Below are 144,179 nucleotides of genomic sequence, written 5' to 3' on the forward strand. Positions count from 1 at the left end.
GACACTGCTATGCAAATTTGGTTTCCAACAGAAATAAAACAATACTAAACTTTACTAGAACAATAAAGTAAATTAAAGTCTTGCATAAATAGCTAAAATGTACATTTTATAACCAAATAAATCTCTTTGTTGATAGGCAGCCCCATCAGAGGGTAACCGACAGCAGGTGTGTAATTGTGCAGGACGGGCATCTGGACCTAGAATATGGTTTGTTACCTGTTGCAATCTGTATGCTGTCTCTCTCTCTCTCTCTCTCTCTCTCTCTCTCTCTTCTCCTTTCCTCTCTTTTGTCCTCTCCTCTATCTCTCTCTTCCTCTATCACTCTCTGTTTCTCGTCATCATCACTGTACATCACTGTGCTGGTTCCAACGACAACCCCTGGCTTGAAGCAGGTCGAAGGACCATCTTTTCCATAGAAGTGATTCCATTCAACATACAGGACCGCAGAATATTATATTAAGATTTTGGGGAGTTTCTGTGGGAATTTTTGCCCATTCACCCAGTTGACCATTTGTGAGGTCAGGCACTGATGTTGGCGAGAAGGCCCGGCTCGCAGTCTCCATTCCAGTTCATCCCAAAGGTGTTCGATGGGGTTGAGGTCAGGGCTCTGTGCCGCCAGTCAAGTTATACCACTCCAAACTCATCCAACCATGTCTTTACGGACTGCTCCTTCACCCTGTGACCCTGAGATAGGGGCAGTAACCCTGAGACTGAGGGTCAAACCCTGAGGGATCCAGGAACTCCTGTATGCATTTCTTGTTACTTCTGCTGATCTGATTCCATGTCAGGATAGTCATTGTATCCAACCTGCCTCACAGCAAACTCTACAGCGTTCCTTAGACGCAGCAACCACCTAAGCTAGCTGATGATGGGCTGTTTTTTCTCTTTTAATATACTGACTGCCATGGTTTTTTCATTGAATATATTGACTGTAAGCTTTGGCATAAAGGCTCCAACCGACCACTTCCTGTAACCCCCATATTCTGGCGATATTAAAACGGTAACAGAAATCCCTGAGTCCTTCCAAGACTTGGCACCGCCTTGTGTTTTATTATGTGTATGATTATTATTATTATTATGAAGAAGTTGGTTTTTAGATGTTTCTTGAATGTTGGGAGGGTGAATGCTGAAGGTTCATTGGGAGTAGATTCCAGAGATATGGGGGCAGCCCGAGTGAAATCTTGTAGACGGGAAAAGGAAGAAGTGATGAGTGAGGAGGAGAGCCTTAGCCCATGGGAGGAACGTAGGGATCGAGTAGGAGAGTATTTGCTTATGAGGGCAGAAATATAAGCTTTCTAGATTGCAAGTTCCTGCAGGAACAGGGCCTTTCATTCCTCTTGTATGTGCCAATTGGTGTATTGTACTTGTCGTTATCTGTAACATTTTCATCTTGTACAGCGCTGCGGAATCTGTCGGCACTTTATAAATAAATAATAATAAATAGGGAGGAGCAGTGTTATGGAGGGCCTTATAAGTCAGTACCAGGATTTTAAATTTAATTCTAAAGGTAATTGGGAGCCAGTGGAGGGTTTCACAGAGTGGGGAAGCAGAAGAGGAGCGACGTGCAAGGAAGATAAGCCTAGCAGCAGCATTTAGGACAGACTGTAGAGGAGAGAGTTGATCTAGTGGAGTGTCAACCAGAAGAGTGTTGCAGTAGTCAAGACGGGAAATGATGAGTGAATGAACTAGAATTTTTGTGGATTCTTGGGTGAGGAATGGGCGGATGCGAGAGATGTTTTTTAGGTGCAAGCGGCAGGATCTGGCAAGGAACTGAATGTGAGGGATGTGGAAGGGCGAGGATGTCTTGCCAGAGAAGCTGACAGAGAAGGAACGGTATTTTATCTAATGAACAGGCATACATGTATTTTAACATTTTTGTTATCTATTATGCAGTTAGTCAGCATATGTTATATACAAACTGAAATTTGGAAAACCAATAGCCATTTTAAGGTCCCTTAATTCATAATGCACCTTACTTATAGATATTCCCCTCTGCTCCCCTGATATGCTTTATAACCCCTGGTATACCACTCTGCCCCCCAGATATGCCACTCTATGCCCCATATATGCTTTATAACACTCTATATGCCACTCTGCCCCAGACATGCTTTATAACACTCTATATGCCACTCTGCCCCTAGATATGCTTTATAACCCCTTATATGCCACTCTGCCCCTAATATGCTTTATAACCCCTGATATGCTTTATGTCCCTTACACAGGGGCGGGCTGGCAATTGCCCCCCAGGCCGCCCGAAATCTAATCTAAACTGCCGCTGGGTGCTGATGCCGCCGGCCGGCGCTACTTTAATACTTTTTTTTAAAATTTAATATGGTAAGCCGGATCGGCTATTAAATGAAAAAAAAAAATAGTATTAAAGCAGCGCCGGCCGGCGGCATCAGCACCCAGCGGCCGTATGCGATGGCCGCCAAGTGATGGGAGCAGCGTGAGGGGTGAAAGCTCTGCCCCCTCGCACGCACCTTTCACCCCTCACGCTGCTCCCATCACTATGCGGCCATCAGATTGTTGGAAATCGAATCTAAACGGCCGCTGCGTGCTGATCCCACCGGCCGGAGCTACTTTAATACTTTATTTATTTATTTTTAATATGGCGAGCCGAGCCGGCATATTATATAAATAAAAAAAAGGACTAAAGTAGCTCCGGCCGGTGGAATCAGCACCCAGCGGCCGTTTAGATAAGTTTTCCAGCAGTCTGATGGCCGTATAGTGATAGGAGCAGCGTGAGGGGTGAAAGGTGAGTGCGAGGGGGCGGAGCCACTTCACTTGACTTGCCCCCCAGGCCTTAGGCTGCCAGCCCTCCCCTGCCCTTACATATGCCACTCTGACCCCCAGATATGCTTTATGCCCCCTAGAAATGCCCCCCCAGATATGCTTTATGTCCCCTAGAAGTGCCATTCTGCCTCCCTGATATGCCACTCTGCTTCCCAGAAGTGCCGACCCCCCGACTTACCAATGCACCCCCAGACTCCCTGATGTCTATTGAGGCCGGCCGGTGAACTTCCGCGCAACCCCACAAACCCATGCATGGGGGGTATCGCTGTACGCAGGAGATGTTGAACACGTATAGGGGTCTTGTTTGAAAGTGTTGTATACCAGGAGCTGTAGATCCATACCTGAAGCCCAATTTTAGTGATAAAAAAACACAGAATAAATTACTACCACAAAGTTTGACAAAGGGTGGTAGTAGAATTAGTGCACGGAAAGGGTTAAAATACCAGCATGTGAAATACCTTGAGGTGTCTAGTTACTTGTTACGCTACTTGTACTTATTGCCTAAACATAAAACATTTGGTATTTCTAAACTCAGGACAAATAGTAGAAGCTATTTAGCAGATTTTTTTCATTACCTTTTTCGATAAGTAATAGATTTTTGGGGTAAAATCTGAGAATTTGTGGGTTTTTTTGGCAATTTCTCATCATATTTTTTTTTTTTTTTTTAAATGGGAAATTAGATAATCTGATCAAAAACTTGCGTGGGTACACTAAATGAGTGAGGAGAAAATGACATCTAAACACGAGCGCCCCAAAAGTGCTAAAACAGCCTCGGCCCCAAAGGGGGAAAAAATGGTAAAACACAACCTGGTCCTTAAGGGGTTAAATAGATCAGGTGATCAGCTGTCTATATATTAGGACAACAGAAGGGCGGGTGGGAAAATAATTCAGTTGTGGTTGGGAAGCTGGAGGGGTGCGTTGCAGGTTTTGAGGGCTGTAATAGAGAGTGTTAAATAGTGTTAAAGTGGAGGAGGAGGAGGGGGGGGCAGTAAGAGGGCAGATATAGGAGATAAGGGCTTAGTGGAGCAGAAAGATAGAAAGTAAAATATAACACACAGTTATAACATAACTCCCACTATGGGCATTCCTAGGCTATCAAGCACAAATAGACAGAAAAGGGTAATAATGGGCAATTCTGGCAGAAAAACAGAAAAATGATAATAACAATACAGAAAACAATAACAGATAATCATGGAGATCTCTTGGTCCAGTCTGTATACCTTTTAGCAAAAGTTTGCAGGTTTGCTTGGGCTTCGGTTGTTGTTGGGCCAGCCTCGGACGATACGAAGCTCTAATAACAGAATACAGGCTACGGGGCGCTGAGCGTAATATTCTGCGGTACAGATAATGGGGTGTTACGAAAACATTTTAATGTTTAAACAGTTTTTCTCTTGGCATAATTCTGAAATTGGGTCAGCCTGGGAATTAATATCCCCTGTGGTAATATCCGTAATGATCTTAAAAGGTTCTAGCGGAACGCAGCAAATCTAATTACTAAGAAATAGTTTGTCTCCTAATGATATATAATAGAAATGTATTATTATTTATTGATTTATATAGCGCCATCATATTCTGCAGCTCTGTACAATGGGGAAAGTGCATATAATAGCTTGGATATTTAATATAAAGGCACTGGATAAAAGACTTTTTTGGGACTTTTTATTCATTTTTTTTCCTAGTTTTTTAATCTTTTCGTTTTCTCTGTAATGGACGAGCAGAACATATAACGCGATTCTTTACAGATCACATACTTTTTGATCCCAACTTTTTTTCATTCTTCCTTTAATTTCAGGAGGTTTTCTTGCTTTGAGGAATAGAATTAGAAAATATATAATAATTTTAACATCTTCCTCTAGCACGTGTCCTGCAGGCTGATTTCCCCGTAAAATATACATATTTAACCTTTTTTTTCTGTTTTGTGTGTCAGATTATTTTTTTTCACTTAGTAATTAAGTACCGGCATGTTCTGAAGTTCTGCCCCAAAAATACATTTAACCCCTGAACTCCTGGAAGATATTCAAATGTACAACACGCCCTCCACGCGACTCAAACTGGCCAGCTTCTCCTATGTGCAATGATTTTATATTCCATTTAATAACTGACAAATATCGCTTGTCCAATCTGACAGCAAAACTGTTAATATCCACTGTGGGGTAATGACGGGATAATTATGTACAATAACCTTCACCTATATATGTCTGCCCATTGATTATAAATTATATATGCGCATACAAACTCGCGTAGACGTGTGGAATATGCATGAATAATTTAAAACCAAAGTCGCGGAAAAATGTAGCACATTGTGTATTTAATTTATTTTTTCTCTATTTTTTTTATTTTAGTACACGTGCAACTTTTTAAGCGGAATAAAATTGGGAAGAATTGCGAGTACGGCGAAACTATATAAAAAAAACGTATCTCCTATAGTTTAAAAGCTAGAAACCTTGGAGTCTGTGAGCCCCTTACATATGTTCAGAGCTGACACGTGCCAAGTTGCCCCGTTCCCCAGGTGACCCTGTGTGATACAGCGCATGGAGCATAGCGCCGGCAGATACCGTAGAGTTAAATCACAACAGCTGAATTTAGTACTGCTTGGTATGTAGTTAAAAAGTCAAATCTTTGAGTCACTTTTTGACTTTCTACCCTGGATTAATTTAGAGAGGCTGCAGACCGGGGACCGGATATCAGCTGTGGCCCCTATAACTTGGTGCCCCGGTGTTCACCCTTGGGCTTCATAGAAAAGAAGTAAAATAAAGAAAGTAAACTCAAGACCGCAGATTCAGAGTCTTCCCAGAAAGCATTTTTTTTCTGGAATAATTTTTTTTGCTGAACGTAGGTATTTTCGAATCGCACTTGTCATAAAAGCTGTTGCTCGCAGTTGTCTCTAAATCGGTGGCACGTTTTTCATCTGCAAATGAGTAACGCGGGAATATCCTCGACGTGTTACCATCATGGAGCTCGTACTGGAATCCACACTAACCAGTTCTCGTTACACACGCTAAACTGGAAGATCCCATAATGGTTCGCCCATAACATTCCAACATATGTGGCTTAACGAGCAGTAATTACAATTAATACCCACCAATGAGAATCATGGTGACAATTCCCATTGAATTTGCCTTATTCTCCATTTCAAACCTATTTTACTAGCTCCCCACTTATATATTATCTTTTATTTCTATAGCGCCAACAGTTTACTCAGTGCTTCATACAGTACATATGTTCACACATACATACGCACGTACACCCTAACCCTAGCATTGGGTAATACATTAGCTAATGAGGGTCGTGCTCAGAAGCACAATGTAATACTTGAATTCTTAGAAGTGACAGTAAATGCCAGCACCTGTATGTAAGTGGGAGATTTAAACAGCTGACCCTTTAAGTGCCAGGGGAATGGGCAAGGCTTTGAAATGCATTCATAAAATTCTGGTAAATAATGGTAAAACCAGTACTAAGAATTACTTAACCTACTGCTATCTGTATTCACTAAAGAAATATCATATGCATGGGCACAACTAAAACATGTGTATCTGCACTGGCTCGTGTCTCTAGTGTATATAACCCATCTTGACAGGTAGGGCTCTAACTTTAAAAATGGCGGCTTGATTTCCCATTAGTAGAAAAATGCAATTCCACTTAGATAAAGCGTAACTTGTCAAGATGTCAACTGTGTTTTATTTAGGGTTAATCGCGTATAAACAATACTAAGACTTTTAAGAATTTTTTCTGTTTCCATGGCAACAGCCTATCAGTCCCTGTCATTACGTCATGTGACAATTAAGCGCTCAGCAAAAATTAGGAATGAGGAAGCATTTTACAGGATTAAAGAATTTGGGGTTTTTTTGGCAATTACGTGGTATTTTGTATTTTTATTGTGTTCCTAACACTGCATTGGGTTAGAAAACTGTTAAATTCAGCAGCGTAGATTGTAAACAGAACACAGTATCTAGACCTAATGAAAGGGTCAATGAGTGCTGTGCCCCCAAAAAAGGCCTGGTCTTTTTGTCATATAATGTAAATGGAGCGAGGTATTCTATACGGTACACGTATAGGACACGGACCCGGCCTCCTCCTCACCTCTCCGTAATCCAGTTCTTTGTCGTTTGATAAAATACACATTAAAGTGACAATTTTAGAACAATTTTATTGCACAACCCAACAATGGCAGAGTTTGGCTACACGTTGGTGATCGCAGGTGGCCCAGCCAGGTGCTATAATGGATGGAAGATTTCTGCATTTCCGATCTATACGTTCCTCTATCCAAGTGCCCTGACCATATACATTAATTTCACTTTTTAACTCTAAAAGTTGCGTCTCCTCTTAACATAACAACATGTAATACTCGCAATGCTACCAATATCATGGGGTCATTCTAGAAAGAAGCATGTCCTATGTCCTATGTACAGGTTATATGTGTGTGTATATATATGTATGTATAAATTATAAATACATATATTAGTATATATGTGTGTATATACGTATAACTCTCTATATAAATAACTATTAAAATAAATATGAAAGAGAGAAATGTTTGGGTACATATAGATCATAGGTGTTACAGACACATTGTGCATCATATATGAAACACTTCTATTCTATATGTTTATATGTTTTTGTGCACACACATCAGTAATATGGATACTTTTGAGTTAATGTATATAATTTAAAACGTACACATTCTATATGGCACTGTCTGTTGAATCATGTCTGTTATATATAATGTTTTTTATAATGTATGATAAAAAGAGACTAAAGGAGTAGCAAGTTATATGCACACATGTTATAAGCGCAGGTTTTATACACAATGTGTACGTTCTATACATTGACACGTGTGCATTAATGTATACTGTGCGCGTGTGTTGTGTATACGGTGTGTCCGCGTTTGTTCAGAATATTTCCCCGGAGCGGCCGGTCTCTGCCCGGAGTGTTCGGTGCCGGAGCTGAGCGGAGCCGCTGCATCCAGACCACCCGGTGCTGAGCGTCCACCGGCCCGACGGTAACGGCACAGAGACCGAGCACCGGCACGGCACACGGGGCACGGAGCTGAGTACACCGCCCGCGGGGAGAGCCGCCTATGTCTGTACACATATATATGTGTGTGTATTAATCTGTAAATATTTCTGTTTATATGGGGTTTGGGTATAGAAAACATTAAATCCGGATAATGGGTTTAACACCCACAAACGGAGCCTAAATACCGGGGCTTACCGTGAGTACCGACAGATTGCAAGTTAGGGCACTTTCCATGGAAATATAGTATAACTAATCATTAAATGCACATATATATGTATGTATAAGGAAGCATTTAATATAAGAAGTAATTGGAACATATTAGTGTGTGTGTGTATATATATATGTCCTGATGAAAGTCTGAAAATAAAAGACTGAAACGTTGACTTGTAACACAGAGCTTTGAGAGATTTATTGAAACCAAGTCCCATGAGTGCCGGCAACTATTTTTGGAATCTATATATTTATATATATTAGTGTTTGCACAATTGTCATTTAAAATATTAAATGTCTCATTCACCCCAAGAGCTAAAATTAGGAACAAAATCAGAAACAAACAGCCAGGATTCCTAGTGAAATAAAGCATTATAAATAATACACTTTGCAGGGTCTGTTCAGTGTTTTATATTCATGCGGTATTGTATTGTGTGTTTTATATTTGTAGTATTTACTATTTATAGTATGTTGTATTTATTGTATAGTTATTGCATTTTATATTTATTGCGTTGTATATATTTACCGAATATTGATTATATTTATTGCGTTGTATATAATATATATACTGCACTGTGTATGTATATTTATTGCGTTGTATATGATTACACTATATATATATATAATTATGATACTGTATGTGTATATTGCCCTGTATATATTATACCGTATTTTTTTATTACACTGATATGTATATTTATTGCACTGTATATTTATTGAATAATAAATGTATTTTCGCCCCATTCAGATCCCAGCCTGTCTGCCCCATAGGGTGTCACCCAGTGAGCTCTGTACAGTTCCCAGCAGCTCCCAGTATAACCAGTCCTGATTTATGCTTTAAACCAGTGTCTTGCTCCACTTCACTTTGCCGGCTGCTTGTGTGAGTTCAATAGGGGCGGGTGATGACATCATTTTATTTCACATAATTCCTAACTTCACAATAATACATTTAAAAAAAATTATCAAAAAATCACAATTTACAAGAATAATTTCCCGATTCTCGCCATTATATTTGCTCCGTGAAGATTATCCCCCGGTGCTGTGTATTTGTGTGTATTTAACATTCCTGTACACGCTCAGTGTGACATAACTGTCCCTTATATTAACCCTTTCAGAACTAGAAGGGTAAAAACCCTGATTTGTTTAATTTTGAAAATTAAAAAAAAAAATGTCACGGTGGGAAATTATCATCTAAACTGTGGTTATTTGCAGAAAGCACTGTGACCCTTGTAATCATGCGGACAGCATGGGGTTAATTGGTAGAAAAAGGGGTAACATTTTAACAATGTGTTAAAGTGGGGGTTAGAGAAGGTGCAATAATAAGTGGGGTCTGTGATGGGGCATTTAGGGGATCAGCGGGGCAGTTGTTTGCTAATAGACTAGCAGACTAGATCTATAAATAAGCAGACAAGCAGAATCAACTTCTACACACCAGCTGCTGTGGACTACAGCTCTCATTATGCTCAGGCAGTCATGATTAGGCTTGCAGTCTATTAGGATTCCCTCTTGTTTGAAGTCTGCACGATTTGATCGCCAAGGCTGGATGCAAGGAGTCCCCCAGCCATTGTGGCAATTCTAGAGTTAAAAGCATCAACCAAGGGGTATGATCGGTATACGGGGTGGGAGGCAGTGCGGTTTGGGGGCAGCTGGGCCCACCCTGTATCGGTCTCCGTTTATCCCGGGGCCGCTTTATTGTTGTTTTCTGTTGCTTGGTGAGAAAGTTGGATAAACTACCTCTGCGCAAAGCGGCCGCCGGTGTCACCTCCCCGGTGTGACCGGCAGGGGGAGCTCGCAGGTTGTGTCTGGCTTCCAGCTCGAGTCTTAACGGGACTGCCAACAGTATTCTAGGTGACTGTGTCACACGTACAGAAATCAGATACAAGAAGACACCACAGATGAATAAACACGCGTGAGCTTAAAATATAACGTGTACTAAAGTTTATATAAGTCGCTTGATGTAAGGTGAGGGGAAGATATTAAACCCTGATTCAATTTCTATTTCTCAGGTAATACCCTGCCCCAGCCTCTCCTTACTATGTATAAACCATAATATATTATTATAAACATAAATATAACTGACTTGAAGTATGAAGGTATGAAGTACCGATGGGGTTCTAAAGGTAGAATGATTTGATCTTTTATTTTCATTGTTCGGTGTTAGATTGTAAGCTTTTTCTCTGCTTTCAAGGAATGTTGCTTGAGCCCAGAAGATGAGCAGGTCAGTGGGGGTGGTAGACACACAAAGTCACATGGAGTCACATAGAGTCACACTCAGTCATGGGGTTTCTGCCATTATACCCAATAAAGTGTCATTTTGAATTCTGCAAGCGCAAGAAAGATAAATAAATTGATATGATTTATACCCCTTTACTCCTGTCCTATTTGCCCCCATAGACCCTCACAATCACTGTTAAATCATTAAAGGTAATCGAAAAAATGATCAGGGTGTTTTTAATAATAATAAAAAGGCTCCGTTATTGCAGGTAGCTGTTATTCCTCCGCTGGCAAGTTGTCACTGTTGTTGTTGTTGTTGTTGTTGTTATTATTATTCCTTTTTTTATTATTAGGGATCGTATATTTTCAGACCCTAAAAATCGGCAATTCCCCACCAGAAACCGCTTCCAGAAACTCACCTGCACAGGTTGTGTATGTGGCGAGGAAGGGGTTAATGGAGGCAGCCTGTCCCTGACCCAGAAAGTGGTGCAGATGCTGCGAGCCTCCCACTCCGAATTAGAGATTGGAAACTAATAAGAAATGATCAGATCCGTCTCTGGACTCCAAATGAAAGCTTGTGGCTGATTTTATGTTGAAGAGCACTTTCTACCTGCCGTAAAATGTCAGGGGGGGGGCAGATCTTTGTAAACTATACTGCATCATATTTGTAAGTATTAGGTCATTGGCATTCCTATTAGACATTAGCGAGATCATCACTGGGGTATGCGAGGGACTCTAATCCAGAAGAACCCCTAGCAAAGGCCCCCCCACTCATTAATCAGGGCACTAGAGTGTGAGTGCTCGTATTAACCCCTTACATACCTCATGACTGTAGATAAGGAATCAAGACACCCTTAGTAGAGAGAACCTCCTTTTACTAAAAGGTCCGACGTAAAACGAGTCGAGTTTCATCTAAGATACATTTTATTTATAATATATATATATATTAAGGCACAGTATAGATCATCGGTGTAACTGTAACTGTAATCTGTCCAGAAAAACTTCCTCCCCAGGAGCTTTAATTAATTGTCCCACAATTTATTTTAATTAATTGTCCTAATGAATGTGTTACGTCACACTTTAAAAAGATTGTATACTAAACACACATTTACAATAATTAATAATAATAATTTTTATTATACTTTTGGTAAATATATTTAATGTGTCTGTTTAGCAGAATCCAGCGTTTTGTATCCTAATTATTTCACATTATTTTAAGACCTGAGTCTAAAACAAAATACACAAAAATTAGATCAAAAATACTAATTTTAGGAAAATGTCAAACATATATAAGTTTTAAATCATTACGTTATTAATTTGTTACCATAATTCAGCATATAGGATGTTCCTAAAACATCAGCGAATATGTCTTGATATGTTCTGGGTGATATGTTGGGTTATCTCGTGTTTTATGGGAAGTTGTGTTGAAATTTAAATCCAGATACGTCACAGTTTCATGTTTTGCGGTTTTCTCTGATGAAGATCCTGGTTATGATCGAATCGTTAACTAACATTAGTTTAAATATCTTCCTTAAAACGTGATGGGCTCCAGATCCCACCATTGGTGTTTGTGATGGTGCAGGAGGGGGTCCTGGGGGCTTATTAAAACTCAGCTTACTGATCAGTTTCTATCTTACATTAGATTGTAAGCTTTGGAGGCTATCAATGCCATGTGGGGGCAGCTGGTTCTGTGACCCCCAGAGATGATGGGGGTTTATAAGGCTATATAAACAATTGTGGCAGCAAAAGTCGCTGGTTCTGGGGCAGACGCAGGGTGACTGCAGCTTTCTGGAGACAATATTATTTATTATTATTATTATTATTATTATTATTATTATTATTATTATTAACAATAATAGTTCATGCTGTGTGATAACTCAGGGTTCTGGTTCTGGAGCTGGTAGGAGTCCAGTTCTGGAGTCACTGCTGATTTCCAGAGAGGGGGAAAGGGATCTGGGGCTGTTGAGATAATTCAGGGCTGCAGTGTCTTGATCTTTCTTTCTCTCCTTCTAAGGGACCGGTAACTGCTTTTTGTTCCTCCCCAGCACATTTGGGGGGCACACGGGGTGGGGGGATCTCCATGGTTCTGTTCTCATTGATCACTCACTCCTGACTAATGCAATTATCCCCATCAATAGAAGGCTGCGGAGAGGATCATTATGTGGGTGACGTTGATAAATGATCTTGGCTGGGGTATTTTTTTCTTCTCTGGGGCATCTAGTGCTGACCCTCCCACGGATCCATGGTCACCATAGAAACCACTACACAAAGATTCGGTTTAACCCTTGCTCTCCCGTGCTCACCTTTATGCCCAGACCCTGTGGGTAGTGCATACTGTGTCCCTTCTCCCAGCAGTGGTAGTTGTATTCACATCAATGGATCTACCATGTTAACCCCCCATCCCTGCTAAGTAAACTGCCTGGAATGCAAAGGTCATTAGTTACAAACCGGGGCGGAATAAATGCAATTATTCCTGGTATGTGCTGCTACCTATACACCCAGGGATGGCTTCAAGGTTACACTGCTGAGCAGAAAACAATCTAAAAAGCTTTTTGCTGGGAAGGAATTTCCAGTAAGAAGAGGCCTCTCCAGTCTCTCCATCATGTGAATATTTGATTTCAGTAAAATAAGAGATATTGAGAGTAGTAATTGATTCCTAATGATTCAGAAATCGATGGCGGAGGCCGAGGGGTGTTTGTTTATTTTCTTTCTTGTTCTGAGGCTTCAGCTCCGGTGACTGAGGGGCCGGGGCTGGGAAATGAGAAGCCGGCGAGATCATCCATCATCCCTGTCAGAGGCAGCCTGCGCTCCCCCCTCTCCACCACTATTAATATTAAAATCACTGCGCCTTCTATACAGCCCACCCACCCACCCTATACATTCTATAGACACCAACATCTGCCCCTCATCCATACACACATATATCTATCCCTCTATCTATGCGTGTTTATATATACATATATAGTTATAAATACATGTGTGTACTACATATATAAAATATATATTATCTGTGTATGTGAATATATATATTATGTAATTTGTTTATAGCTATAGAGAAATAATTACACAAATAATATTTATAATATATTATATATATATATATGTATGTTTATATGTAAAACATAATTTTTAGAGCTATAGAGATCTAATTAAATATGTTTGTTTTTATTTATTTATATATATATACGAGTGTAATTGAACATTTAATGCACCACAGATAAACCACCTCGTACAAATAGAAATTCACTAAATTAGAGTGTAAGCGCCTGGGGTTCTCTTCTGCTTGTGCTCCAGCCTGCATATAATTACACAGATAAAATATATAGAGATATATATATATATATATATATATATATATATATATATATATATATATAATCGCAAAAACATAATTTTATAGCTATAGCGATATAATTAAATATGTGTACTACACAGATAATATATATAATATAGATAGAGTGTAAATGAACATTAAAAGCACCACAGATAAATCGCCTTGTGCAAACAGAAATTCACTAAATTAGAGTGTAAGCGCCTGGGGTTCTCTTCTGCTTGTGCCCCCGCGTGCATTATCCGTTTATGGGAATGATGTATTGTGACAGCGCTACGGTATGCGCGGCGCTGTGCGAGTATAACGGTCATTTATTAAAATAGCGGACTGATTCATTCACCGGCAACGAATATCGGGCCGGGATGTTGTTCGGCTCGTTTACCGTTAAATGCGATCATGAAATAAAACGCTGCTTATTTACCACACCGATCTGCAGATATTGTAACGATTTATTTTATATTTTTTTATACTTATTTTTTTATTAGATGATTTAATCATCAGCTGGGGGGGGGTTTGAATTCTCCACCATTCACCCCCCCAGCACTAACCCTTTCGCTACTGGACAATGACACATTAACGCGTTAGAGCATTAACCAGTGAGGCACCCGGTAGAGCCGGTAATGATTCCCGTTTACTCCAAGAAATTCACAAATAATTCCGCGATCGCCCTTCAATAATACCGTTTCTTGATAAATATTTCGTTGGATACGTTTTAGCAGCAACGATTTTATTATAAATCGCTGCAGTATTTTAATTTGCTTAGAAAATCTTTTCATATTTAATTGAAATGTCTCCAACCTATGGATACAATGTAACAAAACTAATAATAAAATCCTGTGTATAGAAACATTTGTATTTATTATGATTTACATATTTCTAAATAATAAAAGCCCTTCAGGATTTTATCACATTTAATACATTTTTAAAATATAATATATAATAATTTAATTTCTATTTTAATCATTATTCTAACATTAATATAGTAATGTATTATTTTTACATTCTTATAGTAGTTTGTTACCTGCTAATTATTTTTCATAAAGATCTGTGATTTAGATATGAGCACAGATCTAAATTTAAAATATTAATTATTTGTCCCCCCCCCCCCATAATTTTCAGGTTAGATCCCATTAGACTTTTGTAGGCGACTATATATATATATATATTATATTTATTATATATAAATTTAAATAATGTATCTTGTTACTATATATGTATATATTCCATGGTTTCCATCATTAATGACCCATTTGGTGGCGTATTTTGCCTAATTTTTCTCTATATTGTGACGTAATAGCAAATCTCCAAATCCCACATTGAGAGCACACACAGAACCCCACAAAAAATCCAAAATGAAATATTTATTACCGCATTTTGTAACACCTTTTTTTTTTTTTTTTTTTTTTTCTTTAAACATAAACTCACAGTCCTCATACAAGTATTTTAATGTAAATTTTGACAAAGCTTAAAGGTAACAGCATTTTTCTCTAATGAGGAACACGTGCTGAGAAAGAAATAATCCATGGACATACAATACCAATCCCACAGCAGGTTTTACTAAGAGAACATTCTTTTTTTTTTTCAATTGAGGTAACACATAGAATATCTAACATGAAACATTAATAGAACAAACTCTGAACAAATTCTGTTACAGTATTGTCTTCCCTTCAAAATCTCTCTTCGCACTTTCGCAGGCACACGCACATTCTCTCTTTTCCACGCGCACTCTTTCACCAGTCTTTGAGTGTACAATTAAGTTCAGTTTTTTTTCATTTGGTGCAAAGACCAGATTGCAGGAATCCCCCCCCCCTCTCCATCCATACAAAGGGGTGTCCACATCAATCACAAGGATACAAAAAGTGTCTCTCTCTCTGTCCTTGTGTGTATAACTGCCCCCAAATAAATTGTCCTGTAGTGCCAAAGGGGCAGATAGACACTTCTCGCACCCTAGAAGGTCTTGGATCTCCATGGTCTTTCCGGGATGTGCTCTATGCTCTTCTGCAATGGTCACAAGTGATAAAATCCGGTAGCTTTCCATAGGGATGGGTTCTGGCTGAGCCAAAACAGTCATTCTTTTGGGAACAACACACATAGTGTGGAAAAAACAAGGATATCTTTTTATGTCTCTTCTAAAACTATTTAAATCAACAGAAATGTACAAGTTAACTTAGTTCCTATGTTTTATCCTACAGTAGTTATATCTTTCAGTCTTTCTGCTTTTCCAGAGGGGACTTTGTGGTTTTTCTTTCTTTTCCGGGCATTAACTAGGCCCACTTGTTGTTTTTTTTTTTTTCACATTTGTGTTCTTGTCTTGTTTCGTTGGTCCTTAGTTTTTTTGTTTGTATGTTGATAAAAATGACAAAACGTCTGGTTTAAAAAAAAAAATAAAATAAAAAAAAAAAAAATCACAGCTGTCTGGAATTTTACTTTTAAAACTGGTCAAAGTTCAGAAGTCTTACATTTTGCTTTTCCCTTGAGGTTCCTTATATTTTTGGGGGGTTGTGTCTAAGAAATGACTCCCAAGTGCTAAGGGAGAAGGGGTGAGGTGGTTTGGGCAGACATGGTCATCCCATGGAGAGCCAATCCTCTGTGTATGTACACGGCTCGTGATGAGGTGTCTTGGCTGATGTAGGGCACTGGTGGTCCATGTCTTGAGGAAAGAGGGTATGATGACAACTTGGGAGGAATGAGAGCTGGTTGTACAAACTGATACCCATAGGACCACCCTGAGAAAGACAGTCCCCTGGCATGTCCTGCAGACCTGGAAAAAAGGGACAAAACATCATTGGTATAGACGGACAATGGCCAGACAATAAAAATAAACGACTAAAAATTACATCTCCAATATATTCAATAATTATATTTTTATTGAACATCCTAAATGGGTTCAGAAATGAAGAGAAAAATGTAGAAAATCTGATTTGAATGCACTAATCTCTACTAGAATACACAAGCCTCAAATACAAATTACTAAAAAGAAATAAAAACAACAAAATATAACTTCCCATCATATTTTAGTGGTGGCTGCATCATGCTGATAGATAAATGCTATAAGCAGCTGAGTTCTGTCCTGCATGGTAATTTTAAATATTAACACTACTTTTAGTTTACACACAGGCCAGGTGTGGATCTTGTTTTCATATACTTTCCACAATTATCTACACAATAAATACATATATTACTCAGGACATACTTGCTGAAATATATTGGTCTATGATTGGTCCTTATGCCTATCCCATGCATATATATATATATATATATATATATATATAGATATATATATATATATATAGATATATATACGCTATTTGAACGCTTGCAAGCCCAGTATGTATCAGTATGTGTTAATGTGCGTTAATCTTTTTGTTAAATGGTATATTGTATTCTTGATTTCCACTGTTCTCTATCGTAATAGCGCTATGGAGCTCTATGAATAAATCTTATATAGTGTAAAGTAAGATGAGATTGATCTGGTGATAAAACGAGAAGGGGCACAGTAATGATCAGAAAATGCCCCCACCACACTGTCCATGATTGTATAACCTTTTTATTCATTTGTCATTTGATTTCAATAACTATATGCTTGATCTGTCTTTCTACACACGGCCATGAGCTGTGACTTAAGCTGATGGTCAGTAATATAAATTTATGGGCTGCTACTCGCACTTATCTTGAACGCATACAGTTAATGCCAGTGATGTAACTAATTAAATATTTTCATTATTCTATGAATTTTACTTTTGAAAAAAAAATAAATATATTTTTAATTCCTGCAAAAATATTTCACGCCTTCTAAGTAAAAAAACAAAAACAAAAAACAAAAACCTATTTTATCGTGATCTGTGTCTTTTCAGTGCTTCTTTTTGGCAATATTTCCCAGAATGGGACACGCAAATATACCTCTATTTATAGCCTTTAGAAAACCTCCACTTAAAAAGACCCAAAAAACGGGATGATGAGGACGACGAGTCAGAAAAACACGCGTGCCGAAGCCGTCGAATCTCCCAGGCTGTATGGTTGGCCCTGTGTTTGTTTTAACCCGGCCGCCTTCTCAATGCCTGATGATAATTAAGTACCAAATATACCATATTGTGTGGCTGCGTAATCAAATCAAGAGAGGATAATATTCTTCTGTATTAGGCTATTAATGTAATTGGTCATGAAGCATAAAATATGTTATGTAATTAAATAGGCTAGAAATTATATGGCCTATATTAAGAATTATCCAAGCTGAGAAAATGTTTTCTCTGTGGCCGTTATAGGGAACATTGCTTTCTGTTTCCTGACCGCATTTGTAAAAAGACAGAAGAGATAGGAAAATTGGCTTCATCAGTGGATGTCACGCCAGCCCCATGAGATCGGCTATGAAATGCTGGTCTCTATTTACATATACAGAATGATTTAATCAAGGTAAGTCTTCCTATATTCGGCCTCATTAAACAAAGAAGTTTCAATGTTATATGCAATTCTGTCTGCTCCGCTGCCTTCATCTAAGGGGATGAAGCTGGCAGGCTGCGTTTCTTTTTTTTTTTTTTTTTTTAAAAGATACGTCAAAACACTTGAAGCTTTAAACTGTAATGGGTTTCTTAATCCAAGTGCAGCCATTCAGCCCTGAGTGAAAAATGTGTTGCTTTACATTCACTTGCCACAAAATCTCTTTCCCTTTTTAATACATTTATTGACTACCTCGCCCCTCTCTCCCCGCAGATACCAACGTATTTAAATAAAAGAAGTAAAAATCACACCAAATATCTCAAAAATAGTCGTCAGGGATTTTTTTACCACCTAAAATGAGATCAACGACTAATTAAGGTCTTTGTATGGGGAAGCTGCCCATTTTTTCTTGACCTTAATCAGTCCTCGGTCTCGTCTTAGATAGACTAGATTTGGCCGACTGGTTCTTATCTGCTGTCAAATTAAGAGTTTCTATGTATCATTCGGGCACGGACCCAAGATCAGCGGCGTCAAATCAGTCAAAGGCATAATTACGCTAAACCCCCTTCTCTTCTAACCTTCAATGTGTGTAATTTCACAGGAGGAATCTGATCGCCTTCCTTAGGTAGGAAGGCCAGTCAGTGCCTTAAGATGCTTAATGCATTCCGAAGCACATATATAATGCCGGATTTTGTCACGTGATGTATTTTTTTTTTTTGGTAAAGTTAGAGTAAAAGATGGTTACTAAATCTTTTCCCCTGTTTTTCTGCATGTCTACATTGGCGTTGGTTTTATCCAAGCTGCTGGGTTAAGAGTTGCCTTAATATATCCCTACAGCTACTGGCACTTTACCGTGATATAAAAACTATGGAACAATTTAAACTCTTTATGATTTGCAGAAATTGATGTCAGTTCTAATTCCATTTATCCATAAGTGTCCGATTATTAGTCCCTTACAGCCAGAATTTACAATATTAAGACACATCTTAGGAGATAATAAGGCAACATACATATATATGTGTGTGTGTGTGTGTATGTATATGTATATATATATATATATATATATATATATATATATATATATATATATATATATATAGCATATGTATATATAATGTATACACATGTTGTGGGATGCTGGATATACTTACTTGTTGTTCGTTGCTGTGCAAGGTGACGGTTACATATAATGCCACTGTCCATCCATGCCCATATTCATTCCCATTCCACTCATAGGCCCTAGAAAGAGAGAGAATGTAGTAAGAGACACCAGATAGGAGGGACAGGGATTATCCAGCGGTAATACTCATTCCTATTTAAGTCCGTTTACCGTGTATGTTTGTGCGTAGTTTTTCCGAAGAGAGCCACACATTATGTCGCCATATAGTAACTCTAATCATTTTTATTTTTTTTCAAGGTGAGTCAGATTTTGGAAAAAAATGCTAAAATCATGAAATTATGTGTATATGTCTCCAGAGGTCATAAATGTGCATTAAACTATATGTAGGATGTCCAGAACATATTATGTCGCCGATAAAGAACTATGTTCTGCGTATGCTAAAATAGTTTCATTAGGCAGATGTTGCCCCTGTCACATGGCAACGTCTGTGAACGCCACCAAAAGCGTGAAATTTACCTGCAGGCCGGATCCCCATGTGTTGTTGACCATCCAACACAAAGCTCCCCATTGGCTGACCCTCGGGACTATACGCTGCTCCTTGGCTCACTGAAGGATCAAGAAGAAAACCTGATTGTGGTCAAACGTGGACACAGAGAAGGAAAAAAGGAGAGAAGACATACCGGAAAATCAGCAAAGGTTCCAGTGTCAGGACTGAAACACACGCTATCAACCCGCACAAGCACTAAACCAGACACTAACTACACACTACACGGAGAGAGGCCATGATTTGTTTGCCATTGGCTTGGTGGGGATCTCGAGGAACATGTCTCCTTTACACTCATCTTGGCCCCCACTTAACGTTAGGAGCCACCCGGGTCTTTATTACTGCCCCACATGCCTTAAACATTTCAAAGAGATATTTTTGGAAGCCACCAAACGTTAACATTGTCATATGCAGAATGAGAAATCATCTCCAAGAGGTAAGATTATTGGCAAATACAATGAATGTGCAATGTGATGTACAAAAAATGCTTTGCTCCTTCCTTCCGTAGACAAAAATCGGCGCCATTCTAATGGATGGGTGAACCCATTCCACTTTAGTGTAAAAGAGTTTGTGAGAATAAGGGCAGGGGGGGGTTTAGCTGTGAGCTCCTATTAAAACACAAAAAAACACAGCCTGCTTTTTTTAATGGCAATTAGGAAGTATTAAAAAGTTTGTAAATTAACGAAGGTGGGAAAAAAGGGGGAAATTATAATGATAATGTCCATTTCAGTCCAAGTCATTAAATGTGATTGGTGTGACTTTTTTTTTTTAATGGAAAATATGCTTCCCAAAGACCCCCCCCCCCCTTGGCATTACCCCACACACATTCTCACCCTATACCTAAAAAAGCCAGGGATATTATGCCGGCGGGCTCCTTGTGAATAGGCTGTGAATGAATGCGCACAATGGGACACACATAGACGCAGCTTCCTTATACCGCCAGGAGGTTTTGCATAGGATGCAACAAGTAATTTAACCCTTCCATTGGGGGCAAGCACCTGCTTTGGTAACAGAGGGGTTAAACGGCTTCCTAGTGGCCCAGTACTTTGCGCCAATTAGCGGTTTGTGGGAGGAGGGGTTGCAATTGTACCGAGAGCATGCTGGAAATCTCCAATTAGCACCAATTAGCTGCTCCCTATGGCGGGATGCTGGGATTTAAAAGGGGGTGAGATTGCCCCCACTTCTCTTCTCTACTGTCTCCCAGAATGTCTTGCTGAGGCATTTTATTTACTGCCCATTGAACCCTTCTCTGTTTCATACACCTCTGGCTGACAGGACCTGCAGAAACTTAACCCGTTCGTAGTACGTGGAGAGAAAGCCGCCTGGGACCTCACCTGCTCGATTAGACTGGTCAATCATCGGCTGGACTATTCGTCTTCTGGCGTTAATGAACCTGAAACACAAGAGAAATACAATGTGTTATTTTATGCAACATTCCCATGAAGAGGCTAAGAAAATGATGCACAAACCCCTTCCAATTAACCTTCAGAAACATGCTTGAAGACCACTAGTTGCATGGTACACCTTCCATGTGCATATTGCAATTCAAAAGTAAAACTTTCATCATATATGAGAGGTTGGAACTCGGGAACTTGTAAACTGTTACAAGTTGTTGCTTCCTATAACTTGAAGCTATACATAATTGTATACAAAGAGGTTAGCATTGATGACTTCTCCTAAGATGTCCCCTGCTGCCTTTCGTCTTCCCTCTGTGGAAATGCTGTGGCCTCTGGGCAGTATGGATGGCCTCCTACGTTTGGGAGATGTTTCAAGTTCATGTTTGTTTTCACACTGTAGAGACGAGGTTGAGGAATCTCTCAATGATATCACAGAGGAGCAAACAAAACCTTTATGTCGCTGACCCCTGTTAGTTACATAACATTAAAAGCCACCATCACAAGATGGACTTCACATATCTGCCACCTATGTACCCAAAAACCCAGCCAGGAGAGTCCACACACCACAACGATTGTAAAAGTTACAAGTCTCCCTAATTTCTATTTATTAACAACTTAACGGAATTAACACACGGGCCAGCTAGGTAATCGTGTTGGGGATGCCGCTATGAAGATCCTACATTAGCAAGCAAGTGCATGCCGGAGAGACACCAGAGACATCATTGGCCCGGAGTGCTAGAAAAAGGCACGAAACCTGAATAAAAACCTTTTGGATGGCGTAACGGAAACCCCAAGTAGATGCAGCCCTGAAACGTTGCTTTAAATTACGACAAGTCTTCTCAGATGCAAATAAAAATGTAAATTTCCATGGAGCAGCCCAGAAGTCCCCCTCTCTCTCTGATCTCCCAGCATAGTCCTGCTCCCCTCCTACCCGGCCCTAAATGAAGTCCAGGCGTTTTTGTTTTCATGTGGCTTCTCTGGGTCAGCAGTGGCATCCATTAAACGGTCTTAAGTTTTATTGCCAGTCCTATAGAGGCTAGAGAGCCAGCTCCAGGAGTGAGGCCCCCTCCTACCTCATACTTACCACCTCCTGCTGACTCAAACTTTAAAAGCCAGGGGGGTCACACACAGGTCAGTGCCAATTGGTGCTGACCTCTGTTGCCACATGGGGCCCCTAAGCTGCACAATTTTATAAATCTGGCACAACTTGCTGGCATTAGAAGATATAAAAGTGAGGAAAGGCAGAAAGCAAACTACCAGTTAAAATGACCTAAACAATCTCCAGCTCGGGTTTGAGTAGCGGTCAAACAATCAGAAGGCTGAAGGCACATCAGGCAGAGTCTATGTCAGTCAAATCATTCCATATATAAAATCTACAGCTTATGCTTTTATATACAACCACAATGTAGAGAAAGCGTAGTATATACTGATACATAATAAAAGATCCAGGTGATAAGCCTGTCTGGACCGGACATCAAAGGTAATGGAAACCAACAATACATTCTTCCAGGATGGAGACTATCAACAAGGGTTCTACAGACAGGAAATCAACAGATAACGCAATCTTCAGTTATCTCAAACCAGTAAAGTGCTTTGGGAAAGAATGTAACATTAGGGTGACCAGAGCAGGATCCTTGCCGAATGGCCGTACGGGGTCGGGGGAAGGATCTGTTTATTAAACATCTCTTTGGTTTACACAAGAGGTGAAGAAGTGAGACCAAGAAATGGTTCGCTATCCAACCAGCAACTGAAGGCTCTGGGGCTTTAAACAAAGAGGTCTATCAGGATTGTGTGGGGAGAGAATGACAGATTTACCAGCTGTTAGGCAGTGAAGGGTTAAGGGTGCTCAGGGCAACGCATAAACATGGACCCAGGGGGCTGGCATGCGCCATTTCGGTTTACCATGAGGAGTGTGAGGGAGCATGGCGTGTATTCTTTATACCAACATGTGTTTCGGATTAAGCACAGAGGGGACATTCCCCTCCACCCCTCCCTAAAAGCAGGTAGTAATAGCCCCCTATTTGACAAGGACATGCAGAGCCATAAGTCACCATGCCGTTAAGGCTGGATTTAATTTAGATGGTAATCCCAGAATGAGTGCCTGCAATTTTTCATGTTACCTTAACTGGTAATTGTTGCCATTAATCCTCTGTGTTTTGAGTTAAACAAATATAAGGTACCAGTATAAAGCAGACCCCCTTAGACCCTGCCCCACACCTTCTACGCATTAAAAAGATGGCCGCGTTTCCAAAGGCACGCACATTCAAAACGCTACTGGAACCTCAGCTTTACTGCAGCGACATGGGCCAGTTTACAGGCTGCGAGCGTTTGTATAAAATTGCGTGCATTTGTCTGGGAAGGTCGATGTTGAGGACACTTTGTTACCAGAAATTCAGGGGTTTTCACTGTTTGAGATAAATGCAGGTCAACCCTGACCCTACAACATAGAAAAAGGAATGTCTGCCATAAAACATTAAAGTTATTGAACACGAAGGACCGGAAAAATAATGGCGGATCATTGTGAAAATCAGTCTTATATGTTTCATTGTCCTAGACCGAGGTTACATCCACTGTTTATCTTTTTTAAATTATTTGCCCTGATTGGGAGCGTCCACAACTTCTACCGCCATATTCGTCAAGCATTTTCTGGAGAAAGCCGATGCGTTCGAAGTAATCGGCTGAGAAATTCTTTGACTTCTACGGTGATTAGTCCAGTTTTACCATTTGTTGCTTGATTTGTCTAAATAACTTTGACCTTCGCTCTACAAGAAACATTTTTAAGACACAACTGCTGGTGTAGGACCAACACCCTACCCTGTCCGAAATGTGGATAATGTGCAATTTTACCTCTATCCCCCAACAAAGACCTTCTGAGGCCTGCAAACCATTAGCAATCCCCACCCCCAACACAACACAACACCATGCCCAGGACTCAAGGCTGTCTTCAAACAAGTCATTAAAAGGAGGGTTGAGGGTTCAAACAAAGGTCATTTCTTTGGATACTACCCAGAAATGTTTCGTAAACTGGGATCGCTCCCCATTTGTGATGGGGCCAGCATACAAAGCTCCACGTACTCTCCTGTTACCATGGAGTGCACTCAGAGCTCCACATCCTATGTCTTGGACCCTGTTTACAGGAAGGCTCCCGTTTTACAATGAGTCGAGGTCTGGCACGTTGCTGCTCTCCAGCTGTTCCTACAGTATTGGTTCTAAAAGTTATAGTCCGGTTTTTTGCTCTCAGAGGATAATGGGAACTGTAGTGTAACACCAGGGGGTAATAATAAGCTATACCTTAATGCACTTCAAACCACATCATTGTGTCACGTGAATGTCCACCTGGAAGGAGGAACTGGTCATAGGCAACTTTGCTGCTGCATGAGCCCAGGTCAGGAACAAGGAAGCAGGTTATCAGCATCCAAGCACAATGCACGGTTTATCTACAGAAAAAGGTCAGGCTATGGGAGTAGGGGATCCACCAGGTGCTTGGCATCTCCATGGACCACCACATGTGCTGATGGATGCCCAGGTGGCGCAAAGGAAAGGCAGATGGTACCCTGTCTGCATTTGGAGTGGATTTTGCATTAGACGTGTGCCCGCAGAGATAGCGAGACTGAGCTCCACCAACTCCACACTTTGCATATCAGCTACATTTGCATACAACTGTCCCTCATCCAATGTGTAACCCTTTGCATGCTTTCTTCAAACATTCATCAAATACATTGATGCACCTAGTGTATTGAACCAACAGCCAACTTAAAGGGTTGGCTTAAGTATCGGGGGAACCATTAAAGATTTATTGATTAAAAACCATCTAACCATCTACCCCAATATTTTAAGTAGTTCAAAGCATTTTTATTAAGGTGCTCATGCCAGGGAACCAAAGCGCGGGATCTGGGTTTTTTGGACTCGATTACTTCCAACAGAAGAGTAAATGTTCTTCTCACAATACAGAAATACGTCGGCAATGTGCATGTAAGCAAGAATGATAGTAGGCAAGCGTGCTGAGCCAGCCAATGGAGAGACAGCTCCTCTAAACGGACCGAGAGAAACAAAGAAAGTGCCCCTGGAAATAAAGCAATTACAGAGTGCAAGCTTTGAAGAGATGAAGGTGAGTGCTCGGGTCCTCAGCCTTTCTAGCCCTGATTAGCTCTGAGGAAGATATTTTCTAGGTCTCTGGGAAGAGCTCTTTGGGCCAGATGTTACCTGTCCGTCAAGCAGCTGAAGTGGACGGGTAGGCTGGAAGGAAGCATATCGGAGCTTTGATCTGGGATAGAGGAACGGCTGATTTATGGAGTGGAACTCTGTTCATCCGTTCTGTTTTACTTTCTGTCCTAAGGCAGAACCACATATTGCAGAAGGAGAGAGAGAGAGAGAGAGAGGTGGGAAAAAAAATGTACCATTCTTTACAGCATCAACAAGCTCTGACAACTGAAACAGGGTTTTTCTTGGCCTTAACAAAGCTTAGAGGCATGTCCTTTGATGCTCCTGTTTTCTCTCTTGTGCTCTCCCTTTCTCTTGTTCTCTCTCTTTTTCTCTGTTTAACATACTACTTGCTGTTTAATTAAGCTCCAGTAAATGGAATGGACCATGGCCAGGAAGCTTGGGGCATAAACACACCTGCAAGATGGCAGTGGGCTGCTGTCAGGTCAATCTGCTGTCTTTACCTGGGGAACATGTCCTCTACCACCAGCCAAAGCCTCACTCATGACAGCAATGGCCTTTTAACAGTTAAACAAATATAAATGATCTTCTGTTCCTTTGGAATCTGTTGTCATAAAGACCGAAAACAAGTACTTTCCATGGCGAAGTCAGGTCAGGTATCTCTACCCTAAAGCGGCCTGCCCTGCGCCCCTTTACTCCCGATCAGTACTGCTCTTCCTGTCTCTTCTCTCTTACATGCTTACTTCTCTTTAAGAAAATATAATATAATATTTATTTCCCACCTCTCTAATTTCCAAATCAAACAACGTGTTTGTAATCAGGCACTTTATTTATACGACTTCTCCATTTCTTGTTCCTTCTCCAAGCCCAACACACATTCCTCACAGCTACGAACTCTATGCTTTTTTTGATTTAACAAATCAGATGCTTTCTGATGATGATGATGAATTAGCAAACCTGTAATTAATCTCTTTCCAAGAAATACAATAATACACATTCCTTGTGCAATGCTTCAACAAAAGCCGCTTTTCTAAAAGACTATATCAAACCCGAAAATACACAAAACCGACATCATCTAAAGAAGATCCCAAGATACCTGCCGCTTCTAGACAACTTATGCAAAGGGACAAAAGTTCAAAACAAATTGCATTTAAGAAGAAAAAAGAACACGCCAGTGTGACAGGGCCAGGCAGGTCAATAAAAAAAAAAAAAAAAAAGCTAAAGATCTCCATATTATTCTACCGGTCTGCACAAACTTCCTAGTCTGAATGTGTCTTCATGAGATAATGGATGGGATGGAGCGAGGGGGACATCAGCCTGGCCAGGATAACATATCCAGGAGATGCGAAGAAGGCACCTCTTGTGATGGAGCTTCTATTGCTGTCACCCTCAATCATTTACCCAATTGCTTCGCCAATCTACCTCCGCAAACAGTAATTTTCTCTTGGAGGAGCGCTGTTTGTGCTACTCAGTAATGATAGAGGAGTCGGCTCTTTCTGCTTGGAGTCAATAAGTCCTCTCTCTGAATCAGGCATCTCCTGAGTGCTTCTTCAGGTATCTGTCTGCTCTTTGAAAGCTATACCCTCCCATAGTACTCTATTAATCCCTACGCACGCTGACAGCGACGCAGCAACATATTGCAAGGGAAGATTGTATTCTGTAGACGTTGAGTTTGGTCTGATACCTTATGGTTTGCTTAAACGTGGAAGTATTTACATCAGGATTTGTGAATATATTAAACTGGCCACAGATGAACTTCAAAAAACCATTTAATCTGCTACTCATTTGAACCTATGGACTGCAGTTACCGTCTTCTGGTCCACCGACTGGCCGGTGATACTCTAACGATAAACCGCGCCATTAACGCCAACAGACGCGTGCGCAGCGCCATTATACCTTAAAGCAGATCGGCGTCTGTGGCAGTAGCAGCAGGTTGGAAGGGTCTTTCAGTTCTCTGCCTCGGTAAAAGGTGAGGATATTATGCTAACCTGTAGCTACAACGTGTCACGCAGGGTTAAGGCGCAGCCATTCGGATGGACAGTAAATAATGACGGGAGCGTTCAGCACAATCGATGCGTCTGGCTCAGTACCAAGCGGGCAGAGCTGCCAGGTCTCAGGGGCCACATGTTTCACTGCAGGGTCTTAACCCATTTGCCTCTGTAGTGTTGGCACGTCTCCCTGTCTAAGCCGTTCCGGAGGCTCAGGAGGAGTGCGGCCAGCGCCTGCCACTTCGGCTAGCCAGGGGCAACGTGACAGCCAAATCCGAGTGCTGTCATGTAACGCCTTCCGTGCCACTTGTAGTCAGAGCTCTCTTTACAAAAGATACCTAAACATAATCCAGATCAAGGATGGCTGCTTTTTTTTTTAACCTAGCAATATTCCATGGTTGGCTACAAAAAGCCAATAGCCTTATTATCTAGGCCATTTAGACTTGGCGTACATGCCAACATTTTATTAGTGTTAATGTAACCTCGCTATTAACCCTTCTCTGGCACGGCATTACCGCCCCCGCTGGCAGTAAAGGGGTTACATTTCATTCTCTCATAACTAGGCTGAGTAATCCTGCGCCGTACTTTAATTTGGTTTTAATTTTATGGGCCTCGTTTTAACTGCTTGCCTTACAGACCTTTTATTCCTTACAGGAACAGTTAGCTCATAAACACGAGATCCGCCGCTTCCTATGCACTTCGCCTTGCACCTCAGACTGCATCTCGCTCCCCCCTTTTTTTTTTTTTTTTTTTTTTTTTTTCTTCTCTCTTTCTCGTTCCCTTTCTTTTATTAGTATGGCCTTTTCCATTTTTCCTGCTCCGAGCCTGGGACACAAATCTCGCTGCTATTGCAGTGTGTGACATCTCCGCTCGTTTGCCGCTGCTCATTAACAAACAATACTGCTGTGAAATTGGTTTAATGACAAAGTAATAAAATTGCTATTCTGCTCACAGAGTGCCCGAGGCGTTCTGAGGCAGGCTCTGGGTGCCAAGATGCATTAAGCTGCTTATTCGTAAAAAAGGGAATCATCTGCTTCTAACCTCCCCTGCCTGTATACATTGTGGCTTTCATCTCCTGATAAAAAATAAAAGATGGGTTTTCATAGGTGTTTCTCAGCCCGGGTAAGAAATTGTTATAAAGCAGGGTTTTCTTTGCAGTCAGTGTCTGACATTCCCTCACGGAGATGAAGAAACACCAAGGCAGTGACGCCCTTCCCCATGTTCTGTAGAGGAATGTTCTTCTGGTTTGTGGTCTTCCCAGAGGTCTCCAGATATTCTAGATTCCAATTCCCCGCACAGGTTCCACGGTGTACCTCGTGGACGTCATTACCATGGTACCATGGGTCATAATTATAAAGTAAATCCACAAAACTCTGTGCTGTAGTCTGGAGAATTCATGGCCAAAGCCAACGAGGTATCTCTGGTGGCTCCAGGATGGGCCATTATTCATACAATAGGGTCCAGGTTATGGAGCCCTCTTTGTGTGTTTCCATAATTATTGCATCTCTTAAAAAAACAGATATGGTTCCGTATGTTCAGAAACTCGTTCCACCAGCTGCCTCTAACACCCACTCATGTATGTCCAAACCATATACCTCTCCGAAAAAATAAATCTGTTTAATTAGTGTTAAAATTAGTGATTCCGTAATACCAGCAGAAAGAACCGTGTAAAATACGCAGACGCTTCTAAGTGGCTCTAAATTACTTTTAGGTAGGAATAAAGTCCCATTTGTTACGTATAATGCTACATTAGTGTCAGTGTCCCCGGAGTTATGACAGCGGGTGATTTGGTGGAGGATAGGTGAACAGACAATAACCATGCAGAGACATGCGCAGCCCTGGATGTAAAATGAAGCATTTGGGTACAGAACGGTATATAGAAAGCAGCTACCTTTTTTTTAACCAGTTTCCACTTGTTACCCCAAAATGAACCGTTCTTTTCCAACGAGTACCTCCTAAATCCACCTGTTCATCAAATAGTTTCTAAAATGATTTTTATTCGGGCGTACACTACAGTTCAAAAGTTTGGGGTCACTTAGTTTTGGTTTTGTTAAGAAAAGCACATTTTGTCCATTAAAATAACAGCAGACGGGGTTAATGTTGTAAATGACTATGGTAGCTGGGAACGGATGATATTTAATGGAATCTCTTCATAGGCGTACAGAGGCCCTTTATCACTCCCATCACTCCTGGGTTCCAATGGCATGTTCACCGATCAAAGTTTATGTATAAAAGAGTAATTGATCGTTAAAAAAACCTTTTGCAATTATGTTACAGCTAGAAGTGTGCTTGTTTTCCCAGTGACCCCAAACTTTTGAATGGTGGAGGGTAGTCTCTGGTAGATTTTTTTTTACCCTAGCAGAGGGTTAATAGAATTGAGATGTTCTTAATACCAGGTGCCCTGGGGAACCAGCCTGGATAGCGTGTCGGTACATGGAAGGGGTAAATAAGCCCTGGCATTTGCTGAATATGCACGTTCATCTGCGCCAGCCCAGCGGGTCAAGTGGCTAGTCTGGATAAATCAAACCCATATATGTATATTGCTGGAGAGGTTTTATGGATAAGAAACAAGGTTTATGGAAGTATATACATGGAGAGATTATATACGCAATCACCATAGCAACATAACTCCACTATTGCACTAGAATTGCTTTATATTTCAGTTTATCTAAAGCAGCCAAAAATCCAAGGGAACACCAGGGGAAATGAGGGACTTGGCCGGAAAGGCGCAGGTAGGTAAGTAGAAGGCGCTATTGGAGTGTGCAAAGCCACCTTTAACCCCTTCACACTCTTTTCCGGCTTTATCACCCGTAATCTGTGAGTGCCGATTACCCGCCAATCTTCAGCCAGTTTCTGTTCCTGGTTTTGTCACCTTTAACCAGAAAGAAACCTCCGTTTGCTCTCCTGCTAATGAGGCTGATATCTTATCTTGCTATGCAAGTTAGGGAGAGTTTCAAATCTTGTGTTTACCTTGAAAGGTGAAGGAGTAAGAAAAGGCAAACAGACGTGAATTACATGTACCTGTGTGTGTGTATATGTGTGTATATATATATATATATATATATATATATATATATATACACACACACACACACGTACATGTAATTCATGTTCACATCAACGTATACTGGTTGCTAATGTATATGATTTAAAACGCACCCTGGGGTAAAAAAATAAATAAATAAAAAAAATAAATAAATATATATATATATATATATATATATATATATATATATATATATACATTTTTTATAATTATATAGCCTTGGTGCCGGGTCATCTGATGACACAGGTCTACTATCTTGTTATAAAATGTTCAATGATCCGTTTATTTTTCTGTTAATGGGTTATTTGCTATTGTATCTATTTAACAAATAAACATTAAATGCACACACAGGTATTCTATACTGACATAGACTTAATATGTGACTGCATGAGCTCAGAGAGAGAGACAATTGTGCACATGGAGCTATAGTTACAAATAACACCCCATCGCAGAATAACGCAGTTATTCTTTTAAAGGGGCACTTTTTAAAATCCAAAATGTGAACAAGAAGATAAATTACCACCCTAGCAGCTATACATACACGTGTGTGTGTGTGTGTGTGTATGTATGTATGTGTGTGTATGTATATATGTGTATATATATATATATATATATATATATATATATATATATACCATACCACCCATTCCGGATTTGAGGAAGGGGTTAAAGCCCGATGCACCCCATTCTCTATGCATTTAAGGTACAGGGTTAATGGGTTAATCCAAAATCATTAATGGAAAAAAGTAATAGAAGGACCCCAAATCCCATAAAGAGACATCTGTACTGGGCATAGATGAGCTCAGCCTTCCCGTCTTCCCAGTATCGGTCTCTTCTCCAGGTTAGCAGTTTATTTGTGCATTAATCACGTTGACAGAAGCAAGGCAACTCAATTTTCTGCCTCTGTAGCCGGGCGCATCACTTTCTGCACCGCACTCAGCATGGAAACGGCTGCATCTAAGCTGTGGTTACCGGTTTAATTGAAATGCTATCCACACTATAGGGTGCATTAAACTCTGATAACAGCAGTTCCTGTGGCCAACTTAAGTAGCCTGGAAAGAAGAAGAAGAAAAAAAAAAAGCGAAGACATTTTTTTTTCCCCAACTGATAAGTCAGACAAACCAGCTAATTCTCCGAGCGTGTCTCTCATTGTGATCCGTAAAAAATGGGGGGGGGTGAAATGAATCAGAGGGCCACGAAAATCAATTGACCCGCGGGTGGCTCATCGGGAGCTCAGGCTGATAAAGCTAACGGCTTTGTTGGTGTCTGCCTGCCTGCACGCCACAGATAGGGCACTTTGTAAATGAACCTGCTTTGATAAATATATTAAGGGAAGCTGTGAATAAAAGGCAAAGGCTTCTCATTTGTAAATACAGAGCCGGCTACACGGAATTAGAATGATAAAATAGAGTCCCATGTAATTAAGTTTGTATTAGTGCTGAAATCCGTGCAAATACTCTCCCCGAATTCTGAAAGAAAACTGTCGTTTCAATTAATCTGAACATCACCCCGGAATGTAGGGAACAAAATTAAGCCTGCGATTATAAAAAAACAAAAAAAAAAACCAGGGCCTGTATTTTGATAAGTAAATCCAATATCATTTCTTCTCGGCTCTGATCGCTGTCTGGAAATCCTGCAGCTCCCCCCCCCCCCCCTTTTTTTTTTCCTCCCCGGTCTTTTTTTTTTATCCAGCACTAGAGTCAGGGCTAATCCACATAGAAAGGTCTCATTCTAGAGCTGGCTGTGAAATATCAAAGCAGGTCGTCTGTTGTTAAGATGGGCCAAGAAAGCAAAGAACACGGGTCACGGTAACTGCTATACCCCCTATGGAAATTCCTATAGAGGCTGTGCCCCAGTCAAGAACATGTATAGATTATTCAAGTATCCGCACGCAGCTGCCTATAAACACAGTATAAATCTCATCCGCGTGAAATGAAAAACGAAAGAATGGTCATTTTAGGATGAAATCCTGTGTATTACAATGTTTTGACTTTTTTTAGGACACTTGGTGAGTGCCTATTAGTCACTGGCTTACGATAACATGATTTACAGTTTTTTCCTGCGAATGTAGTTTAAAATTCGCCGAATACGAATGAATATTATACCTGAGATTTTTACAGTACGCAACAATTTATAAAAAAGCTAACGTTTCTATCACCGGGTAAGATGTTTGGAAGAATTCTACACTTTCTAATAAGAATCTTGAAATAAGTCCTTTTATGGAAAACTCAACAATAGAGTTTAATATCGCTGTAATCAAATGAACAGGTAGATGAGTGCTCAGCAGAGGCCAAGGGGTTAATTAGTGTAGAAATATAATAATTTTTTTTGTCTTTGTTTCAGTTATATTAAGACCTCAGGATAATTAGAGAAAAATGTTAAATAAAAAAAATCATTGTAATAAAAGCCATAGAAAGGAGAACAGATGTTGCTCTGGAGTATAACAGGATCACCTTCTTGGTGTCTCCGATATCAGTCACTATCAAGTCTCCCTGCAATTTGTGTTTTCATTTCTATAGCTACAGATCTTTTTTTTTGTTACCATCTTTAATACATTTATTGGTGGTCACGGTTAAGTGGGAGTATGAAGCTCTTCTAGATGATTATGAGAACAGAGGTTCTCTGAAATAAGGAATCTGAGAGCCCCTGCTGTAGAAAACATAAATCAGCTTGTTAAAAGGCAACACCGAGTAGCTTTTAATCAAATGTCACACACTGCAGCATTATGCTTTCCTTTCCTCATTAAATCGCAGAGCCTCTGAAAGCGTTGCTGAAGCACTCCAATAACTGTGTCTGCTGTCCTCCTCAGAAGACCTCTCCAGCCTCCCCAACTCCGTGAGGGCTTCTACGTTGTGCCCAATTGGTATATCGAGTTACATCAATAAAGTAAAAAATGGTGCATTGTTGGTTGATCTACATATATTATAAACATGGCCCAATGTGAATAACTCGTTTTTAGATCAATCTATGGTGGGTCTCCTGGCTGCGCATTAACAGGACAGGCTCCGACGGAGATGTCTGCTAGCTGAGTCCTCTGATCTCCAAAGCTTCCTTACTGACCACCCAACCTGGGTTCCCATCACAGAGCGCAGAAGAACCAGTTCTTTGGTCACTCACCAGTTGTTAACTTGCAGAATAGTCAGTCCTGTGTCCTGTGCTAACTGCTTCTTCTGCTCTTCTGAGGGGTATGGATGCTGCAATATAGAAAAAGAGAAAGCGAGTTATTAAAAAAAAAATAAAAAAAAGAGACCCAAATACATTCATATCTAACTGGACGATATATGGAATGGAAGATGGAGGAGGTTTACAGGAGAACGATGACAAGGCCAACATTCTATGCGTAGTATAATAAGGTCCATTTCCCTTAGAGATCAGCACTCATTAGAACCAATAATTTACATTTAATAGGTGAAGCACTTAGACAGAAGGAGAAATTCCATCCCCAAGCCCAAAAAAAAAAGCAGTGTTCAACTCCATTACTGTAATGCCCCATTTTTAAGCCATATAACTATCGCCCTTTGTGTTTTGTGTGCTCGCTAGGCCCTGTGTGGAAAGAGTTGCAGGTGATCCAAAGACAAGCAATAATCACGAGAGGGACAGCGAGTCTCCTTGGTGCTCCTGTAACACGGTTCTGTGAAAGGCCACCGAAGTCCCATACGCGGTGTTTGTACTGCACTGTTTACCCAGGCTGGAATGCTCCATTGCCAATACATTAGCCCAAGTCGAACAATAAATAACAGCCATTCAGCACCAAGCAAACTTTTTTCCGCTTCTATGAAGGAATTAGCAAGGATGGGCAGCAATTCTATGGGTTATAAACAGAGCCCCCACCCCTCACTCAAGCACAGCCGGATAGAAACTAAAACCAACAGCTCATTGTTTGCCTGCCAAATGCATAGATATTGGGGCTTCCAGAAAAAAAAAAGAAGAAGAAAAAAAATAAAAAGATACCAGGATGCAATTTGTGATGCAGAGTGGGGTGTAATAGTATGTAATTGTGACTAATGATACAGAATGGTTCTAGATTGCGTGATGTGGCGGCTGTCGCTTGGAGAACAGAGGACAACCGCCCGAGAACTGGCCCAGTCGCACGACGGGGTTAACTCTGTTTGTATTCATACTGCCGGCTTTTAATATTCTGCAAATGTTAACATAGAAAGATGATAATGTCGAGTTAATATGGGTTAAGGATAAAATGAAAATACATTTTTACTGATTGCTGGGTGCTGACAATTTTTTGGCTTCCTCAGCAGCCTCTCTATTGAATCCATGTAATTATACCAAGGCTTCCCCCCCCCGATGTCAGCCCCCCTCCTCTGCTCCTCCTCCCCGCCTGCCCACGCTGCTAATGACCTCCTCGCTGTTATCAAAACCACTAATAGTCCCCGGCCCAAGCAGGAGCAACGAGCAGGGGACATGGGGAGGCCCCGGCGTAAGTCATTTGCATGGGGTGCGCTCACACTCATTCTGCCCCATCAGAGCTCAACCGTCAGGGGCTGTGAACAGACTGCATGATAAATGCTACCCCTAACCCGCAGACAACTCCCAACAATGCCACTGCCACCTATTCTCCTGGCGGTAATGGAGATAATGAATGAGAAGCCCAACTCATCACCATCACGGGGTGGCTGGGAAAAGAGAGCCTCCAACTGCCTAAAGAAAAGGGACCTTAATTGGCCGAGGACATCGTTTAGGGAAGGGGGTGTATGGTAATTTCATCCGCTGACACAGTACAAAGCTGTTAACTAGTTCTGAGCTCAGTAACAGAAGCTTCTTGTTGATTCTCCGAAGAATAAACTTGGATCCCATTGCCGCCTTCTACTCAGGACGAGAAGCCACTGGGATTTAACTCATCCAGGGTTCCCTCGAAAATACTCTGGCGGGAGAATGATGATAGATGGGGTGTCTGGCAGTCCAGCTACTAATCTCTTATTAGATGTGTGCTGAGGACACTCAAGATCCAACTGGGCTTGTCCTGCCACACATAATACCACACAGCATTCAGAAGGACAAAGAGTAGAACAAAAATAGCAAAAAATTCATTTAAATACCATCGGCAAGACTAACAGTCAATGACACACACTCACACACACTTACACACACTGTGGTTATGTTTCTCACCAAAGGTCCAATATTTTTTGTACCTTGCAATGACCATGCATACAATGTTTAGGAAGCTGCCTCCTTAGTATACTTAGTATTATTTTTTGTAGTAAAGAGGCTTTTTGTTGGTTCTTTAACGGCTCTGCTGTATTGTTTGTTAGAATAGCCGTCATACGTTCCACATCCAAAGTCATCTTTTTGGTTTTTTTTTCTAAATCTTATAAAATAATCTTAGTGCTGGACCTGCTTTAGTACTCTTCCTGTATTGCATTGCGAGAACACATGAGATAGGCTCTAGTTTCCCTCTTTGGCCGTTTGCGTCGTTGCTAGGCATGCTTTAATAACGTTACATACGTGTACAAAGCAGTGCTAATGGATTTGTATAAACAGGCTGATAAGTGGCTGGTGGCCCCTTCTAGCCGCTCGTTGTATAAACAGAACAGCTTCATAAACACTGGTCAGTCGGCACACAATGTAAACATGGCTGCCCTGCCCTACACTGTGCGCTAAACAAACTCTCAATGGGAAATATGGATTTCCTAAAAAGACTGGATTCTTTCTCAGGCTGCGGAATTCCCCGACAAATGAACATATCTGCCCTTTGAGTAAAGCGTATTGCTCTGCTATTTATAACCTTTGACCAAGACCCAACATATAGCCAGTGTGCACCAAATGTATTCTGGAATTGTCCACAGAGACCAAAACTAAACTCGGTATACACCAAATGTATTCTGGAATTGTAACTGCTGTATCATGAGGGATCTAAATCCATCCATCAACTCGAGGCTCAATCCAGAACACAAGCTTTCCTGGGAATAAAGACCTTTGCCACCAAAACAACTGTGATGTACCTATTACTTTGTGTGTTGAACCATGTGTATACCAGGACAGTGTGCAACCAAAGCCCTCTAGAACCGACCAAGTTGGGCTAGGCAAAGGATCAGGATAACGTGACCCTTATGTCTGTGATTCCAGCAAAGCTTATTTACGGTTGTTTTAGTGTTGGAACTTGTACTAACAAAACATGACCTGGGCGCAATTCTTAAAAACACAGTAATATAAGTTTGTGGTAACAGATTAGAGCTGTTGAGGACCTAAGCAAGGTCAACAAAGTTCTTTGTGGTCCTTCTGCAGAGACCTTGTTCACTCTGCTGCCCAAAAAAACTCAAAAACACACATACTGGATGCATATAGTAACAATGGCTTCCACCATGACACGACATGGTTTATTTATTAAAAAAATGATTCGGGAAAGTTGGAAAAGTGGTGTTATCACCATAGCAACCAATGGAATGACTCAATGAGCAGGAGCATTCAAGTACAAGCTATGACCACTTTGCTCCAGAGCCACATCTTAAACCAAACCGCCTCGGAGCTTCTGGGAACCGCTGGTGTTTAAGAGGTTAATGCCGCATAAACATTATCACTGCAGATTCTAATACACGTGAACACGCGTAACTTTTTTTTTACACTCACATGGCAGAGGGTGGAACGATCGCACATCAATAAGCCTTGTGGGAAGCCACATCGCTTATTACAGATTATAATGCAAAATATGGGAATGCGCGATCGGCGTGGGCGTAATTAAATTAATTAGCGATATAAAGCACTCGGAGGAAAGTGTCTCCACACACAGAGGTATATGGGTAAAACAGGTTTTAAATATTTAACAGGAAGCCATCTGCTGCGTGCTGGGCTGTTCTTCCGAAATATAAATAAATAGATGTGCCTTTATCAACCCTGGTACGATTCCCTGGCCCCTAAAGAGGTTATATTTAACAGCTCACTTACCTTCCTGAGTCTCACGCTCAGTTTTAACACCTCTGCCCGAGAGCTTCCGATAGAGTAGAAAAGAGGATTTATTTATTTTTTTTTATTTTTTTTTTAACCTATATATTCTGTCCTATATATAATTTCTCATTGTAACATCTTTCTAGAATCTAAAACCAAATCCCTATTTTGATATTTCCTCTCCTCCCTGAAGGTTTTAATCAACAACCTATCAGCGCCTACTTTTGTGTCACATGACAGTTAAGTGTCCCCGGGAAAAAGTTCTGAATGATACATAATCGGTTATGATGAAAGGGTGTAATATAAAGATTAAATAGCTTTTTTGTTCACCAAACAAGGGGAATGTCTTGGTTTCAACATTGTTGGGCACCATTTTTTTAAAAATGTATTCTCTAGAATTCTTTTTTTATTATACATATATATATATATATATATATCACAAAACACAATTTACATTTTGGATGGATTTTCCCCATGCCATGTCTGCCTTTTCACTTAACGTTTTAAGAGTCTTCTTTCTCTAACCCAGTAATGTTCCCGTTGTGTCTGAAAGCTCCTACAGGAGCATGGTGGTTAGGCCATTACGCAGTCCCAGGAGTTACGTTATCACATGGCGTTCCTTTAATGCCTCAGTACCTTTTGCGGGAACCTGCACTTTTAAAAGCTCATTACTAGAAACCTGTATTCCCTCCAGAGTCCAGCAGGCCTTACTGTAAGCATCTACCGTCCTAAATATCTGACCGGCAGAACCTTTTTTATCTTGGGTAATCCCGAAAACGGATTCCACCTTAACCCATTTAAACCATTTTATTGCATACAATACATTGTGTATCTAAATATAATTATATTTAAATATATATATATATATATATACTATAATTGAACGACACACAATAAGGGAGACGTGAGGATATTCCCAATGGTTAATATGAGAGTGGAGTCGCAGCTAAACACAATTATTTTGCTTGTTTGTATGTGTAAATGAAATGAAACCGGGCTGTATTAAATGTCACTTAATCTTTGAACCGGTCTCTGCTGGTAACCTGGTTTGAGAGTTCATTAGGCGGAGAGAAGAAGTGCATAAGGGAAGTGTGAGCAGGAAACTGCAGCCTCCCAGAGGAGGCTTCGCTTCAGCAGCAGGAACAGCCATAGCAGCACTTTATAGCGGACGCGCTGCTGCACTCAGCACATGCTAGCCTTGAACTACGCTAGCGATTCCATACCACGTTTACTCGGCGGAGCATGAGGCGCTCTGCACAATACTTCACGGAAAACAAATTGCTCTGCGCTCAAAATAAACAGCGCTTGGGAAATTGCCCAGTGCTCACATACAATGCGGAACTTCCAGCGGCTGTCGGAAGTGAGGGCTTTCAAGGCCGGGCAGCTCATCGCGCCATTATGGAGACCCCATCTCCAAAATATCAGGAAAGACTGGTGGATCTCAATGTGTAACCGTGGAGAGAAGAGATAGGTGATGTGATAGGAAGATTACAGGAGAGACGTTTATGTCAAAGGAGGAGAAATGTTAGGTCATAGTCTCAAAGTAGAGGGTCAGAGCCTTAGATGTAATGTAAGGAAGAGAGGGTGGATGCTAAATGGAACAGCTTTCCAGCAGAAGTGGTAGAGGCTTATATAGTGAGGCATTAAACTTGCACAGGAAAGGCATATGGCTCCTGAAGCTAAGACAAGACCAAGGACTGATTAAGGGTTGAGCCTTTAAAGCAAACAGAAATGAGCAGACTATATGGTTCTTATCTGCTATTACATTCTGTGTTTCTATGTTAAACCTAAACTCGCAATAATCTGTGCCTATGGCTCCTCGGCATAAGCTGCAGTTCCCATCATGTAATGAATACTGAGAGCCCTGCACCCAAAAAACTGTCTGGAGCCCGGACATCACCGGCCTGTCCCCACTACCCACCTCATACCCTTCATGCCGCTCCAGGCTGCAAGATTTCTGCTCATTCGCTCGCAACCCAGAGGTGATCGCCCTGTTGGGGACAGTAGCGAGAAATGAGTATTTTACACAGACCAGAAAGGTTCAATTTTGGGCTTGTTTCTGGAATGCAAGCTCCTGGCTTAAAGCGGGTTAATTTTCTGCCTGCGCAGGGAAGCGGGAGCGTGAGAAGTGCTGAGGTTGTGCAACGTGCAGACTCCAGGTGTCCCCAGGCAGCAGGAGTTACTGCTCATTTGGATTCTAGCCGTTTGTTGATAAACCTTCTGTGCCCTCTGCTTCTTGACATCCATTGTTGCCTGCCACTGAAAGCAAAGGGCAGGACTCCACTTAATCGAGGTCTCCTAACATCTACTACTCTACATTAACCCTTTCCATCCTCAAGGTGTGCCCACACAGAAAAAACTCAACCACGGTGAGCGTGACTTGAGTATTGTCCCGCGTCCCTCATTCATCACATTATTAGATTCTACTCATTCTCTGACACTATGATATTCACTAGATTTTTTCGTGGACAAAAGATGGTGGGAAAGGACGCGCTACAACGGACAGGTACCTTGATAATAAATAAAGAATTAACTTGGTATGGTCCATCACGACAAACCATATTCCTTCCTCTAGAACCCAAACGCAAAGCATATCTTTTTCGTATTAAAGCACAAGCTCTGTTCCCAGCATGCACCACGACAAAGGTTAGAAATGCAACCATCGCTTGGGGTGTTATTAACACACCCTTCATTTTTATTTTTAATTACTGAGAGGATGGCTGGGTTCCAACAGCCTGAAACATGCACAGGCCCGGGCATGGAGAGAACATGGTGACCTCTAACCTCTGTTTACTGCTCTAGTATAGGGCACCTCCTGAAGGTCAGCCGGAGGTCAGATACAACCCCGCAGGAACACGTCTAATGCATATTAAATGCATCTAGGAAATGCTTATTCGTAAACAAGAGCGTTCATAAACGTACACCCAAAAAACTTCAGGGAATCAACTTCATACGTAACTTTACAAGCTACATAGTATTATTTCACAATGTGTGCAGTTATTACACTGTGCTGATGGTTTAAACTAAAAGAATACATAAAAGGTTAATCTGCTTAGGGCGAGAAGCTAAACCGCCTAAGTAGTGTGTGCTCGACAACATATGTTGCAGAATGGTCTACAGAGAGAGACGGAGCCTTCCTGAAAATAAAGAGCCCGTAGGCTGTCGGATACAGGCTTGGAAATCTAAGTGTACTGCGCGTTTCGAACGACATCCAGTGCATCTCCTGCAGATCACACGGTAAATGCCACTGAACTCGGTAAGACGACGGCTTGAAGGGTCTCGGCTGAAAAGCGTGTGCCTTGAGCTATTGCCCCAAGCAAGCTCTTTGCGGCATCCTCTCCAACGACACCAAGTTTGTGTACGAGTGAGGATCAGATAAAGTTCTAGGTGTGTAGTTCTAGGTTTAGACGCGCAACTTCTTCAAGACACGGAACATCGGCAAAAAAAATGTCTGACGATTAATAACTTCCACAGAGGGTGGAAAGCCAGTAGATAACTTACGGCAAAAGATAAGCGCGGCACACTTTACACGCTAACCCTTTTTCAATAGGACCTGGGGCATTAAGTCTTCTGAAAGAAGATTATGGAGCTTCACCTAGTTATGCGAGGGGCGCTGTAGGATTATACACAGGAAAAGAGGCCTTTTTTTTTTCTAAAAGCTCTGAGCTTTAAAGAATTCCTACCTATACAATGCAGAGTGACACGCTGGAAGAGATAAACCTGCCTGTTGTCTTTTGTCCTGTCTGTCGGATTCTTCCGTTGACCCTCTGGCCATTAGCCAAAGTAATATGATATTACAAGGATCCTTTCATGACCTATCCTGTCACCACCTCCAGCAACCATTAGCCGTCGTCTCTCGGCCCATCGGAAAGCCGCACAGTACACGGAAGAAAAAAAAAGAAAAGACAAAAAGTAGAGTGTCTTCTTTTATCTCTAAATCTAATCCCACCTGAAGGTCTACCTGGATCCCCCCCCGCTACATTCTTGTCGCGTCTCGCATGGCTTAAGCAAACCATAAGATATCGAATCTTTGCAACCTCTTCTCAAATGACATACAATACAAATCCTTTTCAATCCCCCCAAAAAATACACCAGAAAAAAAGCATATAACCATTGTCCCAAAAGTGTTTGGTTTTTTTTTGTTTTTTTTAATGCAAGATTAGTTTAAAAAAAAAAAAAATAAAAAAAAAAAAAAAAAATTTATTCTAAAACAAATGTTGTAATTCTTCTGAATCCACAATTATATTATGACTGCATGGCCATAGCAAATTTCCTATCTACCCTTGGGAAATATTACTGTGAAACTGATTAATCAAATCAACACTTTTTGGGGAAATTTGCCGACCCTTTCCCTTTTTCAAAAGTGCAATTTTTGATCTTTGGAGTAAAAATTGCACATAAGAAGCGCCATAAATCAGCGGCATATAATTTCCTTTGATATATGCAGTTTTAAAAGTTCACTTAATCCCTCGGTTGAATAATATTTCATGCGCAGGTATCCATATATCTACTCAGGGCTGACTCTTGAAGATCGCTCAATTCAATGATCTCTTCTTTTGGCATCTACACAATTAACAATCCTTCATTGTACATCGGGAGCATGTTAAATTCTCCCTAACAACCTCAATGGTTGCCCATAATCTTATCGCACTATATGAAGCATGTCCAATAAAAAGAACATTGACGGTTACTTTAGCTCAATATAGTCGTGAGGTTACATTTGCAATGGCCCAAGGAAAGATGGAGTCACACCATTAAAAAGCATGTTGGCCCTTGGCAAGAAGATACATTGTGCTCTGCGCTCCAGCATCCGAGCGAGGTGAAAGTCTGTGCACGATCGGCAAAAAGAAGGCGAGTATTAATCGTCAGCAAATATAACAATTTTATCTCTAAGGTGTTGTTCCAATTACTCTACTGAATATGACACTTTTACAACTAATACGAATACTAATCTTTCCAACCACTTGATACTACCCAAACCTTTCCCAGAAATAATTTGTCATGGCAAATTTATTCCTGCTCACAATTTCTCCAGACCATTATTAAAATAATAATAATAACAGTAATAATAATAATAATAATTGTATTTATTATTTAAATGTACAATTATTTATTAATTACATTTTTTTAAAATTTTTATAATTTGTGTTTCGGATGTAAATATTTACCCAGATGCTCCCGAAACAAACTATTTATTATGTGTGAAATATCTTTATAACAGCTTGATTACTAAAATAAAAAATAAAATAATAAATAATAATAATTTATTATTATTAGGTACAGACAGCACTATTGTTTAATAAAATAAAATGTAGCTGTGTAACGTTAGGACCCCAGGCGCGAGGCACGTTGTGTTCAGGTGCAGGGTTTTTATGTAAAAACTTAGTGGAACGACCTTGCTAAGCCAAGCAGGGAAAACACAGCACGGTCTGACACACAGCCTGGAATTACAGCTATAGGGTTTCATGACCATCCCACATCTCAACCCCCAATAATTTAATGATATCTGTACGGTCAGGGGTCCTCTTCCACACAATACATAACATGTAAACAAGTCATTTAACATGTCTGAGCAGATTCCCGTGCAAAGGGCAGGGCAACTATTTTTTTTTTAAAAAGAATTATCTCTACCGGTTCAGGTGTCCTACACTGCGATATATCCTTGCTGTCTCTAATACTTTACTATAGGTTAAGGGTGGCTCAGGTTTGAGATGTTTCGTGGGATTTGTAGAAATGCCACATGAACTTTTATAAAGTAAAATAAACCGGATCAGGAAGGGGTACGGCCAAGCGTGATGGCCATTATGGCACACAGACACATGCTAACACTAATCACGTTGTAGAGTATATTAAGGATATTTAATTCTCTTTAATTAAATACATAGGTGGTGAACGTTGTTAAGTGGGCCATCTTGGACTATGGACAATGGAGTTTAAGTTTACATTTCAGGTAAGTCGCACTTTTACAAAAAAAAAAACCCAAACGCAAGTTATAGGTATTTTTAACAAGTGGATTTATTAGTGAATTTAGCATCATAGGGATCATAAGACTGGATCATAGAGGGGATGTCTGGTCACCCTCTTTGATAAATATCCAGGAATCAAGTGATTGACGTAAATGTCCACCGCATGTCAATTTCAAGCCGTATGAACCATCTCCAGTACAATCACATCTAATGTCTGGAGGAACGTCAGAGCCGGGGATTCAGGAGCTGCAGGTAATCCGAGTACCTGCATTTCTGAAATGGTTCTCATATTTGGGTCCTTTGTAAACACAGGTAAGATACTCATCAGGGGAGGAGGGGCAGGTCGTGGTGCTGAGGTTCCCTCCACTAACCTGGTTACCGTCCAAGGGGACGCCCAAGAGCACCGAGTTAACGGCTCGTGTGTATGCTGTCAGATCTACGTTGGTGTGTGGTTCAGTTTGTTGTGATTGTATGAAGTGGTGCATGAGATGTGTGCGGGCACCTCCAACAGCTAAAGGAATGCAACAAAACTCTATGTGCTGTGTATGGAGGTGGACACATTGTGTATATCAACCGTCACACAACGTTCATTGACACCCGCACTAGCTAACTACATAGAAGCAGATAAGACCCATTTGGCTATCGAGGCTGCCCGTTTTCCCTGATGTAAAGAACCTTAATCGGTCCTTTGCCTCGTCTTAGATTCAGGATAGTATTATATCTACCCCACGCATGTTTAATTTCTGCTTGGAGGCTGTTCCACTTACCTACCACCCTCTCAGTAACACACATAAACCTCAGACCGTATTGTTGTAGACTATGATCTCTTGTTCTAACATTTCTCCCCCCATTAAATGTGGACAACGAATGGCTAAGCTACGAACTGCGATGACGGAGCTTCAGATGTTTTGGACTACAGTTCCCATGATGCTCAGCTAAATGATCCATAACAGCTGGTAAGCCTACGGTCAGCCATTACCGCGCTAGTGCAATGAGCAATTAAACTCCGCACTCGAACCGGTAAATCACTTATGTGAATGTTCCCGCGGCAATGCTGCGAAATCGGAGAAGCGGAGACCTCAGGCGCGCGGCCCATCTGCTTTTCTCGTGAGCTGTTCGTACCCACGCGTACGGCACACTTTACAAACCGTAACCTAACACAATAACGCAACTTTCAGTAATAAACAATAAAAAAGTATTTGTTACTGAGGCATAGTAGGGACCGTCGGGAGCCTCTCTGCACCCTCCCCCCCCCCATAACCGTGAGTGCCATGTCTCCTCTGCTCGCGGTTTAACCCTGTAAACACCCCTCAAACACACCTAAAAAAAAAAAAAGCTAATCCTTCAGGTGTGGCGGTGAAAAGCTTGTTTTATGAGGTGAAGTGCAGCTTATTCTGTCTTTATCTGAATCCATAAGTGTGAACCGTCGGCCTCCAAACCACAGTGAACAAACAGCGGCGTTTAAGTGCCGTGAGAGGCGTTTGTTTAAGAAACCGCTGTTTAACAGAAGAGTCTCACAACATAAACAGCTGCGATACCGCCTGACAGCTCCGCGGAGAGCAGGTGTCCGCAAACAGGTTGAGAACACAACATCAATACAAACAGCTGCCATACTGTGTCCTACAGAGCTGCTGTGACGTGGGGCTTAGCGTACGCCCCGGCGGTGCAGGAGGGTCCTGGTGGTGCAGGAAGTCCCTGGTGGTGCAGGAAGTCCCTGGTGGTGCAGGAGGGTCCTGGTGGTGCAGGAAGTCCCTGGTGGTACAAGAGGGCCCTGGCAGGGCAGGAGGGCCCCATGTCTTAGGGTCTTCTTGGTGCACAAGCGGGCCCTTTGAAGCCAGCACTGACGTCTGCTGTCATGTCATTTTTATCACAAAACTGGCTTATCAAGTGGCTTATGAGCTTTTGAGGGCCACACTAAACATTTCAAAAACACATACTATAAGCAGCTTAGGAAGCGACAGTTTAAGAGGCGCGCCAACAAATCAAGTTCAGGGATCACACTACATTTGTGGACCGATAATGGCAGTAAAGCTTTGGGATCTGTATCATTATTATCGGGATTGCCTTAATATTTTACTACTTTGACATTAAAATATTGAGCCGACCATATTTACATGCCAATTAAACTAAGCAGACAGAAATGCATGGCTGACCCAACAGCGCTGAACAGGTTAACCTGACACTGGGTATTTGGCATAGCTGGAAATATAGTGTTTTGTCTGTATAATTGATGTTTTAAAATATTATATTACATCACATAACATTTTACGGTATTGTTTATTTTTGGTTTGCATCTTCCATGTTGCGTTGGAGTGATGTCATAAGTTCCTAGCGCTAGGTCCCTCTAATTAAGTTTCAGAGCTAAACCGTGTATGTGAACAATACCGGAGTAACCCTTCCAACCTGCCGAGGACCGGCAGCCAGGCTCCAGAAACATCTCGCGGGTGCAAATTTAAAAAAATTCAATGAAAATTAACGGCTGGAGCGGGGCTAACGTTCCACGGCAGCCTCAGCCGTGACATTTAAGCATCATCGTTTTACATGAGGTTTCATGATTTATTAATGGCTCGTTTGAAACTGTAACTGACCAAAACAACAGGGGAGGGATAGACTTTCAAACAATTTTTACTTCTGGACAACCCGGTAATGTATTTTTTTTTTTAAACACTTTCCGAACAAAGAGAGAGAGGATTGACATCGATGCAGAGGTGACAGAGTTAATGAGTGGACATTGCTCCATGATGTGGGAAGCTCTGGGGTTTCAGTTCTGAAAGGTTCAGGAGGCTTGTAGAGGGCTCTTTCCTGTGTCCAAAGGAGATCCTGAAAACATGATGGAGGAAACGTGTGCAAGAAGAGGCTATGAGCTAGTTCCTGGCACTCTATTGCATCACGAGATGATGTGGTGATGTCATTCACTGTGGATGATCCAATAAGGTTTGTGAGATTACACAGTAAGATTTGAATGATCCAGACTCCGCATTAAGATTAAAATCCTGCACCCTCTGAGCTTGCGTTCTACTAGGAAAGAGCAATTGTAGTGCAATTCTGGAGTGGCTTATTTGCGGATTTTTTCTGATGATCCACTTCATTTCTTTCATTAAAAGACTTTCAAAAATGTGTGACTGTAGGTTTCCTTTTTAACTTTGAATGTATACAGACCTCACTTCGCCAACATAAATTCATCCAATGGCTGCAGGGATTGGACTTTTTTGACATGACACAGACAGGGTTAAACAGGGACAGGCCGAGCAATTTTGGCAGCTCTACCTATGAGTGATCTGGGGCTGCTAGGTGTCCTTTGAAGACGGCTGCTATCCAGACACACTGGGGAGGCAGCTTCAGGTTACAGAGAGGCTCGGACAGGCATGATTAATTACTGTAGCGTCTGCCACCAGCCAACACACAGGCAACGGCCTTCATTTTGTTTTGTGTTTCTGGTCCCTTCTGTGCCCTTGACTGGAATGGGCATGTACCCAACCTGGGGGCATTACAGGTACTCGCTCACTGCTACAGAGACCCCCAAAACAGGGAATTATTATTTCTATAGCGCCATCATATTCCGCAGCGGTGTACAATTAGTAAACATCTTGACTTCCAGAAAGGGGTAAGGAGGGCCCTGCTCATAGAAACATAGACTGTGACGGCAGGTAAGACCCCTTTTTCATGCCGTAGAGCCGCAGTCCTCGGTCTCAGATTCGGGACCCGGCATTACCACGCGCTGGTTGTAAAAGATGGCAGAAACCAATTAAACCAGTATATATATCGCTCTCGAAATAGGCTGTAATGGGCTGGGGGGGACGCATGTCCTGCTGGTCAGGCTTAACCCTTAGTGGTCCATGGAACTTGCCCGGCAAGTTAAACACACACATCTGGTTTTATTTATTTTTAGTGTTTTTTTTCTGAAACCTATTTGAGTTGGAACACGCAGGTGAGCGCACGTGATCCAGAGAAGCTGCTTATATTAATGCTGGCTGGGAGTCTGGGGTGAAAAAACAATGCACAAACATATAAATGTAATCAAAATAGCTAATAGAAGGGGACGAAACTAGTATTTATATTATTTTTATAACTACAAAGGTTTTATGGTGTTTAGACCAAGACCAAGTTACTATTGAAATATACTTAAATGGATTGAGTGGCAACTTGCTGATGCAGACAATAAACCAGGTCAGAAGTCTCTCTTTTAGACACTTGTAGCCTAAAAGAACCTCTAGTCACTGTGTCTTAGAGAAAGTAAGCTCTGCAGGCAAATGGTTGTATGGCTTTACTCCTTTAACACCGGAAACAGCCAAAGTCAAACATTAAGACAGGGCTTTTACGCTACAGAAAGGGTGGTAGATAAGTGGAACAGCCTCCCAGCAGCAGTGGTGGAGGCTAATACAGTAACAGAATTTAAACATGCATGGGATAGGCGTATGGCTAACCTGAATCTAAGACGAGACATACGACTGATTACATCAGGAAAAAGGGGCAGACATGAGCTGCTGTCACATTCTATGTTTCTGTGGCTGCCTGTCCTGGAATTTGTTCTGCCCCGTGTGTATAGATCAGTGTGTATATATATATATATATATATATATATATATATAATATATAATTATACACACACATTCATGCGCACACACACACATACTAACATCCACACCGCTCCTGCTGTCCTGTAACTCTACATTGATTTAACCCATCCCTCCCCGCGAGAAACACCTTCCAGTAGTATTGTCATGATTGTCATGATGTTCCTGGTTTGTGTAACCTCACTAAGCTTTATGGTGGCATATGCGGAAGGCTTTTTTTAGTTAATCCATAATGAAGGTGCGCATGTTCACGGGGGCAGGGTGTAATTTAGGCTGTCCAGCTGGATCTCGCACAGCATATTGCGCTGCAACCTGCTATATGCATTCACAGCTTTCTATTGGCTGCTGTTCAGTTAAAGCACCAGACACACACACACCATCTCCCCCTCGCAGTCCATTTAAATACACAATTTATTTAAGGCACGACGGTAAAAATCAACCCCGCATATTATATTTAAGTCACTCCGTCTCGGAAATCAATGAAGCCATTATGTTTATCTAGGTAGGAGCTCAGAGCGCTTTCCAGTGAATTTCTAATGCCCAAAATAAAATTGCAGATTAAATGGACTGCTGATATAAAGTGGCTCCTATGCACTCTCTAGAACTACGTTTCAGGGCTGAGTGGATCGAAATGGTTAATTCATAAAGGAAATCCCAAATCTGTTTGGTATGCAGGCAAATGACATGTTTAATAGGGAATTTTAACCGGGACTGCTCCTTTAAATCTCAAATCATTAAAATCATGACAGATGGCACGGAACGAGGAATGGTTAGAATGGCGAGTTCCTCTCCCAGCAGAGGCAAAAGATATGCAGGAAAGTGATGCACAATGATGCAAAGAGAGAGAAAAGAGGGTGAACGCTATAATTATCTCAAAGTGAGGGGAGCGGGAGAACGGGGTAGGAGGAGCGCTGTGCTACACGCTGGTCCTTGAAGTGGGAAGTCCCTGATATAGCTAGAGGAAACCTGTCACATCTCGCAGGTTCTCTGGATCAGAGATTTCCATCGAGTCTTACACTTCAAACCCATAGTGTTTTCATCACAATGAGCCTTTAATGGCTTAATCTCACTCAACTGGGCTCTCCGGTGTCTACACCGGCCATATTATATCATCATGTACCAAACATTAGAGTGCGAGCTCCCAGGGGTACATTGTCACTCGTGTTCCTGGTTCACGGCAGCGCTGGATTCAACAAACGACTCCAGGGAAAGCCAGACATACACAACAGGAGAACTATATATTTTCACACATCTCATAAAAGCAGACATAAAAGTAGTCAGCGGAGAAAGATATAATGATGTTAACCAAACAGTAGAATCAATCTCCATATTTAGGGTTCAGTTTACAGGCCAATTAAATCTAGAATGAAAAGTCTTGATAAGCATAAACGGTATGATACATTACTCCAGAAGATAAAAAAAAAAAGTGAGCATTCTCATCTTACTCCCAGAAACGACTGTACATTCTTAGAGCTTTTAAAACAACCTCAACTGAATGGGTTATCAGATACCAAACCAAGCTGCACCATGTCAGCATCAGAACGCTTATTACTCCCTTACTTTTACCAAGCAGAGAATGTTCACAATAGTAAAGGATGCATTTCATCTTTTCACGATGAGTAATAAATCCACAAGTTGTCATCAGCAATTGAGGATAGCATCAAGGACAAAAATTCACGCCAATCCTTGACCAACCACTCAAAAACTCCAATATGGAAGGTTGCGTCATCTCGAGTGGCTGGTACACTCCGTGGCTGAAGGAAGGTGTTTGTTCTAGTAAAAATGTCCTCCCGCATTGAAATCTAATTTCAAAAATGCCACTTTTGCCACACTTGAAATCATTCCATAATTATAATTAGCTCATGATAATTGAAAGCTTGGCTAGCCCTTCTCTAAAAGAAGGACATTCATGAAAGAACCAAAATAATGAATTCTTGTTCTTTGAAAAAATAAACTGTCTACGCAGTGTTCCCAAAATGTTGGATGCGTGCACTGAAAGTGTTAGATTGATCCAAGGTCAGATGGGGGTATCTGCTGCCGCATGCGTATATCACGCCACACGCCTTGACAATACAGCAATGATGGTAAAAACACAAACCCCACGATGGATGACAAGAGTGGCTAAATGAAGCTGTACTTGTACAAATCTATCACTTAAACCAAAGCTCTTGTGTACAATGTGACCATTAGCTCCTGATATGATGAAGTTCCTTCATCGTTGATAAGTACTTTTTCCTTCACATAATGGATGATTAAAACAAGCACACAGGAATGGTGAAAATCCCACCTAAAAGAAGCCGGAACAGATATAAACACCTCTTGAGGGGCTCCCTCTTGAACCTGGTGTACAATGCTCGGCTTGACGAGGAGACATTTAGCTTAAATCCCAAGTAAGTGGTGTCTTTGTGGCTGAGGGCTTCCTGCTTCTGTCCACGATTAAATATGTTTTCAGTGGGGAAAATAGAAGAGCACTTGACAGGGGGAAAAGTGGAGGTGCTCAAAAGGCTAATTGAGTGAACGGAGGGATCATTGCCATAGGAGACGAGAGGTTCTCCCTCCCTCTATTCCCCGGAATGCTGTATAATATCAGTAGAGGTCCGGGTATTTTGTGCCGTTGATGCTCTGCAGTGCAATCGTGTGGCGTGGGATGGTTAGAAACGGCACTAATGCGGGATACTAACTACAAAAGATTTAGATCATATAAACAGTGATCGCTCCACATGGCGCAGCACCGTGGTTGGTTTATAGTAATGTGTGATTGTTAGCGGGGTACAAGGGAGTCTTACATGTAGACTACCCCCATACTAGGAGACTATCCCACATGTAATGGAGCATAGGTCCTCACCTATGGAGTCAGGGACTCAGTAGATGATCCACAAGAAGCTAAAATAAAACAAACTTGACCAAAAACATAAGTCAATTATATGCCTCTGAACAAAATCCTTCCTGACTCCAAAAGAGCCAGAGTCATGGTTCCATAAAAAGTATTTATTGAAACATGCATAGCTCTATATGTCACATGTGCCCCTAAACATTCAAACGTCTACTGATCATTGCCACCTCCAGTATGTTCGAAAATGGATTCTACAATATCTACAAAGGACCCTTTTTGTTGAGTACACAACCATGGCGGAGCAGCGCTCCTCTACATCAACCATGTCATCTGCAAACCGGAACGTTCAACGCCACAAATGTTATTTCATTAAACACTGCAATTTAATAATTCTGTTTAAAAAAAAGCCGTCTTTCCTTTTACTGTCTTGAACATCTGACTAATGTGTTGGTAATTTAAAAGATTTCTGTCTTGGGGCTTTTTTTTTTCTTTTTGACATTTAACATTTATAATATTCTGCAAACGAGCAGACGCTACAAAATTATTTATAAGATCTAAGGTTATAAATGTTTTGTACATTTAAGAAGCACTTAAAGTATATGTATATACAATTAAACATTGGTATTAAACACTGAATGTCCTAGCAAGCTGGGTCCTGTAATTGGGGTGGGCTGCTGTCCTTAACATATCTCACCCTCTTTTTGTGTGGCAGAAGAATTAAATGGAGGTGACAATGAAGTCCACGTAGGCGATGGACCCCTGCGGCTCATGGAAAAAAGTAACTCCATGCCGGTTGGTTATTTGGGATAAAACATAATACATTCAGAGGCCTTTCAACAGCCTACTAACTAATGAATGGGCAAATGTCAAAATGGAATTGAACGGGGAAAGCTGCACAAAAAGCCTGCGGAGACCCCCTTACAGAACACAGACGTAATTTCCCCCTCAAAGAACCATTTCTTACAGAACATAGACTGAGCCCCCCACCTTATATAGTGAAATTTTTCTTTGCCATGCAAAATCCCATGCCTCTGCTACAAAACAGTCCCCCTGAGACATACCAGGTCTGTACATTGCACAACACGGACTGAGACCTCTTACCGAGACAGTCGATTACAGCTTATTCCTGAGCCCCCACCTAGAGAACAGTATTGGCCTCCTGATGGGGCATCTCTTCAACAACCACCCAGGTACCTGAGCCTTAGATTCACCCCAACACTGGCACCGCACAGACCGCCAGGTCTTTACAGAACCCAGACAGAGCTCCGGGCGCCTAACAATTCCAAATGATGGGCTGGGAAGGAGCTATGTTAACATATAACATTTAGAGACCATCAGTAAAGAAGGCAGCTTTCAACCTTTTAACCTAATGTGTGAAGAACATAGGAGTCAGGAAAACATATTTAGGAGACAACCTGCTTTTATCGGAATCGAGAAAAGCGTTGTGCCCATAGACTTCTTATACTAAAAACAAAGTTAGGCTTTAGCAGTGTGACTTTTTAGTAGATGTGGTAACTTGCACTTGAGATTTTCCAAATGTATTAAAACACAGGTTACCTAAAGGCTGTTTTTTTAAGCTTCCGTGAGAAGCTGTTTATTTATTTCACCCATTAATTGGAGCCTTTTGAAAACCCTCCAAATGAGGTGGCTTACAATGACCCCGGCTCTAAAACCTGCCGAGGATCCATTGAGTCACTTGGACTCTAAGCTAACAGAAATAAAAGTAGGTAAAAACAGAAAAACCCCTATCGGCATGTAGACATATAAAGCTACCTCGCTACCAGCAAGCAGATGTGCATGGCTCCAGGTTTACTGAAGCGTATATCACACTCAGCATGTTACAGATGTCTACAATTAAAGGACAAAGGCAACGGCAGCCATATTTAATAATCCCAGCACATACCAAGGCACATCAGTCTTCACATTGCATTACTTAATAACATAATGAGGGCGAGGCAGTAAGTGCGGTATGTCATGGTATTAATGAACTCCTCTACTGCCATGCATGCCTTTCCAGGCAGTCCTGAAGGGGTTAAACACTGTAAGGTTTGGCCAGGCCTCCAGCCCAAGTTATGTAGCAAAGAACAGCTGTGAGGTAATTCTACTAATGATGAGGATAATAAGCACATGGCAGGGTTCAGTGCTGGCTGCTGAAGCTTCACTGCTCCTGAATAGATAGGAGTCATTAAATACCCTTGATTATCTCTGACCAATATGTAATGGGTTTACAGCCCTTTCAATTAGTCAGTATTTGCCTAGGACTCATTATTTTGCCTTTCGTTAAGCAAGAAGTCCAGCGGTTCAGTGTTTAGTCGAATTTCCGCCAGGCTTAGTGGGCAAAGGGCAGCGACCTTTGAAAAGGAGGCGATTCTGTGCCAGGAGCAAGTTGTGATCACGCTCTTTATCGCAAATAGAGAAGACTGATTCATTTCAACTTTTCCTCTTCTGACCCCGGACTGAAGACCAATGCAACTCCACTTCTCAACAGAGACCCGAAGAAAGTTTCAAGTATTTCTGCTTTCTCCATTAGCCATGTTGGTTGATTCTCCCTTTTAAGAGACACACTCTGATCCCAGATGGCCGACAGGTGGGCTCCTCTGAGGTTCCTATCAAAATGCTTTAACCAGACTGCAAGTTGCCTTCCACAATCCTCTAAAACCAACAGTGCTCTTTCCAGAAATGACATTCAGCCCTGTACTGGATTCATTAATGTGCCTCCACATCCTTTGTACTATCAACATTAGTGTCAGGATGCCCAAGGTGAGACCTGGAAGATCTCTCACATCTATGCTTATCTCTGACTGATGCACTGAGATCTTACCATCTTAAAAAAGGCACTGACGAATACCATTTTACCAGCAGAGGAAGATGATGTTGTACTATCACATTGTCCATGGCATCCCATGTAAGCAGTATTTGGTGATTATGTTACTCATTGCATAATCGGCACAAAAAGCGATATTTTACTCAACGTTTTGGAATCCAGGCTGATAGAATTGCGATAGCCACTGTGGGGCTCATTCGAATGTTGTTGTACAGGAAATAGTGATGTCATAGTCAGAAGGAATGGGAAATTACACGCTCGGGGAGGAAATGTCAGTCAACACTAAGCATGTCCTTGTGACCCAGTGTCATTGAAGGCACACCCCGTCAGTTCGGAATATGCTTCAGTGACAGACAGACATGACTGTACAGCAATATATTACTATGAATACTGATAAGGCAGCTCTAAAAATGAAATCCAGCGTCTTTTAAATATACAGCACATGTAGTCGGAACCACATACGACTTTATTGAATCAAAATCAGGATTATGATAGAGATGAACCAGTATCCACACAACAATCCCCAAGTTGTACAATGCATACATAGTCTCGGAGTGGTCACTCACCGTGAGATGTTGGAAGAGCCACGCTCTCATGATATTGGTTGCTACTTTTGGGAAAATGCCACGCTTCTTTTGCCTCTTTTTGTCCTTGTCTGGGTCATCGTCGTCCCCTGTGCCGGGAGAAGCCACACTGTTATCTAACACATCCCCTGTACAGAGGAAAGAAAAAAGACCTCATGAAATTCAATCTCAATGGCTCTGCAAATACTGTACTAAATGAAAAGTGGCTCGTTAAGACTACAATCAATTGGACTACAGCAAATTCAATAAAGCATTTACAAATTGTATGGGCAGGAGCTGCTGAACCTTCTAAGAAGAAGTCTTCTTCTAACATTTCCCTTCCAGGAGGACAATCTGTAGGGCAATGGTCACCATATCTTTTGACAGCTTAGTTGGAAATCCCACTTGATGTTTCTCTTTAGCACTCTTAGTATCTTTTTCCTACTATCTAGTCTAGAAGGTGCACGTATAAAGGAGAAAGTATGTTGTCGGCCAAGCAGAAAGCAGCCTGAGGAATCTTAATCAAAAAAAGTCACTGAGAAGTCAGGTGGCATCTGCTCTGCCCTGCTAAGTGCCGCGCAAGAGGAACAGTAATACAAGGTTATGCATCTATTACTCAGGAGGGCCAAACTTTATAGCAGGAAGAGTATTTTTTATTAAGGGAATATACTGCCGGCTACACCAAGACCCATACAGGGTAAAGTCAAGCCAGTGTGCCAACTTAATCAGAAGTTTCCATCACTCTTTTGTGCTTTTCCATGGCATTAATTGTGCATTAGCAAAAATCATTCACTTTTAAGAGCCTTGCTTATTTTTTTTTGCCCTGAGGCTCTGATGCCTTGAAAGCAATGCCTTCAGGGCGTGTGAATTATGTATCTGAAAAACCCTGCTGCTGGGGCAATACTAGCCCCCATCTTCTGAAAATTTATACCGAAATGTCTCCCCCTTTTTGGGAAGGCGTCAATCAACGCAGGCCGGGTATATAACTAGCATGCATTAATATTTGAACTATTAACTTTAAGGGGGGGGGGTAGAAAAACAGCGCAGCTTGGACTGAGCGTGGATGGATACAAGGTACTTACAAGATAATGAAATGCAAAAGAAATTAAGATTAGGGGGACATTCTGTACTTGGTTGGCTGACTTTTCCTTTTTTTCTGCATCTTACACATCATTAGCCCAGAGCCACGCGAAAGAGGGAAAACAAAGGGGGAGTTAATACCCCCTGCTGCCCTCTGACAAGCTGCAAATCCAGGGGAGAGACATAAGTGAAGCCACTGGGGTCTTCCCTTGTTGTAATACTAGAGAGGACCTTAATTAGCCCCAAAAACACATAAATCCCAGACTAGGTCAGACACACGTACCAGGAAAACCTAAAACAATAAACATGGAGCTGATGCTAGGCTTGCCGAGGAGAAGAAGGAGATACATTGCTTCATTCTGAAAGCATCTTCTTCTGTGGAGCACACCTAACAGGACACACAATGCCAGGGGTTGACTCACTTCTACTCATTTTGGACAGGAATGTACTTACGAAAACTGTAAAAGCTATCTACTCGGTTCTGGACATCCAATGGCAATTTATTTAATGAAATAAACTATAGTCCACTTTGATGGCACATCCCTACTGTTTTCATGTTTACATAAACATACAGAGTTGTACCATTGAAAGAAAATGAGCTAACATGGTAAAGATGATATCATGTATAATAGATCGCAAGCTTTCAAGACTATTTAAGTCTCATAATAAGCCTGAAGAAGAGACCTATACAGTCTTGAACGCGTGCAATCTACTATATACGGTTATTTAATGTAATCTTTGCATACCTGCAGTGATACGTGTAGAACATGACTCAATATATCATTCTAAAGGGTATTTCTGTACATTTCAGGCTAGTTTGCAAAAGTATCTTCTGGACGGTGTCCTGAAGTAGTAGTTTAGGTACAGTATAAGGTATCCGCCGTCTTAAAAGCCAAGCCCGGTCATTAACTGGTCTGATGTGGGCACAAGCATAGTGTCAATAGTTATTATAAGAAAGTCAAGAAAGTGGATTAAAGGTGTGAATTGACTACCTGTGATCAATGAAGGAATGCTGGCTTCATACCAGGTCTTAAGGGCTTGAATTGCGCTCGTTACTGCCCACAAGCCCCCGTCACGTTGACAGGGGTTTGGATAATGGTCCAAAATATATCCGTCATTGGCACGAGTATAACCACACAGGATGGTGCCATTCATGCATCCTCTGCATGCATATAGAATGCTATGCTTCACCCTTTCTGTGCCAGTGGGGCAAGTAATGTACTGAGAGGTTATAAGCCTGATGTTCTTTGCAGCCATGAGGACGGGTGTTTGGTCTACACGTGTGCGAACACATGCACACATATAGCAAAACTTGTTTTACTGTCCTGAGTTTTTTCAGTAAAAAGAGGAAATCCAACCATGACACCACGGTAAAAAACCACTTGGCTCTTGACCAGTTTTTCGGGGGACATGGCTTTCTTAGTACGACTGAGTAAATATCTGCAAATGAAGAGTTAAGTTTCCCCAGACCAAAGAATATAATTATGGCTGGAATACTGGCTCCCAGGAGCTTGCAATCAATTGTTGGCAAGGAAAGGATCAAAGACGCACAGGATTAAAAGCAGGATTAATTCTCATTGCTAATACAAGCCGGGGAGAGCTGGGAATTGTAGGGGAGCCCTCTTCTAACTCCTTTGACTTTTAACTCCTATGTAAATGTTTGTGTGCGCCCCCCGTATACATTATATATTCGCCTGCTCCTTTAATGCACACGCTTCTGCTGTCTCCAGTACTATTCCAAGGAATTGCCTGAGGCCAAATTCTCCCAAACAGTAATGGTTTTTGACTGCTCCCTGGCAGCCCTGGGTTGTTGTAACCTGGGCTGATGGGATTGTGCGAGGGCCACAAGCTGGATGCTGCTTCATCAGCTGTTTGTGCGACACAGATGGAGAGGGGCTGTTGCAGAGCCAAGCTGGGAAGCCCCTGGGGTCCGCAGCCTGGGGCTCTATGAAGAGACGCACTTGGACACGTAGAGCATGTATGTTTGAGTGTGAGTGCAAACATGAGCAGAAGCTGAGTACTTGTTTGAGACTGTAACTCAAATATATTGTTACAATTAAATGGTTAAATAAAAAATTATTTGCAGATATACCATATTCCCAACATTAAAAAAAGCTAATTTTTTTACACGTCATGTATCAATTTAGGTCTGCAAAGGTAGTAAAGAAATACTCACTTTTACTAGAATTTGAGGATAATTTGCATTATATGTCAAGAAGGACTGGCCAAAAAATGTGCACAAACTTCTATACATGATACCAGTAGATCTGGGATCATTCTAAGCATCAGACTGTGCATAAACCGGGATAATGTTCTTCTGCATACTTCGTACGCCAACGCCTTCAACATAAAGGCAAATATAAAAAAACAACAACCTACCCTTATTTTTAAAGGTTTAGGGCTGAGATTGAGGCATTTTTTTGGTTGACGCAACTGGTCCAAGAAAGGGTGGACAGGTCCTTGCGTGTATGTACACAGGTGGGGTGAGGCAGATTCTATAATCCTCCCTGAACTCCTGAAAGGAGACTGGGGTGTAGCACCTTCTAAGAAAAGCTCTGTAAACAAAGTGCTGTGAGACTGGGGCACGGTGACACGTTCTTCTAAGGCTCTGAGGTCTTGGAGTCCTGGCTGTTAAACAACTTTTCTCAGAGAACGTTTGAGAAAAGTCACACAAAAACTCTTGTTTGGTTTTAAGAAACCATTCTGTGGTAGAAAGCCCTGATCCACGGCAAATATATCTTTAGGATTGTGTCAAGGGTGGCTTTGTTGCGTAGAATGTTTGAATAGTAGCTAATAATGGTTTTAGGTTTGAAGGTGCATGTTGGCCCGAAACCATTGTACCATGGACAACCAGGACGTTATAACAAAAATCAATTCCAGAATTCCAAGACGGAATACTTTTACATACAATCAAATAGCAAGACAATAACAAATAGATCATTATGGTTAAATATGATATTAATAAGTTATTTCTAAGCTGATCAGGTGCATTGAGGGAGAAGATAAGACTTGAAAGCTCTGGAGATGCCACCATATCAAAATATTGAACAAGCAAAATATCCCAATAACATTGTCGCTAGCCTGGCTCTGTGGCCACATGGACAAGTGTAAGCTCCAATCAAGTATTACTATTAAGGCCTCATTAATAATAATAAATAATGTAATATACCAATATATTATATGCCTTATTCTACGCCCTTTGAAGAATGGATCACAAGCATTGTTTATTATTTGGATTTTTAATGTATTTAATATGGAAAATGCATACAACAATCAGAATATAAAGCAAGTGCCAGGCTCATCTGCTATTTTTTTTTTCTTTCACTTGCCCTAATTATTTTATTTGGAAGCACTGGATATATCCTCGAGGCTACGCAGAACACGCTTTGTAGTCTCTGTAGCATAGGGGATACACACTAGTTATTTACTCATCTTTTATGCAGACCCTGCTGTGCTAAACACCTAGGACATGTTAGAGTAACATGTGCCTGTGATTTGCCGCTGACCGCGAGTGCACAGAACAGATGACCTAGTGAAGTTTACATGCAACATTTACTAACTGTGTGGGTTTTGTGACACTGGGAAAGGAGGGGGTGACCGCTGCACCTCGTTCACACTCAAAAGAGCACTGGGAAAAAGAAAAACAGCTTTAGCAAAGCTCACATCGGCTTCAAACACCCAACCCCCAAGGGGGACAAACCGAAAAATGGGATTGGGGGAGAGAACAGAAGAAAAGGTTTTTATGCTGCTTTTTGTCCCAGACTTTTCAGGCGGCATAAGAAGCATTTAGCACATTCATTCCCCAAATGGGTCGGGAGCTGGAAACTGCAGGAGGCTGCTCCTTTGTTAACTCCCAGCTATTTACACAGACTCTCTAACTGAAGGGACCTCATGCTTTGCACTGAAAAGAGCTTCCATTCACACTGTGTCAGGGAACTGCATTGGGACTAGTAAGGGATAACGCCAACCTAAATCCATCATATCTTCACAGCAATCCCAAATTATTATGGCCTTATAAATACAACATGATCATGCCTCTATCACAGAATCTGCAAAACCCATACAATGACTTGGGCTGAGTCAAGCTTCATGGCATCCCAGAACCAGCAAAGCCATCATCCCAGCTTCGCTTGTAGACCACAATCATCTTCAAACCAACATTCTCATGGCCTCTACCCAAGACATCATAAAACCACAGCATCTTAACGTTTAAGTGTTTATGGTCCCATTCACATCCTAATTATGAATGAATTACAAAAGGTACCAGCGTGACCTATCGCTATAAGTTTTATTGAATGTATAGGTGTCAAGCTAACTAGACACCTAGGGCCAGACTAAACAAGACTTTCTGCTTCACTTAAAAGCTTCATAAAAGTCAAATAATACCTGGACTTCATTGTCCTTCATGGACCTTAATGTTAACAAAACATGGCTTTTACTTTAGTCTATGAGGAGCCACACAACCTTGCATAGACACTTTTAATTTGTCTTATTACTCCCTCACTCCAGACCTCCTAATAGATTGTAGGACCCCTTTCTCCTTCTGTACTAATATTTCATAACACGAGTTGATGGTATTCTTAATTGTAATATTCTTGTTAATTTTCACTGTGCCCCCCCCCCCCCGCTATTGTAATACCGCTACAGAATCTGATGGTGCAGCACAGATTCAGAGAAATAAAGCTTCATGGGAAAAACAGGCCCGTGGTTCATAGTATTTGTGAATGACCAGTGATTTCTAAATGAGAGAGTCACAGATCGAGAGGAACTCATGCCTGTCTACTGTGTCCCATAATGCCAGCAACAACTTATCTTTTAGACATCTTCGCAGCTCTCTGCAATAAAGCTCCTTAATGGGACTCTAATTTATCATTTTTAGTGACCTCTCTGTACCGCATTATGCACAGTTATCACTCAGATTCTATTAAGCCGAGGCTAATGTCCATCCAGGTCCCAGTTCTCAGATTCAACTCTGCTTGCTCTGCACAACGCACAATCCCAAGCTCCCGATAATGTCCTGCTCTAGTCCCCTGTGAGGAACTGCTGCCAACGCCAGCTCATGACCATCCAACCTCAAACACACACAGAGGACTGCTGTCTTAAAGGGCCTCTGTACAACATGCAGCCGGTTGTGTATAAAGAATGAAGCTGGTATTCTATATCACTCCCATACCAGACGTACCTACAGAACATCATATACAAGTTCATTACCAGTACAATGGGCATAACTTTCTTACAGTAAGGTTAAGATACTTTCTAACCCCTATTATTTGTCTAGTAAATGAAAGCAATGATATGCACTTTAACGCACAGATAGCTGAGTGTCCTTTCTAAATGTATATTTTCCCCTTGCAAATGCATGAAGGGGGTCATCAGAATGCCCCTTATGCATTTGCACTGTGTACCCCCCATGAGACCCCCAGTGCACATGTGCAGAAAGCATTCCCATTGACTTCAAGCATTCTCCTGCCAATGATTGCCTGCTTCCAATCGCCAAAACTGTTACAAAATGCGGGGAGGGGTTGGTGCACTGAAGCTTCTTCTAAACTTATGTCATTTTTATTTTTTAACAGATAAAGAATATGTATTTAAGTACTTCAATATGCATTCTTCATTGGTCAAACTGTAATAGACACTGGACTTCCCTTTAAGCTAAGACACAAGATCAAAAAGACAAGTATGGAGCTGTCAAAAACGTTGTGTGAATATTACGACTACTTTAAAAAGACATAGTATTTTTAAGTCAGATCTTTTTAGATAATAAATACTTTAGTACTTTAGTTTAGTAGATATCCATGTAACAAAAAAAGTATTTAAAAACTTAAAATAATCCCTGAATATTGTATACACAAACCACTTCAAAGTCAATCAACAGCATTCTGTAGCTTATAATGCGACTACTCAATACGCCGGTTAAAAACAAGATCACTTATCTCGCCTACTGGCACAGTCCTCCATAGCCTCCTTCTGCACCGCGCTTCTTCTAAAAGTGGGGCTCCGGGATATGACGTCATAGCCCGATACCCAGAAGTAAGGACATTGGCCACACGTTGTCACACAGAAAAAAAAATATTAAAAATGCTGCTCTTTTCTTAAATGTTTCTGTGCCTCTAATACTACATTTTACTGCAGGTCCCTATGTATTTCTTTTATTACTACCATTATTAATAATATGTTTTTTTAATAAAGGGTCAGCCATCAGCGCGAGACCTCAATTTCTACTCTACAGGGAATGGACACGAGCGTTCTGCGAGCGCTAATCTCGAAAAATGTTATTAAAAGGAATCAATACACACTACAAAGTTCAATAGGATGTAAAGGTCCACATTTACAACTGGCTGGTGTGTTCTACCAACGAGCCCGAATAACTCGTACTTTGGACAATAAGAATTTTTTTAAGCAAATATCGTAGCCATATCCACATTTCCTAAACCAAAAAAACACATCATTTTAATAGAAATGTCTGAATTATATAAATGGAAAGGCAAACGCATCGTAGACTGTCTCAGCTGAGTGGCAGGATATATCCCAACAGGTTATGGAAACCCCAAAATATTTCTTAAAATCAGGGAATATATTATAAGCATATTATACTTTGTATGACTTTTTTGGAGTGGTGTTATTTTAGTTTTCTTATTGTATTTGTTATGAGGGTTGAGAAGATACATTCGAGACATCCAGGTGCAAGGTACCTGTTGGAGAGCCCTGCTCTAGATATGTTTTCTTTATTTCTAAAATAACACACTCCAGCCTTTTAGCAGTACTCCTTTCTTAAAGAAGACAAGTCTGTTTGGGACACAGCCTGCAGCAAAACCCTGAAAACCTCGTGAATAGAGTATTTTGTTATCAGCATTATCAAAGAATGCAGCTAGAACTGGCTGTATAATCAGCGCACAATCACTAGCTACAGTTACCTCATTACATTGCTATTTAAAGAGATTTTTGACAACTGAATGATTTCTGGATTTGACATGGCCTCTACACTATTCGCAAAGGTCATAGAGCTCGTTTAACCCATTGTAGCCTTAACTATTACTTTCAGAGTAGTCGAAGTAACCCTAGTAGTGAAAAGTGAACTAGTGAACTTTCATGGTCAATGTTGTAGTTTACACATTAAAACAATGAACATTTTACAAGATATTCTATTTATAGTGTATTTTTTGTGGCCCTTGCCGAATTACAGCCTAGCCAATCTCTTTGCAATCTGAGCAAGATAGGAGCTGTGGGTCTACAACAACATCTGGGAGATAAAATGTCCCCTATCTATGTTCTAGCATCAGGTGAGTCCTTCTGTGTTGGCCTTGAAGCAGAGTGCCGAATGTGGGGGGCACAGGCTTGCAGAATGTTGATTGAAAACTGGTACCTCTTAATTTAGGAGATCGCCACGGCCCCACACAGTGAACTATCAGATGAATTCCTTATCTTATATCACAAGACTGATCTTTTTGAAGGACAACCATGTAGGATGAGCTACAGGATTTCCCCAAGAACCTACAGTGACCCCTGTTCCACAAATCAAGCTCTCAGGGGGACCGAGGGTTGGTTCTCATACCAAATGGTCATCTCCTAGATAAGGGGCCTTATCCAACAACCATGCTTCTTTAGGGAGTAATTATACTTTACAAAGTCATATGGAGGAAAAAAAAACCATCCAGACCTTTTTTGATTCTTTAGAGAACATTTAGCTCTCTTCTTGGGAAAAACTACTCAGGAAACTCTTCCATTGTTCACATTGCAGAACAATCTTGGATAGCTTTGAATGTACACCAAATTGGGAATTTTTGGCCGGTATAAAATAAACAGTATAATTTTACACCTATTTTACAGCAAACAGACATTTCCTTTGTAATATCTGTTCCTCACTACAAAGTGGATATTATCTGCAAAATAAATAAATAAATGGTGTGACGGCCGGGCGTCTTTCATGAAGGGGCAATCAGCCTCTGGCACCGAGGAAGACCATGAGATTCGAATTGACACACGTGAACAAAGATGTCCCAGACCAAAACTAAAGCCAGTCACTTTATCTCCTGTCCCCCAGAGGCATTGTGAAGTCTCAAACTAGATTCTCACATAATATATATTTTTCAGTATCCTAACAACGTTTCCACCTGTTATACCTATTTCTGACAGATCTCCCAGTAATTAACTGTAGTCTCTATAGCTATGGAGAAATTTTTATTTTTTTCTCCCCCAGGGATCATAGTTTGTGTTACTGCCCATTTCTCAAGGCCCAGTCAAGGCAAAACCACCCTTTCTGGCTGCCAGAAATAGCAACTACGCATGAATAGAATAATCGTCAATACTCCAGCTGGATGCCTCTTAGTCATTCACTGTTATTAGCTTAAATTAGTTTACAGGATGGTGGCCAATTCCTTTTCCCCTCATTCGAGGTTTGATATTTTGAAAGTAAATTCAGGTTTATCTAGAGACGTGTGAACTAGAAGTACCGTCGCTTACTTTCCACTTCTTTGGAATTAAACGCATCGAGTATACCAAGGTCCAGACAAACACATCTGATTTACATCTGTACAAGAGAGCTTGGGGCCTTACGATGTCCTTCACTAATTGATACTTTTTCATCTCACAGTTCTCCTATTATTCTCTGTGCCAAAATCGAACTTGCGAGTGAACGAGAGGGTGGGGGGGGGGACACAAAGAGGGAGGTGGAGAAGTGTGGTAAACGCTTCTATGTCATGGATGCTTCTTCTTTATGTGTTAAGGTTCAGCGACTCTCAGAAGGCTTCGCAGTTTGCTGCTCTTTATCAGATACTCCCAGTTCATTATGGTGGAATAAATGAACAATCCTGGAATTCACACCAGAAAAATAACACTAATTGGTCCCAAAGGTGAGTTTGGTTCCGTCAATGAAATCAAATATAGGACAGTGTCCCGCTGCTTGCTTCCTACATCATACCGTGCACGAGGGAGACCTCTAAATTACATACTATAATTGACATCAGATATCAAACCACATCAGTGAATATCTTTATTACCATCAAAATCATTCGCAAACAGAGCTTCCTCTGTGTTATTAAACAGAACTTGTTCTAGGTGTTGCTTCACTAATTAGGATGAGCCCGAGGAAGGAATCTGGGTCGTGTTAAATTAATTGGAATGAGCATGAAAATTAGCAGAGCAAACTGCATCAATTTTCTATAGACGGCAACCCTTTCACGCGGAGAGAAAAAATGGATATCACCAAGAATTAGCTAAAACCCTTTCAAGTGCCTGCCAACCCTGAGTTACAGCAGCGCACAAATATCGCTCTCAGATCTCCGCACGTCAATGAGTATTTTTGTAGCAGAAACTGTAAGTGTACTGGGGGCACAGAGGGTATACCTTGTGGGGTACGGTGCCAAAGTCGCCAATCTTCCTGGAATAGACAAGTGGAAGTCATTAGGGATATATTAGTACCTGACTGTTATAATTGGTGGAAAGACCCGATGTGATAAGGCTTTCATTCTTTGAAGGGCCAAATGATAAGAACCATGCTTGTGTTTGTTACGCTGTGCATTAAAGCAGAGGGGGGGCCTCCTCAAACGAGCTACAATGCACTCCTTCCAAGAAGAAACACGGAAATCTTGATATTCTTACATAAAAGCCCTGTGTACAATATAACAGAACAATCTTTCTACATGTACAGCCTGGAGCAGAATGCGGCACCTTGCAGACACGCCAAATCCCTGAACACAATGTCATGTTTGTGTCTGTCAGAGCACATATCATCGGTTGAATATTGGTTTTTCGCGTTTCTTTCCCCAGCCAGGCCAGAAACATTTTGGTCAACAAATCCGTCCTGCTTTATTCCAAATCTTTGTTACAACTGGGAAAGTGGTTTCTAAGATGTCTAATTGGGCCACTAACGAAAGACTAGTAATTGTGGCTTAAAATCTAGTGTTCTATGGGCAACAATGTTGGAAAAACCATTAAGGTAAGCAATATGGTGGCACCATTCGCCGTAGCGATCAGAAAGCAACCACTTCCACCACTTGTGTTTCAATCTACCATTGAACTGAGAATAGTTCCATGTTTATCTCGTAAGCATACATCCTCGATTGGTGTTCTATGACTGCTCGCCTCCCCATTTAACATGTTGGAATAAGTTGTACTTATCACGAAACAGCGGGGAGAGAGTAAACTTAATTCATAACCCCTGGAGAAGGGTGAGGGAAATTCTCAGAGCTCCTCATTATAAGAGCTGAAATGAACCTCACAGCGGCTTCTGTAACTGGAAAGATTAGACGAGTGATGGATCCTTCGTTTAAAATGCAGCTGTTTTATTCTGCTTTAGTAATTAATTCTTTTTCCGATAGCGTATTGATTAAGCGTAGACCCTGATATAGTTCAAACTGAAAATGATCTCTCGTGGCTGCAGTGATGTTGGAGGAGTCAATGAAAACTTCCTAGGATTCCAGCAGCCTCTCAGCTCAGCTCTGTCCAGGGAAGAGCAGTTTTTTGCTCATAAATTAGTCAGGCCATGTGCTGCCGGGCTGCTGTGTTAGCCGATCCCTGCTTTTGTCCTGACGCTTGCTGTCTTTTCAGCTTGCTCTCTTTTGTACTGTCACATTCCAAGTCACTAATGCAGCTGCTCTGAACTCCCACTAAAGGTACACAACCATTCCTACAAACCACATTCCTTTCTTTTTTCGCTTTCTCTTTTCTTTTTTTTCTTTTTTTTTTTTTAATTAACTTATATAGCCGCAACTTCCAGAGAAGCAGAAATCCGTGGGATGCCCCCCGGGACCCAACTAACAGAGAGAAAAAAAAAATCAGTGCTTGGGTGTACGTTCCGTTTTATGCTAAGATTACAAAAAAGGAGAAGAAAAAAAATGGTGGAAAAAAATCTTTAAACTCCTCTTCATGAAAATGCCCTTATGGGACAGAGCACGATGCCCTACATACTCAGCACTAATGCATAAATATCTCCTTGGTGTAAAATTAAGCATAAAACGAGACAGAGAGAGAGAACACCGAAAGTTAAAGGACTACTGTAAAGGGTATAGTGATACATTTTACATTTCTATCTATGGAGAAATGTGCAGGTGAACCAAAAACAAATAAAATAGGACTTGTATTAAGCAATAAGGAAACTCGCGGTAGCACCTCGGTCAATTATTTTGATTTCTAAAAGAAGGAATTCCGGTTAAGGCTGTTTGTCACCTTTTCGGAGTCTGGAAATCAGGAGTTTTCAAAATGACATGTAAATGAAGGAGCCAAGAAATGAAAACTGATCCTCTGGAGACCTTGCCCAGTTTCCTGTCTCCTATGCATGTCTACCATGTTTCTGAATCCCCTCCAGACATAACCTGTGACCTCACCTTTGTCCCAAGGCTTTCATAGCGTGTATGAAGAATCAGGTCCTTCTGGATCACACTGGTCTATCTAGAATCAAACACCCAGTATGTAGAGGGGTTATGTTGAAAGGGTCAAGCCGAAAAACAAAAGGTCTCTTAAGGTTATACGCAGAGTCAATGTTCCAGACTGGTCATCACAATGTTATTCTATACTTTGTGAATACTTAGTTAGTGTGATTAACCCTTTGCCATCCTGGACAACAACTTAAAAGCAGCAGTATCTCTAGCATATTTTCTTATTGAGAAGCCACATTGACCTGCTCAAGCCATTTGCCGCCTCGAAGAAGAAATTATAAGATATGGGCTGCAATGCGCCCCGCGGGAATGCATGAGTACTTAAGTACCTTGAGATAACTACTGGAAAATGCAAAAATCTATGAAAACAGTAACGAACCAGTCTACCGGCAGTTTTGCAGGAGAAGTGGTTTGTTTTAAAGGGAAGAGGCAGATATCGCTATTTTTTATTTACATCATCTCATCCCCAAAATGGGAAAAATCACACATATCTAGGCATACAACCTTAGGTCTGCCATTCCTTGTACTTGTACCCTTACTCTAAATCGGAGATCCATGAGCTTTATGAAAAAAGAGTCATGGTTGCATGGGAGGGGAAATTTCGGGCTTCTTCTTGCCCCTCTGTGGGCAGCCATGGGTTTCCACCTTATATTCTTCCATTATCAATTCACGGATGAACCCCACAATTGATTGCTGGAACGAGCAGGGAGAACTAAGCAGGAATCCTACGGTTTTTGAGAGTCCAGATGAATCTCAGACTCTACTCCTCTTATTGCTTTTTTTTTTTTTTTTCTTTTTTAAAGTGTTGATAAAATATTCAATACGAGAGTTTAAATGAGTTTAAAGCGGTGATCGTTTTGCAATCCTTTTAAAAAGTATGATTTGCAGAATCAACAATTCAAGAGACTTTAAAATGCTCAGCACATATAAATGCCGCCGGTTTTACTAAATAAAATAAATAAATAAATAAATAAAGGAGCGCATTAACTCCTACTTGCAATCAGCAGCCTCTTCCAGACTCTGAAAACAGGAACAAAATGTTTAAAGCATATGTCAAGGTCCTTTTCCATTCCAGCCTGACAGTTACATCTCAATTACTATCACAAGTCAACATCTAAAATAAACACCTAGGTTATAAATCCCCGGCTCTGCCCCCTGCCACTTTCACTGCTCTGAATTGTTTCACAAATCAAATGCAAATCAGGTCGGACTGATGGAATGACGGAGAACGACTGCGTACTTCTTACTAGTAGTTTGGCTGTTGGGAAAGTCCGAGTTGTGTATGTTTGCGGGTACCAGCTGTGCAGATTCCGTAGCGCTATTACAATAGTTGCACAGCAAAAAAAAACAAAAACATTAAAACTAACAATAAGGTTAAGTTATATTGGTACAGAAGTAGAATAGGACCCTGCCCTTCTGAGCTTACAATCTATTAGAAGGTACAAATAACATTAATTCTTGTTGCCTTATCTGATCAAAACATTGATTCTGGTACTGATAAGTAAACATCCAACACTTTGTACACATCCATCCATGTAAGCCGTGGTTAGAGCACTAAGACACACATCCTTCACATATGATAATTACATTATAAATCCACATGAAAACAGAAATGATAAAAAACAAAGCACATATATATATATATATATATATATATATATATATATATATATATATATATATATATATATATATATATAAAAAAACCTTTGTTAGAGATTATCATATTTTAGAAGCCTGAACGTCTAACTTTATATCAGTATGATGGACAAGAATGCTGCAAAGAAGGTGAGCAAGAATGTGAATGGTTTATATATCTTAAGAACCATCAGAAGGAGTCAGACAAGGAATGGAGCACTGAGGACGGTCAATCAATCCACCACACATTGTAGTAGAAGAGTACTATAGGTAATAACGGGATTAAATATTGAATGATAGGCCTTGTTAAACGTTGTCCCTTTTTCTGTCCGGTTCAGGCAATTAAGAACCAAAGAGAGATCCAACAGTTTCCTAAAGGGTCCATATTCTAGCAAAAGGATGAGGCTCGTGCTGCTAAACTTGGATGGTTCCCAACCGCGGTTAGACGGCCTGTCGTTGAGAGGAACGTACACTTAAGATCTAGGTAATTGATTGTAACCCAATCTACATGCATTAGAGAGAGCTCGGTTGGGCAGTGATTTAGTGGTTAGGGGAGATGCTTTGAACATTAGCAGCGCTGTAGGACCATGTCATTTGTAAAGTGACTGCAAAGCTTGTCTCTATAGGGCTGTAATTTTTCATTGAATTTTTGAAAGGCGCAGGATACATGGCATCACTAGGCAGGTGGTAAAAAGACCGTATTAATTAATATTTAATTAAGGATGAGCTTGTATGGACAGGGTCAATGTAATGACTGAGAGCCAGTTGATTCTGTAATGACAAGAACAGGTGATTTGATGCAATTGGTTTCATGCGATTTGGCTTCATTCCCAATTGGAAAATAAAATAAAATGTCTGCCAAAACATGTTTGGTTTTTTTTCTTTCGGGTGGGGGGAGAGTGCGATGGAGATGTGCTTGCAATAACGCTAAATAAATATATATGGAGGATAGGTATACAGTGTACTAGCCTACGCACTAAATCCACATGTTCCTACAGTCTAAACAAGGGCAGGATAGCGCTATATGTTACAAATATTCAAATCACGCTTCGCCATAAGCATTACAGCTTGCAGAAATTCATAGCACAAAGCAGAAACAGATTTTACTTTCTGTTTCTTGATGCTTAGATGAAATTTCTGGATTGTTTCTTGTTTATATAAACATTCCGTTTCAGGTTTTTTTTTTTTCCGCCCCAGTTTAAATAGTATCACTCGCTCAATAGCTCCACGAACCAGCTGCCCTAATAATAACAGTAGTAATCCTTACTCAGTCTTCAACTCTTAAAGAAAGAGAGAGTTTCTCCTAGCAATGTACATATGCCAGTTAACAGTATGGGGAAGAAATCCAATGAAAGAAAGGGTTACGGAGGACAGGATAGGGTAATATGACAATGATGACATTGGTTGATGTATGGCCGACTTCGACGTAATAGAACCTGGTGACCAAAGGTGACCAAAGTCATTATGCCTCAGGAAGGCCCAAACATGGAAAGGTTCTTCTTCAAAAAGGATCAAGTTGGCCCCGCATAAGATCACTATGTTGGCTTTTATTGAAGAACAAACTCACCAGTGACGCATTATCTTAAAGCACTGTGAAGCTGGTCAGTTACAATGTTGCATCTCGTCTGCAAACTCGCCGTTTAGTGAATAAACTCCATAGAATGCAGAAGAGTAAGGCGGTTTAAGAGTAGAGAAAGGGAAGGTTTTATCAGAACAGTATAGCTTGGCAGTCTATAAAGACATGTAAGAAAGAGAGCAATATTATATTTCACAACATTTGGTACCAGAATATGGAGGGGGGTATATAAAACCATCAGTATATTAGCTGCTGGTAACATACTGGAGAAGACAAGGTTCACAATATGTTTTTTAGATCACTAAGCAATGGTAAGAAGATTGTGTTGAATGGTCCTTCAAAACGACTGGAAGGGTTTAATGAATTCAGGAGACAAAGCTTGTAAGGCTGGACCCAAATTTTCATCAAAGTTAACTGTTTTAAGTAAAACAGAGGAGAAAAAGTCTCGTTACACGGACACCATCGCCTGCATGGCTACATTTCCATTTAGAGACCGCTTTATCATAACTCCGAGCACGGTGACCCACAATGAACAGTGGGACGCAGAGAGTTTAACGGCAGACAGACTGGCCGGGGAAAGATTCCTTGCACAATCATTTCTGATGGGATGGAAGGTGCCTTTGGTTTGTGGGCAGAGGTGAGGTGAAAGGTTAAGTCAGCAGGGAATTTGGAAAACAAGGCAGACAAGTTTGTGTTGGGCTTGAGAGGAGACAGGAAGCCGCAGAAATCTCCTGAGAATCGGTGGTTGAACAAATAGAGAAACTGCAGGGGCAACAAAGAGAATGAATGTCTCTCAAAATCACAACGCTTAAATTCCATGGGACAACCCCCCCTCCTTAATCACCAAAACGCAAAGTTATACAGGAAGTCCACAACTGTAAATATTTGCACTTATTTGCTATTGGAAGAGCCTAAAGAGAAGGGAATCTGGCCGTTTGTTTCTGCTCTGTGGAGCTTACGATCTAAGGGAGGATATTCTATTAGAAAAGTTGGGCGAGAAGACCCCAAATTCCCCGCTTTAAATGTTGTTACGTATCCCTGGAAGATGAGGGAGCGATTCACTAATTCAGAGGGAAGGGCACTTTCTTGAAACAGGGTGCTCTCTACTAACTCTAGCTGGAGTGAGGGAATTGCAAACGTGGTCTTATTAATGAACAGGGTTTGTTCTTTCTTGTACCTGGGTGGGAATGCAATTCCCTCAGGGCTTCCCCATGTCCACACATGAAGGAGACACGTTAAGCCAAAATATACAATAGCACCCACTCCATGAAGACTGACAGAAAGACGATCTGCCATGCTGGAAATTAGCCAAAAGCTAAGAATTCCTACACTTATTCCTTTAAAAGGTTTATCTGGTAATAAAATGAAGGAAGACTCTTATTCCATAGCTGTAGAAATGCATCTTACGCCGTACCGCTCAGTACCATTCCACTAGAAAGCCATGCCTAATAAAAATCAAAACCACAGAGTATAAAGTTTGTGTTGAAGATCTACATCTCGTACCAGGGCTTTTCTGCCCCGCACAGCCCCTAGAAACATGTCTACTGTATCCTATTTTAGATGCAGAAGTAGATGTGAGGGATCATCAGCCATACCTTGTACCGTAAAGCCACCGTGTACAGCGAAGATGAATTACCGCTATGTTTGGATGTATCAGACCAATAACACAGAGCAACAATGTGTGTTGTGACGACTCGGATCCATGTCAATTACATGGCTGTGTATATAATGCTGTATATCAGGGGTTACATAGATAAGTGATTCGGTTTCTCAAAGTGTTCTCATCAACATAACAACTAGTGAAATGGTCCAATTTATTGGAAGAACATTCCGTCGGTTCCTGTGGTGATAAGACCACTTTGAAATCAATGAACCGTCATCCCCGTGACATTCTTATAATTATATGTACATGCCGCACAGTGTTTGGTACATTCACACACATACACATACAGGTATTCATATTTACACTGCAAAAAATATCATTAGATTCCTTTGCTTTGTTAATAGTGCACATTTGGTTTTTATATTGGTATATATAATAGAAATGTCCATAGTCCTGCCCTGGGTCCTATTTTGTATTCCATGGGGTACGTTGCCGTCAATATCATTCTGTATCTATAGACATTTCCTGTTATTATATAGCCGTGCATTAAGCGCTTTCTCTGTAATTACGGGGCCATTGAAGGTTTCAGTGTGGTTTGTCCTATTATAATATGCTGAATGCTATCAAATAGTTATTTTTTTTCTTTAATATACCTCTCTACCCCTAATCGTGTATTATATTACTGTGCAGAATTATACGGTGTGACTCTGGGGTACAAGTGACAGAAGAGAGACGTGGGACCACAGCCTGTGCATTAGCCACGTCAGACCCCGTATCAGGTAACAGGAAGGGAGCGAGTCGCCACAGGAACTGTGCCTTTAAGGAGAAGGGTGATGACAGCGACGTACAATAGGGCTATTCCTGAAATCCTCAAATAAAACGTAATGTCCTCTACCGAGCACTGCACGAAAGTTAAAACGCTCAAGAACCTATTCTTGCACTTAAACAAGGATCTATCAGCTTGCCTGCCTTGCCTCTGCTCTTTTATTTATGCGTATAATAAAAAAAACTTTTAGGTGACAAATACGGCATATTTTAACCACCCCAATGCCATGGTGGTGGGAAACGCATTGCCTTTTGCCTTACCCATCATTATGGCACTTGGTGGGCTATCACGGTCTGTACAGACAGACAGCGCAATGTTTCTATGGGCTGATTGAATATACTAAGTTACTGCACATAAATGTGGTTTTGGTGAAATAATTTATCCGCTGTCCACAAGCAGTAATGGAGGTGGACATGCAGCAGCTAAAGTCTGTTTGGATCCCACGGGATCCAGCCTACCAGCCCTATAACAGGAGACGAGGCACATACATTACGGTGCGTAACGTGCCCCCTGAGATCCGACAATAAGTACTAAGGACGCAGCCAAAGAGCCAGTACCGGGCCATAAAAAAACTGCCCTCCTAGGGGTAATTCGCCATTCCCTAGGCTTGCAGATTCAGGACAGGGAACAGCTGTGTAATGGAAATAAAGGGTTGTATTGGGTCATATAAGGGATGGCAAGTAGGGTAACGATAATGGTCTTTTGCCTGAATAGCGAGGCTGTTAATGTACAGAAGAGCATATTTCATATGCATGTATAGAGCTGGAGGTGAAGCACATTAGCGTTCAGTACTGCAATGAAAAAAGTCAGGATTTCTAAAATCAAATATTCATAATAATGATGATTCGTTGGAAAGTTTGTAATCTGAATCTCATGTGACCTTCAAACAGATATTGTGAACTAGTAGAAGGGCAGAGAAAGGGACACCCCAGTCACAGGATAGTCAGAGACAGTTGAAGCGATTGCCACCATCCACCCTGCTTCCTCCGATCGCGTCCTGTGGACGTGTTCTTCGCTCAGTGTATCATTATCCTCCTCTTGCTGGAAGTGATAAGCATGGTGTCTGGGTCAGTCCTTCTTCCTATTTATTTCTTACTTCCCAATTTTCCATTGACCAAGTGCCATCTGACTTCAAGATTGTGAAATGATTGTCTGCCACCCACATCCTTCCTATTTCACCACCCACATCCCGTTCAAATAGGGACCCTTGTTTACTGATAGCCGGGCTCCTCCTGTCTGTCCTCAAACTCATTAAATCCAGAATCGTGGGACATACCATCTGATAACACGCTGCAGACAGAATGGTGACTGAGACCTAGCAACACTGTTTATTTACTTACTAAAGCACCAATTTATGATATTTTCTAGTGTATATAACATACTAAGCTACACAGTGGGTTCCCACGCCAAACCTCTTAATGCATAGAAAGCTCCAATTTTCACTCTTGAATAACAGTAGTGGTAATTAACAGGTTAATCAGGTATCTATTTGGTTTAAGAGAGCTAACAGAACTAACTGCACAATCCATGGGTTAACAGTGGTATTTAATAATAATATGATACGATTGTGTGTTAAGGTTACAAATCACCAATTACCAATAAACTACTCAACAGAACAGACAGATTAAATATAATTGTCCACATTGACGTAAGAACAAACACATATACACACGTGCTTCCATCATGTGGTCTAATGGCTGAGCTCCTCTTCCATTGTGCATACTCTGCTTTGTCCCCAAAACAGTCCTCCAAAATGTGACTGGCATTAACCCTTTCCTTAGCTAAGGTAGCATCCAAGACAAACTAAAAAATGTAAAGCAGAGGAGCCATAGCTGAGAAAACTCAACTCAAGCACAATGTCAGGATACAACCAACACAAAGCTTTCCTAAGAAATAGAAATGCAAAAACGTTGCTGATGAGATTGTATTGTATTAACCCATTATACAAACACAAGGGGTCCTCAAATATCTCTTCTATAGATGAAGAAGAGACCCAATAGCTTCTGTTTTTCTTAGGCTAATACGGCTTTATCCATTTTACATATTAAAACTTTTATAAAAGCACCAGGGTCCCTTCATAAACTAGAGCTGCCACCTTTTCCATTCAGGTTAATTAGGATTATGATTGATCCTGCTGTTAATTTGTTACTTGCCTACAAACATTCTAGCTAATTGTCAACCCTTCTTGCGCCGTATGGTTGGCAGACCTGAACTCGGGAAAACACATCAACCCAGTTTTGGTGGTTTGAATCCATTTTGGTGTTAACTTTGTGATGGAAATATCATGCCTAGGCGACCTCTGGTATTTCCAGACTATCTGAAGTACATTCAGTTTAGAAGTTGAGGGAGGCACGTTGAGCATCTTGGGATGTCTGACCAGAGGACCCTCGAGACTACCCAAAGATGTCCGAAAGCATGTTCAGACTAAACTGACGATGGGCTTGCACTTAAGAACTAATAGAGACTATAACATAATTACTCGCACTCTATTTTAGAACTGAGAACCAGGGACTTTGCATCAAAGGCTGATCATGTTATTTTACGTCCTGGATGCCAGCCAAGCATGTCTGTTATGAGCTTTGTAAGCCGAGAGACTCACAGAAGCTTCAAACAGCCACAGGAGCAGTCCCGTAAATCTAGGGAATATGGAGACCAAGCAGAGCGGGATTCATCTGAAAATGCTGTGCATTAACCATACTCCCACCCCTCCACCCCCTGAACACATGAATAATTTACCCTCTCTTATGCTAATGGGATCATGAAAGTCTCCCTCCGCCTTTAATGCATCTATTCTCAGCTTTTAGTAACTGACCCCACCCGGGAAAAGTACAAGAGCGTCCGCTCTCCTCGAAAGAGTAGCACCAGGGGAGTATCAATGACTGCGGGCAGGGTATGAAAACATGCATCTTCACCGTAGGGTAGTGCATGTCAAACACAGTCGCTCTGCGAGGGTAATGGAAAAAGAGGGCAACGTGATGCACACAAACCAAAGTCTGGAACGGGTGCCAAGATAAGGAGAGATGCAGTACTACCCCCTCCTTTGACCCAAAACACATTCTCTGCAGCCTACGACACACTCCCTTCATAGACACTTATCTAGGGTGGCTTGTATATCTCCCATGAATAGTGCCTTCTTTACAAATTTAATAGGGCAGTTCTTAGTTATACATCAATATGGCCTGATGAGCATAAGACTTTTTTGCCAGTTGCCCATCAGGAGACATGATCCATCACTTCTTGTATTACCGCAACATTCTAGAACCTTTGTACTAGAAAAGTCCTAGCTAGAGCAGCGTATTCTCCTCTTATACTTTAGTCAAAGAAATGCTCTTCTTAGAAGCATATGGATTCATTTATAAAGAGCACATTTGGTGCAAAGTGGTACAATCTCCTATGGTTAGTGTGATGCGTAGGCAACTGCACCACCTCAACCACTTGACACCATATTGCAGCCGCCTTGATGTTTAATCTGAATGGAATCCATGCCAATTTAACGAATGCTCCTTTGTTTTTAATAATATAGATCTTAATAATGGACCAAAGTCTGGTTGAGTGTACAACACAAAATCGTGCCCGCGAAAAACATATTTATTGCACACTTAAAGGGCAGGATATTTAACCTCTCTGTTCGTAATAATTGTCCGAATCCAGGAAGTCGATTCATGGCCGGAAGTCCAGACATAAGGAAGTGTAAGAGTTGTTAAATTATACAAAGGCAGGATCACTAAACACCTTTGAGGTTCGGCAACCCTGCCTCACATCGCTGCCAAGTACCAAGTACCTGGAGCTGTGCCTACAGATAGCAGATATCTGGCCAATTTTGTTTTAAGAGCAAAAAAATGTCCAACTGCTTCGTCACTTTAAAGGAACCCTACGCCTAAAATACAACTGTATAAATTTCACACCGTATACATTTGTAACTAATAAAAAAAAAAAGTGTAAAAGTTCCAGAACACTTTATACGAGGACAAATATATCATTCAAATTTGGTTAGAAATACAAATAACAAAATACCAAAACAGTGAAATCTCTGTTAATCCTATAGAAGTCTATAGAACGCCTCTATCCCAGGTCTAAACTAGGATTTGCGCCATTCGTTATCTTACTTTGTTGCCACTAACTGATCCATTTTTGGGTCAACAAGCACATTCTTTTAAAGTTCGTCGTTTCGTTCTCGCTCGCTACAAAAAAAGAAAAGCAAAAAAGGTTGTGGCTTTCACAAGGAATATAATGTTAAAATGTGCGGTTGGTCTGATAAGAATCCCCTGCTAGGCCGCATCCTTGGCTTTCAGAGGAATTTAATAATCTCGAGTGATGAAAACGTCTGATGAAAGTGTTGTTGTTTGGAGGAACGCGGCTCCCCTGACCTGTGTCCGTCGAGCCCTGGGTTAAGGCAGAGCAAAAATCACTAGGCCGCAAACAGCTGTCTGACAAAGCTATGAAGCAGCGGGGAATGTGGCCGCTTTATTGTTTATCTTTTGTTTATGGGGCTACATTCAGGTTTAATTATACCTTTTAAATTAGGGTCTAACAGGCGGCAAGAGAATTCTCTTTCCACAAAAGAAAAAAAAAAAAAAAGGGTCTGGGTTTTAACAATACCCGGGTTTCCAAGTAACTTAACATATAGAATTGGAGAATGTTTCAGTCGCTGGGGCGGTTTCTTTACGCACTTTATGGTTTAATTCCATATAAATTACGCTGACGAGAACTTTTCTATTTTATGGTGATGTGCTTTACCCCTCTGTGATAAAAAGATGATACATTAAACACAAACAGGCTATGCGTATCTGTATATCAGCCTATATAACTGATACAAACCACCAACTGAGCCTGTCCTGATAATCCAAATATAGGAGATCGCATTACGTTACATAGAAACCTGCCAGTGAACGAGCCTGTCCTGATAATCTGCAGAAAGGGGATCGCACTACATTATAGAAACCTAGCAGCGGCTAAGCCTGTCCTGATGTTCTATATTGAGCAGAAACCTACATCACTAAATTGTTCCATTGTTCAGGTTTAATAATTCTACAGAAAGCTAGAGTGTCATTCCGTGTTATTACGTCGTAAATGTTATGGAGTCACAAAAGGAAAAAGTGTCTTTTTATTGTGAAAACAGAATTTCTGTGTGTTTATGATTCATTTTCTCTAAGTGATAATATAACGGTATCTATGGACATTTTTAAATAATTATTTCTTGCAGCTTTAGGGCTAAAAGGCATACTGTGCCGTGCGATGGTGTGGTCGGCTAACGTGCGCTGTCTCTAGAAAAGGTGCGCACAGCAGCCGTCTTATTCTATACATTTATTTTACATTTTCCTATAGGCAGATCTCGTGAAAGGCGCGTGAATAGTATACATCGGTGAGTCTGCTTTTCACTCACAGAGTGGGTTGGAACGCGTAAAGAAAGCCAGCTGTTTGCATTTAGGTAATGGTGGTGGGTCCATCGTTGAAGGGTGTCTCTTGCTCTATCTCCTGCTAGCGGGAAAGGGTTCTGCAGTTTTGTGCCCCGGCCTGTCTAGGAATTCAATCTATGTCCAAACTCGGGCTTTTTCTACTGTTGAGATGTGTTAACTATTGCGATCCCAAAGAATGATGGGTTTAGAGCTCCTATTGCCCTAGCCTACTTAGCTATGGAACCCCAACCTCCCCTTTTGGCTAGATTTGCCTTAAGCTATGGGGTCTCTAAAGCAGCACCACTTATTAGCTGCGAGAACCATAGAAAAACTTTTGCTAAATGAGACGAAAGCTCTGAAATGTCTTTGGACAGCAATTGTTAACTGTGGCAGTGGGTAGTCAGCCCCCCCCTAACTCCTAAGGCACCCCTAAGCTACCCTCGCTGAAAATCCTGTTTCTCAAGAAATTTTCCCTTGGCGTACAAAAGCTGACAATCAAAGCTGCCAAAGCTGTGCTGGGCACATTGCAAAGGTACTTAAAGGGTTAACAGGAGAAACAGCATTTGCAACCACATATTCAAAATGAAGACTCAAAACAACTCAAAAACAATCCCATTCCCTAAGGTGCCGGTACTGTTCTTCCAAAAAATCTCAGGGTTTTTGCCCCAATCTGAGGGTAAAGGGACAGATTCTCAGGGACACACACTCTGGGGCTGACTTCTTCTTCATGCTACCAGTATGTTATGGTTGATATCCCTGCTTGAATGCAGGTGACTCAATGAAGTTTATCTTGAAATAATAAGTCAAGGCTTAAAGCTATTTTGGTGAACCACTACGCAGAGTCTTCACCGTGGGGCCATTAAAGGGTTAATCTTTCAAGAGTCTCAGGGTCAGCTCATTTAGAAAGGGTATGACGATGTGGGGTCTGGAAAAGGGCAGACTGGGTGGGTCTTATCTGTTGTAACACGCTATACACATGATACGAGTTTATCCGAAACAGGAAAAAAAGCCCCAAATATTTACCCGATCTTTAGAGCCGCCCAGACAATTGTGTCAAGTGGAGGAACAAAAGTGCCGAGAAGGGTCTTTATCGTCACAGATGGGGCAAGATGCACCCCATTATTATTATTATTAGTCGGTACATAGTTCGAGCGAATACTTAATGGTGAGGAACTGGTGTGTGAATAACGTGCTGGAATCTCGCGTAATCCAAGTGCGAAGGTTTTAGGCAGTTATGCAGAAAATATTCTTGAGAGTAAAGAATTTTTATCAGACGCTAATACCAACAAGCAAAATTCACCATAAATCATTATTATGGAGTATTGGCTGTATACACATTTCTGTATAAACAGTGTCACGTAGTTAACAAAGCGAACCGAAATGGTTGAAAAGGGAGAGAAAAAAAAAATAGCTAAATTGTTTTGTCTGACTGCATAGAATTTGGTACTCTGTAAGCAAATCGTCCTGGTTTAATTATAACATAAAAAAGTACTTTAAAAATAAGACAATTTGATCTATACGTTTAGGTTATCAATGTATGTCCAAAAAAAAATATATGTTTCTATGGAGTACGTCTCAGTGGTGATAAGGATTCCTGCGCATTCACAATAAGCTGATCAAGTGCATTTTGGGTAGACAAAAATTGTTAATGGTGTAATCTACAGATCATTTTCCTGTCATCAGAGGAGGCTTTTTTATTTAAAAATAAAAGCATTTCATAGAAATATGTATTTATATTTATTAATATGTATTATTATATTGCTTCCAAGGAACATAAGTGTAAACACAAACTCATGTTCCTTGGAAGCAATATAATAATAAATAGAATACAGACAACATAATTGCGTCAGGGATGTCTAACGCCAGTCTTCAAAAAAAACGCAGACACAGTTTTGGTACTATAACTGTATTTTTTTTCATGTGTGTATTTTTATATATATATATATATATATGTATGTGTTACTGTACATGCTGGGCTTCATTTATAAAAGACTCTCCTGCTATGCGTCATAAATTTGAAGTTTTAATGATAGATCTGGCAGCCACTTGCGCAGCTCTCAAAAATAAAATCTTTACATTCTAAGCTCATTATTCACCTTTTTGCCCTTTTTTTTTCTGGCCGAGTCACCCGTCTGCTTTGTTACTGCTCTGTATTAAATAATGTCATGGGCAATGCGTTCTGGGAGCTGTAGTTCACGTAACATGGAGTTCTGTTGTCTGGAATCTAAATTTATAGTAATGTCATGTAGCTGAAGGCTGTTGGATATGAAAGTTACATAGTTACTATTCTTAAAGCGTTTTGTCTGGAATTTTTGCATGAGAACAGGGCATATGATTAATCTCTCTGCTTTCACTTATGACATCACACTGTTGTGATCCCTCTTGATAGCTTTGGCAAGTTAAAATCTATGGACCACTTTGTGAAATCTAGAGACTTTCTTAATAAGGCACTGATCCGATGAGCCAGTTTGTGCTATAATGGTTCCCAGTAGCTTGCAACATAAGGTAATATTCAATTCATGTTCAGGAGGGCTGAGGAGGAGGACTATTCCAAGAATACAAAAGCAGAACACATGCTAGAATGACGCATATTAAAAAAAAAATACTCAGTATCACTACTCGAGACACAATGCTCTAGACAGACTTAGTTTACTCTTCAAACAAACCAACCCAGTAGACAGGTTCCACTAATGGTGAGTGGTCACCATCGTTCCGGACAATGCGGTCCACAAAAACAGCTTCTGTGCTGAGGACAGGCGTCTTAGCTCTACAGGTTCTAATGAACCAAGGGTATTAGGTGGCCTTGCAAAGTCCATTAGAGTCTCACAGAGCTCAGAAAAGGTATCCAAGAGATTCCACACACTGCTCAGAGCTGTCACAAAGGTTCCAATAACTGAACACAGTTTCCAGGTGTTTAGTTTTCTGGGGAATTCCAGATAACATTTAAATACAGCACCAAAAGAATACCAGCACAGCTCAGAGAGAAAGTCCCTGGAGCCACAACTATTCCATGCCTAACTTGCCCTAATACAGGACTCATGGAAGGAAGTTCCTAACTTCTCAGGAAAAAAAAACAAGAGGAAAGAAAGGGCCAACGTCGTTGAGTGAGTCTCATGTTATCAGAGAAGGTTGAAGCAACTAAGAAAGTTATATTTAATGCAGCCTGAAGAGTATATAACATGAAAAACTATACTTTGGATATTGTTTGCTAAACCATTGTCACAAAGCCTCGGTCTTTAGAGTTTATCAATATCAGATACAGAATAGAATGTAAAAATGCAGGTTCGGGAAACACATTGACATAAATCCAATGTTCTTCCTGATGATTGGATCCCTTGAAAATGAGACTACAGACCTCAAGGTTCTCCACATAAGGTCTTATGAGAACCACCTGATGGTACCAAACGTTTCTGAAAACATACAGGTAAAAAGAAATGTTGAATACCTTGTTCACTGCTGTTGTCTCCACTCTGGGAGGCATGCCCACCACTTGAGGGTCCCGGCGTGCCTGCAGAATGCGTGGACACTGCATCATCGTGATCTCTCCATGATGCTGGGTTCTGATGGCCCCATGACAAATGGAAGAAGGAAGGATGATTGTTGACAAGGAAATGTTTCCATTGAAAGAAAAGAGAAGAGAAGAAGACGTTATTGAAGAAAAACAATTTGCTTGTCCATTAATTGTCTAAACCAAGTTATAAATAAACAATTACGTCTTATGCTTTATAAAATATGACCACTGGTATTGCACACAATGAGATGTTCATTGTCAGCACACGCTAGGATTGCCATATGTCTACAGGACTGGTCCAAGATTTTCTAGCACCCTAGGTGCTATGTCTAGAGGCTCTAATCCTGTATGCAGTTCCCTTCTCACGTAGTAAAGAACCTAAAGGTGGTGTCCCAACTAGCTCAAAACTCTAGGCAGCTGCCTAGGATATATAAAAGGTAGGGCCATCCTGGAACATATACATAATTCAGAAAGCAACTTGAGTTCTTGTGGATGTGGCTGTAGAAAAACAGCTATCAAGTTCTTTGATATACCAAAAAGAGAGGAACCCCTGGTAATATTACAGATTATGAAGCCCTGGATCAATACAAAGCAAAGCATGGTCATTATCAGTGTATTTACCAATTAAGTCTTTACAGTGGGTGCCTGTACTTCTCATTCCAGAAGACCATATGGCCAAGTGGTGATGTTTTGCCAGCCACTTACTTGTCCTAGCAGTGTTTCTATGGGACCATTTGGTGATAGAGTTACCAGATGGTAACCAAACTCCTGCTGTGCCACATTTGACGTCACAGAGATGTATAAGTGTAGCAAATGCCGAATATATCCTGGCAGGAAGAATTTCCCCTCTGCAGAGGTATGGTCATTCTTTCTAAAGGAACCACATGAACTTAACATTCTTTTTAGATTCTCAGCATAAACTCTGAACCTCAGGAACAACAAGGAGAACATGAGACAGAGTCTAAAACTGCTCCACAATTTGGCCAAGTTGTTATAAATTTGCTAGCAAATGTAAAAAAAATAATGATAATAATTCAATCTAATCTTAATCTAAATATTGCTTTGATTTGTGTGATGGCAAAGCTCAAGGCAATCTTACTCTTTAGCATCTATCACACCCTAATATATCTTTGGAATAGGTCTGTCCACCTTGTCTTGAACAACCATATATCCAAGAATTAAAGGAATATTCTAGCAACAGTTTTCTGTAGAAGAAGTTTTGAAGTCTATTTTGCACAGACTTTAATGCAGTTACTCCCAATCGCTTCAACAGGATGACAGGAAGTGTACTTAAGTATGCTGGATGCAGCCAGGGAAGGAGAGTATTTGGGGGACTCGATTGTCCATGAAGTGGAGCTTGACTGAACAATTAAGATTAATAGAATCTGGGTCCGGAGACGCTGTCTCCAAAACCAGGAGCATGGAGCAAGGTGGGATTCCTAAAGCCAATGAAACGGTTGGTTTATTTGCCATCTACATGTGTAAATAACCCTTGTGAATTAATACACCATCACACCCTGTGTCCCACCTCCCACTGTCTGTGAACACAATGCCTTACACTTCAAAGTTTGCCGTTAAATAGAACAAGAAGTACACCGGCATCTTCTCTACCTGCCTTTAAAGGAAATTGATAATGAGAGGATATTAGAGAGGATATTACCAGTCTGACAGTTCAGAGATCTAAAAACTAGTATGTATTTTTAATATGCTCGTATGATATGAGCTCATCTGTTTGTTTGATAGCAGAGCAAAGGTCTTAATCACTAAGCATGGGGTTCTGCGGAGTTGGTGTTCAAGATGCTGCTATAGTCGGCAAAATTAACAACTGTTAACAAAGGCGCTAGGCACAAGAAATGGTGAGATCCCAGATTCATTCTTTATACGTGGGCTCTTCAGAAATCATTCAAGACTGGATTTGGCCATTACTGCCACGAAGATTACTTAATTTAAGGATAGCAAATAGGTAAAAAAGGCGGTATTTATGAGGTGAGACCCAGGGGTAAGACCCCTGCAGAGAGAAAGCAGGTTCTATCCCACAAAGACACAGGGTCAAGAAACCAGTTAACAGCTGTAAACTTGGTTCTTTTTGTGCTTTAGTTTGTTACATTGAGGTAAAGGTATATAAAAAAGCATTTTCTCTCCGATTTCATTCAGTATCTTCAGGGGTTGACTTTGCCAATCAGCAAACCACTGTTAGCATTTCAGGAGTTTAGAAAGTACCTTTGAAATAATCTATTTCTAGTGTTCCCATGGAAATGCAAGAAACTCATAGCAGAATAACAGAAAAACACATATTTTAACCTGTCTACTGCCAGATGAACATTCAGAACTCTGCAGAACTATAATTATGTTGTCCTGACAAAGCAAAGATAATAGGTAGGACGTTTCTGCTGTTCCCTCACAATTTGAGACATAGTTATCAAGGAACAATTAAATTATTCTTATATTATTATCTCATCTTTCTGGTGCTGACAGGGATATATGTACTTTTAACAAGGCCGGAGTGATGAACACGAGGCGGCCCCGGCACTTTAAGTCCAGCAGCTGCCTTATAACTTAGGTGCGGCCAACGAATGGATACGCTTGGCCCCACAACACGTTTTATGCCCATGTAGCGTGTGGCCGCAGGCTGCACGTGGCAGATCGAGTGAGTATGGGTTGCCTGATGGCCAGGCCAGGCTTGACTGTTACAATTTATACTGAAGCTGACAATAAGACACCCTAAAAGTTGACAGTATTTCTCCCAGTATTCCATTCATTCTCGACCTCACTGGCTCTCTCACTCTAAATGTTCCATAAGGGTATTGTCACACCCCATCCAGACCACGGAGCTGCATATCTCTGGTTTCCCCTGTCTTGCTACAGTTCCCCTGTCTCGCTACAATCCATTCCTGGATTTCCTTATGCTCTGTCTTGAACTTCTGGTTCTTTGATTCCTGTCCTGCTCTTTGCTTCAGCTTCTGTTTCCTTTATAAGTTGTGTCCCACCCGTTTGTTCTGTTTGTCAGCAGTCTATAGGTATGTCTTTCTCAGATATTTGTTTAGATTCAATGTTTAGTTTGTTTATTAGTAATTCAGTAGGCAGGATTTAGTGTTAGGACCCACCGATATATTGGAGTACTTTGGCATAGTGTTGGGCTAAGCTAAGCATGCTATGGCCATATGTAACAGAATCTCGAATCTTATTATCTTAGAAAAGGGTTCTATTCATGTCCTTGTCTAGTCTATCCTGTTTAGTCCTGTTATTTCTGTATAGTCTTGTCATGTGTGCCCCGGTCAGTCCTGCCCTGTGCCCCGGTACAGGGGTCTCCTGTGCCCCGGTACAGGGGTCTCCTGTCCTGTGCCCCGGTACAGGGGTCTCCGGTCCTGTGCCCCGGTACAGGAGTCTCCTGTCCTGTGCCCCGGCAGAGGGGTCTCCTGTCCTGTGCCCCGGCAGAGGGGTCTCCTGTCCTATTTGTCAGATCTTGTGTGTAGCCTGTCCCTGTAACCTGTATTCCTGATTCGTAACCTGTTTCTACTCCTTTGGCTCTGTCCTGCCTTTTCTGTCCTTAGCTCCAGATATCTCTATATCCTGTTATCTGTACTGCATACCTCCCGCTGCTATCTCAGCATCTTGGTATGTGGCCACACAACCCTGATGCCCCAACACTCTGGGAAGTGTGGTTACCCTGCATCGGGTCCTGTCCCTCCGCTACTGCACAGTGACTCCTGAAAGTCTGTATAGACCCCGCCAGTGACAGGTATTGGAGAATCAATATGGCCAGAGCCGAAGAAGATGCCTAGTGCAAGGCCACAACTGCGGCAACTCTTGGGTCAACAGAACAGCTTCAAACCTTGGCTTTCTCCACAGCTGTTTACTTTACTTCTAGAGGGACGTGGGCCTTCCAAAATGATGGCATGTTGTAGGCTCCTGTCCTCTATAAGACAATCTATTATTCTGATATGATTGGGGAAGACAAAACACAATGAATACAGGAGAAAATATATCTGACGCAGGGCACATTAATTTAAGGTTCCACAGCCCTATCACATGATATGTCCCATCCAAGTAAGAAATCCAAATCCTGGATTCCAAATATGTAAATCATTATATTATGTTATTTACTATATCTATCTATCTATCTATCTATCTATCTATCTATCTATCTATCTATCTATCTATATATATATATATATACCTTCCACTGCATGCCCCCAATGAACAAGCCTCCTTATACACATAATAGACTGGGAATCATGTAGTGGGACTCTTAATCATTTGGGATACAAATGTGTCTTTCCTGCTTCCCTCTAATTGTATTAAAGAGCAGAGTTTCCAGGTGAAAAGCTGAGAATATTGAGAAGCCAACACAAAGGGGATGAAAAAGACATCCAAGAAGCAAGATCCCCTGGGAAGGCATTTTCTATTTGCCGGGCCGCAGCCCCGCAGCTGATAATGCAAGTTGTAATTAATATAAAAGCAGGAGACAATATGGGAAGAGCTTGTACATGCACGGCCACAAGAGATCTCTGTGCCTAGAATGTGCTTCTCATTTACACACCAGCCTGCCCCGCAAAATGCTACTTTATCAGTCTCTCCCTAGGAAGGCTCAGGAATTGATTTAGAAACATCGTTGGATTTTGCTAAACCTACAAAACAGCTTCATGTCCTTGAGTGAATTTAGTACGTAACTAAAATAAAATGCACACATTATCCATTAAAATATACATATATATGGAAAATGTGTGTGTGTATATATTTGTATGGGGATATATATATATATTATATATATTATATATTTAATATATAAAAATAAACGTAAATGTCATTCCAAGAGATGGATGAAAATAATTTGAATAGCAAAAAGCAATGTTTTGTCCCATTAGGGACAGTTGTCAAGATTTCAATAAAGGCCCCCGATGGAAATAAAAACCAGTCTTACATTATATGTTATTTAATATACATAGTTTGTTCTTTTATCTCTCTTATTCTAGCTCAGCACCTTCCCTTTTGTTGAGCGATACATCAAATTTCCCAAGTTAAAAAATAGCTTTTTAATGAAAATGCGAGCGCTCACGGTCGGTATCTACTCATCCCAATCTGCATAATCCTTAAATGAAATGTATGTAGCCAGGCGCAGAATTCAGCAGGTACAAAGAGCATTGCTGTCCATCGTTGCCTATACTGCACTGAGCATGAGTACCACCTTAGAAATAATCTTACATTTAACATCTCAAAATAATGTTCTATTCCTTCTTGCTTATTCCATCCTGCGTACGTAACACAGATAATATAAAGGTAAAGGTTCTATCTATCATGTTCTTCCTATCGTCCTCTCTTGTCCATCCTCTATAGAATCTTCTGACAGTGGAGGGCCCACCATGATGACTTCTCTTTTGGGAGAGGTTAATAGTATCAAGAATTGTGAATGAATGGTCAGCTAGACAGCTTTGTTCTTCTGAAACACTTGGTGGGAAGAAGAAGCTTCATGGGGGCAGACCCCTTAATATACAGTTAGCCTGATTATAGAATAGCTGTGCTTCTTTGGAATCCATGTTTGGTTTCAAATGTGGTTAGAACGTTGGGGCTTCTGCTATTTGATAGGGATTTAAGGATAAAGAATGGTAACTGCAGGGGTCTCCTTGTAATTCCTCTTGACAATCTGAACTTCAGAGTCAATACCAAAAAACAGGATTCACCTTCAAATTAAAAGCTGTTAAATTGAGCGAAATTAAGCGCTCTTGAGTTGTGTATCGTATTTTAGTAGAACACAACAAGGGTGACTTAAGCCTAATGTCGGTAGGCAGAATACAGCAGATAAATTAACTTGAATTACTTGAAAAAAGATTTCTCCTTAGAATGAACATTACATTTAATCTAATGAACTGAGTACCTTATGTCTGCCATATACAATATTCAGTATGGCTGTTGAATTTGACAGGGGAATGGGAATTTCAGCACCAAGGTTCGGATCTACCGCATATCCAGCTAATGACGCTGTGTGGCTCGTGGTCACATTACCTTTAGTAAATAACTACTCTCTGGACTGGGTAATAGGAATAGAGGCTGACCAGCCGTAGTCTTATCCACCCATAGGGACCATTGGTGGTCAGCATTATTTTAACATCCCTATCCCTAAAAAAACATGTCAGTCCCCATTGCAATTCAATCACATGTGAATAGCGTAATCTAGAATTAGTTCTAGAAACACTAGAGGTAGCGTTTCTCCACCTGTACATCGGACGTTCCCGCCTGCTATGCACAGAATAAATCCGCTGCTACACCTTGTGGCATTGCTTCTCCTAGCCACGAATCCATTTCATTGACATACAGCGTCATTCTATAGCATACATTACATCACAAGCACACAATAATGACCATAAGTGCTAGTAGGTAGCAGATACACAGTGTGTGTGTGTGTATATATATCTATATGTATACATGTATATCTATATGTGTGTGTGTGTGTGTGTGTATATATATATATATATATATATATATATATATATATATATATATATATATATATATATATAATTTTATACTGTGCATCTGGCATACAATGTATGTTTCCACCAAATACACCAGTTAATAAATGCATAATGGAGTATAATTAAGCAAATTATACAGAATACATTATCATTTCCACTCATTCATCCTGTGTAATTTCTATCAGAAACACAGAAACTTATTCCCGTTCAAAGTGTAATTCAATGTTATAAAACACAGTGTGTGGATTCAGCAGCTCCAAGAAACAGACATTCTATAAATCCATACAACTCGTACTTTTATTAGATATTATATTGATGGGTTGCTCTGAGATGACAAATGAAAAATTCTATTTACTATCAAGGGTTAACTTTCACGTCAACTCAGCATTTAGTGTTTTTAGTAAAATTCCATGACACAAGCAGATTTGATTTAGATAGACTGAGAGTTCGGTCGATAAGGGGAACGGCCTCCCAGCAGAAGTGGTAGAGGCTGATATTAGTACGGCAATGGGATGGGCATACGGCTTTACATGAAGCAGCCGAATGGTTCTTATCTGCTGGCAAATTCTATGTTTCTATTTAACGCCATTATATGCACACAAGGCATTTTATTTAGACACACAATGTATACTACTGGATGACTCTGATGACCTCATTTGCGTAAAATCCATTTCATGGTGTCATCATGTTACCCATCATACTATATAAAACTCAGGGCCCACTGTCAGAGCCCATAGGGATAAAGGGCGTTGCGTGCTAAAGATCTGAGTAGAAGAATTGGCCTGGGATGCGTATGTCTGACATGGAGTCGGCCTGAAGCTAATACCCAGAAATTCCTGGCAAGTCTCGCTCTGTGTCAGATACCCAGCAGCAACCCGACTGTAAAGCTCGCTCGCGCAGGATCTGGCCGAAGAGCAGATCTCAGGACCCCAGCCTGGTGCACGCCTCAAATAGCTGACATTCTTCCAACGAACACATCTGAAAGCGGAGCATCCGAAGCACGACTCTCGCGTACTTTCGGAGAAATCCATGTGTTTTAATCAAACCCGTAGAAAATGATGGCTGCTGACATCATTTGAGTTGATGAAATGCAATAATTAGTATAAAAAAAAGCATGAGAATTTTTTTTTCCCCCTTGGAAAAAATTACAACTTGGTTTACAGTTGGAGCTCTATAAGGAACGTGAAACGAAGCATTTTGTTTGGCAACGTCACTTGCGGACACTGAAATTAAAGGAGACTGTGTATAGGGTCTGCTGGCTTGTCTTCTTATGCTTTACTTTACTGTGAGGGTGGTAGATAAAGGGAACAGCCGACCAGCAGAAGTGGTAGAGGCTAACGCAGTAAGGGAATTTAAACAGGCATGGGAGAGGCATACGGTTCCTGATTAAGGTTTGAGTCTCTAGATCAGGAAATACGGGCAGACCAGACAGGCCGAATGGTTCTTATCTGCTGACAAATTCTTTGTTTCTATGTAACTTATTTTTCAGCTTCGTTGTACAAACAAATATATAAAAATATAAACAAAACATATACAGATAAACCAATATTTTTTACTTAAGAGATTATATTATCATATATATATATATATATATATATATATATATATATATATATATATATACAAATGTATCTTGTTATATTCAAGGTTCAAATGCAAGCGCTAAGAAATGTTTATTAACCATTTCTCTCCAAGAACCCCTTTTACCAAACTGTTGAAATATAAGAATAAAGAAATATGCACATTTTTGTGAAAATTCGTTCTGTCAGTTCTAGTTTTGTCGGACCCTTCGAATGTATGGACTGTAAGAAGCGCTGCGTAAATTATTGGCGCAATATAAATAAAAGAATAATAACAATAAATATAATGAAAACAATAATAATCCAAAATTGTCAGAATCACCAAACTGCAAATAAAAAAACAAAACCATTTGTCTAACTTCGCACACAGAGCTACAGACAAAGGTACAGATCAGATAGCACTTGGGGGGTAGCAGAGCAAGGCTCTCGAAAAAAATCCAGATCTGGTTAGTAACACACGAAACACAGAGGTGGAAAATAACTAAACAAGGTAAAGGAAAAACACACAGGCGCGGATTCTGAATTCCACGTTCCCAGCCTGTGATACCTTTCTACACTCCGGAGCAGAAGAATAGAAGACGTGAGTTTGGGGGTCTCTCGTGAAAAATAAAACCCTTATTTCTAGTTTCTATGTTGACTCTATATATGAACATATTTGACGCTATATAATAATATCCAGTTGTCACAAGCAGTCTTCTAGTTTTGCTAAATTATACATTTTGGGTTTCTAATTCTCGTTGCAGTAATCCAATGAATTAACCCGACGGAGTATTGGAGACTGTAAAATATAACAGTCCGTGGAAATCTGGCATTTGTGACGGAGGCCCTGTTGTGGTTTTGAACACAAATGTTCAGCACCAACCCCTAAAAATAATTCTTGTTCTATATTCTTTGGAAGCCTTAAAGAATATTCCGAAATCTCCCTAAAGCTCATAGGCAGAGTTTTTTTTTTTTTTTTTTAAGTCCTTGCTTATATTTTAACATTTTTAAAACCGATTGAGTTGAGGTTATATGTACAGATTAACCCTTTGCTGTGTGAGAATAAACAAATGCTGAAAAATAAGTTATATAAATAAATATTAGTAGCATTTAATTACTCATAATATTTTTTTTTAAATATAGGCTTTATTATTAATAATGACTGATGACTGCAGCAGGTCTAGTATAGTAAGGCCAGACATCCTGGTTATACATTATTACATATACATGCGCACACACACATGTAGCATCTGAATTTGGGGGGGGGATTCTCATTCTTACCAGAGAAGTCAGGATTTCCTGTTATAGTCAGCTGTATTTTTGTTTTCTGAGTCTATTAGCCAGACTGTGATATTTCAAATGTCCATTTAAAATTAATGAATGTGTCGTATAAGGAAGGAGTCCCACGTGACCTCAGGTAACCTTGTGAATGGAAGAAAGAATTGTCATCAAAGTATGGCGGCCTATCTCAGCTGTGTCTGCCACATCAAGAGCAGTTCTCCTGGACCACAGTGAACTCCAGCTTGGAGCTACCAACTTCTAGTAAGCCATCTAACCTCAGAAAGGACATACCTGCCACGGGTGGTGGGCTGTGCAGCTGTGAGAGGTCATCTAGTATTTCTATGTATCAGGTGGGCGGCATGTGTGGAAGAAGTCATATATTTGTGTAGATGGACATAAGACAGTATGTTGTTGTTTAGATGGACATAAGACAGTTTAGATGTTCTGTAAAATACATTTAACTATGGAATATGGGTCCTTTCAGAATTCATAGATGAGAGGGCAAATCATCACAGTGGTGGTACCTAGTCACCAATGACCTTTGTAAGTCTCAACAGTCCTTTCGGCTCTGCACTGTCCATTGACCCTGTCCCAACAGGCAAGCATGTGCATCAAAACAGTTTGGGGGTTTTACCCCAACAAACACAATTCTCTCTTTCCTTCTCCAAAACATTTCTGCTGATAACTTCTCTGGTTCACTTTAATCTGCTCTTCTCAAACTCGAGAGACTGCCTGATACTTCATTACTGACATTTTCCGAGATAGCTCTGCCTAACGCTAAGGATGGAGGATTCTTTCTGGGTGCCTTTTTAATGTGTGCCTTGGACACAAACAACAAAAAAAAAAAAACGGTAAACAATATGTTATTGATTGGTGTGTTGGAGCGTGGATAAACCACAAGCGATGTGAAGGTCCCTGTCTTTCTTCGAGGTCAATAGTTCAGATTTTTAGGCCATAATCACATCCACGTTTGTTCCAGAGAAGCTTTTTACTTCTTCCGGAAAATAAAATTTTGAAATTAAAGGTTACGCAATGCCAGTGATTATGGTCTTGACCTTCACAGACTGTTAATCTCGCAGGATGCCACATTTTGACCGTGTCCATCCAAGTGCTTGGACCTTCACTATGACCCCACCACAGAGCCGTCTGAATGCAAGTGCTTTCTCATTATATAGCATTGAATTGAGAAACTGATCTCTGAAAAGGATTTGGGAATTATATCTTTTACTCTGGCAATCCATTAGTTAAACCAGCGTTAATATTGCGAGAGCGCTACCGTAAAAACAACCCCTTTACCACAAATACATTGTGGCTTTGGAGACACCCATAAATATCTAAATATAGATCTGAACACCCATAATCTAATATAGACATATAAAATGGCACTAAACACATCCACCTTACCTCATTACTAACTAAAATACGTATGTCACAGACTATCAATGGAATAGTCGGGGACTTATATATATATATATATATATATATATATATATATATATAAGAAGTCCAATTAAAAGGTATTATTTTATATTAATATATATATATATATATATATATAATATATATATATATAATGTACAACTAAATCAATTTAAGATAGGATGAGTATTGCTTGAGTTAAAGTGAAAACCATTTTGATTATGACATTATCAGGATATTACATAAGCGAGAGATAACTATAGGTCAACATGGCAGGCAACTTTGGTCTTAAAAAAAATAAAAATGTTCTCCGAATAACAAAAATTCTCTTAGATATGAGAGGCTGGCCTGGTGGTAATTAGCATGCACAGATAAATGGCTGGTCACCCAAATCTGCAGTTCCCTTGGACTATAAAAAGATTACTTATTACTTGGGAGCAAAGTAAATTGGCTTTAGATTCTGCCATCTGTCAGACCCCTAAACAGGCTGGGTGTAATCCACCAAGAAGGACACCAGCTCTAGAGAAGAAGCCAGACCCTGCAGACAGTGGGGGATGTACATGTGCACATGTGTGGATATATATATATATATATATATATATATATATATATATATATATATATATATATATATATATTAATTTGCGGAAATTAGGACTAAAAAAGGCATTTATTTTATTTAGTCTGTAGCATTAACCCTTGTATCACTTATGACATGCAACACATTTCATTATATATAATAAATTGTATTCATACTCTTGATATATCGCCAGGGTTTATTTCAAGATTTAGGTCTAGTTAATTAGACTGCAATCCATGACCCTCTCCATGACTTCTAGACACCGCTAAATTCCTGTCTTCCCTTTGTTTTGTGGGGTGAAAATGACCTGACCAGCTGGCACTGAAGGGGTTAGAATTCATTTACATGGCATTCTATAGAAGGCCCCACAATCCATTTAATTGCTCTGACCCCTACCAAGTTTACTGTGCGCAGGATTATAGAAGGACTTGACACGACTAGTAAATACAGTTGGGGCATTGGCTCTATTCTACATCAACAATACTTAAACCAGCACAAAACCAGCACAAAAATTACACAACAAACCAACAACAACAAAATAGTGAATAATGGAAATCTAACCAAATATTTATTCACTGAAACAAAACTGACTCGGAAACTCTCTCTAAAACCTGTCTGATTCCATTGTGCCCAATTATTAGAGTGTTAGAAATCAATGCTTAACCTGTAATACCGCTGCTAATAATTCTCTCCAGCTCTCCTTAATAGAAAGTCAATTATTGGTTCATTAAAGGTTACGATCCTTTACTAGAAGAGGCTCCAGGCACCTGGCTCTGTGTACCTTGTGGCCCATAAAATCAAAGACCATAACAAAAGGGTGGCAGGTACAGGGTCCACTTGGCATTCCCGGCCCCCCAAAATAAAAGCTGCCTGCATACAACCTACAGCCCACTCACTGTAGGTCATCAATGCGCTCAGTGTTACTAACACAACATAGCTGTACATACATCTGTATATAAATATATTTAGAGACATACATCTGTATATATGTGCACAAGTGTGACACATACCATCATACATAAAACCCTTGTGCCATGGACACGAGTGGGCATGGCACAGGCCAGCAATAACACTCAGAACAAGTCCTGCGTGGAGGGTTAGCACAGAGACAGGGTTATACAGAGCAACACAACACTGAGCAGCAGCCCATCTGGCAGGGAAAGAGTTGCTGTGTAACAAAGCGGAGGGATTCCAGAACTAGTTCTAATTCACATACAGTGTGCAAGATCAGACATGGTATAAGACATTACATACATGATGAGGTATGTGACATGTGACTCACATGATCTGCGAGGTTCGTGGAGGATCCGGATAGTTCTTCGTGATCAGACTTTGAGCTGCCGTCCCTTTCATCGATCACTAAATCTATTGGCATTTTTCCTTTCAAACAGCTGATGTATCGATGGCAAAAATTATCACACAATTCGTGGACCTGGGGGGAGAGGCTGGGGTGAGATGGAAGTATTTTGTGTTGGTGTGAAGAGTAAAAAAAAAAAAAAAAAAGAAGCTGGTATCCTCCAAGAGTAACTATAATTAAGGACTGTAATAGTTGCAGGCAAGGAAACAATAAAGAAATTGTAGCAGCAGATATTATTCTCCTGAGACCTGAACAGCAACAAGTAGAAAAAGACAGGATGAGAGGGGAGAGAGGGAAGAGGGGAAGAGGAGAGAAGCAGGGGAGAGAGAGGGAAGAGAGGAGAGGGAAAGGGGAGAGAGAGAGAGAGAGAGAGAGAGAGAGAGAGAGGAGAAAGAGGGAGGAGAGGACCATGGGAGAGAGGGAAGGAAGGAGAACGGCAGAGGAGGAAGAGAGGAGACAGATATGGGAGAGAGAGGAAAGAGAGGAGAAGTGACTGGGGAGAAAGAGATAGGGAACAGAGGTAGAAAGAGAGAGGGACAGGATGAGAGAGGGGAGAAGGGGATTAAATAGGAAATTAAGGAAATGGGGAAAAAAGGAAAGCAACTGGAAATAAGGAGAATCAAGAATTAAAGAGAGAAAGTACTGAGCAGAAAGACAACAAAAAGTCCTGCCACAGCGCTCTAATTCTCAATTTACCGATAATTTAATGCTAAATCCCTCCTGGACATGTGGGTAACAAAATATGACGTGAGATCCATTCCCGGGGGTATGTGGCCACCACGAACCGAAGTGAGATCCATTCCCGGGGGTATGTGGGCTTCACAAACCAAAGTGAGATCCATTGCCAGGGGTATGTGAGCTCCACAAACCAGAGTGAGATCCATTCCCAGGGGTATGTGGGCTCCACAAACCGGAGTGAGATCCATTCCCAGGGGTATGTGGGCTCCACAAACCGGAGTGAGATCCATTCCCAGGGGTATGTGGGCTCCACAAACCGGAGTGAGATCCATTCCCAGGGATATGTGGGCTCCACAATCAAGTGCATTATCTCCGCAGGAGTGTGAACGCCACAAATCGAAGTGAGATCCATTCTTTAAAATATCTGGACTCCACAAACCGAAGTAAGATCGATTCCCCGGGAAATATGGACACCATAAAATCCGAAGCGAGATCCATTTACTCCAGCAGCCGGTAACAGCCCAGAGCGATCTGTGGGATCCCCGGGGCAATGGAGACACCGGGCAGAAATACTACGAACCGGTTCTACTACTGCGAATTTGTTCACCAGAATTCGTATAATTTTACCCAGAGACTCCCTCGGTTATTAAAACACGAATTTACTGATAAACGTACAATATCAGAGATCACAGACTTCAGGGGGACATACATATATTATATACATAGTATATAATATATGTGTATAATATATATTATTTTAAAGATATATATTTAATAACAGTAGTAGTATATATAATATAAATTTAATATTAAATGTAAAAAACATGAAAACATAAATGAAAAAATGTATAGAAATTTAATTGACTATACCAACTATATATATATAAATATGTACACACACAAAGATTATTTTCCAAATATAAATTAAAATCCGACTTAAACTATATGTACACACACATATATACACAAATATATTGCTATGAATACGTTCATGCCAAATATAGAATAGACACAGTATTTTTCCGTATTATGGCATAATTTCCTAAATAAAAATAAAGCCGTACTTAAACAAAATGTAATTACCTTTTCTAATTCCAGGAGGTGAAACCTCAGAACCTGAATGGCCTGGATCATCTGCAAGAGAGAGAACTTGGGTTATACCGTGGGGCAAGAACCGGTCTGGGCTTGGGCAGAGTGGGGTAAAGGACCGGCCCTGTGTTAGGCTAGGGCTATAATAATCTATAATGGGCTAGAGTTATAGGAACCAGTCCGGTTGTGTGTGGGGGTATTAGTGGCTTTTTGCTGGGACAGGGCAGGGTTTTGCCCCATGTCTAGATCCTGTCAAGAGGAACCCTAATTAGCCGGTATTCGAGTTTATTCCTCGGTCACGGCTCAATCGGTCTGATCAAGACTAATCCTGAGATTTCTGATGAATGCCCTGGCTGCCAGCTCAGTGACATTAATAATCCGAGGGACACCTAACTCCACAGGTGACTCAGGACTGCCACTTCTACATGACATTTAAACTGAAAATAAGGCAAATTAACTACTGAGACTCCCACTGACCCTGCGTGCTTTCATTCCACTCTGGCTATTTTCACAGAAATAAAGAAGTAAAAGTATACTATTGCTTTAACAATAACAATAATAATAATAATAAATAATAATAATAATAATAATAATAAAAATCTTACCAAGTTATCAAGTTCAGGATTTGAGGAGAAAAGTGGTTTCTCTGCCCGGACCTGAGACATAATAACGAAATAAAAACAAGTCAGAATCAACGAATTTAGGGCACAATTGCCTCAATCTTTATTCTTTTTTGGGGGGCACTATTAAACCATATAAATTTGCTTTTGGTGAGGAATACACAAAGCCGGGTTTTCTTAGCCCAAAATAATTGTTAGTATTTGTGTATCGTTTGATGCCCTATGAAATCATATGTATAAATATTTTACACAAAACTACAGAAAATAAATATCACTAATTAAACTATTAACCGATTAATTTAGGTATTTTTCTTATAAAATAGTACATAAAAATATAATCATTTTCGATCATTAAATTGTGATGAATAATAATGTTAAACTGCTCCTGTCTGATGTAGGGCTAACATCATAGATCGAGTTAAGTGTTTTAATGTTAGTTACACGATTGTTACACAGCATTGCCAATGGATCTGTATATTAGATACAATGTATCACTGTACACGTTCTATTTACAAACATTGCGGTCAAATTCTACAGTGTATCCGGGCCTGGCTATGGAAGGCATACATGCTGGGCTTATAAGGAGTAGAAAGTCTTGAGTTGATTGACCTGTTTAGCAAATACTGCGATGTCTTCATTAAAGGAGTCCGAAGAACACACATCCCCACCCGCGACCCCCGGCTCCCGTGGGGTACACGTCGCCAATTCACATTTCTCAAAAACCAGGGCTAGCAGAGGAAACAGGGGGTGTCTAGAAAAGAAATCCCCCAAAACAGTGCCACAAAAGAGGGGGGGAAAAACAATCAATAAATGGATTCCACAATGACAGCTAAAATCCCCCAAAACCCACGTAATAGATCTACAATATAGACTAATATATATATAATATATTAATTAAATGGAAAAAAGCACATCCAGCCTCCCGTGAATCTTACAATAAAATTTAAGAATATAAATCAAATAATCCAAAAAAATTTTTTCAGGCTCTCTAAAATCTGTAAAAATTCAAAAAATTATATTTCTACGCATAAAATATAATCTACATAATTATACAATTATTCGCTTAAATACCTGGGCACACAGAAGATTTCGCGCCTGCAATATATTTTCTGTGTCTGGGAAATGAAGGATTTGCAGATTTTCTTTCCTATCTGCATGGCAACAAACTGATTATTAATCCCACTCTTTAATCCTTAATTGCTCTGTGTTAGAACCGTATTCTTGCCTTTAATTAAGTTACTGTTACTTTGCCCGGCTCCTGGAGCTAGAAAAGGTATATGGCGAGGGGGTAGTCAACAAATCTTTTCTTCAATACAGAATTTCAAAGTTTAAAATTTTGGATTATTTTTTTTTATATTTTTTGTATTGTATCAGAAATGTTGTTTTAATATACAATATATTTATTTCCTCACTTTTTCTTATTTCATTATTTGGAAAAATTACCTAATATTGTACACTTTTCACCAATCGCCTGGGCTATCAGGGGTTATTCTTTTAATAATTATTTTTATTACTATTTACTCCTTCCTCGTGCATGCTGAAATAATTGCCTGGCTATATACATAGCATGTTCAAGTACCTACCCATAAATCGCATCTTTGTCTCGCTTTAGGGCATCGTTTACAGCAGATCCCATGCTGGTGGGCATAACATTGGGGTGGGGGGCATGAGTCCCATAGTGCTGGCTGGCATGGAGGGGGGGTCCGTGGTTTAAGTGGTGTACCGGTGGGATGGGTCGCGGGGCATGGGGGTCGCCATACATTGATGTTGGCACCCCCACTCCGTCCATGCCATAGTGTGGTAACTCATCGTACTGCCAGGAAAAGAAAAAAGCAGAATTTAGGGAAAAATTAGAAAGGTAAAAAGATGCAAACGAAAAAAAAAATAGATCCAGACAGAATGCTAAGGGTATAATTTAGAAAGCAGGAAGGTGGCGGAGGCCTGAGGATTAAAAAAATAAAAATAAAAATAAAAAAATAAAAACAGAAATCCCCTGGAAAATATATATTTTAAAAAATGTAAAAAAAAATCCAATAACATGAACAAATAAAAAATAATCAGAAAGTGAGAAAATTAATAAATAAAAGCTAGAAGTTCCAAGGAGGTAGAAGACTTTACCAGGAACATTGAAGCGAGTGCGGGGTCTTTACTGCTCATCCAAAAAAAACACAAATCCCCCGAATAAAAAAGAATAAAGAACACGAGAGTGTGAGGTCCACGGAGAGAATAGAAAATCTAAGAAGGGGATTTGCAGGGGGAGAAGCTGGAAAGGGGTAGCCGGAGAAAGAGACTGACATCAGGCACCCGGGCTGTAGCCAGAGATAGTACTGACTACTGAGAGAGAGCAGGGGGAGAGAGAGAGCAGGGGGAGAGAGAGAGAGAGAGAGAGGTGAGAGAGTGTGAGAGAGACGTCCAGATGAGACTCAACACACTGATCATACATATCTACTCTTTATTAAAACGCATATACGTTGATCTCTAAATCCACCCCCCCCCCGCCCAGGTATGAAAATACCCCCCCCGTCATCAAGTTTCTGTTGTGGGGGGCAATTAAACCTACCCTTTGCGCCATCAATAAAGCTCCTGTCCGAGTGCCCTATAATGTGTCCTCAGCCCCTCTTCCCAGCGAGGCAGGCTCTCTCCGTGTCCTGGGATGGTGGCAAAAGGGTAATGGGGGCAATAAACACAATCACTGTTGCCCCTTATACAATCCAGAAAAGCTTCTTCAGCCGGCACCGAGATGACACAATACAATTCATACAAACATTCTAAATTCTCAAGCCAGAGATCCACCCCAGAATATTATCCTTGTTTTGGTGAAAATGTGTTACTTTTGCTTGTGTTTAAAGGTCTTCCTGGTTCTCACGTGAAATCAGCAAAAAAATGGTAATTGTAATTTATTGTCAAATCTTCCAAGTTAGGCTTAGGGTTGGCCCTAGAGAGAGCCACATGTACCCAAACTGGGGACTGTCATGGCTTTCGGCCACTTCAGATGTCAATCAGAGGCAGTGCATGTCAAGGTGCTGAATGAAGGATGGTGGCAGGAGAGGAGGAGGAAGATGATGGTGATAGTGATGATGAAGATACAACTGAGCAGCAAATCTTCCAACCCCTTCTCTCTTTTTTTAAGGCTTCTCCCCTGCTGCTCCTATGTTTCTATAACTCCTCTTGACAGCTCCCTACAGATCTGTGTCTGTTTTATTTTTTTTCCAATGACACGTGAAAAAAAATCCAAAGGATGCAAAAAAAATTTTTTTAAAATGTCAAAACTCCAAGAGAAAAAAAAATTAAATAAATACAAAAAAAAAAAGAATTTAGTTTAAAAAAAAAATGCAATAATAAAATTAATAATTATAAAAAAGTGCTTCCTTGTGCAGGGAAGTGATGAGCTGAGGTGGGGATTTTGCAGCCTGTCTGTGGCAGATGAGTGACTGCTGGCAGGTTGGCTGCTTCTGGCTTATAGAAGAGACTCAGTTTGTGGAGCTGATCGGCGGGAGAATGAAAATGATGGAACCCGGAAGTAGAGGGAGCCAGAGCCAGTCCTACGACACAGACACGTGTAGGGAGGCAGAGACTTGGGAGGCTGGGCAAGCAATCAGGAGTGCTGGGCCTCCACGGGCAGGGCTTGGGAGGCTGGGAGTGGGGGTGGCTACATGGCCAGATCCTTCCTAACACTACACAGATCTTTTCTTCAAGATCCATTTAAATAGCAGTCTGATCCCACACTGTCCTAGCCTCACAATCACAGCACATACCCATACACTCACACACCCTTCCCTTTAAATCTGTTCTAGATCTATTCGTGCAAGCAAACAGGAGTATTCTGCTTTACGCGTGAAAAAAAGGTGCAGACATTACCCCGAAATCAAGAAAGATCTTAGTGTTTTATTGCATGCGAACTGTGACTCCTAAACCCTACAGATTGGCACTGGAATTAACCCTTCAATTTCCGCCGGTGCTTTGGATGGTAGATTTGTAGCCAGGTTGTATTGTACAGTCAACTTTTGTGCACCAAAATACTGTCCTGTTATTTGCTCTGGATATATCTGGAGCCTTTTCTGTAGGGAAGGGAGGTACTGTAACTAACGTGGAGGAAATGTTGGTATATTGTATACAAAGTGAGAATTATGGTAAACCCCAGTATCATCCTAAACGGTCTGATAATCCCAAATTAGGTTGTGCCTTCTCTTATTAATTTTACTGGAGTCGGGGTTAACAAGCCCTGGGGTTGAAGATCTCTGTTCCTGAGTTAGCATTGATCAAGCACCTTTGAGTTATAATCAAGAGCTTGGAGAGGGTGGTATCTGAAGTGTGTGGCACAGTATAATAAAATCAATTTGGAGTAATTTCCATCAGATTTCTGGAGTTGCACATTGGTACTAGGCTTGGGGTAGATATGATTCTAGGATCCAGGAGCCCTCAATGACGAAAGAGAGTTTAAAGTGCCTATTCTAGAGCGTGTCCTGCATTAAAGTCTTGATTTAAGTGTGGATCAGAATGATTGTGGGTGAGTGGAGATTGGGATTGACAGAAGGATTCCAAGGCAGTGTCTCTACACTCATAGAGCACTATGGTTCCCTTTGTTGTGTGTGCGTGAGATGTGTGCACAGGTATTAGTGTGGTAATGCTTCCTAATGGCAGTGCTAATTACCTCCACACTATTTACTAAATGCAGTAAAACTCTGCACCCCCAAGCACCAGATGATTAGGTCCAAGAGAAAGGAGAGAGAAGAAACACCAAGAAGTTCCCAGGGGGAGGGGAGCTGCTTCTCTCTCTCTGGTTTTTGTCTTGTTGGCCAATCTCTTTTCTAGTAGTGAAACCTGCTTTAGACCCCAGAACAGTCAATTACAACAAGTCCTGGAGCCCATCAATCATAGCCACAGCCTGAAGTTTTAAGGGGGCGGAGGGCTTACTCTGTTTAGTGGTGCCCCCTGTAATGCACCATCTCTGTAATCATCACAGCAGCGTTTTGTTGGGCAAAAAGTAGAAAACAAAGATTGGGAATAGTCCTTAATGTTTGAGTTTTCCCACAGGGTCAGGCAGAAAAAAGACAGCACTCAATTGGTTAATAGAGTCCTGTAGTTCTAGGGTCACTAACCAAAGGAAGATTGAGTGTCTTAAACCAGGCAGCATAATTAACTATTCCTTTGCTGGGATACTGTGTGTGGGTCTGTGTGGGGTGCCTTGTGGCTTTTCTGCTCCCAGTGTGATAGTGAAATGGTTAAGCTTGTTGTACTGAATGGTGCTTCCATAACATAGATGTCTGCAGGAAAATCCTGACACATAGAGAGGGAGATAGTGGAAAGGGATGGTAAACAGCAGACAGTGGGCATTTTCCCCCAGTATCCTGCCAGGAGCTGGGGCTGTGGGGCCTCTCTATGTATAGCATATCTAGTGTAGGGTAGTTGGGTTATAGGCATTCTAGCTTAGGGGAGCTGGGGTATATAGGCAGCCTGCAGGGAACTTTTGTCTAGAGGAACCGAAGTATAGGCAGCCTGCCCAGGACTATAGATGAGCTGAGGTATAGGCAGCCTGCCCTTGACTCTAGAGCAGCTGAGGTATAGGCAGCCTGCCTGGATTCTAGAGGAGCGGAGGTATAGGTAGCCTGCCCTGGACTCTGGAGCAGCTAAGGTATAGACAGCTTTCCCTGGACTCTAGAGGAGCTGGGGTATAGACAGCATGTATGGGACACTGTTGTACGGTAGCTGAGGATGGCTTTCTCAGAGAAGACAGAATGCATGAGACTCTGGTCTGGGGGAGCTAGGGTTTTACTTTCCAGAAAGGAAGATAAGACAGATGAAGCTGGACTGGGCATCTGTAGGAAGCTGAGTTTAGTAGCAGCGCTGTAGGTCTTGACTGCACATTCTGCAGCACTCAGCCTGAGACAGACTTAGGGAGGAACACACGGATCTCAAGATATTAGAAGAAACGAATCCAGGAATTAATTGGAATATGTGAGTATGTGAATATATATATAATTGTTTTATACGTTAAAAATTCCATACATTATGCAATATAATATAATGCAATGTAATATAGCATACATTAGCACTCATACTGGCAATTTATAAAATCTAAAATCTTCACACATAACACGGATCATTGATTGTTAATCCCACACCGTTTATATATGTATATTCGCCATAACCTCCTTCTTTTTTACTTCTCCTAATCTGAATAATCATTAAAATTTCAAATTGAAAGTGGAAAATGAAAGTGGAAAAGCAGTTGATTTAATGAGATATAGTAATACTACTGATATTTTTAAATATAATTTACTTAATCATTGTGCTTATAGTTGGTTCCTTTCTGTAATTGAACGGATTTTAAATTACATATTACAATTTTTAACGATACATGTACATTTTAGAATAGAAACATTACATTTTGGTATATTAACGCACATTTTTTTTACTGCTGAGCATCCTTTAAAATTTATTGAGAACATTTAGTTTTATTAATTTTCGATTTTATACAATTAACATTATTTCGGAAATAGTTATAAATAAAATAGGTTTATCCAACAGAATTGGTTAAATCACTGTGTTTTTTTATTTTATTTTTAAATCGACAGAAATATTTAATTTAACAGTTTAAAAAAATCTCTTATTTTTCTTGTACTTGTATCTTGTTTTTCTGTAAGACTTTTAACACAGATACATTTTAGATTATTTTTTTTGTTTGTGTATTTTTTAACCATAATCAGACTTGTCCTGTTATTTACAATTTAATTACAATTTGTAACTCGTGTGAAACTAATCTTATGTTGTCACATTTGTATTTGGTTTTTTTTTCTCCTTTTCTTTTCTAGTTTTTTTCTAGTGAAATCAAGAAACGTGGATTTTTCTCCACCGTTTAGAATTTAAACAAAAATCTAAAAGAACCAAGACAAACGTATTCTATAATCTTTTTGCAAAAAACTAATCTGAAAGAATGACAATTTTCTTCTATAGTCTTTTTGCAAAAACATAAATTAAATACATTCTATTGCAAAAATATATTTTTATTAATTCATAACAAAGTAAGAGACTTTTATAGACTGAATTTCTGAATCCACATCCCTGTCCTGCCTGGAAATGTCTTAAACAGACGGTGAAGTATCAGCTATGGTAGTCAGATTGGGGTCAGTTTGGGGTGAAAGCTCTCAGTGCCCTGGAGTGAGGGGTCCAGCTGTGTGGGGAGTCATTAGGAACAAACTAAGACAATACAAGAGGCTCTAAAACCTTAGATCTTCTTCGCCAGAGCTTTTGGAGGACACTAAAACCAACCTCCTGATAACAGCAGCTGAGAATTAGGGTCTCTAACACAAGGGGCTAATAATAAAAGCCCCTCTCCAATTTAAACAAGAGACTTCCTACAAGAAAGATGCAGTTGTTCTGGTGTCTTGGCAAACATATTGGAGTCACCTGCAGGTAAACAGTCTTTATTCTGATTGTGGAATCATTTAAACTGGATTAAACCCCCTTTAATATACGCTTGCTATCCTGTATGGTTGGGGTATTAAATCGTTTTTGAATTGCCAGATCACAAGGAACAATCAGATCCTCTTTTTTCCCAATGTAGCTTTTAAGGAGTTTGTTTTTACTTAGGAAGTTTTGGATTATAAATCAAATAAAGCCAATAAAAACGCATTCTAAAGATTTGAAGTGTGAATGTAAACTACACAATTTTATACAAATATCTATGGGATCTCGTGGGCTTTTTCCACCCAGACAGTAAATTCAGTCCCAGATCTGTTGTTCCAATCACTGATTTTCAAGGCAAAATTATTATAATAAACTAGCCTGTTTCTCACAAAATTAAATGTTTACCATTGGTATATTTATTTCCATTGGACGTCTTATTACATGTAGTCTGTGTACACTAGGCAGTTCTATGTGTATTTTAGAAAGTCTCTGTAGAAAGCCCCCCATCTTTATACCATCTACTCACTCATTGTGCCTCTCCAAATATGTCATTTCTGTTTGTTTTTGGTATAGGGGGGCTGGTAGGCATTATGACCTCTGGATGACCTTGCTTGATTTGGGGTATATGGGTAGTAGGGCTTAGCCCCATCTCACAGCCTTTGCTTTATGTCTGCAAGTTTGGTAAGATAGAACAGAGCTCTCTGAATAGCTTTACACAGCACTCCAGCGCCCTCTAGTGGCAGTACCATCCACACACTATGCACGCCTACACTCTGCTGCCATTAATGAAGAGGATTGTGGGTTAATACAACAAATCCTGGATAAAACTTTCTATACGATCAGAAAAGTACAGCGAACGTGCTTTGTTAATCCTATATTTATATAGGTCCTTTACCCTTATATCCCCGGGCATCCGAAACGACCTGTTTGGTTTTTTTTCCGTTTTTTTTTTGTGTAAAAATCTCGATGCGAGAAGAAATGGAGCGATGTATTGGGGCAGATATGAGATTACATGACTTTTTAAAAGGGGATGGATTCACACATAGCTTTGCCCAAGTGCCCTACTCAGTGTCACAAGATCTGCACCCGCAGGGGCATCCACTGTGCTTAGAACTGCTCTTACTTGTATATTTCTTTATAACAATTTTAAAGGATAAACTAACATTATATAATTAACTACCCCCGGGGGTAATTAGGCAATTAAAAAACAAACAAACAAACAAAAAAACCCCTAAAACTTAAAACTTTTTTTTTTTAATTAAAGAAACTGTATTTCTCAACTTGCTGCCAATAAAAACTCAGGAGGATACTCTAAGGGCATAAAGCGCTGAGCACTCCCCGAGTATCGCTATATTCACGGCAGAGCGATGTGCAGGGATCGCGTCTCGGAGATGTTGATTTTATTATAGTTTAATGTCATGGTTTTATTATTGGGCTCAGCATTATTTATATGTGTATAGCATATAACCATAATAAATAATTTAATATATTTAAATATTTATAAAAATTATAAATATATAATATATAAAATAATATAATAAATAAAACACTAAATAATAAAAAATACTCGGAAAAATAATTTTTAGATTTCGAGAAATGCTGTGCAATGCGTGTATGTGTGTATGTATATGTGTATATGTGTGTGTGTGTGTGTGTGTGTGTGTGTGTATATATATATATATATATATATATATATATATATATATATATATATATATACACTGTATATTTGTATTTAGATTGAGTCAGTATAAAAAGCTTAGTTTCTCCTCTCATAGATGTCTGTATTTATGTGATGTGCCAGGCAGGGAATTGGTGTTTATGTGAATACATTACTGATATAGAAGCCGAACAGTAAATATTCTGAATACTCTGATATATTTAACTGTACAGATTGTGTCCATAAAGAGAGTAAAACTATAAGAGCTCCGACACGAAATGTACATTGTTACTATGTGTACACATTGTATCTATACAGGAATCTATCACACAATTAGGCATGTTTGGGGAATAAATCTGACATCTTTCACTGTATAGTTCGGTGATTATATATATTATTAATGGCACCATACACCGAGTTAACAGATCATTAATCTACATGTAAATACAGCGAGCACCGTAAGAACCCCGTAAATATCTATATAATTATATATATGATCAGTATATATACATCGTGATATTATTTACGCACATACTTTCATATAGACATACACTTTTATGATTAATGATGCGTGTTAATGTATATTCACTGAATAACACGGATATAACAATCTATACGGGCAAATAAATATGATCCACTGGGATTGTGATCGCATATATTCACACTCATGGAATGTGTACATATGTATGATATATTTATTTACAGATTGCACACAATTACCCGTGTGTGACATATTATTATAATATATATATATATATAATTATAATTCATACATAGTACATGTGTAACATATTGTGAACATGAGCTGCACAAATATATATATATATATATGTCCACACGTATGTACATAAAATCTATCATACATACACATTTCTATATTTCATTTATTTATTTGTTCTTTTCTCAAAGCGTATATAAAATCAGTTATTTCTGTCATCAAATTTTTATTTATATATCATATATATATATATATATATATATATATATATATATATATATATATATACATACACATATTGATGGCGGGCTCACGGCTCGGAAATGGTTAAAAAGGGGCAGCCCACAGGCACACTGTTGCCCCTCCGATGAGGCTGACCTGTTGCCCCTCCGATGAGGCTGACTTGTTGCACCAGCGCTGCTGTCTATTGTTTCACCCCTGAGCCCTAGTGCAGCAGAGAAGAGCTGGGGCAGAAGCCAAGAGGGGGTGTCCTGCCCCCAGGATGAAGTTCAACCCCATTGCCTGCCTCTTCTAAGCGGTGTCACTTACCAAATGACTTTATGTCAATGGGATGAAAGGTCATAGACACCTTTAACCCTTCTAGTGCTGCAGTAAGCATTCCTCCTTTGAGGTAGTGGTGATCAATTCATACTCAGGAGCCTGATACATTCCCTGAATCTCCTACTCTGCTGTTTTGAAGCATAAAGCAATAAAATACCTGGGCTTTAGCTTTTCCAATTGTGCCTGTAATTCTGCAGGCTCTGTGATCTATAGCTGACCTTGGCTGTGCTGTTAAATGTTCCCTGCTCATGCAATCCATCTTGTTCTGGACACTGTCAGGGGAATGCTTATCTCCTCTCTCCCTTCTGGATCCATGCAAGATCCATGTCCATCTGGTCATCAGAATGGAACAAGGTTTTTCTTCGGAAGGGATTAAGCACTGTGCAAAATCTATTCTAGGGCAATCAACCAAGGAATTTCATTTCTATTTAACAACATATCTGTATTAAGATGAATAAATTACAGTTGGCTGCAACTATACGGACTATTGGGGTCCTTCTCAAGCACCAGGAATAAATTGTAAAAAGTCTGAAAAAATCATTGTTAGAAGCTCAGTTAATGAGAGGTGTCATTTAAGCTCATGTAGTAGCCAAGAAAGTTTAATATTTACACAGAACATGAATTAATAGGGTCTAGATCTTCCTCATAACCCATTACAGGATAAGTGAAGAGATATCACCATGACCAGGTTTACTTGATCCAGAGAACACACATTTGAATTCTAGATTAGAATTCTATTTTTTTTTTTCATGGATTCTCATCCAAGCCTGCTCTTGTGACACTAGGTCCTATTGTCACATTTACCTATGACAGAGAAGATTTCTTAGAAGGTCATATGTATCCTGGAAGTTTTTGATTATTTGGGCCTGTTGGAAAGAAGACACAGACTATACAACTATCTGAGGACGAACCAAACAGAGAATCTCAGTATATTTTTTGTTCATAATAATGGTCGATGATGCTCTTCTTAACCAATATTGCTATTTGCAATGTTACGCGACCCCACGGTAAAGCAAAGCTACTGGAGCACTGTGCGAACAGCCAGAAAGACAGATGTGGCTGTGGATGCGGATGTGAGTGAGAGAATGAGTATGTATATATATGTTAGCGCAAGAGTTTGTTTAAGTGTGTGTTTTAGTATCCATGTGTATGTGTAAGAGTGTGTGTTAGCATGTATGTATATGTTTGTGTGTGAGCATAAATATGCATGTGTAAGTGTGTGCAAGGATCAATGTGTATTTGTGTTTGTGTGTTAGCATATATGTGTATGTGAGAGGGAGTGTGTGTTAGCGTGTGTGTATAGGTAAATATGTGCCAGTGCATATGAGAGCTACTGGGGTGTGGGGGGGGGCACAAGTGGCTGATAAGGCCACTTGGCTTTACCTGCCCATTGGGCCAGAAGGTGCCAGCCCTCCCCTGACCTTGCCGCCTGTCATATGTCACTAGGTGGCTGCCAGCCTTAAAGTGCCAGTGTTGTCTCATCATCCAAGGTTGGCACTGATCTAATGCCACTTCCAATATTTGTTATGCTTGTATAAAAACTAAAATTCACTAGTAAATATACTCCACTATGACACCCTTCTTCTTGTGATTTAACCGGCCCCTTATTCACTCGACTACTTTTGATTCCATCGCAGACAGAACATTTTCTGAATTATGTGTCAAACGTTTCACTAGAATGTTGATAAGCTTCATCTACTTCTCCAACCTTATCTATTATTTTAGTTACACAGTCAAAGAAATCCACGCACATTACGTATTCAGAAATCCTGAAATATAATGAATACATTATTCAAATATAAATAGTGAGCAAACGTTAAATGAATCTTTCAGAATTAAAGCATAAATGCTGACTTTCTATGTTACGCAACTTAAGTGTGTAAGAGTCAAACGGGAAAGAGTAAAAAGAACAAGGGACAAAATCTAGCAACTGATAATATGGGGTTCACTAAATGCCGAAATGCAGATCTCCATTTATCTCCCTGTTTACCCCATGGCTAGGTCCCTTCATGTAATAAAGATTAACATATCTAAAACTCTCATGGGTTATTATTGGGCTATTCAGAATCCATATAGACCATACTTTATTTGAGTTGGGAGTATTGTTAAGCGTGCGTGTCATTTCTTCCATCACTCTTGGGTTGCCTACCACTGACTATTTCGGCCATTAACAGGTTTTGCGGCGATTTCCACCGCCTAGCTATGAGCAACTTGGTAGATGGAGAGCTTTTGTAGAGTGTGGCTCATGTCTCCGAATGCAAAGGGATCTCAGACTCTGGACTCAGGAAGATTTGGCCTTGTAACCGTTTGGTGCGGTAGTCAGAGTGATGATAGCCTGGGTGCTTGGGAGAAGAAGGAGAAAAAAGAGAATATTTGTTTATTTTTTTTTAGTAATTTTTTTAATTATTTAAACAGTTCTAGTTATAGCGTAATAAAATATTTTCAGTAATCCCTGTTATCTTAGCCAAAACTACTAGGGAAATACCCTGGCTCCTACTGCCTTGTGGTAAACGGTTGAGTGGCTCAGTCTCAATCACCCCGTCGGACACTCTGACTAATTCTAAGTCTATGGTGGAACAGACTTCACTAGCATTGCCATAAAGCATCAGCTCAGTGTGGTGTTTGAGCAGAGAAAGTCACCAAACTATCACATGAGAATGGCGGCCTCCGGGTCTGCAGATAAATGGAGGTTTATTGGTACAAAAGCAGAGCAAACAAAGTTTTTGTCAATGCCGACCAATATTAATGTATACAGCGCTGGGGTTTATGCTTAAAGAGCAAAATATTATTTTCATAGGATTTCCTTTAAAAAGCTTGAATAAGATGATAAAGTCAATATTAACATTCATACCAAACACTACAGCTCTCTATTAAATTTGTTTTTGTTTGAAGTAGAATTTTGTCATAACTAAATTAATTTATTGACTCTACGCACTGCTTATTATTTTTTTATTGTAGTTAAGAGATATTGGATTTAAAGGTAAGGGAGTATTTTACTGTATTTAAGATGAAATCTGTTTGGCTTTACCAAGACTTTTTACGTGACTTTGTAACCTCTACATGGTTACTTATATAACCCAGTAAGGCATTTAAAAGAAGAAGAAGAAGAATGTATTTTATTTACTTTTATTTGTAAACGCATTCTGTTGTTCCTATAAGCATTATTGTAACCTTTAGGGCTGGAGAACACTGGGATACACTAACATCCACCGAGTATTTATGACATTTGAGGCCAAAAGAGTGTCTGTCCCTCCTAAGGGCGGTATGGCGTTACAAGGGGTTAATAGTCCATCACTATTATTCTGTTGTAGTGACCTGCTAACAGTGGTGCACTAATGGTTCTGTCCAGTGTGAAAAGAACCCGTTGGAACACTAAGACGCCATAAGAGCAGAATACTAAGAAGGCAGCTTAAGGTTGCGAGACCCTGGCAATTTGCCCGATCATCTTGAGAATGGAGATTTACACTGAGGAATTCTATTCTTATTTTGTGTCTTCATAAGCTGTAGATGACTTCGTTGGCCACCAGTGACACCTGGATGGCATATACCGTTTTTTTATTCTTCACCAGCGAGGAGTTTTAAGGCAGATTTAAAAGCTGTTTATTGACACCTGATTTTAACAGCGAAACAGATGTGACCGTCTATTACATTCAATTACTGCAGGTGGCGAGTCATTTATCCCTGACTTAATTGGTAAACAATTAGTTAATAGAATGACTATTTCACTTTAAAAGCACAAGAGGTTAACAAGGGAAGCACTGCCAGGTTTTGTTGTATTGCTCGTATGGTAATGTTTTGTCAGGTGTGAGGAGTGTTGTCACCGAGCTCCGGCATCAGCTCTCCCAGCCAGACTACGGACCAAACAGGCCAGTGGCAAATGTGGCAAACGCCCCAAATAAGGCTGCGTTCTGCATCCCCTGTAAATTCCCAGATATGTATAAGAGATTACGTTGCTCCGGGTAAAGCATCACTTCTCTGGGTCATGGACTGAAATCTCCAAGTTGTGGGAGTGGCATGTAGACATGCCCCACCCATAGCCACTTCCCCATCCTCATGCAACTATAATGTGGTTGGGGCAATCCCCGCCCACATCATCACCGGACACTCCCACCGATGGTGTCTGCCCCACCTACTGATGACATAGGCACCATGTTCAGCCCATGGGAGCCGGGGAATTTCCAGGTATTATTATTATTGTTTATTGTTTTATATAGCACCATCATATTCTGTAGTGCTGTACAATATGCACAACTCTGCAATGTTCCAAGCTCCAGCAGGCTTCAGGGTTGTAAGGGTAGAGGTAGGAGAGTACTTGTGAAAACAGAAAGGTAAATAAAATGAAATATAAAGAACACTTCAAAGAAAACAAAACTGGCATAATCTAAGGACGTCTGAACCAATCAATATTAACTAGCCACTTTACAATAGGGAAGGGATAACATAATGGGGAGGAATAATCATCCAGATCTCAAGAAAGGGAATTTATGTTGCCATTTCACACAATATGTGCATTAGAGTTTAATAAATGCATTTTGTCTTTATATTTAGCGCATTGACAGTAAAATTGTATTTGTTGTATAGATGTTCAAATATTGGGTTTGGGGGAAAAAAGTTAAAATACCACATGTAGGTCATGTTATGGGTGCACACAGCCCCCCCCCCCCACCCCAGTATGCCTTTTTGGAGACAAGTTTAGGAATGCACAGATAATGGGATAACATTTGGCCCATAACTTCTTGGTATTTAGCTTCTGGGGATATTACGATCACAATTAGACGTTCGGAAGCATATGTCATGCTTGATAATTCTGTGGATAGTGCGGTTAAAGGCACTTAAATATCATAATCCATGACGGTGGCCTTCCTGTGACAAATTGCTAAATTGCATAAAGCTAAAAAATAAAAAAATAAAAAGTAGAAGGAATAAAGCTGAATGGCGCATGCAGCACATATTTCAGCTCCGTGGAACAACTTGTTAAAAAAAAATTAAAAATTAAATTTTAAATTCAATATTTTGGATGATATCTGGACTGAGCCTGCCATTGCTCTAAACGTGAATGGTCGGATTTCTTAAGACGGGGGCTAATAGTGACCTTCCACATTGATTTTTACCTTGCTCTGACATTTGATCAGTCTGTTCATAGAGAAGGACGGAATATTTGCACCAAGCAGAAGGCGGCACTATTCATTTCACTTCGCTGATTACCAGAATTGCTCCACAACAGCCCTTAATGGTTAAGTGGGCTGAGTTATTTTAAGGGGCACACATTAATCTCTGGCAAGGGTAAGGGCATTTAAATCCCTACATTTACATACCGTTCCAGCACATACAGAAACTTTCTAAATCAGCTCACCATGAGTTATGACTTGTTTGGGGGCTACGTTACATGTTTTAATTTTAAAAAAAAATGTAATTTTTTTACACTTAAATATTTATTTACCACTTCTGTTTGTAGACCCCATGGATCTCTCTTGTAATTAAGGGATGTGATGACATCATTATGATCCCACTTATATATATACTGGTATTTATTTATTATTATTTATTTCCTTTTTAATTTATTTTTGATCACCCCATGAGTTTGGAGGATGGCTTCTGGAACTTAATATTTATTTTCCACTTCTGTTTGTAGACCCCATGGATCTCTCTTGTAATTAAGGGATGTGATGACATCATTATGATCCCACTTATATATATATATTGGTATTTATTTATTATTATTTATTTACTTTTTAATTTATTTTTGATCACCCCATGAGTTTGGAGGATGGCTTCTGGAACACGTATCTTTTGTTCCCCTTATCCCTTTGCTTTTCTTTCTCCATCTGAAACATTATAAATGCTTTTTTTTTTGTATCAAATATCTATCCTCACTTAAAGCAATAGGGATTATTATTTTTATTGTAATTCGTAATTACGGTCATCAAAAAAACAAAGAACAGGAGTGAAGTTTATTTCAGAGAAGAAATGTTAGAACTAGAGATCATAATCTTATACCAGAGGGTCGGAGGTTTAGATGTAATGTGAGGAAGTTAAGAGGGTGGTAGATAAGTGGATCAGCCTCCTATCAGAAGTGGTAGAGGCCGATGCTGTGGAATATACATAGCACAAGTAACAATGTCAGGATTCTTGCTGTTGTGTATCTGCCTAATGGTTCAGTTCACCCACAATCATACTTCAATTAACACTGGGTGAGAATCCGAGTACAATCTCGGTACAGAAGTGTAATGGTGCTTACGTGGTTGATGGAATAAAAGCACCTTTCTGGTGTTAATGAAATTCCATAATTTGGAACACAACCATTGGGGGTTTGTTCCCTTTTCTTAATTTATTTATTGTGCACCTGTCCTTTTGTCTACCTTGCAATCCTGAACCTGTGACGTAAGCAAATGAAAAAATAATAAAAAAATAAATATAATCGGCAAACAGCTGTGAGATGGTGTTTCTTACGGCAGACAATGCATGGAACATGTATTATTCAGAGGGACAATTTAAATCCCTCCCCTACATCTGGCACTAATGATACATGTTACGTGGCGGCTAGGGGTGAGGAACTGCATCTTCTAAGTGTTTACGGAGGATCTGCTCTATTATAACGGGGCAGAAGTGCAAGCCACCTGCCATAACCATCTCGCTGAATGCACTCACCAGCTGCACCACTAACCAGCTGCGTGCACAATGGGATTTCACTGGGGAGACGCTACATGTAATGGGGCGAGTAAGGGCTTTCCACCTCCTGCCAAGGTTCCTTCATATATATAGGGTCACGTATAACATATATAAGCGCATGGAGTGGTCTGAAAAGCGGTACTAACTAGGCTCACACAAGAACAGGAACCTTTTAGTAAGTGTCCACAAAAATGAAACGACTCGTCTCACATGAAGTAACCCAAACACAATCTCTCCTAGGTTTATATAAAAAATGTATGTTTGTCGGAAACGTCAGTGTTTTCACCAGGTAAATCCTTTTTTTCAGGAAAGGACGGCATATTGAAGTACATAGAAAGTCTTTAAATACACATTCTTTGTTGGTGGAGCTCTATAGGGGATTAAGGGACACTCCAGCCAGGGCCGACCCTACCATGGAGCAGAGTGGGCCAAGCGCCGAGTGGTTTTTCACGTATCAAGTTGTCAGTACCCGCTCGGCGCCCCCTCTCTCCTCTGCGAGCCCTCTAGCTCGGTCTCGTTGTCGGCTTGTAATGCTGAGCGCCGGAATATGACGTCCGTTCCAGCAGTCAGCAGTAAAGCAGCGCGCACCGCGGCAGAGCAGGGAGACTCTCGCCGCAGGACTGCTGAAAGGTAAGTGACGTACAAAGAAGGGGGTAGGGTAGATAACGAGAAGGAAGGAAGAGGAAGGGTAGATAACGAGCGGTGGGGGGGCGCGGCATTTCAAACTTCGCCCCAGGCGGCATTCTGTCTTGGGCCGGCCCTGACTCCAGTCATCATATTCTCTTTAATACAGATGACAGGTGAGCGTTCCCTTTATATTTAGATGGTTTCCACCTAAATATGGGCTTCATGGAGAGATTCTGCAATTTACGGCCATGAGCATTTGCCCCTTTGCTCACCCCCAGCTATCTTCAGGGTAGGAGATATGTTTGGCCAAACACGGAAAAGTCTTAGTACTAGTTATGGAAATATTAGAACTCTTAGCAAGTGATGCTTTTAACTCCACAGAACTCCAGGTTTCTATGTCTAACGGTATAATTATCCACTTAACTACTTTTGGATCATCTACTCTCTCATTCGATTCCAGATCATAAGGTACCAGAGAGTATGGAGTGGTGGTGGTGCGGCTAAATTATTATGTATCTCAGGTCCAGATGGATGCCCCTAGCAAGGTGATAGATCTCATTTACCTGCTCAGTCCCACATTGTCTAAACCTTCTCGTGGAGATCATACTTCCCTCCGCAAGTTAATTATATGTCAGCAGAACATACAGAGACACTCAATCAATGTCCTCTTCAAGGTCATTAATAAAGAAATTAAAAGGAAATAGGACAAGGACCCTAAAGGTACAGATTTTACATATCGTCTCCAATTGTTACATGCTCCATTTCTCTGTGTTCATGTAGACATCCATTCCCCCAGGCCTGGATTCTTTAATTTGTACAGTAACCTCCAACGTTGTTCATATGGAAAGGTATTTACAAAAGTCCATAACACCCCCGGTGTCCTATTTCTGGGTTTTGTTTCCTAGAAAAATGTCAGAATTGTTTGATAGGTGATTACATTAAAAACGTTTACAAATAATATTTTGGGTATTTGGGTAATCCTGTAATTGCCTGCTTTCACCCCTTAAAGTCATTATTTTTCGGTCTCTTATCAGTCTTTAGGTTCCTCTGGAAAAAACAAGCAATTATATCTATACATGTGATGTTAATCTATGTATATCTTCCAAAAAAAAAAAGGACAGACGTGTCTGAGCTTAGATCTGCTTATTGATCAAAGCATGAACCAAGGTGGGCTTGTCTTCCAAATTCTAGAAGCCCTTGATTCCACGTGTAAGGATTGGCTCTGGTTCACATCCTCTTCACAACAACAACAGCTAAAGAGTGTTCTTGCCTGCAGTATGAAGATTCCCTGTTCGAAAGTATTAGGGGTTTCGGTGAGCAGAAGGGTCCCCTGAGAAGTGCTGTGTGAGAAACCCACAAGGAGTTAATACCTGGATCATGGCTAGATGTTAGAGGTTAGAAGTTGTTTATGATGACGTCAGTAGGTGACACAGCTTAACCCGACCCACTGTGTTAAGGAACGACCAGCGGTACCTGGCGGGTGGTCTGCCGCTGATACACCATGCTGCAATGTTTATAGTAGTATGATGGGACCCTACAGAAAGCTTAAGTGGTTAGGTGATTTATTAACGATTAACTGCTTTATTCTGTTTATGTGTTTCAATAAAGTACGTTGCGGCATTTAGGTAAATGAATGCAGCCGCCATTTCTAAATCGAAGTCGGGCTGGTGTCATTTATTGTGTGTGTATTATTTAAGGTAATATCAAACCACTGTCACCACCTTGTATAGCCAGTGCAAGGGTCAAGCAAAAAGCATTCTAACAAGAGGAAATCTGTACCCCCCTCAAATAATTCAGTACTTCCTATTGGAAGAAATAAATAATCTCACCAAAAGAGCTGGACAAACCTACAGAAAATTCTGTAGCCAGAGACGATGTTTATCATAGATTGTCAAGGCTACCTCTTTAGCATTACCAAGGGTGGCCCTACATAAAGCATCTGAATGGGGGCTCCTCACTTTGAGCCCGCAGAAACCTAGAGATGCATCAGACACCAGGTCACCAAAGTCCATGTATAATTTTCCTTTGTTGTATTGAGATGGCTAGAGAACCTGTGCTTAACTTTGTACTCCTGCTTACTACCCTCATTACACTTAATCAATCAATAATTAATGAGTTGATAGAGGGAATGGGTGACAGCTAGATAAGACTGCAAGTCAGGTGAGTCCTAGATGTTTATCTTATCGATTTCCACAGAGCTGCAAGGTTCTCCATCTCTCCTGAGCATGCGTAACTGTGTTGTCCTATTTTCTGCTTAAACGAATAAGCGTAATGGGTTTTAGGAGATGAGCTGGTGTAACTGTAACAATCAGATGTGTTGGTACAGTGCTTTACAAGAGATCACTGTATGCCATGCACAGCCGTGGCTTTAATTCCAATGGGACATTGGGTGAAGCTCTGCTGTCGACCTTTATCTATACGGATTGCAAAGCCTCAGATACATATCACTTCTCAAGGTGTCTTTCTGAATGCTGCCTCATTTCACGTTGGGTACTCCTGTATCAAACAATTTTTTATTTTGGAATTTGACCAAACCATTTAATGGAAGTTGGATATCAATATTTATCAGCCAATAAACCTTATCAGTGCACTGTGTAACAATGTTGGGAAAATAAGCATGATTTATTAAAAATATTTAAGGGTTGTCCTTATTTCATCCCCCTCTGACACATAGATCAATCTTCATATCCACATTATTGCAGAGAATGAACTCATTTGACAGGACTCAGGATGTTCTTACATGCCTCACATAACATAAAGACATAACTAATTCCATTCATAACAATATGGTATTGCAATGTAAGTACACACTTCATACATGATCAGTCTAACCGGGAATGGGTACAGTGTGAGCTTTCAGAGTCATACAGTATATGGCCAGCCAAAGGGTGGTCTAGCAAATATTACAAAATGATATGTGCACAGTGTCATGTTTCCAACTTCTTGGAAACCTTCTAGGAGTGTCGACCATCAGGATCATCTCCTGCGTTCATGAAGAAACAAGAATTCTCAGCATTCCCTCTGATGGGATTTGCAATTGTAATCAAATGGCTTATTTAGGACAGCATTTGCATGTTTTTGAGCGAACACTTCCTAGTCCTAGCCGAAGAGGTCTAGAGATTTAAGGCCCTATTCACCAACCCAAGACTGAAGAAGTTCGGCTTCGCTGAAAATTCTGGAAGGGTTTTAGTGATATAGCTCTGTTCTTCTATAACTTTGATAAATCTGATTCTTCAAGTAATACATGCAAACTTAACCAGGCTAATATGAGCATGAATCTATCCTACAGGAAAAACGTCTCCAAAGTTGTGGTAGAAAGCAGCCTAGAACCCTTATGGGGTGAACTGTACAGGGTTGCATTGGTTATGATGTTTTCAAGTCCTCTATTAATGTTTCGATGGTGGACTGGTCAACCTAGAGAGAACAAAATAACGCGAATAAGATAACTGCCAGGGTCCATCCAGGCCGTCGGAGCTGCATATCATTGATTTTCCCTGTCTCGCTACAGTTTCCCCTTTGCTGTAATCCATTCCTGGATTTCCTTATGCTCTGTTCTGTGCGTCTGATTCCTTGAATCCAGTTCTGCTCTTTGCTTCAGCTCTGTTCCCTTTATAAGGTGAGCCCCACCCTGGTGTTCTGTTTGTCTCAGTCAGCAGTCTAAAGGTATGTCCTTCTTGGTTTTGTGTTTAGATTCAATATGGGTCTGTTCCCGATAGGAAGAGTTTACGAGAGAGTTGTGTTTTTGCTTGTTGACTTCACTATACGTTGTGAAGGTCCAATCCCAGTGAGCATCTGCTGTAGGAAGAGCTTGGCTGGTCCTGTAAAATGTACAGTTAAATTGGCTAAATACATTATACAGAGCCAGCCAAGCTCACCGGGCTTGGCTCTTCATAATGTATAATGAAATGAAGGAGCTAAAACACAACCCTGCTAAAAACTCTGTCTTTAATAAATAGACACAAAGTATCTTCCTTTTTAATAACGACATTGGTATATATACAGTGCGTGCCTTCATCAGGGACAGAACGTTTGTAATCAGATAGAGTATATATACGGTATATTGTAAGAAATTGCTTATGACAAAACATCTCAATATTTGATGATAAATCTAAAACTCCTATAACAGTGGAAAAAATTACTTCTACATTAAGTATGTACATGACATAAATATAGCAATATGTAAACAATACAATCTTGTTTAATCTAAGCAAGTGGAAGGGCTAGTCGATCTCCTATATTCTAGGCTACCTTTGGCACCGTGACTACTGCTGCCCCCACTCACAAGTAAATTAAATTAATAAGCTTATGACCGGCAAATGATGATGAGTACAAGAGCTCTAAAACCGGAAAATGAGATGAAAATATTAGGGTGCTTCTATACAGGTGGGATGGCATGATCGTGCCCACTAGGATAAAATCAATATGAAAATAAGCCTTCAGAAAAGCCAAAAGTGCAAATTTAAAACCCTTACAGAATGAGTCACGAGAAAATGCAACATTCCTGTTGGTTATTATTTAAATATAGGTATTATTATTATTTTTCTATTTTAATAATAATATATATATATATAGAGCAGACATAGGCCAATTATAATGGGTAAAAATAGACATCGGTTTGGTGCGTCCACTTTTAAATGTGTAACTCGAATTGTGTGTAATAAAGAAGGGAATTGGTTGGTGGGGGAAGGCGAATATTAGCAGAAAATAGTGACAGGAAATAAGATGTGTTCTCTTTCTCACATACACAGAGGGAATGGCCAGGATATCGCATTTGCCTGCCTATTGCAGACATGTTTATCTGAGTCCTGTCATCACCTGAGTAATGAGCCCCCAAAATAAAAGGAAGTTAAAGAAAAGACATAAAGATGGACTGTTTGGCCCTTAAACCAACGAAAGGATCTATTTTAAGCTCACTATTCTGACAAATGTGAAGTAGTGATGCTTGGGATAGATTTCAGAGTAGATAATGAGGGAACAAGAGGCGCAGCTAGTTATAATTGGATGTGCTGCGTGACACTGTCTGGCTTACAATAAAAACTGAAGGGACCTACCCGTGGTCTGAAGGATACAAAGTAACCCCGCAACCCCTCAACCCCTTTGTCAGGGAACCAAGGGCATTTGTTATAAGTGGAGAAGGGTTCCAATAAAGAGATCTACCCCATTCCAAGATAGAATATACTTCCTGAAAGTAAGGCTTCCAAGGGATCAATTCTATCCCACTAAGGTGACCACATTGACCGTGTTTTCCAGGACACATATAATTGTTCCATGTTGCTAACCCTCTCTTCTAGCTGCTTGGTGGTCAGTCCAACATATCGCAGGAAACTTCGGCAGTGAAGGCAACGCTAAACAGGACCTTTCGTGAATGTAGGATGATTGCAATATTAACCTCAGCCAGTCGAGAGTCCGACAGAACATGAGATTGTGAGTACATCAAATATAGACCGGTTTACTCTAACAAGCCTTTTCTCAATGTTTATTTTAGGAAGGATGGAGACGTTAGGCTGCACATTACATATTCTCATACTTTCAGTTGTTGAGGTTCACCTAGCAGGTCAGGAGACTTAGAAAGGGGGACATTCTGGCCTGGATTTCTCTGATTTGAATATGGGGCCATGACCAATAGTCCTTTTTTGCAAGGTTTTACTTTAATTTCCACATATAGCTGCTGGGGCTCCAGAGTACTGTAGGCAGCATTTACAGCATGATCGGATCCTTTCTGTGCTCCTATTTTTGACTCCCTTTTGGTAAACATGTACTGATCATGTTGTCAATCATACATGTTTAAGGCCCCATATCCTGGCCACCCCCCTAACCGCCTTAAAACTAAAGTGTTCCTTTTTAACCATTTCAAATGTTTCTAGCTATAGGTTTAGCTTGAAGGTCTCACTAAATTAGTGCTATAATATAATTACTGAATACCGTCCGTTTGATTCGTAATGGTGCCCCAGCATGGAGCGCTTCCATTTTTCCATGAAAGTTTTCATAGGTTGGACTTTAGCAGAAAGGTGTTTGCATTTACTGCCATGGAGAATTTGGAGAGTCGGCTGCCTAATGGAGACGCAAAGTGAACACAATGCTTAATTCCTCGTTCATCGTTTTCCTTCACTAATGAGTAGGGCTAAATCTTCACACTTCTGATTATCAGTTTATATTGTTTTTCCATCCCGCCCTTTGTATTTGTATCCTAGCTTTGGTTTTGTGGTGTTTGTCAGTCTGTGGGGCGGCAGCTTGCCAGGTATCCAGGGGTAAGTGAATTGTTGGTAACATCTGGTGGGAGGTTCTTGGCTGTCAGTGCTGGGGACCTCAGGTCAGGGTGGGGGCATCCGGGTATGTCCCTTCCTTAAGTGGTATTTGGTTATGGTACCGGGATTACTTGGCAAGCTTGGTGTGTTCATTGTGTTTACTGTATATATTTACATGTTTGGAGTCATTGTCCTTGTTAACGCACCTATGTTTATTGTTTCAGGTTTTGGTGTGACAATGACTCTAATAAATAAAATTGGCTGTGGCCTTATCCATATTCAAAGAAGTGTGTGGTGTCATTATTGGGGTTAAGCCTAGCCCAAAAAATCAAGGCTACAACAGTCATGGAAACCTATAAAAGCATGCAAACATAGGCAGGCTAAAAAAAGCTAAAATATATATAATCTGCGTACATGTTATTATACATTTCTCTGTAATGTAGAAATAGTCGCTTTCCTTCTCGCTTGCTGTCTCCTACGCTCTAATTGATGGCATCACTAAGTCAGCATGTTGAAAGAGACATGTTTTGAGACCTGTGCCTTTTCAAGCAGCCTCTCCACGAAGTTCAGGGTATGGCTCTCTTTTGTGCCTTTGTTTGTGGGTAGCTATCGTATCACACGAAGCTACGGAAGGGCTGCAGTCACGTACAGCAAAGTTTCCGCGACTTTACATATCTGCTCTTCTAAACCAACAATGACAATCCTCCCAACAAGAAGTGGGAATGAAACCCTAGCTTTGTTTTAATGCTATTCAGTCGTATACCTCTAAGACTGGTGTGGTGCCGGGATGTAAACTAGAATGGAGAATTCATTTTACAAACACAAATATTATCAATTGCTGTTTTCTTTACATTTTCAAAAATGCCTTTTTTTCAACGTCACCCTCTTTAAATGTATTTCTAGGAACTTTGCAGCTCGAGGGCTTTCGTTGCACAATACCTAGATGTGTGTACACAAAATCCTCTATCTCTTGTCTGTAATATTCCTCAGTATTTTAATTATTAAAGATAAGTATTTGAATTATAAATATTCTAGTTATGCTGGAATAGGCAAAGCAGGCCCTGTGCCCTGAGGCAAAAGTCTTCCATTATCCATAATTCTTCTGCCGCCTGCCGGCATTATACTTCTTTATAATTTATTTTAAGTTAAAAAAAGGGCATAACAAAAATAACCTATCTCTCCTACCCGCTGGAACCGAAGAGATCCCTTCTCAATATGTATAGGGACCTTGAAGTGAGAATATGCCGCTGCGGTGTCCCTAACTGTCTAGCTCTCCCATTGAAACCGGTGTGTTGTCACACATCACAGTCGAGAAGACCCTTTATAGTGGATCATTAATATTGTCAGGAAAGTGATGGCAGGGATGATAGGGGGGGACTCAACAACAGCCTTCTGTGAATATACAAATAAGCGAATTGTTATCTCTCCCACCTTGGCGCAGATCAGCGAAAAGACAGAACGGCTTAAAAACATGACAGATTCTCTTTGGCTGCACCATTAAACAGGGATATACAATAGGTGTGAATCAGTGAGGCAAAGAGCCAAACGAGTGTGAACAATGCTGTGTGATAAGAGACTACCTCAGGGCTTAGTGACACAAGGGCGTACATTCTTAGACATAGTCGCTGAAACCTGCCAGCATTTGGTGTACCATAGAATATACATTTATATATACATATGGTAAACACTTCACTTTTTAAATATTTTGGATTGGCGTTGGCTTTCAATGTAAAGATGTTGCAGCTCGATGGCACGCAGCATGGGTGGTTAACAATAAATGGTATGGAAGACCTCAAATAAGGTCAAAATGTAATAAAAGGATTACTTGTATTTCATTAATTAATTAGCAGAAATCAAATCTTGAATTATAGGAAGTCTACTTCCTTACTGAACCGATGTATCTATTGTGTATACTAAACCTGATCTACCTAAAGTAAGATGTGAGTGAAATAATTATTCGTGCTATAGTCCCCACACTACGAGATTAAATATATTATGAAGTATGATTAGAGCGTTTTATATGAATATGGGTTGATTTTATGCTACAATGTATATCATTCATACTCTTTCATTTCTGCATGATGCCACGCGTGACATTCATGCTGAGCCAGGGTCACAATTTGTATCATAGTGATCTGGCTAAATGAAGTCCTGCGCGAGCGTAATTGAGCCAGACACAGGGCATAATGTGAATCTATCACAGGATCATATTTTAGAAAAGATGAGCCCGTGTTACGCTGTGTACCACACTGATCACTGTACTGCTATGGGTAGCCTGATGCACGTTACAAAGTGTACATAGCGTTCATTCTCTGGCTGATACGAGGTTCACCCAAGCCAGTTATTCTACGTGTCATACTGACTGACCCTACATGGTTTTGTGTTGCTATATGTATCAAGCTGATCAGTATCTAAGCATGATTTACCAGAATAGTATCAATCAGTCATAATGTACACTGTAATATATACATAGAATCTTTGGGTGAATGTGCTGCTCCCTTAGCTTATTGTCTATGCCAGGCAATGACATTGGGTTCCACCCAGTAATGCCCACTTCTACCAACCCTGCACCTGCTTCCCAACCCTATGAAGTCTCATGTGTGTGGGGTGCTAGCCTTGCTTCCTATTCCAGGCGCACCCAATCCCTGCCTCCAATAAAGAGCAGGAAAAGGGCAAGCTCTTGGTAGACAGCCCTGAGAAGTTCTCATCTATGGTCTCTGAAGGAAGTTCTATACAGCGAGGGACTGTATTTTAATAAGTTGAAACTTCCACCAAGAAGCTGCTTCAACTGAAATATGTTTACCATCAGCCCCCAGTGGGGGTATTTAGGTTTTATGGAACTAATGCCATGCATCTGCTTGTAGTATGTTGGCCTCTCTTCCACTTTCATGTGTCCCCGAGCAATGGTCAGTGTGCTACATTGCTTAGTTTATTCATTCGTGCATGTGTCTATGTAACAGTGTATTCACTAAAGTTTGCAGGTGAGCCGGATATTTTAACTTCCTATCTTTACTATTCATTTTAAAGGGCCAGACCTGATGAACTAAACCAAGAAGGATGAGTTGACCCTGCATAATAAATAGGCCAACTATAAATTAGGCAAACAAGAACTTGGTTCTATGATGTATTCTGGGCTAGGTCAACAAGACCCAGGGTGGCAGGTCCGGTATGAACTTAAAATAAGGATAACACATATTAAGACATGTGTTTTAAAAAGAAAAAACTGGACGTGAGGTGACTTGATGGAGGAGTCATGACCCTGTATTGGGGGTAAACTAGATGTCATAGCACTCCAAGTCATTTATCTGCTGCATTCTCCCCACCATCTCTTTCCATGGTTGTGTTGGTCCATTATATTCTTAAATTAATGTATACACTACTCGGATGAATTTAGTATCTTATTCTAACACCTTCCAATGCAAGTCATGCTTGCGCTAATTATGGATTTTATTGGATATAACTATGTTTACAAGTTTTACATGAGATCTTGAAGGAATGAGAAGTTTGCACAGAACCCGCAGTGCTTAACAAGAATATAAAATAATTATCTTTTCTTATTAAAGAACAGATATGTGCAACACTGATTTTAAATATGCATTAAGCCATAGTTACAAATTGTGGTTTAACATGACACAACTGACATAGCGGACACAAAAGGTATAATGTATTAAAAACAAGGTTTTCATACATGAGAAATTTAGTGTGAAAATTAGTTGAGCACAATGTTCTGTAAAAAAGATAGGATTCTTCTTTTGTGCTCAGTATATCACCTATAATGAATATTTTAACATATAAAATGGTTACTAATCCGCCTAATACAATTACATTGGATTGAGTCAGTTTAATCAGCGGTACAGATGCTTAAGGTATTTACCTTGAAGACTAATAAAGATATAGACTAATGTGTCCCGGTGGGGATTATGGCATTTGTTGATGTCCCCTCAGGGAATTCCTGCCCGCTTTTATCAGAAATCCCATGGTGTGGGAATTAGGTTGGATATCCTGAGACCTTCGAAATCTCTTCATCTAGAAGGCAATGGCCAACAGACAGCTTTGTACACAAAAGAGTCAAAGCATTAAAAAAAAATAAATTGGGATTACTATGGTCCCATAGTAACACTAATAGTGCAAAATATTTTGGCACTAAATTCTATGTAAAATATATTATTTTAAAATAATAGTTACCTTCCAAAAATGATGTTCCCTCTGGGACTTTTTTCCTAGGAAACTACTTTTCTTGTGAGCTCAGAAGCCCCCACCACAGTATTTCTTTACTATATAGCTCGATATTACAAGAAAGCCAAACCACATCCTAGCCAGATGGATACAGGTTCTTGGCGAACTACCAAATGTTCTATCGTATCCACCTAAACTGACTTTATTCTGGTATGTTATTATTATTTACTATATAGTGCCATAGTATTCCATAGCGCTGTACAATGGGTAAACAAGACATAACATGTAGTATATAACAATTTGACTTGCAGAAACAGGTGAGGAGTGCCTGTCACACCCCATCCAGGCTGCGGAGCTGCATATCTCTGGTTTTTCCCTGTTTCGCTACAATCCATTCCTGGATTTCTTAATGCTCTGTCCTGAACTTCTGATTCTTGGATTCCAGTCCTGCCCTTAGCGTCAGCCTCTGTTTCCTTTATAAGGTGGGCCCCACCCGTTTGTTCTGTTTGTCTCAGGAAGCAGTCTATAGGTATGTCTTTCTCTTATGTGTTTAGAGTCAATGTTTAGTTTATTCATAATTCAGTAGGCAGGGTTTAGTGTTAGGAGGACCCACTGATATATTGAAGTACTTTGGCGTAGTGGTGGGCTAAGCATGCTATGGCCATACGTGACAGAATCCCCAATCTTATTATTTTAGAAAAGGGTTCTATTCATGTCCTTGTCTGGTCTATCCTGTTTAGTCCTGTTATTTCTGTATAGTCTTGTTATGGGTCAGTCCTGTGATCTGGTGTCCTGTCCTGAGCCCCGGCATAGAGGGGTCTCCTGTCCTGAGCCCCGGCATAGAGGGGTGTCCTGTCCTATTTATGTCTGATCTTGTGTGTAGCCTGTCCCTGTAACCTGTATTCCTGATTCTGCAACCTGTTTCTACTCCTTTGGCTCTGTCCTGCCTTTTCTGTCCTTAGCTCCAGATATCTCTATATCCTGTTATCTGTACTGCATCTGTACTACAATCCTGATGGCCCAACACTCAGGGAAGTGTGGTTACCCTGCATCTGGTCCTCCGTTACTCCGCTCTTGCACGGCGACTCCTGACATTCCATCAATGGGCGCTGTGGGTCATTATAGTCGTCTGTATAGACCCCGTTCGTGACAGTGCCCTGCTGAAACGAGCTTACTATCTATTCTCTAGTCCTGCTTCTCTGTGTAAACTCAACATCTCCTGGGGGTACCAATGTGTCACAGCTTGTCTGATAATCTCTACTTTATTTTAAGAGGAAGCCTCCAAGTATTTGACCCTTTTGGCAAGATGGTCACAATAAAATTTAGAGCCTCTTGTATCCCATCTTTTACCAACTAGCCAGAACTATACCTTCAAGGTTAAGATTACCAGAATAGTAGAAATACTTTGACCAGTGATGATACCCAAGTATACACAAACAGGGGTTACCACTGGCTATAGTTTATATCCTCTTTGGGATTAACCCTGGGCCGTGCCCTTAGTTTACTCTTAATCTTTAGTATTGGTGATGGATTTAATTATGCACTATCGATTTATAAAGTTTTACAAGAGTTTCAATATTTTTTATGTAATATTTCAGTATACATATACTATTACAGTATAATAATAAACAATCTTTTGTTCCCAAGCATAAGCATATACACTTTTCATATGTAGAGCTTCTAAAATGTCTTAATATTCTACCTATTTATTGGTGTGGTTTCTTGAATGAAGCATGCTGGCTCCATAGATACCATCCGGATACTAATTCATGATAGCATTTCATTTACTTGGATTCACATATGCTAACATGCCGCAGACATACGCATGCAAGAATAAAGATAAGCTCAAGATAGAGCTTTATTCTCGAGTGAGCGGAAGAAAAAAAAAAAGATGATTGCCTTTTCATCATATTTAATTCTTGCATTCAGTGCCGGGGCGCATTGTCCAGGCACATTGATCAAGGTTTTTAGCTGACCGATAAAGACATTGAAAGGACTGCTGGGTCGACCGTCTCACAATAGAAGAAAACCCCATAGGGATTTTAATAAGTCACAAAGACTACACCCTCCCCTGTTTGATAAACTCTTTGTTCAGGACGTCATATATGTTTGATATAACCTTTCAAACATCAGTAAACGTGTCTATTAATTGATACTACTTGCCTGTAGTATCAGAATCCAATTATAAGAAGCATTATAAATAAAAAAAAATATATATATATAACAACTTTGGTTAAAATGCCTTTTTTTATTTTAAAAAGTTATATTCACAAAATATTTCTTCCTGAAAATATTTATATATTTTTTTAAATTACTGCTCTAATCAGAGTTTAATGGCATGCAAATGTGAAATGATTACATTAGGACAATTCTTTTTATTTTTTATTTTTTTTTTTTATTTTTTTTTGTTATGCATCTCTTTTACTGGTTACATTCACGCCAACATAGAATTGCGCAACTCAGCCAGTAAACATTAATGATACATTTAACATCTCAGAATTAAGTAAATCATTAAACAAAAAAGGGGACACGGCTGTTTTCTAAGCTAATTGTAAAGGATTTTCGGGGTAATACCACTGGGACATGAGCCACCTTAGCAGAGGAACTGGTTTTACTGGGGGCAATTATATGTAGCAAAGAATTAACCACTTAGTTGGCAATGGAGCCCCAGTACAATAATGGTAATTTCTGTCCAGCTCAGAAAGGGTAAATATTCTTGAAAGTTTCGCTCAATTTTCCTGACATGAGCTTAGTGACATTTAAAAGTTCTGTTTTTCAGCTGTCAAATGCCACTCTGAATGAAAGCGGATCCTTTCTCGTTGCTGATCTCTCGGAATTGAAAGTGACGTGCCTTTTTTTAATGCTCCATTTTGGAATCTTTTCTGAACTGCCCACAGGTGCAGGAGGAGATGAGAGGGGTGGATTGTGGACACCGTCTCATAGTATCATTAGGGCGCTCGCCCTATGAAAACATTTCCATACTTTCCGGACTTTGAGAAGTCCTAAAGCACAGTTTGGGGAATTTTACAAATATAGATGTGTGTGTGTGTATATATATGTATGTGTATATATATATATATATGTATGTGTATATATATATATATATGTATGTGTATATATATATATATATGTATGTGTATATATATATATATATATATATATATATATATAAATTTGTATGTGTATGTATATAACTATATACCTATGCTTGTATCACCCAAACCAACAATTGGTTAATATTTCAACATCACCATACTGTGTGTTATCAATAATAGAGTTACTGCAGCTTGGTTTCCAAATCAATAATTTGTTATTCATTAACACTAAAGGCATAATTAAGCAATCAATCAAACGAATAAGAATTGGGGATACTATTCACAAAACTCAAATCAAGTATTAAGGGCTGGAAGCATCCAGGTTCTGAATAGTGAAAATAAAATGTCATAACTTATTTTTATTATTATTGTTTATTTATTGTTTTATATAGCGCCATAGTGCTGTATAATGGGTGAACAGGACATAACAAATGGTGCATAACATAAGAATTTGGGGTTACAGAAATAAGAGGTAAGGAAGGCCCTGCTCACACGAGCTTACAATCTTTTACACTTTTACATATCAGGAGTACTACGTTGACTGTAAAATAATTGTATTTAGGGCATTATTTACTAAAAGGCAGCGTCCACTTTTGACCACTTGACCGTTAATAGTCTATAGTTAGATAAAACTTACAAAATTGTGAATGCAATCGCTACAGCGGCCCATCAACAATATTTATGAGCGTTTGCATTCAACACGTAACTGATCCAGCAAATGAGACATTTATTTAATAGCAATGCATAGATCACATACATACAAAATGTAACATACAAATGTCCTTAGGGTTTTAAACTTTAATATCGTTTCTGTAAAGCACAAACTTTTTGTGGCTCTGTTCCAATCATAATGGGTATAAACGCCACGAGAAAAACATTATCCGGGCTGCGTTTACCTCTTAGGTCTTATGTTACTGACCTTATACATGTACAATAGTGTTTAAATGACTTCATTTTTCCTGTATGCTCTGTGTCAATACTCACTAACTGCCCCAAAATGTAATAATGTGGCTGAACTTCATTATTAAACCAGGAAATTCCTATTGCCCTTTATACTCACAAACAGCATACACTTTTTTCCAAATTCTTTTTTCACCCCAACCTCAAAGAAATTTCTTAAACAGAGAGAACATTATTTCAGACTTGAACATTTCTGCCTGCCTATTATCATTAGTTATACGCTAAGCCTGGTTAATGTCTACTGAGCGCGGCTAATGTTCATTTTGTCTTGAAGACAGGTTGCCGCTTGTCACTAGAAGATGGGGAATAAATGACAGCTTTGAACCCTGTACCTAGCAGGCATATTAGACTAAAGAATCGGCAACACGATGAAAAATTATTTTGTCAAAAATTTGTAGGTCACTGTGATTTTCTAATGTATTTCGTGATTAATTCTGAGCATAGATCAGTATTATGACCTTCCAATGCATCACTTAATTGTCGCTGGCTTCGTGCTCTTAATATATCCTCGAAGCAGTTGCTTCTTGCGTTTTTTCTTTCTTTAATGAAATGCCGCTTTCTGCATGGGATCTCCTGGAGCTGCACATTCATTTTAGGCAAAGAGGGAATATTGGATCTTTCTACACGTTGATTCCATGTAGAAAGCATAGGCTCAGTTAACGATTTTAATTAGTATATTTGTCTTTTTTTTTTTTTTTTTTTTTATAATTGAAGGTAAATTTAAAGCATTAAAAGTCCGGGAAAGGGTGTCCGGGCAGAAGGTTGCTAAATGTGTGATTGTCGTGCTAAGTAAAGATAATAGTTTGTCAGGTTGGCCGGAGGTTCCAGTTTTAAAACGCGTGTTCCCAGCTATTATTTGCCCCAGGAGGAATGCCCTAAGACCCTTATAAGATATATTTCAGATACAGGCTGTTTTTTTTGTTTTAAAAACTATAGATTAGATCATACAGACCTCCATTTACTTTTCACCTCCCTGGGCTGGTCAGGGGACATCAGAGGACTGTTTCACGAAAACTGGGACTGTTGGGATGTATGCCATATTCAGGATAATTATAGTGGTATAATATATTAAGGAACATCTTTAATCATAATGGCACCCAGGGTAAGCCTCCCGAACTCTTACACCCCCAGCCCAGATGTACCAGCCTCAATTCACATGCTGTCATGGACCCCCCCCCCTCTAAGGTGAACCTGGACCCCAGGGCAACTGCTCCTTTTAGCCTGCATTGGGTAAATATGAATATATTATAATATATTGTGATACAACCCAAAGCACACAATACATTTTAATATCACCCCTGAAATAGCGAATTTCATAAAAAATTCTTAATAAATTTACAGATGGTTAGGTGAAGTAACGTGGGCAAAGCGTGAAATTACACCCCATCTAATGGTCCAGGACAGAATGGTGGCCATTATTTGACATATAATTGGATAAAAAGGTACCCCTGGGGTTTGTGACACCAAAATTCTACCATAAATACATAATCCATTTAAAATAAAAATGTAAATCTGTTGCATGTTGGTAGCTTAATACCCTTCACAAATAGAATTGATCCTGTCAATAACCCCCTTCAATCGAATTCAATATGGGGCCGTAGAAAAGCACATATTTTATTTTATCCAGTTGCAGGGCGCATTCTGCTAAACGCCTGAAAGATTAGCAAACCTCTACGTGATCTGCGAGTAACCTCCGTAAAGCAGCACCCAGCAGCAGAAATTGTTATGAAATAACCGCATCCATCTATAACATTCTTTTATTTTTTTTGTTTGTTAAATGGGAATCTGTGACTTTAAGAGTAAAGAAAAGACAGGGAAATGAAAAAGACGTGCCTTACCCTGACTCACACTCCTTGTTTTATGTTCGCTCTTATATGCTAGGCTGAGTGTCTGCGTTAATGTATGTAGATTTCATTTCTGACTCGCGATTATTTGACTGTTCATTTTACCAAGATTAATGGTGTGTCTGCTATCTACTGAATGCAGTGCTAGCCTTATCTTTAATAAAAGAGATGAGCCCATTAATCAGACTTTGTCAGCAGCCCTGACTAAGACATTAAATGTACTGTATGGGATAGGTAAACACAGGACGGACCATTCCTTACTCGAGTACATCAGGCAAAAAAACACTCATTATATTTATCATAATTTCACATCTGCTGTTTTTGAAGCAATGTACCATGAGGCCATAAACTGTATTACAACTGTGCATAAATTCAGCTGATTTGTGGATGGACTGACTAATTCTTAAAGTACATTTTAGAAAAAACAAGCAGTGAGGCCTGAAATTGCAATTTCATAAAGGTACTAAATTATAGAGCGCAGACTCATGATTTTGCTTGATGTGATTCTGCGGTGACCATTTTTATAAAAAGTGACAGATCTCCTTGTGATTGAGTCAATAAAGTAAGGACGAGTGCGCCGGATACTCAAACAAGATTAAAGAGGAAGTGAATGACAAAGGACGTGAATGCCGGAGAGACATCGGCACAGTTCTCATCCTGCCAAGGAAATGGCTCTGGGATGTAACTATTAATAGCTGGCACGCTTGTGTGGTGTTAATTACTCCGTTCACCTGGTTCAGACGATGTAATGGAACCGTACGGCAAAGCCCAAAAAAGGAAGGGGGGAAAAAAAAAAAATCTGCATCCTGGGAAAAACGCTTTAAAAAAAAAAATGTGTAATATGTGTAAAAACCTGTTTTTGGTGAATTAAATCAACGTGTAAGAAATGTTTAAATTAACTCGGTCCAGTTGTATCCATATTGCTAATAAGATGATTTATGAGATAAAATCCTTCGTTGAACACCTTACACGCTTTGGTCCACAGCATCGCGATATTAATTCCACGTAATGACATCAATGGCCAAGTATGAATAATTCCTTGGATGTACATCAAAATATAATTGGTTTAGTATGCACTTATCGGCTTTGTAACAAAAAATGCCCCTGTGAGACATAAGCTTGGCGCCCCCAAGCTCCTCCTACACCCACGGTAACATACTTCTAGACACACTAACGCACAGTAAAATACACGTTAATATACACACATACACTAACATACTTACACAACGTATGCACACTAACATAACTTACATACACATACTAATACAGACACTATCGTACGTACTTACACACAAACAGTAACATACTACATAACTAAGGGAAAGGCTGGCATCTTCTGGCTCGGAGGGCAGAAAAGGCTCAGTGCTCCCTCACCATAACAGTGGGTAGGAATGATGGCATGTCCTGGTGCTCAGACTAAGGGTGCTGGGGCTCAGGGAGGTCCATAAGCTAAACATTAAGCATTTATATAACTAGTTGGGCAGGTCTTAACGTAGACAAGCCGGTCAACATAACTGACATAACTCACACATACTTAAGCAAGCCACGATTTTAAATGAAGATTGCTAGTGGCCATTGAGTAGAGGACTTTCTAAACTGTCCATCAACCTTTTTCAATCAAGTTACCCTAACACTAAGAGCCCCAAGTTACAGAACTTTTCTGAGTACTCCTTTTCGTATCTGTTACCTGACAAATATTAGTAGCAGCTGAAACAAAATAGATACGATTTACCCTAGGGGATTCGCACATCACAGGCTGAGCAAGGCTACTGACCTCATGTAAGCCTGCCTGAAGTATAATAATAAGTTGCTCATCCTTTTGTCATGTCACAGTCTTTGATCTCTCCCAGCATCATTATCCGTTCCAGCCATAGATGTCATCGTCCAATCTATCCCATAGTGTTGTGTTTCCCATTGTTCCTTTCATGACATCATCATGTTGCACGTGATGTCCCTCTCAGGCCAGCCTATAACATAGTGTCATGACTTCATGTCATATTTTGCTGACATAATGTGGGTGGAAGAAGGATTTATAGAATATTTAAAGAATATGTGTCCGCAAGAAATAAAGGAGAAGGAGGGAACTATCTTTAATTCATTTTTCTGTGTTTATTGCAAATGGTACATTAACATTTACTTATATCCCCCAGGTAATCCTGAAGACCATAGTGCAAGGGATTCTGGGTAGGTATCATGGAGGATGATGCCATTTCGTTATGGAAGACAGGGGAGGCCTGGCTGCTTTCAGCATAGGGGAAAGCTTAACCAAGTTGGCCAGTAATATTGTGCCTGAAAATTTGGCAGAGAACATCAGTCCTTTTGGTAGATTCCAAAACTCATAAAATGAGCAAAGAAGGGATCAGGTCAGGGTGTATAACCTGCCCCCTTCCTAGCCACCATTAACACATGTTCCACTTAGACAAAGAGTGCTGAAGAATGCTAACCCTTAGCATTATTACCCAGATACTGATCCCTTTAAAGTTTAATCGCATAAAAACAGCGCACGCTTTTAAGGAGCCTCTCCGGCTTCTATGGTGGCAGCCTATCGGTACCTGATTTTATGTCATATGACAAGAGTTCCCTGACAAATGATGAAAGCTTTTTACACAGAGGATTAAGATCTTCCAGGGCTCATAGGTGCCCACATGCACACGCATATACACATACATACACCTGTAAGCACATAACTTAGAGGAACATTAAAGAAGGGTTATCAAATAAAGTCATATACAGTACTGCAGGACGCATATAGATTTCACATATTGCTGACCAGCACATGTAAAGTCCTGCAACATGTGTGATATATAACTGAGAAAGTGGTTCCCATTTGTGGGTTTATACATCACACATACTGCAGGGCAGCACTTTATTGTCCTGATAAAGAAGGCTTTAAATGGTCTCCGTAACAAATGCAGCCTGTTTGGGATGACACAAAGAGAGCGATGGGCGCCTACATTACAACATTGTCTTTAATTTACAGATTTTTGTTATAAATGGCCCCCAAATTGACAAAATAGCTCATACCTAAAGCATGTATAAGAACAATAGAGGTCACACGTGATACATTTTATTTTAATGAAAATTATTATGGGGGGGGGAGAAATCCTGTAATGTCAGATAAACGCAAATAATTTGGTGAGATTGATGCTGTTAGCAGTAGTGCAATTTACCATATAAATTAGACTATTATAAAGCATGACTTGTTGTTCCCTGTTATTCCTCCCCGTGCCATCTTATTTTACACATTTAAAGGAAAACTGCCACCTGCACAGCTTTAGGTACCTAAATTCACTTCTTAAAGCTTACTGCATTTTTTTTCCAAAGTTTGGCAATATTTTATATATATATATGTATATATACTGTTTATAATATATATATATATATATATATATATAAGAAAATATATATATATATGTATATTTAACAATTTCCTGTCCTGATCTGCTTACCCCTTTACAACGGCTGCTGAATCAGCAACAGCTTGCAACTATTAAGTTAATGGGGAGGAATCATCATCATGCAAATTCTGAGTGCAGGATGTAACGATGGCTACTTCAATGGCGCATTCATAAGGTAGGATTCTAAGATTTCCTATTCCTAAAATTAGCATACCATGTTAGATTAAATGAAGTAACATGTACTCAATGGACGTCACCTATGTCATAAAAGCGGAGAGCAAGGCAGCCGTAGTAATGGTGAAATATCGTTCAATTGGAGTAGAATGTGAAGGCATTACTTGTCCCTTTGCCCCAGGACAAGACCACAAGGCTGATTTTTGAACTAAGGGTCCCCTAATCCTGCTGCAACCGAAAGCTTATTGAGGGTGTTGGGAGTTGGTAATTCAACAGCTCTGCTGTCCTGAACTGTGTAGATGTTGAATTCAGTAAAAAAAATATATATATATATATATATATATATATATATATATATATATGTGTGTGTGTTCCATGGCTCAATTAAAAAAATTGCAATAACCCGTGGATAAATTATGGTGGAAAGATTAAAACGGAAACTAAGGTTTACTATAACACAACCTTTCCTATTGTAAAGGACTCAAGAGCTAATTACCATTCAGCATCCCTTAAAGTGGCAGAATGAAATACCTTCACTTCCACCCAAGTAAATGTTTAATTAAATTCAAGACGTAACATTTAGAAGTTGGAGATACCAATCAGACCTCGCCTATTCCTTGCCTAGCCAGCTGCAAAATATAGTAACTTCTAAGCAGTGTATAAAACATAGTGCTCGATTCACTTTATTAAAATATCCAATAATAATTGATTTAAAGGCAATAAAGCGTGTTCATTAGAGGGTTTATATTCAAGAAATATTGAAAGTATACCTAAAACTGTCACTTTTATTGTGAATGAACAGGATAATATGATTTGAACAGAGTGTGATGATACTCAGGATTTGTCCTGCAGCTTTCTCCGATAGCTCGTAAAGAGCTGAAATTTAATATGATGCTTTCAGTCAGTTTAATTGAAATTTAATTGCCACTTTGGGCAGAAGGTTTAGAACTGATCAATAAAATACTACAGCTCTAGAGCCTTGGCACGAGATTCTCCCTTAGACAACCCTTGCCATCAGTCCCGATCCCTACATGCTAAATATGGGTCAGGGGATAGCTATGACTTAATGAAAGGCAAATGTATTTTGCATATTATTGCATATCTCCCAAGTGTCCTGTGTTAGAAGCAACAGTCCTCATTGGGACCCAAATCCCTCTGTCCATCATTCCTCCCCTGATATCCTTCTTTTCTAGGAGCTCAAAATGTTTGGTGGGTATGAGCATAGCATTGTATGTGAAAAGTTACAATGTGCAACATTGCAACAACAGAAAGTGGGTTGATACATTAAACTGTATAAACACAATTCATACTTTTTGTTAGTTATATAAAAAGCTATCACTAAGTCATATAAAGGTAGAGCCTTGCCCCTAGCCACCCTCCAACCACATCTACTAAAACAAATGTGTCCCTCTCTGGCCATTTGATGTATCTGTGCTCTGCAACCCAGACAAAATACTATGTATAGAAACCACAGTAATATGTTAATAGATTAAATTAATTACCTATCAATATGTCACAAAGTCACATAAATGTTTTAATAAACACTGCCCCCTAGATGCTCCTCCAACCATCTTATACAAAACTGTTCTTCTCTGTCCATTTTAAATGTTGGGAAGTATGTTACCATGGCTGGTATCTAATTCGGCTAGTAGTTGTTCAGACCTCCTTAGTGTCCCGCTTTCCATGGGACAGTCACTAATTGTGGGTACGGTCCCACTTTGCGTTCAGCTGTGATCATGGGCCGGTTGGAGTAACTTTGATCTCACCCGACCAACTCTCTAAGCTTTGAAATGGATTAAGGTACCACCAAAATGTCTTCAACATTTCAGGTGTCCAAAGCAGGACAACTTTAAGAGATATGATTGTTAAATCAGGTTGATATTAGTAATTTGGTAGCCTGGGTATCTGTTGCGGTGGAGTTGAATGCTCCTTCTCTTGCCCCAGTTGTGTAAGCGAGGGTGTTTGTGTATTTCTGGAAGTATCAGTTTGTGAACTATACACGTGTATGAACGTCGGATCCGTTACAGCTCGGAAAGCAGTGAAAATAGAATGGGGTTTTAAAGAAAGATGGTCACCTTCAGAAAGTCATTAATGAAAAAATGGCTATAAATATTTTTCAAATGTCAGAGCTGATAGGGGAATCCAGCAAGGCGTGAGCTGTAAATCAGAAGCAGGACCTTGGGAAAGAATAAAAAAAAAAGAAAAGGGATAGGGTTCCTTGGTATTTTAGAAGTAATTACTAACAGAGAGAGGGTAATGATGGCACTGTAAATCACATTAAGTTTAGCTATTAGAGGAGGATTGGTTTATAAAGCGCAGAGACGATTCCTGGAAATTGGACAGAAAGTTATTTCAACTTTTCAGTTTAGATTATTCATTTCCCGCCCAGCTTCTTCTGTTACTCATCGCTCCAGAACAAAACTCATCATCTGACAAGGGAATCTACGGCACCACATTCTCAAAATGAATTACATTGTTCAATGGTTCTAATGTAGTCTCCTTTCGTATAATTATACCCGAGACCACTCAAGGTTTACTCAACAAAATAACGGGTCAGTCTTTCGGAATTGGGGCTGACACTTAATTGCACTCGCTCCAAAATTGGATTCTTTTAATCAGTGCCCAGTTGAGCCTCTCTGCCCTTTTTAACTTTTTTGTAATTACTAGTATCACATAAAAAAAATAAGTTTTAAAACCATTCTATTATTTACAGCGGACAGTATGATAAGGAGTCAGGGTGTTTGTCTAGTAGACTGGACGAGATTGGAAAAGATTATTATTATTATTATTATTATTATTTATTGTTTTATATAGCGCCATCAAATTCTGTAGCGCTGTACAATGGGACAGGTCTAGAACACAGACAAATGTATAATGTGTAGTTAGAGATGCAGGAGAAAAGTCTACTGGCGCATTATATCACATGCTGTGAACGAGGTCTGAGGCAATGGTTAATAAATTATGTATGCGGCATCCTTACATGTGGCCCCAGATTGCCAGTTTGGGCCTGATCTGGACAAATCCCTGCGTTATGTACATCGTTGAGTGGTTAGTTTAAATCAGTATCTCGCTAAATGAGCTGAATTTACACAAACTGAAGTATGGCAAATGGAATCGGCTGCTTTGGTAGCCAACCACTTCAATTATTTCCAGGTCTGATTTTTCTTCTTTAAAACTAAGCTTTCCCAGTCCCCGGATTTTGGGTGATCAGCCAGCCTTGCCCAGGTTTATGCCCCTTGATCGCTGACATTGCATATGCATTCGAGTCTGGGACATGCTGGCGGGCACATAAGAATTACATGATTGCTTGCCAGAATGATCCTAAAAGGAACCAGGATCTCAACCTGGTGTGACCCAGCTGATAATCAGCACCATTCTTTTATTGATTAGACAACTTAATTGTTCCGGAACAGGGTCAAAATAACCTATTTCCATATCCCCAATGAGTTTGCTCTGGGTTGAATCCTTTCGGTGCTATTGTTACAGACGTCTTGCGTTCGGTCCATTATGCCACATTTCACATCAGCAGCTTCTCTGAACTGCAGCATCTACTCCACCCATCTTGGATGTGTGAAGCACTTATTCTCTGGGCAGATTAAAAAAAAAAGTCAGCACCTCCAGTTCTGGAGGAAGAATTATGACCCAGCATAGTGTAATTCTGCTGACCAAAAATTTCTTGCTTCATAAGTAATCAGGGGCCACAGAAGATTTATTGGTGATCCTCAATGAAAGGGGGGCTGCTGTGGGTGCTGGAGAAATTGAGGACTAGAAGTATTTTGTGGTATAACCCTTTCACTACTAAGAATCTATTAGCTGGTATATTCTAATATAACGCTGTTCAAATGTTTCAGATATTCAAATGTCACGGCATAAAATTAATAATTGCAGCATTTTGCTTCTGCAGCGTTTTTCAGTCCATCGCCATTATTCATGTTAAAAACCATTTTTTTTGTTCCCCACAATTGAGGTATTTTCTCTGTATTATTCCCACCACCTTCTAAACTGTTCATAAAAGAGACAAGTCAAGGCATTTCGGAGTTGAGAGGGGGTTATTGAGTGGAATTGTACGTGGAAGTTCCACAAAGTACCCCATAGGCATCATTTTATATAGGATTGTCTATGAATAAGCCCAGCTATCCCCAGTCAGTACTGTATGTACAAGTAATTCAGTAGGAAACAAACACAGAAATATAAAACTTTATGTGCTTGTATTGTTTGTATAAGAAACTAAGAATTCAGAAAAATCTTCTTTAGGAGAAAAATAAAGTACTTGATAAGTACTGTTGCTCGTCACTTGCAACCTCTTTCTTGCCCGTAGCCTGCACTACAAAGCCTTTTAAATAAACTACCTTGCGCCTGCAGCCTGCAAATTGTGTAACCAGGCGGGGACTTTGCGTCTGTGAAGGAGCAGCTGCCAGAGGGAAAGGGATGAGACAGCTAGAGGTAGAAGAAGAGAGTAGACCAGGGGGGTGTACAGAATTAAATAAAAGTAGTTTTTTCTGCTGCACCAGGTGTTTTTTTTTCTACTTAACCTACTCTAAACAGCATAATGCCCCCTTCTGCTGCTCCTTTGAGCCTCTTTTGAATTTCCAGGTCTATTAAAGACGCACGGCACCTGGGAGCAGTGTACATCTGAGATCTCCCTCGTAACTGGCCCATTGAGCAGTGATACACTTGATCCTCCAATAGGACGATCTGCCCCCATTATGGTGGCCGAGGGTTGCCTGCTAACCTAGGCCTAGTCTACCAAGGCCAGAATACATCACTGTACAACAGTATTGTATGTTTTTTTTTTGTTTGTAAAGAAATACTAGTTTTTGTGAAAACATTTTATACTTGTGTACATTTACCTTATGCCTGTATTTTAGCACTCTTATCATATTCCACTCAATTAGACAAACACCAAGTCTTAGCTCATGTGGTAAATGACAGCATGTGTCAGTAAATCTCCCAGGGGAGCTCCAGGTAAGCTGCGGCAATGAGTTCTTTAATGCATTTGATGACTGAGTGTTTGAAATTACCTTTTTTAATACAAATGCATTCATCAGAATAATTTCTTTACATTTGGTCCCCCACTCCTTCCCTCATAGATAGTTGCCTTGCTGGTGATGTGTTCAGTGCTGCACGTTCACTAGTTCTTACTGTCAGCTGGTTTGCGAGAGATTTCCAGGGGTTCTAAAGAGACCTCTTGTACATTTAGTGCTCACATAAAGTTCAAATGGAGCACTTTCTTGCCAATGATTGGCAGCTTTAAGGAGCCAGAACTGGCACAAATCTTGCAGAGTTTAGGGCTCCACAGTATTTCAATACATATTGAAGTACCTATTATGTACTTTAATATACATTCATATATGATGAGGCTGTTTGGGGCAGTAGACTGTCCTTTTAATAGGGAGGAATACTAAGTATAAGTTTATTTAGTATTTTAAATGTCAATGCATTTTAAGTACATCTATGATAATCAATGTATAAAATTCTTCCTGGATTTTGCCTAAAAACCTGGTAATTTTTCTAAAGTACTTTGTGAACATTCTTAAAAAAGCCAAAACCAAAACACTTTCCACGCAAGCCAGCTGTGGTTTTTTTGTGTCTCCTGCATGGAAAATAGCTGAGATGCATGAGAATGGGCAAATACATATGGGGGGTCTGCAGAATCCCCCCTATGCATTTACAAGGGGGATACCATGAACATCTAACCACATGGAGCCACGGCTATCATACACACATTTGTTCCAATGGTGCACTAAATTACTGGATACAACACAATATGTAACGTTCAAAGGTTTATCCATTATATCCAATTTTTTTTTAATGAAGGAACTCCAAAATGCTCTTGATCTAAAATCCCTTCCCGTTTAGTTGGGTGAAAACAGACTTCCATTTGCAAATGAATGATAAATAAGCGGCCGGGTTCTGGGTAACATATTTAGTGATTTTAACAAAACTGAACTTCAATTTTTTTTTCCTGTACTGGAGAGTGTTTGGCGAGCACATATAACCGTGAAATTCTTCCCTAACATCCAGGTTATCTCCCAACAAAGATAAGAGTCTAACAGGTGCACACACTCTTTACAAGTCCATCTTCACCATAACGCTTTGTTTATCCTCTTCCTGCATGACAGATAGCGAGTCCCATTTATCAGTGATTACTGCCAAACCTACATAGATCTATTTATTCCATCAAATGTAGCGTTACGGTCAAATTGTCCAGAGCTACCAAATGCTCCAGCATCTCCTAAAAGCAGGAGATGTGACCTAAGTGGCCAAAAAGCTCCATTAACCTTCTAGGCAAACAGAAAACATACTTTGGGACCAAGGCAGGCAAAATAAGAATAAATAATTAAAATTAAATATTGAGTTTGTTTATTTTTTAAATCGTGGATTTAGATGTTTGTTCAAATTTTTATTATTATTTTTCTAGTTTACAGTATTTATAGTATTGATCAAGTGCAAACAAAATTGAAATATTTGACAAATGCATTTCTTAATGGGGGGAAAAACCTCTCAGCCTCACGTCACTGAAGACAAACATACATCAATGTGTACACATCCTATACGCTTTGTTTATCCATATTTCTTTAAAATAGTTTGCTAATCTGAGCTTGAACATATGTATTGTATTGTTTTATACAATATATATTGAGTAGTCGTTGAGTAATATATTTCCGTCCCTGATGGGTAAATCCGTTTTTTTCTGATTTCATTGAATGGGCAAAGAGGTAACGATACGCTGCTAATGATCCAAAAAAGTGTTCTTGATGCTTTAATGTTGTTAGGATTTTAGTTAAAAGATCACCCTACGTGGTAAAATGTTTAACACACAAGACTTGGATTTTTAGAATTCTAGAATTATGATCTGAATTTGGAGAAATAAACTAAGGGATGCTCCAATTTTCTAGAATTCAAAAAATATGGAAAACAAATAAAACATTTTTACTGAGATTTGCATTTGTATGCCTTCAAATGTGTTATTTAAACATATATCAAAGTATTATCTGTTTAATTTAATCTTAAATCTACTCACCCTCCTGTATCGCTTACTGCCTATGCCCTCAGACATTTGCCTTTTTCCCTTTTCGCTCCAAACCCTTTTCAACCTTTGTTCAGTTACGGTGTGGCTCAACACCTAAGATTGACTTCAGCTTCAAGAAGTTGTTGTGTCCGATGTCCCTAGAGGGAACTCTAAGTTCTCTCTTTCCATGCATCTCCTCTGGAGAAGCCAAAAGTGGGACAACTCTTACAACTGGAGTACAGTGTGGTTGTACCCGGATGTTCTAAGGTTTGTGAAGGAACTAGATTGAGTGAAACTGTACTCGTGGTCTTCTAGGGTGGTCCAAGGTCATTATGGAGCAGATTCCATGGCTCCCTAATACCACAGCAGAAATCGTTCAGACTATTTTAGCATCAAGCAGGCTGATAAATAGAAGTAAGGTCATGGACAAAAGAGGGAAAAACATGTGTAGTCAATTTTTGGAGTAGCACATGGCCCTGATGTTTCTGTGGCTTTGAGTCACCTCATCCTTGCATGGTTCACAAGCAATGTATTTTGTATACGGGAATGGACATTCCTTGGAAATTAATATTCGTGATTGCGTTTCAGTGAAGCGGCAGCAGAGACACTGGGACGGGGATGTGAGGTGGAAGTAATTTTTGTATTAGTGCCATCATATTGGCTTTTCCCCTACAAAACACACTAGTTTGAAGAAAGCATCGAGGTGCGTGGGTAGGGGGGAGGGTCGCACAACTGAAGTGATATTAAATTGTCTTTAAGGTCCACCAGTCACACTTCTTCTCTCTGATCACTATGCACCACAAATGTATCTGCCTTGTTGCAATTAACTTCCAGATATGTGGAAGAAAACTAAACACAATGTTATTACCCCTCAGGCCAAGCCAAGATTCACAAAATTCTAATTTTCCATCTTACTGGACGCCTCCTGTAATGAGTTTCAGGTTTTTCTCTAGGATCCTATAATTGATAATATAAGAAACACTACATGTATATCATCATTAAGCAGATTCTGGAGCACAATCATGTTTGGATGGGATTGACAGGTATGTGGGAGATACCTCTGTGGGGAACAGAAGGCGACGAACCTGAAAATTGGGATGTTTTCTGTCTAAATGAAAAGCACCTGATGTGCAATTTTCCTTGTTATGCGACAGTAAATGTATTAACGGCTTGTTTGCCAGAGGAAGCTGACATTTTATTCCTCCCGCTACTAGCTTTTCTGCCTAGATGCGGATTCAAACAAAACATACAAGGAGCTAGGAGGCTTTGACCTGCTAACAGTGCACCTGTGATGGCAAAGAGATGCCATGAAAGCATCATACAGCTGGATACCTCTTTCTGGATGTAGTAGGCGATGGAGTGAACAGCTGCACTGCTGGTAATGCGAGTGTCGATATCCAGGGACCTTTTAATAATGTGTAACACAGAGTGGGATATGTTAATTATCCTGTAGGGCCGCGTACGATTAATTGCATTACCGTTCGTTTGCGTTTTGTTTTGGCGAGCAGCGGGATTTCTGATTAGAATGATTAGTTTAATATTCGAAGATTACAATATACGGCTTTTGGTGCTCTGGGCAAATTGTGATTTGGGTGCAGCCTTACGGGAACTCTCTTTAGAGAATCCTTGGTATTTGGCTGGGCTGGTGAAAAATGTGGGGCTCCGGGCAATTATTGCCCCTATGGACAAGGGCATATGCCAACAGGAAAGAGTGATTTGTGGCCAAAGCTCAGACACTTCTGGCTGTAAGTGACCAATCATGGGGAGAAGGAGACTCAACCCCTCTTGTTTTGGGCCATCATATTATCTATTATTAAATACTTTGCCCTGGAACCTGTAACACCGACCCTCCTCTTCTTTACACGGTAGTTTTTATTTTTGCACGGAAAAATGGTTCCGATCCTCTATTCCCTTTTGTTATTTTTTTATCTAAACCCCGGATTAAAAAAAAAAAAAAAAAAAAAAGGCAATACGGTCACTTTAGCAGAGACACAATTACCGAAGTAAGGAGTGGGTTGTCAGTCTTTACTAGAATATGAAAGACACCCTGCTGGCCAGAGTAGGACATAATGTCATTTAATTACAAAACTCTCCAGTCTCGAGAACAAACTTACAGACATCAGACATCAAGGTCGCTGTCCGCAATAAAACAGAAAAATAAAAGTACGATGCTTTCGGCTCCCAGAGAACTTTATAGAAATGATTATCTAATTAGCAAAAGCGGGCAAATCGCGCAGCTCGCCGAGGGACGGTCCATCTTTCTGCTAATTTTCAACAGATCTCTGTGAACTTGTGCAAGCTAATTCAGCTCCAGTTTTCTCATCACCGCTAATTATACTAATACATCTAAGCACCTCTTACAAAATGCATGAACCCTTTAAACCACCTCATTATAATGGGATATAATCTTAGCTTGAAAACTATCTATATAACAACTCCCTTCGCTTTTTTTTTTTTTTTTTTTTGTCCACCTCTCTAATCAGTGATCGCTATAGTACAAGCTTTGAAATACAAGAATATTTTTTTTTTTTTTTAGAGTGTGTGCTGTGTGAACAAGGATTTCCTGCTTGTGCCCTACTTTTATGAATATCCTGTCCCGAGATTCAAAAGTATAATAAATATATATATTAGAAGTGGGAAATACAATTAATGTTTCAGACATTCCCAAAAGAAATTAAAGATTCATTTCTCCCTGTTCTGTGTGTTCAAATTCATGAAATCTTTTTTTTTTTTTTTTCTACTCTGAAAGAAATTCTTTAAATAGCAAATGGGCCGTGCAGTAATGTGCAAAAATGAGTTATACAAACTGAAAGCCGGGGTGTAAAAAGGAGCATCGTCTGAGACTCAAATAAAGACGAATTTGATGGTATTTATGTCAGTTAATTTAACTGCTGGTAGGGGCTTCTGTGGTAACACGAGTTAGTTCCACTGTTTAACCTTTCTGGATTAATGCATGCTTTATGACATCAGTGCTTTATCATACGCTCCTTGTAAGGACAGTTATCTCATTAGCTGGAATTTAATGAAATGCAAGGATACACTTCTTAATTTCAAGGATTACTATAACACAAATCAATTGTAAATCTTTTGCCTGAGGGACCCTTAGGGAGTCACCTGCTTTAGAAACTCCTCAAACAGAGCGGGCAGGTAGCTGAACTAGAAAAGCCAGCTGCCCAATTTAGATTTTGGGGAAACATTGTATCTAATGATTTTCCGCAGTGGGATTGGGTTTGCCTTCCTCTTTCATGGAAAAGCAGAGTTAACATTGTTGCTTTAATCTTTACAAACCATATTCAATGTATTTTAGGATACGCATTCTTCTTACAAAAGACCAAGCGCTGGATTGTATTGTTGATGCGTTGCTCCTGTCGTGCCAATTAATGGGGAATGAAAGCTTCGAAGACATAGTATTGGTATCAGTAATGGTCTCTATGGTGCCGCCTCTACCTGGAGAGGTAGGGATGGAGATAAGGCGAGACACACCGAACATGAAACACCTTATCATAGTGAAAGGCAAGCCAGAAGGTCATAGCAGGTGTCACAATGGTCACGAACAAGTTGGATTCATTAAACAAGAAGAGAGCACCCAACAAGAACTGTCCAAATTATAAAACTTGAATGGGTGTCTAAAGCTGCGTTTGCTGGGATCCAGAGTAGATGACGCATGTTA

General features: G+C 40.1%; 1 protein-coding gene across 6 annotated transcripts; it reads right to left on the reverse strand.

Moving 5' to 3' along the window:
• Nucleotides 1–19,178: 19,178 nt before the first annotated feature.
• On the reverse strand, nt 19,179–98,535 carry LOC149284047 (homeobox protein Meis2-like). Of its 6 annotated transcripts, XM_089497264.1 has the most exons (13): nt 98,524–98,535; nt 97,547–97,776; nt 96,573–96,714; nt 95,949–95,999; nt 95,338–95,388; nt 93,502–93,651; nt 90,997; nt 80,845–80,952; nt 53,912–54,057; nt 33,372–33,448; nt 20,997–21,055; nt 19,635–19,724; nt 19,179–19,237 (listed from the first exon to the last, which is right to left on the reverse strand). In XM_089497264.1, exons 1-13 carry the CDS (start codon nt 98,533–98,535, stop codon nt 19,179–19,181), a joined length of 1,176 nt encoding a protein of 391 aa, XP_089353390.1. The 6 variants fall into 6 exon arrangements, with proteins under 6 accessions (XP_089353390.1, XP_089353387.1, XP_089353384.1 ...); XM_089497261.1 differs by lacking the exon at nt 90,997 and having other exon boundaries at nt 80,845–80,959; XM_089497258.1 differs by lacking the exon at nt 90,997 and having other exon boundaries at nt 19,635–19,745; nt 80,845–80,959.
• Between the last annotated feature and the right edge of the window lie 45,644 nt (nt 98,536–144,179).

The sequence above is a fragment of the Sceloporus occidentalis genome, unplaced genomic scaffold, assembly GCF_023333645.1.
Source record: "Sceloporus occidentalis isolate IW3139 unplaced genomic scaffold, rSceOcc1.0.p SCAF_100, whole genome shotgun sequence".
Lineage (NCBI taxonomy): Eukaryota > Metazoa > Chordata > Lepidosauria > Squamata > Phrynosomatidae > Sceloporus > Sceloporus occidentalis.

Coding starts and splice junctions, on each gene's coding strand:
- LOC149284047 (XM_089497258.1), bottom strand. Junction 96,715..97,546: donor GACAAAGATGCGATTTATGG/GTAGGTACTTGA, acceptor TTTCTTTTCTAG/ACACCCCCTGTTTCCTCTGC. Junction 19,238..19,634: donor CATGGGGATCCGGCCTGCAG/GTAAATTTCACG, acceptor CTCTCTTTCTAG/GGCCTATGAGTGGAATGGGA.